The sequence below is a fragment of the Varanus komodoensis genome, unplaced genomic scaffold, assembly GCF_004798865.1.
Source record: "Varanus komodoensis strain SLA01 unplaced genomic scaffold, ASM479886v1 scaffold29_1, whole genome shotgun sequence".
Lineage (NCBI taxonomy): Eukaryota > Metazoa > Chordata > Lepidosauria > Squamata > Varanidae > Varanus > Varanus komodoensis.
Window position 1 is genome coordinate 7,712,648 of NW_025335759.1, and position 123,496 is coordinate 7,836,143.

Below are 123,496 nucleotides of genomic sequence, written 5' to 3' on the forward strand. Positions count from 1 at the left end.
CAGTGGATAACGAACTCTCCGAGAAACTGGTGCATCGCCTGCTGCCCAGTATGATCTTCAGTGCTTGATTTTTGGCTTTCTTCTGTTGACCCCACATTATGCATTTATTATATTTATATCCCACCTTTTTCCTTTGAAGGAACTCAAGGTGGCTAACAGAATTCTCTCAATCTTAACTCACAACAACAACCCTGTGAGGTAGGCTGGGCCAAGAGTCTGTGACTGGCCCAAAGTCACCCAGTTGGCTCCATGGCTGAGCGGGGACTAGAACCTGGATCATCCGAGTCCCAGTTCCATGCTCTTAACCACTGCATCACACTGGCTCTCAACTGTGCAAACAGTTGAGTTTTGTCCCAGAGGCTTCACCTCCCCCGTTCAGTGGTGGCCCCACATCTCCCAAAGAGGTGTATCTGCTCCCACCCTGTTTACTTTTAAGTGAGCTTTAAAGATATTTTTATTTCATTCTGCTTTTTATTAAAATAATAAATTGGATCTTTCATGTCATCTTGCTTGGCTTTTGTGATTAGATGCCTTTTCTTGGTCTCCCTGAAATTGTTTTTTGCTGCTGCTCTTCATTATAGTTTAAAAATACATTTTAAAAACGTTTCATTATATGAACTGTAAGTCACCCTGAGAAACGTTGTTTCAAAAGGCATCACTGAACTTCATCAGCGAGCAATCCTGTGATCTCTCGATCCTTTCCAAGGGGCGGCAGGGGGTCCCAGATTCCCAGCAGCAGGGTCCTTTCTCCACCACCCTTCATGGCCACCACAGAAAGAACATACCAGCTGTTCCCTAAGGTTGGGGAAGCCACCTCAGAGGGCGCAAAGGGGGGAGTTTGGAGGGACAGGGAGGGTGGACACTGCGGACAACAGGCTGACATCTTGCCCCAGCCCTCTCCTTCCTTTCTCCCCCAGGATATTTCAGCTAGACAGGCAAAGCTTATTGTTGTAAGCCGCCCCGAGGCTTCGGCGAATGGGGCGGCATAAACATGTTTTAATAAATAAATAAATAAATAAATAAATAATAAATAAATAAATAGCAACGCATCTAACAAAAATGCAAGGCAGAAGGATGGGAGGCAGAGTGCGCCTCTGCCTCACCTCCACTCTGCCTTGGATGCCCAGAAGTCTCTAAGGCCGGGGGCTTGCAATCACTCTGAAAAGGCTGTACCCAAAATAAATATACTCCATGCTTTCAACTATTTCTCACAGGACTTGTTTTCCATGCCCCTCGCCATCTTTGCTGTCCTCCTCTGAACTCATTCCAGTGTGTGCAGAGTACATCCATCTTTAAGTGCAGCACCCAGAAAAAGACCCCGTTCTCTAGATCAGGAGCAGATAAAGTTCACATGTACAGGATCTACTTTCTCTTTTTTACCAGAACCTGCGTGATTCACCAGCTGGAGCCTGCAAGCCAATTCGGAGCCCAGGAATTTCTTCTGAGCACCAGACTTAAATGGAGCTCTCAGTCCCTCCAGACAAATATCCACCCCTGGATAACCCCAACCTTCTTCATTTTGAAAGTATTATTCATGGTGGAAGTACTATTTTTTGCTTCTGTTTTCAAGCAGTTGGCAGTTGGCAGTCCTTACTAATCTCCTTCAGATAACCAGTAAATGTTGGCTCACCCCAGCTCGAAACTGAAATTAAGTGCAACTATTCCTTCTCGTGACTTGGAAACAAACTCCTACATTCCACTGCACATTGCTGAAGTTTCTTTTCCACCTGCTGTAAATTAAATTGACTATAAAAACACAAGTAGATTTTAATAGAATGTGTAATCTTACAAATGGATTTGGTTATAGAATAATCAAGCTCCACACACCATCAACAATATTCACAATCTGTCTAAGCGTCTGGAGGGGGAGGGGATGGAAGGAAGTTGCTCCTTGACATTGGTGCCCATGCTTAACCATGCACCCTTGCATCAGGATGCATCTGCCCCAATAATTGCAAGCTTGCAATTATTATTGCAAGCCCGATAATTACCCAGAAGGCTATGCAAATGCTGGACATGCCTGGATTCAGCAATAGTTTGGATGGGCAAATAAGCTGAATCCAAATCCTGAGACAATACAGTCAGAATGGGTAGACGTTTCTCTTCTTCTCTGAGCATCCTTCCAGCCGAAGTCCAGTTTCTGGAGAGAGAACACAGCATCTCTGTCAACTTTCAAGCACCAAGTGAGTCCTGTTTTGTCTGCCTTAGTGACCTTCAAGCAGCAAACTCTGCCAGGCTTGCTGCAGCTCAGGCCCACTGAATGGAATGGGATACTTCTGCATAAACACACAAAGGGTTATACTCTCCATGGAATTTAGAGAGAGAGAATCTGCCATTGTGCACCCCTTACCTGGGAGCAAGCAGCACTGAACTCGGAGAAACTTATCTTGAACAGACACGTAGATTATTGTATCCTTAGGTTCACACCCTTTGCAGTGTGCTGCCTTTTTTAATCTCCATTTTAACTGCTGGTTTTATTCGTTTGCCTTTGTGTGTGATTCTGATTTTCATTCTGCTACTTTTATGGATTGTCCTTTTTTGTGGTGGGGTGATTTTATGTTTTATTGCAAGCCACCTTGAGGACATTGGGCAAAAGGCAGGGTAGGCTTATGCTACAAAAATAAATTACTTAGGGACCATAATTTATCGGGCGTAGGGTAAGGGATATCGAGTCTGTCCAAAGAGGAACCACTGAAACAAATTGTTCTGAGTTAGGTGCTTGTCTAGTGTAGCTAAGTACGGATTGCCAGGAAAGAGGGGACATAGCAGCAAAAATGCAGACAGAAGAAGGTAGTGGCTTGCATAAGATTTGCATATACTAAGGGATGGACAAGGAGTTGGACAAGATAGGACAGGCCTTCAAATACAGCTCACAGGTGAATTAGCTCTCAGAAGATCTGTGGATCACCCAGCTTTTCCCCCAGATGCATTGGACTACAACTCCTATCATCCACAAGCAGCATGGCCATTCATCAGAACAGGAACAAGTATAGTGACTCCTGTGCCAGTGAATGCTTCATCAACTGCAGCTTTTCCTTTGAGCTGCATGGAAGTGATCCATGATGCTGAATGCCATCGTTAAAATAAGCTGACCACCATGGAGCCAAGAGTAGCTACTATAAAACTCAAAATAAAAGCTGTGATGGATGAGGAGCCCCACGGACACAGGTGTCAGTCCCTGCGGGCAAGCACCAGTTCCCCGTTTACAGGTTTGAAACTCGGGGTTTGTCGGGGTGTGTAAGAAAGCCCTTTGTGCTCCCTTCCAGCCCTTCCCTGCCCTCTGCAGCAGGACAAATCGTGTCCTTGTGTTGTTCGGAGGACTACCCAGGAAATGTCATGCAATACACCCCCCTCCCCACCCCAGCACTTCCTCAGCGGCCCAATAAATATGTAAAAAGCTGTGGAGGCCGGTTTAATCTAGAGCAGGGTGGAGGAAGCCGAGCCACCCTGGGATGGGTGGGTGTCGTGCCCTCCCTGCCAACGCGAGACGAGGCCTTGGACTAATCTGCAACATTTTCAATCATTTCTCCTCTTCTTCTCCCCACCCGCCCTTTCCCGTGCACTAAACTCATTTCAGCCTGCCAGCTTTTATGGCTGTGGGGATGATCTATGGAGACACCGCCATTACTTCGGTATGCGCCAGCCACATAAATACTTGCAGCCAGGGAGGGGTAGGAGTGGGGGAAACGCTCTGCCATGGGGAAGAAACAATAACAGCGAAGGAGACAGAGATGAGGCGGTCTGGGGGGCCGTGTGCGCCAGCCCTTGCCCCTGAGCTGCTCCTAGTAATTCTGTGCACGGCTGTTTTGGAGCTAAGCCTCGGGAGGCAGGGACCGGGCCAGCTGACCCCTCCTGCTATATGGGGGCGAGGGCCAGGCCTGAGGGCCCCTGGGAAGCGTGCCTGCTACACACTCCCCTCCAATGCCACCAAGGTGGGCCACCCTGAGAACCTACAAAGTGGTGGCAGGCCTGGGGGACCAACCCAGAAACTCCAATGGGTTCAAAACAGAATTCTAACTAGAACCCTGAGACATGAGTCTAGAACCCCAGGGTTCTATCATCTACACTGGAAGGGCCTTCTTGGCCATGGGACCCCATCTGTGGAGCCAGCTCCCCAGAGAGCTGCATTTGGCACTAACTCTTTGCTTATGGGTGCCAGGCTAAGGCCTTTTGATTCCCCAACTATTTGAATTGTTGAATTTTATTTATTTTATGAAGACACTGTTTTATTTGATTATTGATGGGTTATTAAATTTATTTATTTTACTTCTTTAGTTCTATTGTCTTTTTATCTTATTGTTATTGCTGGCTGCTTTATGGAGTGCTATAATTTACTGTTATTATGTTTAATGTTGTTTATTTTAACTTGTAAACTTCCTGAGAGCAGTTAGACTAATTTGGTATAGTATAGAAAAGTTTTAAAGAAATCATGTAATTAATTACTGGATTTCTAGGAATCTGCTTTTCAGATCAAATAAAGAAGCACCCAATTGCATCCAAAATCAAGGGCCGTTGATTTCCCCCAACTGCTCTAAGGATATCTAAGCCTGGATCTAATCTAGTCTCAGGGCTCTGTTAAAGACATGGCTACAAATTTGGTAGTTCCAGCAAAAGCATTTTTGAATCCCATTTTTCCTTCCTTTCCAGACTGATGAACTCCGCGCTCCTTCTGTTGGAATTTGGCAAACCTGCTTATGAGCCTGGAGTCCCTTTGTAGTCAGGGGCATGATGTGTTTTAATTGACGCTTTTATGCCGCTACAGGCACATTCTTTCATGTTGATTATAAAGCCTGATTTCATTTCAGTTATTTATTTTATAGCTTTTATGTGCATCTGGGATCCGTCTCCTGTTCTCCCCCTCACATACAAAAAACACCCACACAGAAGTCTGACTCCGTCCTGGGGCAGAGCGGGGCTTGTGTATGGAATAACGTCCATAGTTTTGCTCTGTTTTCAAACGCTCTTCTTAGGTGAATGAATTCTGTGACTAGAGGATGAGCCATAGCAGATGAGCGTTTCTGAAAGGTTTTAGGAATCATTAAGAGTGGGATCAAAGCCCAGCCGCCAGCATTTTAGTAATGCATGTAGCAACTGTGCAACCACCGTTAGGATCCCGTGTGCCATTTTGGTGGCCACATGTCAGAAAGACAACGTGGGGTTGGAAAGGGGACAGAAGATGGCAACCAAGAAGAGCAACTCCCCTATCAGGAAAGGTCCCAGCCGCTGGGATTGTTGAGCTTAGAAAACGGGCAAGTACAGGAAGAGGAGAAGAGGAAAAAGGAGGACCAAATACAAGGTGGACTGACTCCATCTAGGAAGCTGCAGCCCTGAACTTGCACGAGCTGAGCAGGGGTGTCATGGGTAGCCCAATTTGGAGGACCCTTCTTCACAGGGTCACGTGAGTCAGAAATGGCAACGTATTACGACAAAAAGGAGACAGTGCTGTACAAAATGATGCTTGTATAATAAGGCAGGTGGACAGGAGGGCATTTCCCTCCATCAGCGTCATCCAATGAAGCTCACCGATAGGAGATTTGGGACAGATCAAAGGAAGGCCTTGTGAGAGAAAAATCATAAATACTCCTTCCTTGGTGCCTCACGCTTGGCAAAGAAGCTGACACATGAAAATAGATGATGCAGGAACACGCAGGATCAAAGAGTTGACTTAGTTACTAGCAACAGAGCTACAATTAGGCATAGTAATACCCATGTAAGAAGTAACAACAGGGATTCCAACAGGCCAAGGAAGGAATCCTTCAAGGCGAAACCTTTCAACTGCAATCTGGAGACACAGGGTGGATAGAGGGAAGACGTGCCCAGATGTATGATGAATAACCAAGGAGGTGTGGACCCATGAGAAAGTATCTTCAGCAGTGATGTAAACAACACGAACTCTTCTTCTATTGTTGATCAGGGCTGTCTCCAGAGTTCAGCTGTGTAAAATCAGTATTGCCTTGCATTCCGTCTTCTTAATAGAAATTGCTGGTTTGCTTTTTCAAATCTACTGGGCCTCTTTCCTGCAGGATCTGCCAGCCATCTCCACTCCTCCCATTTGAAGGCATCCGCAGTGGGCTCCCTCCCTCAGCAAATCTGCCTTCTGGCGGCCATTACTGCCGGCTGCACCAGCGGGCTGTGGTGGGAAGCAAGTCCGGGGAGCTTTCATCAGCAGGCCCTGCGGGCGCATGGAAATCAGCAAGGGCTCAACCACACCTACCCTTGGCACCAGCCCTGCCTATGGAATTGGCTACCCAAAATGTAGCGTGGCCACCAACTCAAACCACTTTGCAAAGGGTTTAGACACACACACAGAGGAGAAGGCCCAGGGCGTACTTGGTACGACCACACAGGCCACTGGAAAACTGAAACACAGCAGTGGAGAAGGGTGCCCAACCCTACCCTCTCCCCGCATTTCCCCTCTATCCCCATCCAGCCCTTCAATAATGTTGTGCAAGTTTGTGTTTGTGTTGCAAATAACAATAGGAAATGGAGAACAGAGAGATGGGTGACAGGCTTGATGGAAGCCACTCAATGGACTAATTCCAGAGTCCTGGTGGAGATTTGCATGGGGCCACCCCACAAGTGTGCATTGATTTTACACCAGTTGGGAGTGGGTCGTAGTTCAGCAGTGGCTGTCTCTGTTTATTTGCTATGCCGGTCGTCATGGCCTCTTACTGAAGAACTGCACTTGGGTGAAGCTACTGTGAGTTTGGTTAGAGACATCTGTTCTCTCCCTTCCATAAAAAAAAATTATCACAATTTTCAAAGTTCCCGGGGAAGAGACATTGCAGTTCAATAACTGTAAGAATCAGCAGTGAATAGTACTGGAAAAGGAAGAGCCTGGGCCAAATCCCTACCAGCCATGGCAGTCATGGGAAGACCTTGGGCTACTCGCTGTGGGTTCAGACAACAGAAGCTGGGTATGAGTGCAGTAGGTTGCTGCTGCTGAGCCTTAGGTTGCTGAAACATATATTATTGTGTTGCTAGAATCCAGCTACAGTAACAAAACATCACCACAAACAACTCACGGTTCAAAATCCAACAAAAAACTATGGGTTCTCTTCATGGGTTGTTCAAGTTTAACCAACCATGGTTTCTTAGCACAAGTAACGCAGCCCAAGGTTCAAAAACTACCCTCAGTTCAACAACCCAGCCTCTGCTTCTTGGGCTGACCTACTTCACAGAGTTGTTGTGAGGTTAAAATAAGGGAAGAACCATGTGTGCGAGGCTTAAGTTAGTTGGAGGAAATTTGGTGCATGCATATAAGAGTGGGAGCATCCTTTAGGTCTGTGGTGTAGAAATGCTATTAGAACTGTGAAAATAGCTGTTGCTATGATTGCATTTCTGGACATGTTCGTAATCCTCTAAAGTTTACTTCAAAGTGTTGAATTTCGGTTCCCCTTTCCATCTCCCTTCCCTAACCCTGCATTTATGGCTCATGCTGCATTTAGATCTCAGCTAAGCTCGCACGATCCTCTGCTTTTCAGCACGGCAAAGGCTATCATTAGTGATCTGGCACTCATACGCAACCTAGCAAAGGAGGCTGAGGGGCTTCTACGGAGACCGCAGCCAGGCCCTCTTAGGCTCTAGTCTGCTGACATAAACAGGAGGGAGGAAAAACAGGATATGCTGTGAACGCTGGCATGCTGTTCTGATCTGCCCTCTGGACCGCTTTGGATGCCAAAGTAGCCCTCAAAACAACTCCAGTAAGCTACCCCGGTGGTGCACAGATACTAGGAACGGATCGATCTCTCTGTTTGGATTTCTCCCACATTTGGACTTTTTAATTCTCAAGTTCTTTCCATCACAGAAATGGAATGTGCGTGTAGTCATCTGATTGTTGTTTTGATCAAGCTTTATTAGTGATTGCATGCTGCCTTCCATCCCATTTGTGGCAGAACGTCAGGGCATAAGATAAATGAATACATTTGGTGCATTCCTCTTTAAAACAGGAAATTCTCGTCCACTTATATGAGCCAAATGAACTAGGGCAACAGTTCTCCGCCTGGAGAGGACCTTGGCGTGCCAGCCTGCCATGTGGCTGCTAAAGCAGATGTGTCTGTCAGGAAAAAGCATGGCTGGCAACAGTAATTCACCACCACAAGCGAGCATGGCTGTGCACAAACGGAATGGAAAACTACTTTTAAGAGTGAAGCGCGGGTAGCCCTGGGCTTGGATGGATGAGCCAGTCAGTTTTTCACACATTCATTTTTTTCTGATCTTAATGTATCTTATCACAAATGCATTCTTATCAAAGACTGAGATGAAATTCTAATCCTACCAGGGACTTGGGGGCTAAGTGGCAAATCAAGTGGCATGTGGCCGAGGCTTGGCTTCCACTTTACTCTCATGTAAGCATGCGCAGTCTGTTGTGGAGCAAGAAAATTGCTTTGTGAGAGGAGGGTTATATCCCTATCCTCCTATTCCGCACCCTTAAATTCCACACACAGCCTCCTGGATAGGTACAAGAAGAAACAAAACAAAACTTCCAATTGAATATAATGAAGGTTCTTTTCTTTTTCTTTTCTTTTCTTTTCTTTTCTTTTCTTTTTTCTTTATCACTCAAGATGACCGTATCTGGAAGAAACAGGGAGAGACACATTAAATCCTTCTTCTCTCAGAGTATTGTGGTTCTGATCCAAATCAGGGCCATACACACTTGCATGAGAGTAAGATGCAAGACAAGCCTCCACCTGCGATGCAATTAGTGTAATCTGCTGTTTGCCTTGGGGCCTGCTGCCAGAGTTTTCGGCTTGACACCCTCAAAGAAAATTACCAGGCCTGGAACAAGTTGCCACTGTTGGAAACAGGCATGCACCGAAGGCAAGAGGTCCTCGCAATCATCATGCCAAGGAAACTTTGGGGCTTACATGCCTGAACTGGCTGCCCTGCCTTCCCCAGCTCTGGTTCTGATTGCATCCACGTGGCTTCCATGCCCTCCCATGGCATTCTCGGCACAGACCCGAAACAGCGTGGATATGGGCTTGGCCAGGCTGGCATGAGATCACAAACAGGCAGATCTTGAGGGGGACCTCCGAAACTTCCAAGGCTGGCCCCAGAAACTCCCCAAGGCCAGCAGACGCGGTGTGCTTGGCTCACGGGAGCAGGATGGCTGGAACAGCACAGCAGGCTAGGCCTCTCCGGCAGAATCCTAACTCCGGGCTACTATGCCCATCATGACTGCCATGTAAAAGGGGACCCACGGCTCCCTAATCCATTTCCCCGGGAGCTCCTACAACTAGGGATTGGAAGAAATTGAAAAGGCAGCCCAGGTAGATGTTTTGGGAGGCAGCGTCAGGAAGACGAGGCAGCAGGAGAAAGAAGGTGAAGTCTTTGGCAGAGGAGGAGTCCTACAAATGGCAGTAAAGAATGAGGCCGGAGGAGCCAAGGTCAAAGGAAGTAGGGACAAGGGACAGGGCTTTCCACATCCCCTGCAGGAGGACAAGTGCCTCGCCTTGCATCGGGGCAGGGCCATCTTTGCCAATATAGGATGAAACAGAGATTAAACAGTTGAAAGCTTGGAGAAGTTTCATAAACACTGACACTGCCAAGACGTAATCCCCTCTCCACCTCCTAGTGTGAATGTCCCAAAGGGAAGCGGGTTGTAATTAACAGCCTCTTTTCCAAAGCAAGGACACTGTGATTTATTTTTCATAAACTGGTCCCCAGAGAGCTGGGCAGCTCTCATTAGTAAACATTCATTTCAGTCTACCCTTTATGTAAATGTTCTTCTAGAGCAGTTTTATTCTCATGCTTGCTCCCCTCCAGGAGAGATGATAGATAGGACTGGAGAGAGATGACACGTCCTCTTAGAGCTTCCGCATTTTGTTGCCAGCTAACAAATGAGGAAAGGGAGTAGGCGTCACTGGTTGCCTCAAGCGTTTAAGGGACAAAAGGGACAAGGAACTGGAAATCCTTACTATCAGGTCTCCCAGTACGTTTGGCTTCACAACCGTGGGTCCAATAGCAGCTTTGGGGAGGTGGTTTAGCTTCAGAAAAAAGCATGGGGTAGTTCAATTCTCTTCCGTGCACACCTGTGCCCTGTTCAAATTCAGGTGATCCAGCCTAAACACCAGAATCTAAACCTAGACTGTACAGCTGGAAGGGACTGGGGGTGATGTGGAGGCTCCCAGAAGCAGAAGGTTTCCCAGCGTGGGCTGACGATAGAAATGGGGCAGATGAGGCAGAAGGTTCAGTTAGTTTGTATAGTGCAGGGATGGGGAATTTCAGATCTAGGGGTGGTCCCTCCCTGCTGCCTCTTCCTCCAATCAGCTGTTGGGGATCAGGGGCTTCCGCATCTCCATGCCATGCTGCAATGAGTCTTTCCTTCAACCTTTAAAAGCTGCCATGGATGCCAACGAGCTTCCAAGCACAGTGGAGGGGCACTGGGGGGGGGTCATGCCGCAAGCCCCCCCCCATTGCACCACCCCTGCAGCAACAAGACTTTTACAAAGCCTTCACTGGTGACCTCGCTCAAGCTCCCACCTGGCACACAGGTTACCACGCTGTCTGAGCCCATAAAGTTGATTTCCAACCACTCTGAGACTCTACAACAAGCCACGGGTCATGGATTCTGGATTCTGGATTCTGGGCTGGGTTGGAAGCAGCTCTCGCTGTGCCTCTCACCAGGCGTGGATGACCTGGCAATCCACGTGCTCCAAGGGTAATTAGGCAAACTGCACAGAGTGCAAATGGCTTGCTCGAGAGCAGGGAAAAGAAGCCACTGCGCCTTTCCCTCCAGCAATCGTGCAACCCTGGCCTATTTTAGGGCTGCACAGGGACTTTTTTTACAGGAAGGGACACTGATGGTCTCTCTCACTGCTCCCCTGCAGGGCTTCCTTGTTCCACCTGAGCTTTGGCCATGCCTTGCAGGCCTGGCTATGGAGACTGGGGTGATGAGCGCTGCACCCCCTTACAGCACTGGCAGAGGAACATGCAGGCCAGCTTTGTCTGGCTTTCTGCTCTGCTCACTGAGCTCTTCTCAAACCGTGCAATGAAACATGTTAATTACCAAGACAAACTGGCTTTCTGCTCCATGTGAAACTGTACCAGAAGATGCTGGCCGGGCCTGTGATTTCCATTCGGAGCAAAACATAATTATCTTGACAGTGTGGCTTTTCTTTTCTTTCTAAAGTCAATTATATCTCCTTCCCCTCTTCTGCATAGGATGGCTCTGTTTTCTGCTTTGGTTTGGGATGAACCAAACTGTTCCTGCAAAGGGTGGGCGTGTGGGTGAATGAAAGTTGTCCAAATGTAGTGAAAGAAAATCATTCCCAGATGCCCAGAAGGAGCTTGTGGGATTGTTTTTCCCAGTGCCACCAAAATCCGCAACTCAGGAGTGGTTTGGGAGAACTTTCGCCTTTATTGTGCCCCATGCTCCTTGTGGGTTTGGCTAAAACGTAGCAGCTGGGCCTACTTGGAGCCCAGCTCCCTTTCATTTTACCGCAGATCACTGAGAGCAGACATGAAAATGATGGGGTAAGGGCCGCGGTCCCCAGGATGGGAAGGGCTTCCAGAGCCAACACACAGAGGTTCCATGTGGTGGCTTCACATTCCCGCTTCCACAGATAAACCCTCTCTAAATAAAGGTTTTTAAGGCTGGGGACATGGCAGTAAGTGGCTGCATGTTTCTGCCTTGTATCAGTTCAGGGTATAAAAAAACCTTGCAAATATTCTGAAGAGGACAGGACAAGAAGCAATTAACTAACTCCCCCCCTTGCCCAACTGGGTGCCCTTTGGATGTTTTGGGCTGCAATGCCCATCATTCCCAATGCTGGGAGTAGAGGAACTTTTTCCGTCTAAGCATGCAGTGCTGCAATCCTATGCTCTCCTGGCGGGGTCTGGGGAGGGAGCATTGTCCGAGCTCTTGGGGTCCTGGCCCCACCCCGCCTTCCTCTTGGCCGGAATGCTGCTTTGCACGCAGCCCGCCTCTCCGCGGGTATAACTGGGCCTTGGGAAGGAGGCGGAATGGCATGCGAAGAGGCGGGAGCAGAGCAGCTGGGAGCCAACTGCTTGCACCGTATCCAAATGGCAGCGCAAGGCCGAGAACAGTGGCGCTGAATGAAGTCGCTTGTTCCGAAGACCTTGCAGAACTCTTTGCCTTTGACTAGAAGGAGAATTTGCTCCTGCATGAAAAAAGGTGACCTCCGTTGGAACCATGTTTCCATTTCCTTGAATCACGTAACTGTACAAAGTGCATCAGTCATAGAGGCGATAGGAAGCCTGGATCAATGAGATGAGCCTTCCCCAACCGGACACCCTCCAGGTGTGGCTGGATTGCAGTTCCCATCATTTGCAGCCAGAAAGCTAGCTGGCGGTGAATGGGAGCTGTAGTCCGAAGTGGTTGAGAAAAAAAGAAAAGCCTCAGCTTGGTGCAAAAGCTCGGCGAGGAAGAAAGCGCGGCCATCTTCACTTGGAAAGGATGCCTCCGGGACCGGGGAGGACGCGCAAGGGAGCTTTTCCTGGTAAGTCCCGTTGCAGCAATTCTGCGGCGCCCGCCGACCCATTCTGCACGAGGCAAGGCTGAAGCCCGAGGAGGTTTGCTGCTCGGCGGCGGGCGAGCGCCCTCTTCTGGACCCAGGCGCCGTTGCCTGCCGTTGGCCAAAGGATCGCTTTAGCACGGATGGGCTGACCCGTGAAGGACGCGAGCAGTGAAGGACGGGTCGACCGAGAAAATGGCCCCCCTCTTCCCTGAGCCGCCGATTCCTTCCCCGCTCCATCCCATGCCGCCCCAACGTGCAATCGCCCTTCTAGGGACACGTCCTTTCCCTTTCCGCTTTCTCCTGTTGAAACATATGCGGACTCACTGACCTTCAGCAATGCACTCACACCTTAGAAACACCCCAAACACACCTGTGCACGTGTGCATGCACCCTGAAACATGTGGTGTAGTGGTTAGGAGCACGGACTGGGACTCAGGCGATCTGGGTTTCGTCCTCAGCCGCAGACTCTCAGCCCAAACTACTTCACGAAGGTTGTTAAGGGTTAGGAGGAGGAGGAGAATGAAGTTAGCTGCTTTGTGTTTTTTTAAAAAAGAAAAAGGCGGGATATAGCTCAGATTCACAACAGTAATAAGATTCCGCCATCAACGCCACAACAAAAACACTTTACCGGCAGAAGCCAAGCCCTCACCTCCACAACCGTCATGCGGACTTGGCCCTTGCAAGAGCTTGGGCTGGAGGCCCCCACCGCCTTTCAGGTAGCAGAACCCCAGTCACCTGCTCAGGTGAAACCCTTCCCCCTGCAGGGAAACCTGACACAGAGCAGCTCTGCGGGATATGACCTAATTGTGCATAGAATTAGTTGCAGAAGAAGATATAGACCTGCACATTTCACATAGGCTAATGCATGAAACCGTGTATGGGGGAGGGAATTTGTGCATTTTTGGAAGATTGGAGCATTTTCAGGAATGCCAGTTTGCACAAAGGTGTACACAGGAATCAAAGAAGGAAAAGATTTTACAACAGTTGCACCTCCAAGGGTAATGCTAGGTACCAAAAAGATCTGGGCCTACAGACAAGTTGTTGTTGTTCTTGTTGTAACTGGCATATGCTAATTTACATATGCTAGAAAGTGTGTGTGTGCTTAAAGGTCGCTGCCTCCTAAGAACATTCCAATTAATAAAAAGATCTATCTAGAGAAGAGAGGGCAATTGGTTTCAGGTTAAAAGTCTGAAAGATTTGAAGTGGGGGAACAGCAGGAGGTGAAACCCATGTGGGAAAAGCCAGCAGTGTGTGATGAAGCCGGTCTCGCCCCTTTGTCTCCATAAGCACCCATGAACTGCGGGACGGCAGGGTACATGGCCTTGCAAACTTCTGGGTGAAAGTTCCAGGTCTCCAGCCGCCTTGGCGTGCATCCCTTCTTCCGCAAGGCCTGGGATTTGCTGATGCCGCCTTCCGGGGCCCCAAGAGGCTCTATCTGGCAGCAGTTCTCTTGCGATCAGCACATGCGTTCCCGGTAGAGGGAGGGGAGACCATGATGTGGTCATGATAGTATGATGCCTGCCCTCTACTCAGCAGTTTGGAAAAGGCCCCTCAGAGATGGGGGAGAAACCACAGAACCATCTGTGTAATTGTGGAAATATCTGTGTTAGATTTGCAGGCAGTCCAACACATTCCTCGGCCACATAGAAAATATTTTTTAAAGCATGCCTGAACCACAAATCCATAAATTCTCCAGTGGGCAATACTGATTGCCTTCTAGTTGGACACTTTCAAACTTGTAAACTGATACTTTAATGGCTGCAATTGTTTACACTTTTCCCTGGGAGTAAATCCCATTGAATTCACTGGGGCTTACTTCTGAGTAGACATTTATACGATTGCATTGCAACACAGAACTCCTGGTAGAATAAACTCCGCTGAAGTCAGTGGGGAGCTGCGTCTGAAAAAATAGGGATAAAATTGCCCCAAACAAGCCATTAGAGTGTGAAAGTTGTGCGGCTGTGAACTGTACTCCAACACCAAATGGGCAGGCCCGCAATGCCCCGTTGTGTCTGCCCCGCACTGGGGCTGCAGGCTGTAATTCAGCAGATGAGACTTTCCTTCTTTCTTTGAAAGTATTTTATCCCTCCCATTTTATTGAAAATACCCAAAGGCTGTTGATATAATTCCATACCAAAAGACAAATTTATTTTCAACAATAAGTAGAGCTGTAATATTATAAACACTTGTCTGGAAATAAACCCCACTGAGGTCACTGGGATTTACTTCTGAAGAGAAATGTACAGGATGTTGTGATAAAAACTCATTAAAACCCCTTGTAGCTTGAAAAGCCATCAACAGTCATATTAGAACAGAGCACTGCCATAAAAGGAGAAGTCAGATTAGGAAGGGCAAGTCTGCCGATCAGCCCCTGTGGGCACACAAGGCACTGACAGGCAGGATTGTGCCCCCCGCCAACGTCCACGAGTGAAAATATCAGGGAGGGCACGTGGTGGTGAAGGGAGGGTGTGCTGCTGCTCGGCAGTGGAAGGACAGGTCCCCTTGCACAGCACTTGGGCACAGCTGCAGAATTAGGCTCAAGCAGCCCTCAGCATTCCAGGGCAATTGCCCCAGATTCACCGAGCAATCGCACCCCAGACCGACTGCACTTCGCCTGGTGCTGCTCGGCCACGGGGGAATGGTTGGGGGCCCCTTGGTGGCCGCCGCATTGCTTTCTGCCTCTTCTCCAGGAAGGCTGGGGCTTCCTCCAGAAGCACGTCTCCCCTGGACACACAAATGTTGCGGAGGATGCGACAGGTGGCACCACACCCGGGCAAGGTCTTCCTCAGCCTTCAGCAGCATGGAAAGGGGGTGCCTGGACCATCTCACCCGGTTTCCACTGCAAAGACAGGATGAGAAGGAGGGGAAGGGCAGATGCAGGACTCTGTGGACAACACAACGGGGACGCCAGGCCTTGCTAGCTGCAGGGGTGCGAAGTTGATTCTAGCAAGGTAGGGCTGGTAGGAAAGGACAACAGGCTGGCTATAGGATGTTAGAGAGAGAGAGAGAGAACAGCTGGCTTTTTCTTTATGAAAGGGAGCCAGTCCGGGGGCTCAGGCCGGCGCCGGGCTTGCTAGCCAGCAGAGCCTCTGGGCAGCAGCCAAGACAGCTTGCCATGCCTCTCAAAGATTAGCACACTGGGGGGGGGGGGGCTGGAGGAGGGGGGAGCAGAAGAGGAAAAGGAGAAAGAGAAAGCAGCAATTGGCTGATTATTAAGTGCACTAACTGGCAAACGAGACTACGCGTTCCCGAGGGTGGTGCTAGATATCCAAAAAGATCTAGGATTCAGGCCCATTAAGATGCAAAATTGCACAAACGTGCATGTGCTAATTTACACATGTACATTCATGCACATAACCAGGAACAATCATGTTTTAAACTTTGCAGATCACAAGTTAGGTCACCTCTTGGTTTGCTTTCAGGACAGAATTGTGCAGTGCTCTTGCTTAACTTCATTATGCAAGCTGTTCTTGCTTAAAATTTACCCAGAATTACCTTGGTCTTTCAGGCTCCAATGCAATTGGGGAGAGTGGAGTTTCCGAGAGCAGCAAGTGCTGTCTGTCCCTTAAGCATTTGCCAGTGAATTGCAAACTGAGCGTGGCACCCTGCAAGGGAGAGAGTGGAGCCGGGGAGTGTGGTATTTACAGCAAAACATTGGATTGGGAGTAACTTTGTCTGCAAGTGTTTTGCAAGATGAGCACAAAGTTTTTCTAAATTTTAACTTGAAAAACGAGCGATGTCTTGCAGTACGAGTATTACGTGCGCTTTGCCTGCCGAGCGTCACGTCACAACTGAGCACTGTTCTTCTTTCTCTTGCGGCAGGTGTGAATAAGCATCATCTCCCCCACTCCCAAGCGTGCCCATGATCACGCCCACCTCCCCCCTGTGCGCACCCGCTTCAAATTTTTGCGAATTTTTTTTTAAGTTACGGAATGGATTAACATTATTTACATTGAACCTTAAGGGGAAATTCACTTTGATATAAAAGTGCTTTGGATTGCAAGCATGTTTCCGGAACAAATTACGCTCACAATCCAAGATTTAACTGTACTCCCAAGGCCCCATCGGTGAGGGTGTTCAAAGATAGGCTGGACATACACATGATGGGCATGTCGTGAGCAGAGCCAGCTGGAGCCGGGGGTCAGCCTAGATGGCCCGGGAGACCCCTTCTGACTCACTCTGTTCCTATGTTTTTATGTTTCTATGTGTCTAATGCCATTTGCTCTTCCCCATCAGTGGCAGCACCGAAAGAAAGCACAGAGACTGAATGCAGGAGCTGTTCTCCTGCGCCTGGGCCCGGCCCTGGGCCCGGGGGCACGTTCCTTCCACCATCGCCCCCCAACCAGCAAGACAGCAGCAGGCAGAGAGCCCTGAGCCCAGGCCGGAGATGTTGGGCCACCACTCCTGGCCTGTGCCGGAGTGGCCGGAGGCTGGCCTCCCCATTCTTACACAAAGTATTGTGACCCTTACCATCATCATTGCTGGGCTTTCTGATTCTAGACCCCTTGACTCGAGGATCTTCATTTCTCGCTCTTCTTGCAATTGTACAATCGACCCCAAACGTTGCTGTGTCGGATCGCTAGCCATCGCATCATGCTCGGACTCAAAGAACCAAGCTGTACAGTTGCAAGAATAGGTGGTGGCCAGGCTGCAAGGGGCGGCCGGGGGATTTTGAGGCGCTGGAGGGTGGGGAACGGAGCAGCCGCGCTCGGCCTCGCAATGGGCTGCACAGCCCGGCCAAGCCAATCCCACTGGGTTTTCTGTGGGGCTTCCTCCCAGGTAAGCGTATACAGAGCTGCGGCCGACGTTATTTTTATGCTGCTTGACAAGGTACCCGCCCCCCTTTGTGGCAGGGGGCAGCACATAAAACCTGCAAATAAAGCAACAATTAAACAGGTAGGGATAAGGCTGGACAAAAGCCGACATGAATAAAACGGATGCATTCAAAACGTGGTGCTGGAGGAGAGCTTTGCAAATACCCTGGACTGACGGGAAGATGAACCAGTGGGTCCTGGATCAAATCAAGCCAGAGCTAGAAGCAAAACTGACAAAACCGAAGCAGCCATATCTTGATCACATCACGAGAAGATGAGAGTCACTGGAGGAGGCAGTAAAGCGAGGGAAAGTCGAAGGCAGAAGAAGAAAAGGAGGGCCAGCCAGGAGATGGGTCGGTTCCGTCAAGGCAGCCACAGCCTGGAGTTTGCAGAGCTGAGCCACGCTGCCAAGGACGGGGCATCCGTTCCCAGGGTCGCCGTAACTCGGAGATGACTTGATGTCGCACAACAGCAGTTCTTTGCCTTTGGCTCTGCACTGTGCTCTTTCTGACAGGCAGCCCAGCAATCTGCCCTCCCCCCCCTCAAGTGCAGAAGTGGGGTGGGACGCAGCATGCCACCTCATCTTTGACCTTGATGCCCGCGCTGGCAGGGAGATGGTGGGATATTCCACTCGCCCTTCTCCATTTAACGGGTGCGGGGAGTTTACGGCCTCGCTGACTAGCTTCGTTCCCATTTCCTCATATAACAACACAGCCTGGGTAATTGCAACGTGAAAGCCCAGCTTGCAGGAAACTCTTGTAGGAGAAGGAATGTGGCTTTTTAAAAATAGGTTTTATTCTTGTAAAAAGCATACTCGGTGCCATCGCCTTTCCTTCAACGTCCACTGGGAAGGAAACAGACTTCGTCAGGAGGCATCATAAAAGGTTCGGGGCGTTTTGGTCCTTTGCACGAATTTGCACATGCTAATTTACACATGCAAATATGTGTGTGTAATTAGAATTTAAACTGTACAGAGCACAAGCTAATTAACCCCTTGCTTGCCTACAGGACAGAATTGGGCAATATCCTAAATGATTCTTGCTTAAAATTTCCCCACAATTTCCCCTGGTCTTTCAGGCCCAAATCCTGAAGGGGAGGGTGGAGTATGCCACTTAAAATAGTTATTAATTAATAGCAAACTAAACATGGTGCACCAGCAAGGCAGTCTGTGGCATGTAATGTACACGGCAGTCACCATGCTCTTAGGTTGAAAATTTGCAGTTACTAAAGATTCACTCCAAACAGGAGCTGGATGGGCTCCATCAAGGAAGCCCCAGCCTTGAATTTACAGGTCACCAGTACATTTTGGAGGGCTTTCATAGGGTTGCCATAAGTCAGAGACAACTTCCCAGCATGTGACAACAACAGATTAACCCCCATTAAATATAGTGGGATTTATTTCTGGGAAAATTTTCCCTCTTCCTTGGATGTTTATGACCCATTTCAGTAGCAGAGCAGAGGGATAGCTTCCACTCAGCACACTGGAAAAGATACCAATGGAGAAAAAACCGTGAAAAGGTAGACACAATTGCAGAAGTATTTTTGCTCCACTCAATGGGCAGTCCACCATGTTCCTCTGCTACTTAAAACATGTTTAATGCATAAATCACAGTCCCTGTGCTGTGCACTATGGAGTAATTTAGTGTCACAATACTACATTTTCAGCACAGTAACTGACACATTGAGGCTGCGATCCTATACACATGTACCTGGGAGTAAATCCCACTGAAGCCAATAGGGACTTGCCATGGATAGAATTGCCCTACATGAGCCATAGGGCATGAAATGTGATCTTCAGACCAAAGTACCACCAGTGGGCAGGTAAGATTGCAAACGGGATGCAATGTCCCTTTGTGTCTGTCCTGGCAGGGGCTGCAGGCTGTAATTCAATAGATGTAGCTTTCCTCCTTGCCATTTTATCAAAAAAATGTTATTTTATTAAAATTATGGTCCAAAAGCTGTTGACAAAAATGCAATATGAAAACGCAAATTAATTTTCAAAAATTAAACAAGGCTACAATATTATGAGACGACAAGACTGAACATCGAATCTGAACAAAGGCTGAACAAGGGGACAGCAGAGAATGAGGTGGCTAGATGGGGTCACTGGAGCAGTCGGTGTGAGCTTAAGTGGACTCCGGGGGATGATGGAGGACAGGAAGGCCTGGAGGAATGTTGTCCATGGGGTTGTGATGGGTCGGATTTCACGACTAACAACAACATTATTATTATTATTATTGATACTTACCTGAAGTCAGTGGGACATGCTTTTAAAGAGACAGGTATAGGATTGTGCTATAAAAACTCAATTTTTTAAAATTGCTGGAGAAGTAGTAAAACTCATAAAAACGGCAGCTACCCATCCTCCAGCAAAAGCCTTGGAAAATGAAAAAGTCCTTTCCTGTTGTCTAAAGGAGAAACGCTCTGGTGCTTTGCTTTGTTTTATGGTCACCATTTTGCATGTATTAAAGATGGAGAAAAATATGTTTGTGATCCTACACATGCTTACATGGGGAGGAAGCTGCCCTGAACACCACAGGGCTTATATATGGGGCAACATCTGCTCTGCGAGGCTTCCCTTGATGCACACCTAGCTGAGGGCAAGCCCCATAACAGACACTGGGACTTCTTTTGGAGTGACCGCCACTTCCCGGAGAGCAAGCCCACAATGTTTTGGTGCCTGAGGCGAAGGACAAGATGGCACCTACACCAGCCAGACTGGCAGGATAGTGCCCTCCAGCGTACCTGTGCATGGCAGGCTAATCCAGAGGCACAGCAGAAGAGAGAGCACTTAGAATTTCATTCTCCATACCACCATCTGCTTTATGTCTAAGATCCTCCTAAGAGTCTGTCTAAGATTACTTACCAGGGGCAGGGGCTGGTCTTCCAGCGCTCCCACCAGCAGCCCTGTCACAGCCATCGCCTGCAAGGCACATGCTTTGTCACGCCAAATCCCGTGCTTCCAGTTTGCCTGTTGCATGCGCACACTTGGACGCCTGTGCGCACAATGATTTCAGGTGCTTCAACAAACCGGCGGGCTGGACAACTTTGCCACAGTGGTTGTCATCACGGCTAATCCTCAAAAGGTACAGGAATCAGAGGAATGCTTTGATGTATTTTATGGGTCAGACACCCCAAGCCTGTTTTGCAGGCATCCTCTCAGAGTTAATTTGCCTCAGTTTTCTGTTTCAAGGCAATGGGTTGCCACTGAATTCAAGGATCTGTGCCCTAGTCTTCCACTTTGCAAGCATGACCTTGAAGTGACCTTGCTTCAGTTTCCCCTTTCTGTGCAAAGGGTTTTTATCCTGGCTGTGCTGCTACAACCTCTTGGCTCTTTCTGTATCTTTCATCTGGAGCCCTGAACCTGTGTATGGCCACCTGCCTCAGCACCCAGGGGTCCAATTCAGTTGTCCAGGGCCAGTTGCTGAAAGGTCCCTGATAATCTTTTGCCCGCATGGCGTTGTGTCCTGGGGGCTTGAGCCCCATATCTTTTAGATGCCTCGCGGCAACTAGCCAGCCCTGAGTGTGGCCCTGGCCAGCTGTGAAAGGCATCATTTAGGTTCCGATTGTACTGCCTCCTTCCCCATCACAGAGGAATGTGCAATACTGCATACTGTATGCAAAACTGCAATACTGATGCACCAGAAAAGTTATTGTTATTTTGAAAGAAAAAAACAAGGAGTCTTGCGACAAGGCAAGCATATCTGTAGATATTTATCTGTGGAATCTGTTATATTTTTTGCCTAACTCAGTCATATCTTTCTTTCAATAAAAACTGTGCTCCAGTGGCTAAAAAGGGAGCTAAGCAAATATCCCGATAAAGGCGAGTGCTGTTTATTTATCTACTTAGTCATATGTTAAATTATCCCAGTTAATCATTTCTGACTCATCTGAAGCCAGAACAAGAGCCCAAACAAGGGGGCTGAGTCCCAGAGGGACACCGTTTTATAAATGTACAGTTGGGAGCTAAATTCCAGGGGGAACTCAAGTGGGAATATACAGGTTTTGCAGGCCTGTGAAGAGCCCATGTTTCAACTAAAACAAAGCTTAAACTGTGGAAACCCAAGCAATATACAACTCTACAAAACAAATGTGTAAGCTAGCTTTAGTTTCAGTTCGGTGCATGTTCAGATTTGGGACCTTACCCTGGCTTAGATAAACCAAGACTCAGAAATCAGTCCATTCCAAGCATGAGAGTTCACCTCGATCATTTACAGAGGAACCTTGCCTTTGCAGGTTTAACTTTCACAGATTTTATTATTTGCAACTTTGCCATCAATAATTAAATGGGAATCTTTTTGGAATTTTGTGACCTGCAGAAAATTGCAGACAACACATATAGACTAGAAAATGTTAAAAAACCCAAAAAAGTTTAGTAAGTCAAAATGCATAAAATATGTGTATTATTAATCAATTTTATCATTTACTACCATAAATATATATACAAATTTGTTATAGAAAGTTCAATTTTGTACAAAGTTTCAGTCCACTACACACACTGTTTGGGGACATCATGCCCTTTTCTCAGTACAAGCCAACCTCACACATTTTTTCTCTCAGTGTGCAGCATATCTCACATTTCTTGCAACTTTTGCATCTTTAAAGTGCAATAAAATACCAACTGTAATCATGGCTCAAATGTAGTTCCAAAAGAAACACACAACGAATCACACAACAAATCATCAATGCTTTGTCTGTCTCATTGGCTACTGGCCTAGTCTTCAGGCACTCATTCACTATTGTCCTGAATACACAACCTCCACTCTTAGGGGGCTCCAGTGTTTCACATCAGCTTCCCATGCTTTTCAGACAAGGCCCTGTGACTGGCTGCAGTGGCACCCAAGAGCTAAGCCAGGAGCTAGGCTTGGAAGGGACCCAGCAGCTGGGAGCGAAGACTCAGAGATGAAGTGTCTCAGTGACAAAGCATCAGCCCAAACGGGAATTAAGCAATCGTGTGAGTTTGGTAACAGTGCGAGGAGGTCAGGGAAGTGAACTCTCCTCTCCATTCTTACAGCAGGTAGTCATAAACTGGGAATTAATAGCTGCAAGAGAATTCTCCTCGTACATTTTAGGTAATAGAATCATACTAATTAAGCAACAGCATCAATCCAGTGACGAAGGCAGAAAGGCCACTGGAAGGTGGGTCTGCCATGTTGCACTGGGGGCCAGGTGTATGACGGTCTGCCTGCTGGACTGGTTGAAGGTGTGAGCTTGATGAAATGAGCGCCTGACTTGGGGAGCAAGCTTGTTTCCTTCAAGCCAAGGTTGCTTTCCTAGAGAAGTTCAGGGGGATTGGGGAACAAGACCTTCAAGGGACTGAGTAATATTGTCTCAGTCCTTGGGGGTCAGCAGCTCTCCTGCTGCCACAGCGAATGGGGGTTTGGCAAAGGAAGATGGGTAAAGATCCTCTCATCCTGCCTGGAAGGCTGTGAAAGCAGAAAATTCTGTCATTAGACACGAAGACAGCTGGGTTGTGACGGGCATGTAGACCACATGGTGAATTCTCTGCCTGGTGCAAAGCTTGTGGATATCACAGTATCTGGAGAACTTGGTGTTTGGTGCTGGGGTCGGGTCAGCGGTTGTGGCCCATGTGGGTACCCGAGATGAGCTGGAAGCTGAATGTAAGTTGTTCTGTAGAAGGTTGACATTGAGGATCAACAGGGTGCGCAGGGCCAGTTAGACAGGTGAAGCTGAGGAGTTTCAGTGTGGGAATGAGATGATGGTGCAAGGAGGTGGGGTTGGCAGTGGAGAACATTTTGGGGCAAGCCAGGTCTGCCAAAATGGGCTCCACCAGAACCAAAATGGAACCCGACTGCCAGCACATGACATGCAAAAGGTGGTAGGGCAGCTTTTAAACTGAACCGTGGGGGAAAGCCGACAGGAGGCGGGAAGCATCTGGTCTCGCTTAAATCATCCCTAGGGAAGGAAGAGAAAAGGGTTTCTGATTGTCTAAACGTAGAAGGGACGAAATAGGCCTTGAGCCTGTGTGAAACTTGATAGCTAATCGAGGAGAAGGCGAAACCCAAGATGTACGTGGCAGAGAAGAAGCATAGGACGCATAGATGTTTCTAGGAAAACATTAGAGGCCTCTGAGCCAAAATAGAAAACGCTCTAGCAGAAAGCCTAGATTTAGCGGGCATTGTAGGCGCTTGATGGAATAGTGGGAGACAATAATTTCTGGGCGTAAACTTTATAGGAAGGATCAGGAAGGGTGCCGTTAACTGGCCCAAACAGGGCATAGTGTCCAGCAGTCCAGAACCTTGATGGGGCGGCCTCCTCCCCAGAAGCAGTGCCTGCAACAGGGCCCGGATCCAAACCAGACTCGGTACAAGCAGCATAATATTGTTCCCCAGAACAGCCGTCAGACTGACCTTGAGACAACAAATGAGATCAGGGCCGCCAATGAGGAAGTGTTGTAATAATGGGTGATTTCAGTTACCTCCCCATTAATTGCATAAACGCGTATTTTATCCACAACAAAAAGGCTACATTCTCAGTGCCCTAAGAACAGTTGGCCACAGAACTGACCTGCAGAGATGCTACGCAGCACGCACTCCAAGACGTAAATGATGTTTAACCAGCTGGAAACAGTGCTACCAGAGTTTAAACCTGTTTAAGTGCAAAATTGCCAAGGTAGTCCAACATAGTCACATCTGACGTCAAAAGAGGAAACTTCTCTAAACCAAAGGTTTAGTGTCCTGAGGGTTAAATCCCTTCAAAATACTTGGAGATGATACAAGGCTGGGTAGCATCATCTAACAACTCCAGTAGACAGGGCTACACCCAAGAGGTCTCCAGCATGGTTAATGGCTGTTATTCTATTTCTATTTTCTATTTCTGTTATGTTATTTCTATTTTACAAATGAATAATTATGTTAACAATTTTGCCTTTAAAGAGCCTGCAAACCAGATGAACCCCCCGTACACATTTTCTTGGTGCTGCTAAAGGCTCATCTGGTTCAACTTGAGGGATCTGCTTTCCTTTTGACTGGAATCCCAACAACCGCCAGCCCATGCTTAGGCCGAAAGGCAGGCCACTTACAGTGCAGTCCTAGCCGTGTCTACTTTGAAGTAAGCCCCAAGGCATATCTGCATGTGGGAGATGCCTATGTTCCTAGGAAGTAAGTCCCAAGCAAGCAATGGGACTCACACTCAGGAAAGCTGGCAGAGCATTGCAGCCGTAGAGGAAAGAATTCAGAGACCAAACATTTGTTTGCATTGCCAGGGCTCAGTTCCCCAACCTTCTGCAATAAATTCCCATCTCAAACTTGCTTCAGTTGGTGTTGTTATTTATTATTTTGTCTTGTGTATGCTCTGCTGTGGGAAAAATATTTAAGAGATATGGGAAAACTATTTAATAATTTGCAACGGCCTGGATGTGAGAGCATAGTCCACATGCCCCTTGGGCAAGGCAGAATCGAACAGCAAGAGCTGCCTGCTTTAGTCTGCAGTGGTGGCTGCAAGGGAAGTCTTAAAGGAGGCTTGTGCCTGGCAAGTCCACCGGTGATTTTATAAATTTTTATTCAGACACGTGTACGTTTATTTGTTCCAGCTGGCAATCCAGACCTGTAAGTTTATTCAGTGGGAAGTCTGCGTGAATGTGTGATCTTTCTATTGCTAGCGACACACTGCACTGAAAAAGACTTGCTTTGTGAAGATCTGATGGCCAGCAAGCAAACAAATACTGATTTCAGCAGGTCAGCTTCGGGGATCAAGAATCCTCGGACCTCCTGCAGATCTCCCGCGACGTGCCGGAGAGTCAGAGCGCGCTCGCCCCCCGCCAGCGCCCGCGCCCGCGCCCCGGCAGCTCGGATTTCCTCCCTTTCCCCGCAAGCTCCGCCCACGTAAGAACGGGGATCGCGCGCGGCAGCCAATGGCGTGCGGAGCGGCGCTCGCGGCCGCTGCGTGAGCCACCGCACGCTCCGGAGGAGGAAGTGCGGCGGGCTCCTTCCACGAAAGCCTGGGCGAGCGGCCGCGCGAGGCCCGCCGGAGAGTATGGGGGTGACCCAGTCCTTGGAGCTGCCGCACGGGACGGGCTCGTACCCCGTCGGCTGCACGGACGTGATGGTGGGCCAGACGCAGAAGGTACGTCCTGGCTCGGCGGAGGGGAGAGCCCGAGGAAGCTGCGCGGGCGAAACGCGGGTTGCGATCTGTTCCGGGATCTGCTGGAGCAGCCGCGGCGATGCGGGCAGGGCGGGCGGCGTCTCGTCGGGGCGTCTGCCCTGTCTGCCGTGGCGCGCGCACATTGCTCCGGGGACGTAGCTGGAGCCGCTCCAAAGGCAAAGTCCGGAGGCAGTCCAAGGTGCGCGTGAAGGAGCGGGGGCTGCGTGGTCGTGTGAAACCGAGACCGCAGGCAGCGGCAAGTGATGCTTCAGCGCTCCGAGTCTGCGGCTGTGAAGCGGAAGCGCTCAGAGTGCCGCCCAGAGCAGAGCTGCAGGCGGCCTGTGCCGCTTGAGCAAGGGCTTGCTCGGGAGTAGTCTTGCTCACGGGTAAGTCCTTGCTCATCAGAGTCACGCCTCTAGGCATTTCTGCCTCTGGCAGTCAGCTGGGCCTGCCGCTTTAGGCACGTGTACCCCCCCCCGTCAGGTGGCTGCTAGTCCGCCACCAGGTTCAAGAGTGGGCTCCGAGGGTCCCGCAGGTGTGGCCCAGCAGCCTGGTCTGCCTCGAGGTCACTGCTCACGGCAGGACTCTGCTCAGCCATCCACTGAGAATCTGGAGAAGGGCCACGTTCCGACAATCGAGCCGGCTTGACCAATCGCATCTCCGCGAAAAAGTGGGAGGACACTGCCTGGAAATGTGAAGGGCTGTTAGTAGTCGGCGCTAACACACCTTGGCTAGGTGGGCAAGGGGTTGGATTCTGTACATGGCAGGTTCCCATGTTCCTAGAAGCGCCCCAGAAGATGCTTGATAGTGCCTGTCGTATCCCTGCCCCCATACAGTCAAGGAGGTTTGCTGCAGAGGTAGAGTAACTTTCTGGGATGCAAACTCGAGTGGCCTTTCAGCTGGCCAGATCTACTGCATTGTTGCTTCAAGTAGCACCTCCGATCCCTGGGCCAGAGCCTGGTATAAAAGGTGTATACCTCAAGCAGGTGAGGCCAGAGCTTGGTGGGGGAGCATGATTCTATCCCTGGTGTCTCTGGTTAGGGCTAGGAAAGAGTCCTGCCTGAAACACGGGAGCCAAGTTGCTGTCAGCAGTACTGGCCTAAATGGCCCAAATGGCCATGGACTCAGTAGCCATGAAACAAGGGCGGTTCAAAAGCCGCAGCGGCTTGCCACCCTCCCCCCCCCCACCGTGTGCTGGACCGTTTCCCTAATAATCGTCACCAGAGTTGCCATAGCATCCAAACACAGCAGGGGCACCTTGACAGTTCACAGACTGCCCGGAACCCATGACTTGTGGTTAACAAACTGTCCCACCGGTCCAGCCTCTCCGAGTTCAGACAATACAAGATGCTGTGGCATGAAGAGGCACCATGGTTACTTGCACATTCCACTAACCTGCCGCTGGCATGTGAGCTTTCTGATTTCCCTTGCAAGATTGCTCTGAAGGTGGGTTGTGAAACTAGCTGAGTTTTCAGGGCTTCTGGGAAGAGTTACTGAGAGAATAAGTGTAGATGCTTTGGATGAGAGCTAATGTGGCATCTTGGCCTGGAGACTTGGGAGATCTGGATTCTAATCCCCATTGAGCCATGCAACTGTCTTGGGTTCCTTGCAAGAGGGAAAAGACAGTGGAATAGAAAAAATAATAACTGATGATAATACATACTGGAAATACTATTGTTGGTCATGAGATGTGGCCATGTGTATGTAAGTGTCCCTGTGTCGTATGGTCATGGATTCCGTGCTTTCACTGTGCAGGGCATGGAAAAAGTACTCCAACCTCATGAATGGCACAGCCAGGACCTAGAGTATGAGCACAGTGGTGGGAAGAAACTTCTCTCCAAATTCTCCACCCCAAGCATAATTGTATGAATCTTGCTCATGTCCTCTCCTTCTTGCCCCCTTGGAAGCCCCCAACACTGCAATATTTCCTTCTAAAGCGGCTATTCTAGCAGCTTGGTTGTTCTGTTTGCCCTTTCTCAGCGTTGTGTTTTTCCTGCTCCGGTTCCTCCTGCTGCTGCTTGTGTGCACATGACTGACTTATGAAGTCTTGAATGCAGGGAAACAACTGTTGAAAGCAGCCTTGTTGATTGTTCTGCTGTGCACTCAGTGGGACTTGCTGCGAGGTAAATATTCACCCAGTCTTGTGTAGGCTGACGCAGAAGTCAAGTCCTGCTGAATTCAGCTGAGTTTCCTGGTAGTAAGCAAGTTTGCTGCCGCATGAGCATGTTTTCCTGGAAGAAGAAACTTGCTTGTAGTTTATGTAGAATGGCCACTTACGAATCATCCTAAAAGAGGAAATGTTTCAGTAACAAATATTTCTCTAGAAGAAGGGGGAAGATACACTTTGGCATTTTCCTGAGCACTTAGAGGCTTGGAGAGAGGTGGAAATACGCTCTAACAAGCAGCCTAACTGGAATCTGGGAAGATCTTAGTAGGGGGGACATCTCAGTCTGCCCTCCCCCACCTCTTTTTGTGCAAGGTTCCTTCATTCCTTTGATTTCTCTTGACAGTTTGTCTGTTGACAGTTGTCAAGAGAAACCAAAAATGTGCAGGGAGAATTGGGAGCTTCTTGTGGGCAATACCTGGGGTTATTCCCTGACTGTTACCCCAGATGAGGCATCAAATCCTGACACTTGTTCAATTGTGGCTGCATTTAAAAAAAAAATACTTTAAGTGGGGTGTACTTCTGTTGTTGTTATTGGCACAAAAAGGGCTTTAACAAACAAACAAACAGTTGCTTGGGCACTTTGACCGAGCTGTTAATGGCAGTCAAAATAGGGATCACGGAAGCCAGCTTAGCAGAAGATCTTCATGACCCTCTCCTGACCCACGCATACACGCATACACACACACACACACACACACATACACAGGGGAAGGGGGAAAATATTGGCAAGCCTAAATGTCAGCTTGTGATCGTGGTGGTGATAGTGGGGGACCAGTTTGTTTTCCCCTGGAGTACCTGCCTAAGGACTGCAGCGGAGGGGTCACACCCCCCCAGCCCAGCCTGACAGAATGCCAGGGGGAGTTATTTATTTATTTATTTATTTTTCGATTTCTATCCTGCCTTTTTCCTACAAAGGGCTCAAGGCAGCTTACATCATACTCCTCCTCCATCTCATCCCCACAACAACCACCCTGTGAGGTAGGCTGGGCCGAGAGTCTGTGACTGGCCCAAAGTCACCCAGTTGGCTCCATGGCCGAGCGGGGACTAGAACCTGGATCCTCTGAGTCCCAGTCCCATGCTCTTAACCACTGCACCACACTGGCTCTCTAGCACAAGGAGTTGGCACGAGGGGTGGAGGGGCCCAGGGTGTGTGCGGTGTTTTGGGCGTGGGTGAGGAATAAAAGGATGGTGTAATGGGGGAGGGCGCCTATTTTATAGTAACTTGTTATGTCTGTTAAAGCAGAAAACGGGGAAGAGCAACCCAGTGTGATGTTTCATTAGGTGATCCTTTTTATGGTGACTCACTGTCAGCAGTGGCTCTTTCTGGGGCAGAGATCAAAATGAACAATCTGGCTGCGATCAAGAGGTGGTTGACAACTGATCAGGACAAAACAACAACCAAAACCTGCACACCCTGCACTTCTGCCTTGTATAGGGATTCTGAATGCACAAACCAATGGGGGAGCTTTTTAATAGCGTGGATTTTGAATGTGAATGACGGGAGTTGCAGCAAGTTACTGCCGAACTCCCAACTCCATGCAAGGCAAGCAGACCACCTGGTAGACTGCCAGTCTTGTTCCCCCCACCAAAAAAAAATATGGACACTTTTGGATATATCCTAAGAGCAGAGAAATAAGGGTCAACTTTTCTTTCCAGCCTTCCAGTATAAAACCCTAAACTGTACCATGACTAAAGCAGAAGCCACTGAATTTAATACTGAGAATTGCTTGAGAACACAGTGCACATAAACTTTGGATAGTAAAGTTTATAGCGGGGGGAAGAGTTAATGAAATGCATAATATGAAAGGAAGCAGACAAACTAACTTTTGGAGAAGCCTTGGAACTAGGCTACAGTGTTTGAACGGCAGAGAAACCCTTTGAGAAAAGGCTGCAGACTCAAACCTAAAGCCCCATTTAGCCTCTCCTGTAAGTTGTCTAAGCTAAAGTTCTTCCAGTAGGGCAGGACCTCAGTCAGGCACTAAGCTGGCAAGTGAAGCCTGAAGATCAAACCACCGTTCTAACAGAGCGGAAGCAATATCCCCCCTGGCTTCATCGCTCCGCCGGGTCTTGACCAGGGTGAGGTGAGCCTCCATAGCCACGTGCTGTTGGCTGGATACCTTCCATGAGCTGAGAAGGATTGGGAAGTTCTTGCTACAACCCAGCTGAAATCAGGTTACTTAATTTTGGCGGAGAAATGTCACTGCCATGCAGCTGCTTGTAAGATGCGTTTGCCCCATTCCCTGAACAAGAGCAACAAAAATCTCAAGCAAAACGGTGGATTTTGTCAGTCACATCCTTGGTGATGGCTAGGAGCTGACTGCAGTGGAGGGGCAGCTCAGAGGCCTCTGCTCAGATGCGGGCCGTGCGGCAAGCTGAAATGCTGAGCTGACTTGAACCCCTGTTGGAAATGGGGTTTTCATTACAGCACCAAAAACTGCATGTTTTCCCCAGTCTCACTGATTCTGGTGGGTTTTAAGTATTTATTATTTAAAACTCTTAAATGCCGTCCCTTCATGCCTCGGCATCTCGGGACGGCTTACAACATAGAATTAAAACAATAAAACAGTAACAGTAAATTTATACAAAAACAAAAAAGCAACTGTTAATGATAAAATTGATTTTTAAAATAGCTATTAAAAAGGTTTTAACGTGGTGCCGAAAAGAATATAGACTCGGCGCCAGGCGCACCTCTCCAGGAAACACATTCCATACCTGGGTGCCACCGCAGAGAAGGCCCTGCTCCGGGTAGTTGTTCTTTTTATCTTCTTTGAAGAGGGCTCTCAGAGCAAAGCCTCTCCCACAGATCTTTAGGGTCGTGAGGGCATGTAAGGGAAGCATTTCTGTGAATTCAGCCACAGGCAGGGTGGAATGTCTCAGACTGCTATCTCTGCTTGGTCTTTAGTTTTACAAAAGCAGCCATGGGAAAGGGGGCCAATTTGGATTGGGGCCGGAGCAGTCCTGGCTCTCAGGCAAGGCAAACCCAGCAGGCCCGGCCTCCACGCATTTCCCTTCCATCGCCATTGGCACAGCTGCTCTGGCCCATCACCTCCATGGGTACCACTTGCTTCCCTGATTGATGGGCAGTGCACCAGCGAGAAAGCAGGCCTTGCTTCGGCTGCTCTTGCCCACCACCAACATGGGGGCTGCAGGGCGAGGCTGGTGAACAAACGGGCTGCAAAACTGACAAAGAGAAGCAATTCCGGGGACATCTGTTGTCAGGCCCCTGCTGCCATGCATTCCTTGGCAGATGCTTGGCTGTGCTTGCTTTTGATGCGGGTCATGGCCACGGCATAAGCGAAGCAGAGGGAGCTGGAGAGTAATGGTCTCCTTTCTTATTTCAAAGCAGCTGCACTGTGTATTAACTTCTTTCAGGAAGGAGTTACCTAGCCATCTTCCTGCCCCATATCAGATAGAAAGGGCTACATTGGCATCCTCTTACTCCCCAACCTGATGCCCTTCTGAAGTTTTGGAGCACAACTCCTAGTATTTCTGACTATTGGTTGTGCTGCCTGGGGATGATGGGATTTGTAGTCCAACAGATCTGGAGGGCGCCGGGTCACTCTCAACCTAATCTGCCTCACAGGATTGTTGTGAGGACAAAATGGAGTTCCTCTAAGTTCCTCACCAGAGGGAAAAAGACAGGATGTAAATGAAATGTGATGGTGATGATAAATTGGCAAATACAGGAAGGAACGGCAGTGGAGGAAGTATATACAAAAGGATTCCTTGGAGCCCCACACAAGGTGTTTAACCTGGCACTTGACCAAGATGGCTTCTACCATTTTCTCTGTAGGAGGAAGAGCGTATCCTTAACACAAAACTGCCTCGGCTGGGAATTTTCCTTCTTGGCTTTTCTTTGCATCCCAACACACAACCACAAGGGGGTGCTGTGGTACTGAGCAGAAGTGCAAATGTTTCTCAAGGCTTCTGATAACAAATGACGGTGGCTGTAACATGAACATGAACCTGCTCCTTGTTCCACGGGGAGCAAGGGAAAGGTTAACTCTGTAACAGATTAAATGCTTTAAATCCAGGTGCCGCACGGCAGAAATCTGGCTCCCACGGTTCTGGGAGGCATCCTCCTCCCTTTGTGATGTATTTGGGAGTTATCAAAACTTAGGGCCTCAGGGGCAGAAGGTAACATCAAGGACTGGTTCACAACCAACACCTGGAGTAAATGGTTGGTCCCAAGGATTGGGAGATGGGCCATCGCCCCGTGGGTCAACTGAGCATCAGTAGAGCTGGGGAATAAAGGCCGGTGAGGAAAGAGGGTCTTTGTTCCCCTTTTGGGAAGTTCTGCCCTGCTGCCTGTTCACTGTGTCAAAGAATGCGGTGAAGCCTTGAGCTTTGTGCATCTTGATCCTGCAGAAGGTAGAACTGAGGTGTATAGCTGAGAATCAGGTTAGCTTTGTTCTTTTCTAGTCTTGAGTGGGCCAACAAGGCCCTGGGAGTTGAGGTTTCTTGGTTGGCTGTGAACTGTCAGTTTGCAGTCCACCATTTTGCTACAGAGTGAGTGGAGGGCAAGGGAGGCTGAGGGTGAAAGGGGATGCGCTTGTTTCCATGGCATGTGTTTGGGTTTCGTCACTGGCTGAGTCAGAGTCGGATGCAGAGACTCCGCGGAAAAGGTGGGCTTTAAGGGAGGACTTGAGAGAATGGTGTGAGAGACATGGCATCACGCAGGTCCTCAGCAGGGACATCCTGGCAGCTGGGAGAACGGGCCTGGTCGTCCAAAGCGTGTGCTGGAGCGTCCATCGCAGCCTGCGTTTCTCTCCCTCAGGGCCTCTTCTTCCGCTTGTTTTACCCCTGCACCCCTTGCGATGGAGCCGAGCAGCCCTCCTGGATCCCCCGCTACGAGTATTATTGTGGGTTGGCCGACTACATGAACATGAACCGGAGGTGGTGTGCCCCTCTGCTCAGTGTGACTTTCGGTAAGATGTGTGTCGGTTGCTTTGCCTTAGGGTCTGGAAACATGCGCAAGCAGCAGAAATGTGTACTGGACTGCAGGCGGTGTAGATCAGGCCACATGCGAAGGGGCGATGCCTTGGAATAGGAGATGATCCTCACCTCTAAGAAGCCACTAAGACAGATGAGAAAGCAGATGGCTTCTTGAATGCGGTCGCAACCTCATAAGCAGGGAAGGCCTCTGACACGGCAGCCTCGGTCCTCTAATATGCATCACTTCGTTTCTACAGGTTCGTGTAAAATACCCGTGAGTTGGGATGCACCGTTTAGACTGAGTAGTCACAAGTATCCTCTGATCATATTCTCCCACGGATTAGGAGCTTTTCGGTAAGAGTCCCAAACTGTTGCTTAAACACCTTGCTTTTCCAGAAGACTTGCCTTTTGGATCTGTGTGTAATGACATTTTCTACTTTTGTTCAAATGGAATGGATATATGGAAACAATTTGGACAAGCTGATGATGACTGTTAAGGTGGCCAATGGCAAGGGGTGCAAGGAATTGTAGTCTCAAACATCAGGAGGGCACCTGGCTGGAGAAGGAAGGTGCGCAGTATTCACATACATTGGTCCTGTTAAAGTAACCTTTCCAGACATTGAACCCCCCTGGTTGTGTTGGACCACAATTCCCAGAATCTCCCAGGGTGCTTAGGATTCTGGGAGTTGTGGTCCAACACGTTCAGAATGCCCCAGGCTGAGAACATTTCTGTGGCACAAGTTGCTGTGTCATGGCCTTGACAGATGCCTTAAAGGTGAAAATGTCTAAGTCGTGTGAGCAATTCAGTCTGCCATCCAGCCCTCAGATCGTAGTAAGCTCTTTCGAAAGCTCCAAGGGATAAATATCTACTAAAATGGCTTAGTCTACACAAACCTGAACATATCTTAGATTAGATGTCATGGATTAGACACCAGTCATTCTGGATAGCTGGTCATGGCTGCTGCTAAGTGCTATTAGTATCTGCTGTCATCTTCTGCTTAATCCCCCAAAATGCAGGTCATGCTCACAGTGAGACATTTAAACAGGTTTTAAATGCGCCTTCCCCGACCTGTGGCCCCAAGATGCTGTGGACTCCCAGGCCCCATCAGCCCCAGGCAGCATGGCCAGTACTCAGGAATGGTGGGAGTTGTATTAGTGGTGGTGATGGTGGTATCTTAGTATCACATTACATTTTACTCTGCCTTATTCCCTCCTTTGTTCTTCAACTTTCAGGACTGTGTATTCTGCCGTCTGCATCGAAATGGCTTCACGGGGGTTCTTGGTGATGGCACTTGAGCACCGGTGAGAGAGACTCAGACCCTTAAGACTCTGGGTCCATTTGTGTATTTCTAAAAAGGGCTTTGGTCAGCACGTTTCCCCCTCCATGTGCACAGGAAGTTAACTGAGTGTTCTAAGGCGTGCAAGCACAATTTCCAAGCACTTATTCCTGCAATTACAGCAGCGAGAACCAGGAGATTGTTAAAAGGCTGGTTCCCATAGGATGGTTTGTGACAAGCCGCATCCCCCATGAATGGGAAGTTGACCTGGCAGCCATTTTGTGGTTGCACCCACTGAGTGTCCCCTGGCCCCCAGAGTGTTTGGAGACTGACATAGGCGGGAGTAACAACTGATAAATATGTTTTTAGAAATTGGGGGATCCATCATCTCTTGCTTCTTGCTCCAGTTGTCACAGGGCGAGCTGTGGGTCCCACATATAACTGCCCCATGTCCTGCTAGAGCCTAATTGGAATGTTTGCTGCCCCCTCCTCTCCCATTCCTTCTGGAGCTCTGATCATGCAGACAGATCGCGGCAGATTTTTCTTTCTTTCCCTTTCCTCTCGCTTTGTTCCACCTGGTTTTTGCAACTTCTTCCCTGAGGAAGTGGCTTTTGTAATGTTTGATGGCCAGCATGGTTGCTTCTGCTTTGCTTGCTTGCTTTCTTATGTAACTCACAAAGGCATAGCCTCGCTCACCCTTCTGCTTGCTGCCAATTCTGGAATGCATTTTCTCTCCTGGCTCTGCCCTAATGCAAAATTCAGGAAGAACAGTGACTCACTGTGCCAATCACCACCATCCTCAGAGGCTAATTGTTCGTTGTTGGGAATAGATGAATCTGTCAATTTCTCCCTTTCTCAGTTTCTTATTTTTTAGTTCATCCTGAACTTTGAGAATTTTTTCTGGGTTTGCATGAAAACTTGTACACATATTTGTGAGCATTTTTCCAAATGCAAGTATGTATGTATGGAGTTTTGCCAGCATAAATAATGTTTGTAAAAATCCACAGATAATGTGGATTACTCTATGAATTGTTTTAACTGAAAACCTCCATTGCATAATCTGGAGATGTGTGAATTGCAAAAGATAACCATTTTGGTTTACATGTTGGTTTGAAAATATGAAATTAGGAAAGCCCAAATTCAAACATGAACCACCATCTCTCTGCTACCCCTCACATGACATGCAGGGAGCTAGCAAGTATGAAACCACGGCTTCCTTCTTCTTCCTTCCGCATGTGATGAGTTTGCCTCTCTTGGAGAAGCTGTGTCATATAGGAATTCTGGGACAGATTTCCAGATGTGTGAAGTAGCAAGGGAAAACACGTGGTCTAATTATTTCAGTGGGATTTACAAACCTATTATTATTATTATTATTATTATTATTATTATAACATTTCTATGCCGCCCCTTGCCGAAACCTCGGGGCGGCTTACAACATGATAAAATACATTGAAATACAATAGTACATAATAAATTACCATTAAATATAAAAATACAAAAAATACATTGATTTACAAATATAAAATTAAAATTATCAGTATAAAATAAAAATATAGGGGGAGAAAGAGAAGGAAGAAGAAGTTGCCCTGGCCAGATCATATGTTTTAACAATTGAAATGATGTTTAAATAAAAAGGTCTTTACCTGGCGTCGAAAAACCAGTAACGACGGTGCCAGGCGGACCTCTTTGGGGAGTGAATTCCATAGGTTGGGCGCCACCGCAGAGAAAGCCCTCCTCCGGGTACTTACTCTCCTAATTTCTTTCATGGAGGGTTCCCGGAGAAGGGACTCTCCCGCAGATCTCAAAGGGCGGTCGGGCATATACGGACGTAAGCGCTCGTTCAGGTAGCCAGGACCCAAGCCATTTAGGGCTTTATAGGCCATAATCAACACCTTGAATTGGGCCCGGGCTTCAATGGGAAGCCAGTGAAGCTGACGGAGGACTGGAGTCATGTGAGCATAACGCCCCATCCCCGTCAGCAACCTGGCAGCTCTATTTTGCACCAATTGAAGTGTTCGGACTGTCTTCAGGGGAAGCCCCACGTAAAGCGCGTTACAGAAGTCTAGGCGGGAAGTCACCAGCGCGTGTCACCGTTGCCAGGCAGTCGTACTCCAGGTAGGGGCGCAGCTGATTAATCAGCCGAAGCTGAAGGAAGGCGTTCCTCGCTACCGCTGTCACCTGAGCTTCCAAAGAAAGCTCCGGGTCGAGGAGTAATACTAATTTTAAGACCATGATGCTAGAGAAAGTTGAAGCTAGAAGAGAAAGGAAGACGAAATGACTAAAGGAAGCTGCAACCTGGAATGTACAAGAGCTGAGCTGGGCTGTGAAGGACACGACATTTTAAAGGGCCCTTATTCATAGGGTTGCCCCAGGTCAGAGATGACTTGTTGGCACATAGCAACAGGAAACTAATAGTTTGGCTCCTGGTGGGGCTTGACCAGGATTCAGGAGCTGCACTGACTTCTCTGCCTTCCTGCCTGATTCTGCCAGAAGCCAGCACTCAGCAAACTTGTTCTTTTCAGAGATCATTCTGCCTCTGCCACTTACTTTTGCAAGCTGAATCCCGAAGCACCAGACTTCCCAGAGGCTCAGGTTCAGGAACAATGGCTCACCTATCGAGGAGCACCAAAGGAGAAAGAGTTTCGCTTCCGAAACCCACAGGTATACTCTTGATAATTGTTGTTGGTTTTGGTTTTTTTTTAAATGGAGCAAAGCAGGACACAAGGTCAAGATGCCATCTGACATCCTTCCACAGGCACGCGAAAATTGTAGTCCTCTAGTAGCTGCTTCAAGTGGGTTTTAGTAGCTTTCTGTGTGAGCAGTTTGAACTTGTTGCAAAGGCAGTGTTGTTATCAAGGTATAAATACATGAGTCAAAAGTGCTGTTTGATGCTTTTTTCCATTGTTTTATCATACCGCTCTCTATCAAGGGCACTTCAGACAGTTTCCCACCCACTTCTTCTTGAAGAACCCAAGAAGGAAAGGATTAAAACATTAATCTGTAAACATTCCACCACTAGGTGGAGCTAAAAGCACAACTGCTAGAGGCTGGGCCTTTATAGTAATGTCCCCATGGATGTGGAATATTTCTCCATCCCTCCTAAGCTATAGGGTTGCTTCTAGAAAGGCCTGTAAAATATCTTTAAAAAAGTTTTAAAATATTGATATGTTTCTTTTAATTATCTAAATTTCAAGTGGTTCACAATTACATTAAAAGCAACACAATCCAAAACTATTTGTGCCTGGACTCTGGTGCCACCAACCCTTGCCAGAAAACTGGAGCAAGTATGCAGGTGTTTTTCTCTTGTTTGTATTTTGTTCTGCATCAGTTTGGCTTCGGAAGCTACTTTGATTTTTTTTTAAAATTAGACGACTTTTCCAGCATAGATCAATCTTTAAAACTGGTCCTGAGAATTATTTTGCAATCTTACCACTCCTCCATCTTCTTCCTTGACCAAGAAGAAGAAAGCAGTGCAGATGGGGCTGCCCTAGTGCCCAGTGTCTGGGAGACCCCACTGAGTGCTTTGCCTTCCCTCCAGGGAAACTTTGGGTGCTGTGCTTCGAGCCCTTTTTATTCTTTGGGAGGCAAGTACAGCTCTGTGCTTGGGGACAAGGGTGCAAAGCTGTTGGGGCACCCATGAACAAGGGCCCCAGCTTGGTAGAGAGAGCAGTTTGTCTGCCCCCCTGCTTCTGAAGGCCACTCCCAGAGGAAGAATGGAGGCAAGAAATAGATTTATGATCTTCAGGAGGAACCTTGGAAACAGCCCTCTATCATTCCGGACCCCGGGTCCTGGTGGCTGACCAGCAACAGTCTTCCAGAGTTTCAGTCAGGAGTTTTGCCAGCCCTGCCTGGAGAACCTGGAGATCAAGCCTGGGTCCTTTAGCGTACCAGGCCAACCTATTGCCTGTCTTCTCCCTCGCCACTCCTGTGCACCCCTTCCTTGCTGGATAAAACTGGCTTGCAGTGGTGGAGGAGCCTTTTTTGCTGCCAGTGCTGAGGTGGGCTTAGGTGTATGGAATAGGGAATGTGCCACTGTGTCCTTGTCTCGGGCAGCAAAATGTCCAGTGCAGAATGCCCTGGACTTCACCAAGGAGCCTCCATTTCTCATTCCACTCTGTTTTCATGCGAAGAGGGCACGGTACGGCTTCACCCTGTTTACTGTCAATGGAAGGATTCATGCCAGGCCTCCTTCTTGCTGCAGCTCCATCAAAGAGCCAACGAGTGCATTCGAGGGCTCAAGCTGATCCGGAGCATCAACAACGGCAAGGCAGTTGCCAACCTCTTACAAACCGACTTTGATCTCTCTGTTCTGAAGGTAAATTGCACTGAGCTAATTCACTCTTCCGACTCTTGATAGGATGCAGTCTCTGATGGAGGAGAGCAGTTTTTTTGGCATACTGCTTTAATCGTAAATACTGCTGCTAATGATTTCTGTGCCAGGCCTAAGGTTTTGTTTTCACAGCCATTTGAAGTAGTTCACCATTTAACAGATGGAGAACTGAGGTTGACTTGCGTAATTTGTGCCAGAGAAAAGACTTGAATCTACACCCCCATCTGGAAGTGTCCAAACTGGAGGGAGTCCTTTCTGCATCGTTTGAGTTGCAAAAGAACCCTTCTGCATGCTGGAAGGAATGATTCTGGGTTGTAGCACCCTATTTGTGGAATATTTAAGGAATATTAAGGAACATTCACCTGGTGCTAGTGTGGGTGTTATTTTGGCACTAGCTTATGTCTTTTTTAATATTTCCCTGGACAGTCAGTACGCAAAGAAAAAGGGTAGGCAAAGAGGACATGCCCAGATTTAGTCCCTGGCTTGAGGTCCTGCATCCACATGTTTAAGACTAAAATCTGGGAATTGCCTTCTTTTGAGCTTCCTTCTTAATCTCTATGCAGGATAATGTGGATCTAACCAAAGCTGCCGTCATGGGCCACTCCTTTGGCGGAGCCACATCCATTCTGGCCCTTGTTAAAGAAGCCCAGTTTAAGTGAGTATATTCCAGAGGTGGTTCTGAGGGGTCTCCAAACACACAGAGCCCAGCTGTCTCAAAGACTTCAGCGTGCCAGCCGGGGGGGGGGGGAATCCAAAACCTTGGCTACCTGCTGAATTGCACATGTTGCCTTCCACCTCACTGCAGATGTGCTGTTGCTCTTGATGCCTGGATGTTCCCACTGGAGAACTCGCTGTATCCGAAAGTGACCAAGCCAGTGCTTTTTGTCAACACAGAAGCATTCCAGACAGCAGAAAGTGTGGCCAAAATGAAAAAGATTGCCACCACAAGCAGCGAGACCAAGATTATAACCATTTTGTAAGTGCGTGTTTGTTCAAACAATGCTTGTCAAAATAGTAGCGTGTGTGTGCACGTGTATGTGCGCACATGTGTAAAGAAATAGGGGTTATCTATAGACTAAAAAATCAGACACACTCCCTTCTGGGACTTTTAATCCGTTCTTCATGATACATAAAGTAAAGGAAGCCGAGTGAAAATAGGTGAGATGCTGAGGTGAAGAATGAACGGAGAAGGGAAAAAACAGTTCTGCTTTGCACATGATGACTACTCAGAGTACAAGTTGAGTGTGGGTTGTTGTTGTATTATGAATTGTTGCTGAATTGTGGGTCGTCATTATAACCCTGCACTGTGGTTTCACTATGGTTGTTAACCTCAAACAGTCCCGGAAAAGAACCTATAGTTTGTTGTGTTGTGAACTTCAGCTGTGTGGGCTGCCCCCCACTTCACGCCTGGGCATTGGCCAAGCTAGCTGGGATACCAGGTTGGGGAAGGCCGGTGCAGGATGCTCCATGCTGGGCCCAGGTGAGGCACCAGCTTTTTTGTTTGGGTCTGTTCCTAACCAGGGCTTTTCGGTCATTTTGAAATCCTTGTATGTTCGCAGGGGTACCGTTCACCAGAGTCAGACTGATTTCACCTTCCTTGCGGGGAATCTTGTGAATAAAGTCTTCAAAACCAGAGGCACCATCGATCCCTACAAAGGCCTCAACCTCACCAACCAGGCTGCTCTTGCCTTCCTGCAGAAACATCTCCGTAAGTCTATATCCCCAAGCTGTTCCGGGGCCCTGTCTGGACCTGGGGGAAGCGATGGCTTCAGAGAGCTGGAAGCAGATTTTAAAGACGCATCGCTGTCTGGTGGGGTGCAGAAGTGTTGCTAGGCTCCACCTGCAACCTTCCTCATGCTTGCACCCGAGCCCTGCTGGAAGCACCCATTCTAGGTATCAGTACTGGGGGAGACAGGAAGCACAGGCAACGTAACTCCCCCTCTTCTGTACCAATCCCTTTTTCCTTATTTATTGTGTCTTTTTAGATTACAAGCCCACAGGCAGAGTCTAGAACAGAAGCTGTTCCTCTTTGGCTGGGAGCAGAATAGAAATGCTTTGAACAAATAAAAATGCATTCCCTTTCTCCTCTTCCCTAGAGCTGAAAGAAGATTTCGATAAATGGGATGAACTTCTGGAAGGGGTTGGTGACGCCGTTGTTCCGGACAGTCCTCTGCAGAGGTCCAGCCTCTAGACTTGAGATGTCCTCTTTCTCACTTAAGGTGCTTTGAGGCAACCTCTGTTCTCTCCCAACTTGGGAGGAGAGTGGCAAGGAGCTCCCTCCCTTATCCAGTAGCTGCTCAGAATCTCGGCCTGCTAGCAAACTCAGGGTGGACTTGCTGCTGAAACCCAGGCTCCCTAGATGGGGTTCTTTTTTCTTCAGGATTACAGACAGATGATCAAAAATGAGCCAATTTCTCTGCTTCTTTACACTGGCATGGAGAATAAAAAGTGGTGTTCCTTTCCGGACTGTTCCATGAGAACGTTCTCACTCACAGGGTCTCTTGGAACTGAAAAGGAGCTGGCCAGGAAGGCTGCTGTCACTTAAGGTCTGGGTGGAATTTCCCCTTAGAGAGCAAATGCTGCCAACTTGTATTCACAGACTTTGTGGTGACAGCTGCAGAATGAAGGATTGGGCAGCTCATCATGGAAACCAGAGCAAAAGCTGTCCTGGCTTGCTGGAGCCAATGTTCAATGCTGCACAGAAGCACCTCGCTTTCAACCCTTTTCTTTTTCATACTAGTTACTTCTCAGGTGTTTCACAGCCACCATCTTCTTGTGCTCCTGTGGCCTGTGTTGGGGTGGTCCTGTGTCTTTTTCTTGAACCCAAGTAATACTGGAATCTCCTCTGGGCAAACACCTCCTCGTATGTGGTTGTGGTGGGACGAGTGTGGTGTTGGCAAAGGCAGGGGAGAGAGAAATTACCCCTTGGGTCTGGCCAGCTGAAGGCCCAGGTGCTCAGGCATGCCTTGGAACATCTCGCTCTCTGGATAGGTGTGCCGCTACTTGTATTCCGTGTGACTTCTCTCCCATTAACCTGCAAGTGATGATCAGAGATACTGGGAGGATTCTGCCCTCTTCCCAAGCTCCCCAGTGACTCCTGGATTGGGGTTTCAGTAGGAAGCAGGACCTATAGAGGGAGCCCTTGCTTAGCCCAGATTGGCAGCACCCACAGCTGGAATGGGTCTGCAGGCCAGGGGTTCCCCCACCCCCCGTACTGCTTACGCCTGCCTGCTCGGGGGTGTCCCACTGGGCTTCCATGGGCCTCATCCCCGGATCAGCAAGGTCAACACTGCACCTGAGTGCTTTTTGTCTGGCAACTTCTCCTGCTACTCAGTCATTGATCTGGTGTGAGCGACATTTCTATTGCTGGAATACTTTTGTGTGTGTTTATATTGTTATATCCTACCTGGAATGACTATTTTTAATCCTTTTTCAGAGCAGATTTTCAAATCACTTTAAATAGCACTGAAGCGCCTTTTAAAATGTCTGCAGTTTTATACAGCTACTTCAATAACGTTGGAAAGTAGACTTTAAAAAAAAAAACTATGATAAAATGGGGTAGCCCTGAAAAGTAACGGGTGTGTGTTTTCATTTATGCTAAGTGCTGTAATGTAAGCATTGCTGTTTGTGTGTGTGTTTTAAAATGTGGGGAAATTTAAACTTTTTCCCACTGAGGGACTAATGGGGTGATAGGCTAACCTACATAGTATTGACAGCCTGTGTGACGCAGTGCTGCTGGACTGGGGACGATGGGGATCCAGGTTCTAGTCCCCACTTGGCTGTGAAGCTCACTGCGTGACTTTGGCCCAGTCACTCACTCTCAGCCTAACCTACCTCACAGGGTGGTTGTTCTGAGGATAACAATGGAATGGAGGAGAACTATAATCCACCTTGGGTTCTTCACAAGAAGAAGGAAGGCAGGGCATAAATGCAATGCAATAATAATATCCACACTTCTTTAAGAAGATGGAAGAGTTGTGCCAAGGCAATCTACACCTGGGAATATTGCACTGTTGTTCCATTCTTTACTCAAAAGATGGATTTCCTGTGGTCTGTGAAAATATGGTGGGCACTGTGAGGAGAAACAGGACACCAATTTGAGGTCACGTGAGTATATGAACAGAGAACGGCAGCAGCATTCATGTTTGTGTGCATTAGAGTCAGGATGAAACGGGAAAGCAATCCAATTTCCTCCAGCCACGGCAATCAGTCTGGTTTTGTTTGGGTGCACTGAGGGCCTGTTGCGATGGCTGTGTTGGCTGCTGTGAGCATCTGCCAGTGATCCTTCGGGGATTAAAAGGCAGATGCGCAGTGCACGAGTTGCCATGATCTCCTCCCTCTGCTACTCGAGGAATGATCAAGGAGCTTGTACAACCCACGCAGCTCCATGCTGAAGAGACATCCTGCCTCGTTGAGCCTCCAACACACACTGCTACCTGAAGAGAGCTGCACAATTGCTTAGGGCCTGCAGGCACACCACGAAGCACACACAGCGCCGCCCAACGGAGGGGAATTGCTGGGGGGGCCACCACAGCTGCCCCCTGCTTCCATAGAGCATCTGTTGGAGAGGGGAGTCCACCCCAACCAAGCTGATAGGACAAGACAGAAATAGAAAATTCTGCTCAAAGAAACGGATGCTTCCTAAGGGAAGGCTCCTGGCATGACCACCAGGAAAGCCTTGTGCCACTCTCCCAACTTCCCCTTCTTCATGGATTGTTCATGGGAAGAAAAAAGAGTGTGGAAGGGTACAAGGGGAAGGTGGTGGCATCTGGATCACAGTAACATCCCATGAATGCCGCAAGGCAATGGCATGAAAAACTTCTTGAAGCACCAGAAACAGCCGTTTTGCAAGAGAAGGTGCATCCACACTCATTCTGTGGAATAATTAAAACGGGAGCAGCTCCATCGGACAGCTGAGTGCACATGTTCTTCCCCCACCATCATCTTCACAATGATCATCTCGCTTGTGCGGTGTTGCCCAAACTGTTCTGCTCACACATTTTCTCCTTTCACATCTTGGATTTCTTCAAACCACTTTTATGACTTGAAGAAAGCATCTCTTTAATTCTTGCAGTTCCCAGTACAATTTGTGCTCTGTGTGCTAACCCTAACCTAGTGGTGCAGTATCTTGGTCTGAATCTTGGTTTCAACTGGTCTGTGCCATTCTCAAGCTTTGTGGCCTCCATCTGACCTTCTGCGTCCTGCCTCTTGTTTTCTGGGCTGTGTGATGGGACACCAGAAGGCAGCTGTCACAAACACTCCTCACCCACTCCTGTCATCCTTTCATTGAGGGAGCTTAGCAAGGAAGGGGCTGGTAATATCCTTCGCAATAGCTTTTGTTGGCCTGCCTTCAATTCCGGAAAAAAAATGATTCCACTAGAAGCAGGGAATGGGAAGCCACAGTTCCCTGCTATCACTTCAAATCCATCCTCTGTCCCTACCCCATCTTTCAACTTTTACTCCTGTTTCCTAATCCATTAGCTTTCTTTTTCCAAGCCTACCATCCTCTGCTACCTGCAGATTAGTTTTCTTAAATGGTCCGTGCTCCCTTGTCTGCTGTGCCCACAACATCTGACTTGGAGGAAGCAGTCCAAAGCACCATTCGGGATGTGCCAAAGGGCCCCAAATGTTGCAGGTAAGATATGTCACATTTCAAAGTAAAAGTGTGTGTGAGAGAGGGAGGGCGGGAGGGAGTATGATACCATGAAGTCTAGAGTCTAAAATCATTGTACTGCACTGATGCTTTCTCCTTTCTAAAACATTTCCATGGTGTCATCTCTCTGTGGGTCTCTTTACCTTTCTCTCTTCCTTCAAACCATTTCTCAAAACTCATTTTACCCATGAAAACATTTGCTGAACCAACTGATTTTAATTCTCAGATGAAACTAAGCTTAAATAAAAAATGTTTAATGGCACTTTAAAACGCAAAGGCTGGTGGAGCACAATGGCCCCTTCATCAAGAGAGAATGAGCACATCTCTGAATTAGTAAGTTGATACATACAGTGAAGATGGAAGGTTGGAGGGGCCAGTAGCTGTCTATCACCAAAGGGTCTGGATTCAGAAGACATCCCATGGCTTAACCAGGGTTATTTAACCCACAGTGAGCCATGATGTCTGCAGATGTCTGATCAAGTAGGCAACCTGCCTTCTGCTGGAGCTGTTTAACCCCTGCTTGGTTCACTTGGCACATCAAAACGAAGCTGCTTCTCTACAGCCTCACCATTGGTTAACTCATGCTGGACTTTTGTGTTGTGTGAACAGCCCAACTGAGCTCCCTTGTCCAAACACTAGACTCATTTTTGCATTTTGCTGTAATAGACCATTACTTTTATTTAGCAAATTAATATTTTTCTCATTCTGAATATACCCAGCTCTCTCAGCTGTTCTTCATGGTTTCCGTATCCTTTGCCATGCAGGTCACTTTCTTTTAGACAAGCTTCAGTTTTTCAACATCCTTCTTAAAGAAGACGGTTGGCCTGGCTTGTGAAAAGCCCATGGTGGCTGCAAGAAATCTATGCATTGTTTTCTGCATGCTGTCAGAGCGATTGCCTAATCAGCTGTTCTAGAATTTGACCCAGTACTAGGAATTTGGCTTGTATCTCGCCAAGTATGGGATAAATGTTTGACTAGGTGGCCTGCATTCTGCAGGCATGTTGAGCAAGGTCAGCCAAATGTTTTTGGGACTGGGGGGCTGCTGTGCTTGAAGCAGCGTCTTCAGGTCCCTCGTGGAGTGGAGGGGAAGTGGCATTTCAGCGATGACCAATTCTGTCTGAAGAGCTAAGGAACAAAAGGGCCATTGGGAGAAGCAGCCTTGTCATTTTGTTTTTTAAAAACGGTGCAAGAAGGTGGCTGGTCCAGAACTCCTATCCTGTTTCCACCCAGAATTAGCTCTGCTAGGGATTTGTTTCAGCACTTACACAGAGCCCAGGGAACTAGCTTGTCATGGCCAATCCATCCTCAGCACCACGAGTGAAAGGCACAGCTCAGAATGCACAATGTGATTATGCAACAGGAACACAGGAGAGTATCTTGGTCTGCTGAAGGAAACTTGCAGCTCCCTCAGGCGGTGGGTTTGGGATGCATTATGGTTTTGCTTCCTTCAGTGCTGCCTGGCTCTTTGTCACTGCCAGTGCACACACGTTTTCCTTATTTTAGCAGAGTTTCCATTTTTCACAGACTGGCCTTTAGGTGGCAAAGGGGAAGACACAAGAGTTTTGTTGGGAAGGAAGGAGTGTGCAGGGAGCAGCTGTCCAGCACACTTTAACCCCAGAAATGCACCGTTTGTGATAAAATCAGGCCTGACAAAATGAAAGAGACCATCCTCCCTCGGGACGCCATGACAGCTGCTGTGGGAGATGCAATCCTGTCTCTGGCATATGCCTGCCCTCCAAAGCCAGATTTTTTGTGTATAGTGGGTGGACATTTATGAATAGCCAAAAGAAAGGAAATATATCACCCGAAATGAGGGCACTAATCTGTGCACAGTTTGCACATGCTAGCTTATAGGTACATGCGTCAATTTAGAAATAATTATTGCAATATAAAGAGAAATATATTCTACCTCACTGGAGTATGGAGAACTGGTGTGCCTTCCTCTTCAGGCTGCTTTCCAGGTACTTGTTGTGCATGCGCAACAGTCCGCATGGTTCCTTCCTTTTAGACAGAAACTGAACAGAGAGCCCTTCAGGTGGAGAACACCCTCAGGAAACAGCCCTCTGTAAGAGAGGACACATGGCCATTCCATGTATGGTGTTATGGTAAGCAGGTCAATCCCAGCCAGACGCGGCTCTTCCTGTTGACATGAACGGGCAACACAAGCATCCTCGCTCTACCCCAGCAGCTTTTCCACAAAACCTTTTGCCCAATCCCTCTTAAAACCAACACGTACTATGTGAAGCAGGGTTTTCTTCACGTCTCCTGGCTGCTTTTCTCTCCCTTCTTTTCTCTTCCTCGGTTGTCCTCTGCGACTGAGCTTTGTTTAAACTCTCAGGGGGCGGAGTGTGGTCATTGTTGTGCCTGTTATTCTGTAGCAGGCATTATATAGTGGTGCTGCCGTTGTTGCCATTCAATGGAATAATACAATTACACAGTAAACACTGATGTTCCAAGGCTGCATTTGCTTATGTGGAATAATCTGGGTGGGATTTTTAATTAGAGAAGAACCTCCTGTGGCAAAGCCAGAGGATGAATTAGGAGCTCTCAAGAGCCTGTTCTGCTACAACAGTCGTATCATCTTTCCATGCCGTTGACCCCACCACCTGTCATTTTGAAAACAGGCACCCAAGTATCTTTCATAGATCCCCCCACCCCGCCTTGCCACACTGCCTTTTTAAAAAATCCCCGTTCGGCTGTATTCTAGAAAATAACAGTCTGCATTAAGCACAGCCTGTATATAAAGGGTGGGGAGGGGAGTGGAATCCAGTATTCATCAGTGACATGAAGAAGAGCTATTTTCAGTCTTAGCCCGTTTTGATCACATCGTTTCTCTTCAGGGCCTCTGAGATTTCTTTGCTGCTGGAAAAGCAGAAGATGTGACTGCTCCAGTAAAGATAGCACATTAGTCATGCAAATGTGCCCAACTTGAAATGATATTTGTGGCCTGATAGTGGACCATCTCCCTATTCTGTAGCCTCAAATCAGAGAAAGCACCTCTCTCCACACACACACACACACACACACACACACACACACACACACAATCTGATCCTTTTCTCCACATGCTTTCTTGTACCACCTGGAAGGCCATTGTGTGACTATCATCTGTGCCCGATATTCCATAGCATTCAGTAAACCAAGTGCACGTTTCCCTTTTGTTCAGTGTTAGAGTGTATTCTACACCATTACTTTGATCATTGGCAACCATCTTTCTTGGTAAGACAACTGACCTGCAGACTTCCTTTGGGTGAAAACAAGGACAAGCTGTCCTCTCTGTTGCAGGCTGCAAAAACCAAGGCAGTGATATATGCACTGAAGCATTCCCAAAGTGTAGACTCGCCAAGCATGTGGCTTGTCCACCTTAACCAGCAGGGCTTCGTTATGTCTCTGTAAGGGTTAGCAGAAATATTTGTCTCACCAGAGGGGGGAAAATACCCGACAAACTCAGGGCCAGCTCTGGGTTTCAGGGAACTCTGACTGAAGTGCCCTGATGGCCTTACTGGGCAATGAGTTAAGCAACAGCAGCAATCTAAGTGGCACCAGGTGATTTGTTTGTTAGTTTAAAACATTTGTATACCGCTTATTGTGCCACAGCACCTCTGGGTGGCTCACAATCATAAGATAAAAAGCCATAATAATGGTTGTGAGCTACCATTTTAAAGATCTCCCACAATGCACCAGTGATGCTGGAGCCATGTGTTGAAGGCATTCTGGGAGATATCCAGAAATATAAAGCTGGTCAGAGCACTAAGCTCATGGAGTGGGGGAGGCAGAGGGCAGGACAAAGAAGATTTTGTGACCTCAGCAGCTTCTCAAGGATGCCATGTGCCAGCATGGCCGCTTGTGAAAAAGAGGGAACACACCAAGACTAGCAGCCATTGATAGACTTCCCCATGATTGTGTCCTGTCCCCTTTTAAAGCCATCCAAACTGGTGGCCATCACTGCACTCTGTGGAAGTGAATTCCACAGTTTAACTATGTGCTGTGTGAGGAAGCCCTTCCTTTTATCTATCTTGAATCTCCCACCAATCAATTTAATGGGCTGGCCCCAGGGTCTAGGATTATAAGAGAGGGAGAAGTCTCCTTCACCATCATCTGAACAGCATGCATAATTCTATACAACTTTGTCATATCTCCCCTTACTTGCTGTTATTTTTGCTTGCTTGTTTGTTTCTTTTTTGCCTTCTATGCTAAACAATTTCTGCTGTTTCAACCTTCCCTTGCTGGGAGTTGCTCCAAGCCTTTGATAATTTTTCTGCATTTGTTCCAGCTCTGCGATACCTTTATTTGCAGCCACACGGTGCAGTTGCACCATAAGAGCAGTATGACATTGGCAGCTTTATTTTCAGTGAAAATAAACTTTATATGTGAAGTTGGAATTTCCCCCTCAACATGCATTACTTTACACTTGCTTACATTGAACTACATGTGCCATTTTGGTGACCATTCTCCCAGTTTGGAAAGATCTTTTTGGAGCTCTTCACAATCTCTTGATTTTAGCAAGCTGGAATAGTTTGGTGTCAACAGCAAGCTTGGCCACTTCACTGTTCACCTGTAATTCCATATCATTTATGAATAAATTGAAATACAGTGCATCTAAACATCATGTGAAATATTGTGATCCATGTGCTGGCCTGTTCAGCTTGCTTTTTAGGAACATTTGATGAGTAAAAGCTCACACAGTTCATGTAAACTGTAACTGGACTGAACAGCCTTTCAAAGAGACAAGAGTAATTTGGCAGTCCTTCAAAGAGAGGGTTGCCCGCTATAAAAGCAGAGAGATGGCCACCCTACCATGTGCTAATGCTGGCCCCACACAAGGTGGAGGGCAGCAAACTGATTTGTGGTGGCTTGTACTCCACTAGGGTAGCCACTTCATAGCACTGCAGGTCCACTGCCCTTGCCAAACTCATTTGTAAAAGATGTTTCTGTCTAGAAGCCAAAGTGTAAGACTCAGTTGTCTTTGCTTTGCTATTGACATGGGTATCCATGCTGCATCTTTGCCGAAAACAAAGTGACTGGGCCACAATGAAGAGGCCAGCATTTAATTTCCGGCCAGCTGCAATTAGTTTAGCGTGTTGATTTTGCCATAGCTGCCAAACATAGGTTGAGAGCCGAAGAAATGCCCTTGGCCTCACTTTTCTTTTTAATGGAAATTAGACAGGGCACTCCCTCATGTGGCCCGCTGCTAGCCATCTGCTGATAAGACACCAGCAAAGGCTGGTTTCCGAGGAAAAAATCCTGCATCTGCTGGGGGCTGAGGCCTAGCTTCAGACCCCAGTGGAGGAGGCCTTTGCCCCTGTTGCCATAGAGACAGACAGCAGCTGCAGAGGACGAGGCTGCAAGATGGCAGAGGCAGACTGTGCCCCTTTGACAGATCAGATGGCACGGGATTCCCCCAAACAGGCCATGTTAGACTCCACGTTTCATCCTGTTGAACTTAAACGTGCAAGTCAAAGCACTAACACGGACCTTGCCGTGGGCCTGAGCCATGCCAGGGAACTGGCCCATCTCCCAGAACCCTTTCTGAACTGGCCAGAGGGCTTCATCTCCCCAAAGGACACGAAAGCCCCTAATATTGTTTCTTGAGTGTTTTCGGAGGTGATATTTCAATTTGAATTAACATTAAAGCAATGCTTAAAGCAATGGCTTTTAAAAACACTTTTCTCTTAACTAACCCACAGGTCCCACTTCCCCACAAAGTCCAGCAATAGATACCATTAGTTTCATCTCTGTATAAATGTAGCCAGTTTCTTTATTCTGACCATAACCATTTTTCCTTAACTAATCAGAAAGAGATAGAACAGTTCCTAATTCAGTATCTAATATTTTGCTAACAACCAATGCCTTTATAGGTTTTTTATGTGCCTCTAGCACAAAATTCCAGTGATGTTCTGCAGCCAGTGTTTGGCTCCAGTACTCTCTCTTACATAATTGATAATGAAGTAAATAAATAATATGCAATATTAAAATGTAATCATTAGAAAAGAGCAACAAGAGCAAAATGTCATTTAAATGAATGAAGTTCCTTTCTAGCAGCAAGAAAATAAGACCAATTAGCAGTTCGGTTCTTAAAAGCTTTAAAAGTTTAAAAGCTCATGTGACTAAAAGGTCTTTATGTGGCTCAAAAAAGGACTTGAGGCTTTTCCACAGCTGGGTGCCATCACTTAGAAGGCCATGACTCTTGCAGTAGTTCATAGTCCACCCCAATTCATTTGACAAGGTAACATAGAACTGGTTCTCTGCAGGATATCTTAACATCCAAGTAATGAGGGAGAAGGTGATTGTTTAAGGAAGCTGCTCCTAGATGTCAGGAGTTGTAAAGTTTAAAATAAACAGTTTAAATGGAGCCTGGGGATGGACCAGAAACCAATGCTGCTGATAGAGCACTGACATAAGATAGCTAAAACACACCATTATTAATCCTGTGAACCAACTGCAGTTTCTGGACCATTTTTAAAGGCATACCCAGGAATAACATATGAGAATAAACCTCTAGCAGTACTTAACAGCATTGTGGTATCATAGCACAGTTTACCACCTGTCACCATCTGCACTCAAATATGTGGCCCTGTGCGCAGATAAACTGGTGAGGACTGGTGAGGAAACTGGTGAGTTCTACTAAGACAGAGTGAATTGTGCAGCGTGGTGATGCATATTACTGTGTGCATCTTAGGCCTCCATTTCCTTTGTGGGAGGAAACAGTGGATGCTTACAGTACCTTTGTTTTTGTTTGTTTGCCTTTAAAGTGCATATATATTCATAAGCAAAGAAGAAAACAGACTGAGTTGCCACCAGGATGCCCTGCTTCCGCCCTCTCCCCCCATTACCCCAAACACCCCCAGTGCCAGCTCTAATGTTGGCCTTGCAACTTGAAGCCGTAGGTGATGCGAAAGAAAGCCATGGGAAGAATGAAGGTGTACCAAATTCAGAGCTCGAGCTTGGTTCTTGGAACGTGTTTTTGAATTTTTCTTTGGCTGGCCAGGCAGTGTTTACCAGCTATTGAACTGGGCCGTTAAAGTGGCAAGAGATCCAGTTAGGTCTATCATCTAGTTGGCCCAAATATTCTGTATGAGATATGAATGGAGCCCACAAAAGCAGAAGTTTATTGTGCTTTAAGCAATTACCCACAGCTGATTTTGCTTTTGTTTCAGAAATCAACCACATTATCTTTAAAATCACAATGAAAATAATTTCGCTCCTTACATATACGCAAGTAAATGTGCGCATACATTCAACAGGAAACTACACCCAGACTTTTACCATGTATTTACTGCATTTGTCTGTCAACTTCCTGCCAAATTTCCCTTTTCAGGGTTCAGTGGCCACCTCTGAATTAGCAAGAAAAGAGGACAAAAAGAGGGCATATAGGTTTGCATAAATTGTGTAATGTTCATATGTGTATGTGTGCACACATGAGAAAATGCAGAATTACTGTAATTTAAATTGAAATGCTACACATTTTACCATAGTGGGATAAGACTGATACCAGGTGGTATTCTGTAGCCATGGAGCATGCTCAATCCACCTTGAACACTTTTTAGTTGGTGTTTGAGCCTCCATCCAACTCGGGTGTTTCGTTTTGGGCAAGTTAATATGAGCCTAGCCAGGAAAACAGTTCCCTACCCTTGGCTTCAGCGCAATGATGCAGTTGAGTGCAGGGATGCTGTGCGGACACTTTTTGATTAGCAGGAATGCTAACCTCATCTGCCATTCCCCTAAGCCTTCCTTGTTCCCTCTGAATTTAGCTGAAGACTTCATAGTTGCTGGGTGGAAATGAATTTTCCCAGCAGCAATAAACTGTTGCCTGGTCTAATGCAAAGTATTTGTGAGGTTGCTTAGTTGTGCATGGACGGTCAAGACCCATTAACTTTACAAAAGAGCAGCTCCACCAAGAGATGAAAAGAATTGATGTGGATCAACCCAACTGCCTGAAGTTGGACTCTTCTTGGGGGTGTGGCTATGGAGAGTGTCATGCTGGGCCCCTGCACTTCGAATTGACTGCTGTTAAGACCAACCAATCAAATTGTGCCGGTCAGCAGCCCTCACTCTGTTAGGATGGGCAGGTTCACACAACACAGTAAAGCATGGTGAAATCTTCCCAGTATTGGTCAGTTGTATTGTCTGGACCCAGTTCCAGAGTTCCTGAGTGGTAGGATTTGCTTTGAAACCATGGAGAGAATCAACAGTCTCTTCTAAAGTTTTCACACTTCACCACCATTTCTCCAGTTGTCCAGGCCTGGGATCACCATTTTACAACTGTTGATATAGAAACAGCATAGAGTCCCCTGGCAGGAGCAGCCACGAAAGTGGTCACTTCTAGCCTGAGATCTCTAGTGGCTTCAGCTCTCAAGCAACATGGGTGTTATTGCTTGCTTTACTCCCAATGGCTGAGCAATGTGTCTGTCTCCCTGTTTATTTTTGGAAACAGAGACAGTGCAAAAATACACAGAGGGAGAAGGGAGGAATTCTGGCAAAACCATCTATTTTCATTTAATAAAAATCTGTGGTGGCTAATGCAGCTGGGAAGTGTCACAGACATGAAGGGGGAAAGGGGGAATCCTTCTCAGGACCATAGTGGGCTAGTCAGAAGAAGGCTACTGCAGTCCATATGTAAGAATAAAAAAAGGACACTGATTTTGCTTGCAGGGGCTGCCAGGATGTGCGGAAAGGCTGGGAGAAGCGAGCAGCAGCACAGAAACCATGTTGCCCACATGATTGTTTCATTGGTAAGTTTGGGCAGAAATCTACACACCATAGAAACGGTGCAGGGTTTGCTGTATCATGTGAAGGAAGCCAAAGAGACCATCATAAAGTAAGAGAAAATCTAAACCATGGTAAAAAAAAATGTGAAATTAACTTTTATTTAATTTCACTGGCTTATAATGCCATAGGCTCTTAAGTCTAGCTGAAGCATCCTGCTTTGATAGGGCCTAGCATAATCCCTGGACTCTGAATAACCCGATGGCTTCAGGTGCTGTTAAGAGGCCTTAAGATTTCACTCGAAGCAAGAAAAGACCGACTGGCCACACAGTACTTCTTCACTGGAGTCCCAAGAGCTCTCTGGCTGAAAGCACCCTTATGGCAGCAGCTGAAAGGACTGTCCAAGAGCTCGCTAGCAGCCACCAGCCATCAAAGGCTATTGAGTAAGCATATTATTAGTCATCTTTGCAGCATACCTCTTTAGCTATTAATTAAACAAAAGAGTTGTAGAAGGTCACATATGACTTCATTTGATGGCCATAACATTTTGTTTCCATCATGCAACCTGTAGCTCACCTGTAGCAAGAGGAGATAGTGATACCGTTAGGTGATTTTAATTTCTGTACTTAAAGTCTGGACTTAATTTCTGGACTTAAACTTTAGACAGAAACAAATGCCTGCAACTCCCAGTTTTTGAGTGTGTTGCCGTCAGTATGCTGATGACATGAAGCTTTATTCTCCTTTCCATTGTCAGCAGGTGAAGCTGTGGATATGCTCAACAGGTGCCTGGCTACAACAATGGACTGGACAAGGGCCAACAAATTGAAACACAGTCCAGGCAAGACTGAGATGCTGTCGGTGGGTGGTTCCTTTGACCAGATTTTTTTTGGGGGGGTGGGGGCAGGTTCAACCTGTTCGAGATGGGGTTGCAGTCTCCCTGAAGGAGCAGGTTTGTGGCTTGAGAGTGTTCCTTGATCCACCTTTGTCACTTGAGGCTTGGGTGGCATTGTTGCCTTGGAGCTCTTTCTGCCAGCTTTGGCTGGTGGTTCAGCTGCACCCCTACCTGACAGGGCTATAGCCTGGCTTCAGCAGTCTAAGCTCTGGTGCTCTCTAAACTGGATTGTTGCAGTGTGGTTTACATAGGGCTGCCCTTGAAGATGGTCCAGAAGCTGCATCTGATGCAGAATGCACCAGCCAGATTAATAACTGGGACCATAGGTCCACACGTATAAGACTGGATCTGGCTCACTTACATTGGCTGCCTTTATGCTCCTGGTCCCAATTCAAGGTGCTGGTTTTAACCTATACATCTTCATATAGCTTAGGACCACAATACCTATCAGAGAGACCAGATACTACCAGATCTACCCAGATACTATGGCTTAGTCTCTGGGGGGCTTCCTCCAAATGTCAACTCTGAAATGCGGAGGGTGGCCACAAGGAAGAGGCCTTTCGTGGTTGTGGCCCCCCCATCTATGGAATAACCTCTCGACTGTGGACCAGCTGGCACCAAATCTTTCATTCTTTTGGCACCAGGTTAAGATGGCCCTCTTTTCTGAGGCTTTTAAAGACTTGCTCAGCTACGCAGGAGCTTGAGGGGGATCACCAGGTGTTTTGCAGAATCGCTCTTAATTTGGTTGTACCTTGCTATTGTTTGTTTTTGTTATCTGTTTCTGATTTTATTGTATTTTTATTGTATGTTCATCATCTATTTTCTGATATAAACCACCCCAAGAGCTTTGGCTGTGGGGCAGCATAGCAATGAAAAAATACAAAGAGTAGAATGAGCCAGGCCTATCTTGTTTCAGTGCCCTGCCATTCTTTCTGCTGAATGGGGCCCTGGACTTCTGCCCCTCAAAGCCTTCTCTAGCTGCACCACTGAGAAAAAGATGCAGTGATAAATTTGCAGGGATGACCTCCTAATCAGAAGCCACTGAGCTTATAAGGTTTCACTTTAATCAAAGCAATAGGATCTGTAGCTAATTCCTCCTCACCCACTGCCAATCAATAATGCAAATGACGTTCACAAAGGAGACACCAAGTCAGAAAGGCTCCATGAAAGAATTCCTTCTACAGGTAGGTTTGTGTTATCAATAGCTGTTTAACCATCTCATGGCAATGAGGTATAAATAATACAAAAGATTTTGCTGAGCCTCTTATGGTAGAACTTATTTTTTTGAATCCCAAAGACTAACGAGAGACTGGGGAATAATTAGCACTTCACCTAACCTCTTTAGTCCGCTCTATTTCAGTTTCAAAGCCAAAGCAAATCCCTTTTTGGAATACTATTTTTCTCGTCCTGTTGAATATTTCATGGCTTCTTCTGCATTGCATTGCTGTGCTGCAGCTTGTCAAATCTCTCTCACACGCACGTCGTTCTAGATCCAAGGTGAGTGAGCTGCTGCTGAGAATTTTGAAATCTAATTAGTGCATTTCATATCAGCTAGGATGAAGGTGGGAGAATGCTCCCTCCTCCATCTCATCACAGCTGTTTGATTATTGGAGAGTAACAGCATGGTGCACCAAAGGCAGAAGCAGTTATTTTGAGATCCCAAACAGTTGTTTTCTGTGCTTGGTCTAGATATGTCATGGGACATTGTGGAGGAAACGACAGTGGGGAAACAGCAGGGAACCAGCTCACTCACAGCGCTAGACCTTAACCGTTAAATAAAGGTAAAGGTTTATATAAGCAAGCTATGCATGGCAAATACGGAAGGTGTGATCCTCTCTGACTTCCACGTGCGGGGAGAGTCTGTGATTACATAAGCGTACTTATATCTCAAGGGATGGATCCCTCCTAGAACATTTCCCCTACAACCTCTGTGGTTTCTTCAGCCATTATGGAAAGAAAGCACAGGCGCTTAATAGAAGCTCTATGTGGAAAAGGAACAAAGCTTTGGAAGGACATTTGTGGGCAAAAGGAAACAGATACTTAAGGGCTGTTACCTGTTTCAATTTCTTTCATGTGTCTGGATAGCTTGAGTATCAGCCCCTGTGTCTGACTGATGCCTAGTCTGTCATCTGTAAATGTCCAAGAGCACAAACTCGTACATTCTTGTATTTTCAGATCTTTACACTGCTGCTGATTATTACTATGGTATATTGTAGTTTTAATGTTTCAGTTTATACTGTGCTTTATCATATTGCTGTATTTATGGTTTAGCTGTTGTGTACCAACTGCAAATCTTCAGCAATTGGACAGGTCAGATACAATAATAATTTATTCTCTTTGTAAGCCACCCTGAGGCTTCTGCGATGGGTGTGGCATTAAAATGTTATAAATAAATAAATAAATAAATAAATAAAATGTGACTGGCAGGGCTGGGCCTGAATTTACAGAGAAGGACTTTGTGTTACCTCCATTAAAAGGGGTTTTAAACTGCAAGCTATGATGTGGAGTTGGGAGGGCTTGGGTCACAATCTGCTACAAACAATAGTATGCAAACAGTGCAGAGAAATGTTGACGTTTCTCAAAGAAAATTATGATTATGGCCAGCACAGAAGGGCCCATCACAGGGGTCAAGCTGCTCAATGGCATCCCAAGTACTACAGAGACAGTTGGGTTCTAAACAGCTGCTTGAAAAATGGCTATTACAGTTAATTCAGGCTGGGAGGGGAAAAAAAGATCTGATGCGAAGTGCTGTTGCCATGGAAACAGACATCCAATTGGGAAGAAAAAACAAAACCCAGTTTTAAAGTAATATGTGTTTTAAAGATTCCTTTGTTGCCTGTCACAATATTAATGTTCTTTAATATAAGACTGTGTGCACTGAAATCTTTGGTTTTCGGAAGAGAGATACAGCATATGAATATCCTCTTGTTAAAGCTCAGCTCACAGATGATATAGCAGGCAAATGCTTTGAAAATAAGGGCTTGGCTTTATAATGCATGGGCACTGCTTTTCAGTGGTCACTTGTCCTTGACATGTATATCGATTTTTGGTACAATTTAAGTGAAAAGAGCATGAGGACAATCCATTACCAGTCAAAAAAACACAAACTATTGAGAGGTGTGTGCCTGTGTAGGTAAATAGATACAGAATATTTGAGAGTGAGAAGACAAAGAGGGAGAAAAAGGACTAAATCAGTAAAGTGCATCCAGTTCATTGAATGCAGCATTCATTGACAACCCCAAAGATGTACAGCCCTCTTAAAATTCCAGAATCCAGACAGGCCTAACCTGGCTTTAATCCAAGCATTTGGCTTATTAGAACTGTGGATCCAGCCCAGCCCACCTAGTGGATAAATGGGATGCTTGTCCAGAGTGCTCAGCAACTCGTTTTTCACCCCCAACCATTTTATAACTCTGGGAGACTGCAGGGGAGGGGGCAGTTCTGTCCCATTGTTTCAAGACTACTGTGGGCCGTGCATTTCCATACCAGCCTTGCAACTGTGCTTTTTAGTCATTTGTGCGCAGGCACTTTTGCCTGTGTCTTGGCTTCTCTGCATATCACAAATAGTTTCAGCTGCTAAGTATTGTATAATGTGCTGCTGTGAAAGGATTACAAGAATACAAGAACAGTTTCTTCTGGTCAGTTGGTAGCCTTAGCAGGACTGAGAGTCTGTGACTGGTCCAAAGTCACCCGGTGAATTTTATGGCTTGAGTGGGGACTAGAAGCTGAATCTCTCAAGTACCAGTCCAACCCTATGTCACACTGGCTTCACAGTAGCAAAGTCTTTGGTTTAATCCATGTGTTATGTAAAAAAGTCCTTTGTTTGAGCATCTTCATGGGATGATCCAGATTTAGTATGAGAGGTGGAAAATGCTGCCCCGGTAAGTCTCCATACCATGGCACACTTTAGTACACCTCACAGCTATCACCCTGGTCAGAGGCGCCAGTGCAGAGGGTCAGAGAGGAAGGGTACTATAGTCTCCCCATCAGATCAGCTCCACTAGGGCTGGAAGGGCTCTGGGCCAGTCAGCCCTAGTGGCGCATCCTGATGTGGGAGTGGGTGGCAAATGCGCACTGAGCCAAGCTAGGTGCTTGTGCCAGGGACAATACTTGGCAGGGGGCAGGGGCCTTTTCTGTGGTACTGCCCCACCTTTGGAACCTGCTTTCCAGAGAGATGTGCCTGGCGCCGGCGCCGATTCATTTCGGCACCAGGCCAAAACCTTTTTATTTACCTGATATTTTAAGGCTTGATGGTGTTTTCAAGGTTAGAATTTTATCATATATTTCATATTTATTTTAATTGTGCTGCTACCATTGTGAGCCATCTTGAGACTTGTTTTAAATAAATACAGAAAATTAAAATAGTGACTTACTATTTATTTGACTTTTATCCTGTCCCATAGCCAAAAATGCTTCTCTAGATGGGTTACAAATACAGTAGTATTAAAAAATACATCATAAAACATCATATAAATGAACCAAAATAAATCACACATCAGACTCAAAAAGCCATCACATAAAGCTGCAACCATAAACATAGCTCATAAACCATTAAAAGGCCGTTGATGCAGCCATCTCACACTGCTTGGGGTGCTAGCCTGGATTGATTGATTGCTTGATAAATGTGAGCCCCATGGCTGGTGCCAGCTGCAGCCCCCCACAAATACTGGGTGCCCATGCCAGCCCTGGGTCCCATTATTGGACAGGGTGGGCAGCTGCCTCATGTATCTCATTTTGGGTGTCATGAAAGAATTACAGATTCTTAGTGATTCATCATTACTGTTGTCATTAGTGCGAGGGGTGGAAAGAAGCACTTTTGGGTTATATGACTTGGTTCTATCACAAATTGTAATCCGTTTCACCAACCCCATTCATGTTCTTTCACCTCTTCAAGGAACCCTGGGAATTGTAGTTCTCTGATGAGAACTGCCAATCTGACAGATGCTTCTCAACATCCTTCAACAGTGGTAGTGTTCTCAAAGATTCTTTGTTTGAAAGCTATGGCAGTGTGTCAACACACTTTCTAAACATTTTTATTTTAAAGTTGTATATTGCACAAAACTGCAGTTCTCAGGGAAGAGGAACAGAATTTAACAGAATCTTGTTAATCTGTTTTACCATATCTAAATGGGAATTCTGTGGCCTTTTAAAAACAAGCAGATTTATTGTAGTAGATACTCTTTAGAACCATCTCTTGCTTCTGATAGAAGCTTACAAAGCTTATGCCACATAAGGATTTCTCAATGGGCCAAGGAAGCCTCAGCTGTTTTCTTAAAACTACCACACCACTTTTAAGTCTGTAGTATGCATATATCTGAAGTTAGAACACTTAACCTACATAGGTTTTATTTTTCAATTAAACTTGTAAAATGAAGTGATTTATTATTTAATATCTTAAATAATTTTTATTTCACTCCTCAACAGGTTATATGCAATTAGCAAAGTAAGATGTCCACACAGTCTTCCTTTCCAGGTTCATTTGAGCCCAGACTGCAGTAAATGCTGAATCCTATTACAATGCCGGATTCCCCCTATAGTGAATGCTTGATCCACAGGTGAGGTTTCAAATAACCTAAATATAATAGCATCCTTGCAAACTGCTTGCTCAGAAAACTAACACTGTCACAGCTCCTTAAGAATCTAAGCATTGTCTCTAGAAGCCTACAATGGAATACCCACGCTTCACTGGTTCATAGAACAAACACACAGGCATGAAAGGGCGGTGCTTCCATTTGGGTGGCTGCTGGTACCACTGATCTTTAATACATTAACTGGGACGACGAGATTGGGCTTGTACTATGCGATCACTCTGCCCCATTCACAAGTTTGATGTGAGGTCCAGGTTACTGTATTTTCCAATAGCAACGCTCACTCAGCTTCTTTCATATTGTTTTTTTATCAGCACAGAAAATCCATTGAAGAAGGAAAGGCAAAAGCGGTGGAAAAACACGGGAGGATTACAAATGGATCATTATGTCATCTGGACCTCTGTAAAATTCCATCAACGAGGCAGAGCGATTGCATCATGAAAGGCTCAGCTCGAATACCCATAGAGTCTTAAAGCATAGTCGACAACTCAAGGAAAGCAAAGCAAAATGGTTCCCAATCCGCCCATTGGCCTTTTTGAAACGGGCAGCCCAAACCTAAACATGATTTCCTAGAGATTACCCAAAAGCTGCAACTGTATGTACTTCACTTGCAAGTCCCAATACATTTCGTGTGCACAGGATCGGGCGGTAAGTCTCCTGGAACTTACTCTCCCGCCCCTGTGCATCGCGCGGCAGCCTTGGGGGCAACGAAATAACGAAGAAGAAAGGAAGGGCGGAGGGGCGAGGGGTGGGCATGCCTCGTCCGTGTTTCCGGCCGATCAGAACTCGACCAAGCCCATGCCTCGGGGGATCTTAGCGCCGCAACAAACTGGGGCTACGGACACCCATTTCATTCAGCGGGATTTGCTTCTCGGTGTAGAGCTTGCGAAGCTCGAATGAGAATCTGACACATGGCGCTTACTTGGGAGTAAGTTCCCCTGAACTCAGTGGACTTACGTCCGAGGAAGAAGGAACGAGCTTCATCTTCGGGCTGCATGTAAGGCTTCCTTTGGTTGAGAGGAGATCGCGAAGGAAGATGCGGCAGGGGCCCCTGCTATGGATCAATGATGGGCAAGCAGACATGAACAAAGAGACGAGCAGGACTGTCCCGGTACCCCCCGGAAGGCACTGAGGACGAGGAAAGGGCGGCTGCGCCCACCCCAGAGAAAGAGTCCACGAGCTTTGCCCACTGCCAACCACTCTATTACCTTTCCTCCACGCTTCCTTTCTTCTTTATTATAACTTATTAGAGTAGCCCTACCCTGGACTACATTTCCCACCATGCCTAGACATGAAAGAGAGGGAGTGGCAAGAACAGAGACCCCCCCTTCCTCTTTCTCTCTCTTTTCTCCCCCCCGCAGCGCGGCACGTGCCACCTCTTTCGGCCAATAGGGGGCGTGGCTGGCACGGGGTCACGTGCCTTTGTTTGGCGCTTTTGTAGAGCGGGCAGGGCGGTTGGGAGCGGAGTCTGTGTGAGGCTGTTGCGGTGACAGGAGCAGGTGGGTCCTGGCGGGGAACCTGTTTGAATCCGAGGCGGGGCCGCTGGGAAGGGCGATGCGATCTGTCGAGTCCGTGCCTGCGGGAAGTGAATGGTCTTTGTTACCGAAGCGAAACGGGAGGTTTTGTTGAAGCGCGTGTGAGAAATGGCTTGGTGGGAGGTGTCTGAGCATCTCGGGCGCGGCTTTACTGCAAAAAGGCGCTTTATTTTAAGCGGCCTGGACTTTGGCTCTTTCAGTGGATTCCATTTATGTAAAGAAAGGGAGGCGGCGTGGCGCTGCGCCCTTTTCGAGACAAAGGGCTGCGAGCGAACCTGCCTTTGCGGCTCAGCCATTGTTCTCACTCCCCCCCCCATTCTCCCTCCAGTTTCGAATGGGGCAGGCGGCACTCTGCTGTCTGCTTGGCGGCGATGGCTATCGTGATAATCCGTCAGGGTTGCTCTGATTTACTTAATCACCCTGCTTTCTCTCTTGACTTTCCTCCCCCCCGATTTCCTTTCTGACAGGAGTAGCCCCTTCGCTATTGTTCGAGGGGAAGGGGCGGCGCCGCTGCCGCCGCCTTGTCGAGCGCGCCGACGGGGATTAAAAGGAGGGGGCGCCAGACGCTCTCCTCAGGGCGTCTGCAAAGCTCCTTTACGAGGAAGAGGAGGAGGGTCCGGGTCGGGCGCGTAGACAGGCTTACGGGGAGAAGCGCCGCATGCAAAAGAGGCTTTCTGGAGGGGAAGGAGGAAAGCGGGAGAAAAGCCGGACCCTAATCAAGGCGGGTAGAGAACGCGGGATCGCGATTGAGGTGGTTCTTGCCGCCGCCCTGTGCGGACTGTTTTGGTGTGCCTGGCAGGGGACGGAGGGAGGGAGCGAGCGAGGGGTGGTTGTTTCGTTGGGATGCCTGAAGTGTCTGTAAGCAGGGGAGAAGAAAGCGTGGAGGGGCGAGTAAGCAGCAGGTGCCCGGATGTTACCGTTATAGCCCAGCTCCCCTTCTCGCCCCCTCCCTTTGAGGACACATGCGCGCGCGCGCGCGCTGTCTCAGGCGGTTTGAAATCGGTGCGGTTCTAGAACGGCGCGTGCGGTGGGCTGGCCTTCGAAGTGGGCGCGGCTTCTCTGCCCCGCCTCCTCTTTTTCCGCTGCTTCGCGTTCCTCATGCTCGTGATTGGCTGCCGTTCTGCTTCGCCTGGTCCCGCCCCGCTGTGAATTCGTGGGGTGGGGTGAGCCGGGAGCGGCTTTTATTGGGTGTTCTCCGTCTCGGTGTATCGGCCGTGCTGTTAGTCCGTTGGTAAAAGGGGCTCTCCCTCCCCGCATGCTTGCTTTATTAGTATGCGTTCCTCTTCCCAAACAGTCTTGTTTATCTGGGAGAACAACTAAAATGAACAGCTTAGAGCCCAAACCAATTATACATTTCTATTTCAGAAAGTCGTATGTGGGCGAGATTAGGATAAGGCAACGCTAAGCGTTATTGTTATTTTTATACATTCGGATGTTTCCTTGCTTTATTCATGTCGGTGACGAGCAAACCATTCTAGATTTCTATCCTAGTAAGCCGCCCTTTTGCTTTCTTCCTCCGCAAAGGTTACAAGAACAATGGCTGTACTCAGATTTGCTGATCTAAAGGAGTGTATCATCTTCTGAGGCTTCTTGGGAGAGGGCTTTGGGGAATATAATAGCAATATAAAGATTAATAATTTTTAACCATTAGCATGGAAGGGAAAAAGGAGTAGTGCTGCCCAGGAACTTAATATTCAGGGTTAGAAATTAATTTCCAGTTTTTGAGTGCTAGCATCTTAGGAGCTTACGCCTGTAGAAAAAAAAAATGTAACATTTCCAGGTGCCAGTATCAAGTCCCTCAAGTGTTCAGGTACCCCAGGGTATTTCCAGCTCCTGCAGTGTCTGCTCTAGCTAGCTTGAAGGGAAAATTGGTGTGCCTTCTTCACAAGTTACTTGTACATTTCCCGGATGCCCACCCTCTGCTTAAAAATATTATTGAACTATATAAACTTAAAACTATTATAAAATTATACAGAACTGTGAGAGGGTAGATGCTGTCTAAAGTATGAACTATTCAGAATCTATAACATTTAAAATAAAATCTTGTGTTGAGACATCTTTATTAACAAGGCACTGCTTTGTTGTACATTGAGTAATATAACTACATTGCTTGTGTCATAGATGAGGTTGCTGTGACGGTATCATGGGAAATGCAGTCACAAGGATTGCTTTACTTCATGTGGCTATTAAACAGATTGCCCTTCAGGTTGGGGCCAGGCTTGAGGTGGAAATTAGATCATAATTTAATCCTTAGTTGCTCAATTTTTATGTATAACATACAGGCTGCTGTCTTTTAAAAATACAGTGCTTTGCATGCCTGTTCCAATCTTGAAAAACAAAGAGCTAGAAGCTAGTGGAAGACAAAACATAAATGTGAGCTTGCATAATCTTAAAAGCTAACATTACACATGCCTGAAAACAGCAGCTAAGGGTTGAAGAGGAATATTCAGATGAAAGTGATCTTACTGGTAATGCTCTGTATATTGTTGCCATTTGTCTAATAATGGTTCCATCTTCTTAGTGCTCACTTACTGGATTACCTGCAGCACAGTCTTTTGGAGTTTAGCTTAGCCATGGCTTCTTCTGGTAAGTATTTTCATTAGTCTATTGATGTTTGAATAGACGGTGCTTTTTCCCTTTCAGCAATAATTGCAAGCTTATTTTAATGAGATTTACGAATCATGCTTTGAGCTTGAAGCTCCTAAAGAAATACCGCATATGACAGCCTGCTGACTACTTAGATGTAATACATACATTACAGATACAGTCTAGAAAAACCATTTTGTAATTGGTCTTGAAGCCAAGTCAGTAGTTTAATTAACTTTAAAACCTAAAGTTCTTTGGCAGGTCTGGTTGATTAGTTGTTTTACTGTTGTCTCTGTTCTAACTTGGTGAACAGTGTCATTATTTTTTCCTGAAAGTATTCCAACCAGTGATGGAATGACTAGACACAATTTGAGTGCAATATTTAGGAAACATCTAATGTAAAGTAAAAGTAATTTTTCTTTCTTCTGGTCATTAATTCTTTGAAGGAAACATGAAAATGGTGGGGGTACTTGGAATTCTCTTGGCTTCCAGGGCCCTCAGAGCACTGTGACTTCAAGGTCCTGGGGGAATGGGAAGCCATGATCAACCAGTTGAACAGGTTAGATCTGTAGCAAACTTCCTTTAGCTTGAGAACTTCTTGAACCATTGCTGTGTGTGTCAACATAAAATAGCCCAGTTATTAATACGTAACTGTTAATGGCAATATCTCTTCTAGACATTCAGGTGAAAGAACTAGAAAAACGTGCTTCTGGGCAGGCATTTGAGTTGATACTTGGCCCACCATCAAAAGAAGCTGTTCCAGAGTTTCCCCTTTCCCCTCCAAAGAAAAAAGATCTCTCACTGGAAGAAATTCAAAGGAAACTAGAAGCTGCAGAAGAAAGGCGTAAGGTAAATATTTTTACAATTCTAAATGCTTATGTTTATAATTTGTAGGCCAGCGCATTCCACAAAAGTGTATACTTCAAATTGTAGCCTATAAAAACCCCTTCAAAACTATTACATTTTTTTGGAAATTCCAGTTACTGAAAACATCTGGGGGACAAAACTAGTTAAAGGAATGATTCTAATATAATTGCTGCAGTTGTATTTGAGTGGTTCATACATATATATTCATTCATCGCAGGAGTACCAAATGATGTTCAAGTAGCTTTAAACGGGGGAAGGAGTAACAAGGGAAAAGGGGACCTGCTAAGAGTTCGGTCTGTACCCTGATTGGAAGTAGCTTAACTGTCTCAGTCTGCAGCCACTATCAGTGATTAAAATAATATGTAAGACAGCCAACAACTGTAATTACGGACAGACAACTCTCAACTAAAAATGGAATGGATCTGTATTCTAGTCCCATGAAGCTGAGGTGTTGAAGCAACTAGCTGAGAAACGAGAGCATGAAAAAGAGGTGCTGCAGAAGGCAATTGAGGAGAATAACAATTTCAGCAAAATGGCAGAGGAAAAATTGACCCACAAAATGGAAGCTAACAAAGAAAACAGAGAAGCACAGATGGCTGCTAAACTGGAGCGCTTGAGAGAGAAAGTAAGTCTGACTTTCTAATTTCTCCATAAGGAGTGGAATATGAACTAAATCACTGGTTACCTTAACAACTGGCAAGAATAGTCATAAAAACTATTTTAACAAATGTTTATACAGTAGCAAACAACCAATATGTCATGCGTAATTCAGGGCTCAATCCTGTTATGGATATCCATAAGTCTTCAAACTCAGTTTATGAGCATCCAGTGCAGATTAGGAGGAGTAGCGGAGGCAATCTTTACCTGTGTCCTCTTGCCTGCATTTTTGCTAGATGCGTTTTCTCATCTGGCTGGGGCACCTGAGAGGGAAGAAGGCTGGAATGGCTCAGGTTACTCCAGTCTCCCTTCCACCCACTGAAATGCCCCCTTTAACTGTTTCCTAATACTGCTTTCTGGACCTTGTAAGGACAACACTTGACTAAATCACAGTGGATTGGGCCCATAGTGTACCTCCATGAACAGAAGGACCTCTGTTTGTGGAGAGACATGAGATCCAGTGAAACCTTGCTGTGATAGGAAGGGACATGGAACCTACAAACTGGCTTTTCCTCCAGCTCTCTGTGCCATCTTACAGGAGATTCTGGCAGATTCCACAACTCTCCAGAATATATTTTCAAAAAATTGCTGTAGGAAGGAGGCATTGTGAAAACTGCTTTCTTTCCCTTCCTCCAGTGCCAGTGGAATTGCTGGATGCAAATATGAATACATACCCACAGTGCAGATAGTTCTTGGGTTTGTCTTCGCATATTCTGGTGATTTCTACTGTAAAACTAGGGCTTTAGCTGTGGAGGCTACTCCTTTTTATCACGTGTGGGCAACTTGTCGCACTCCAGATGTTGGACTCCTACTTTTATCAGCCCCTGCCATTGACTATATGTTGTTTAGGGCTAATGGGAGTTGCAGTCCAAAAACATCTGGCAGCCATAAACTGCCAATCCCCATTTAAATGCATTTAATGCCAGCAAGCTGGGATGATAAAGATTCTCAGTACTCAACTTGCATTGTACATGCCCACTTGAGTCAACCACTTGACAAAGCTGGATGCTATAGAATGTTGCTTTGTGGAAGCTACAGGCTTGTAATTATATCTGTCTAGTCAGTAGCAACATAAAGGAATGATTTGGTAGGACCAAAAATTCTTGGAGTCCATTGATGTCTCTGCTTTGTCTTAACTCTGCTCTGTCAGGACAAGCATATTGAAGAAGTACGGAAGAATAAAGAAGGAGGCAAAGAACCTGGTGAGAATGAAAGCGACTGACTTCATCTTGGAATCTGACTTTTCTCCCCTTTGTCTAAATATCCAAAGACTGTATTGGCCAGTGTTTTTTGTTAAATTTCTAGAAACTGATGTAGAGCTGTATAGTTAGATCCAACTGTACACTTGCTTTGGGGAGCTAGAGGGGAGCCCTTTCATGTTCACTCTTTTTCTAAACTGTTGTCTTTCCAGTGTAGCTATCTTGTTGCATTCTTCTGCTCCAGTGCATTTGTTCCTGGATTGATGGCTAGTGCTGTATTCAGCTCTGACATTTGTGAACGGAATATGTAGTGTAATGTTCATGCTGAATCTGTTACACTTCAGAATTTGTCAGTCTTTTAAGATATTACTGTAACAAAGTGACTTAATAAAGCTGCACAGTGCTGTTATCACAGGTGACTGTTTCTGGAACTAGCATGACTAAAATATGCAACTCAGGCATAGCTCTGGCTAGAATGTTTTCATACAATGTTAGAATAAAAACAATATTCCTCTATCCGGTGGCTAGTGATAGTCCAGTGGCCGTTGCCTATTGTTCCAGTTTTACAATAAGACCTTTGTCTTGCACCTCAGCAGTTGTCAGCTGCTGTTTGTTCAAACAATTCAGAACCACCTCCCTCCTTGGATATGCTTGTACTTCCAACAAATAACTCCTTGTTAACATATGAGCATGATCTGTCTTTGAAAACATTTGCCTTTTTAAAAGTTTCATTAAAAAATTAGGAATATCCACGGATTTGCCAGCTCCCAAGTCATTGTTGCTGGAAATCTGCTCTAGTCTGAACTGTAGTAAATACAGACTGGAGTAAAAAACAGGCTTAAGTTGTCAAGGATATGAATGATGTGGTCTTCATTGTTGGAACATACCAATTTTCTGTTTTAAATCACTACTTCAAGTTAGATTTATTTGCAGCAGGAGGAAAGGCAGTTTTCTTTAATTGGAAATTCTGCATCTTTTAACAAAAAATAAAATTAATGCACTGTGGGTTCCTTGACAAGCCTGTAAGTAGCTCAGAAAATCTAATATTTTGGGGGGAGGTATTTCTGTAGTTATCACAACTTGATCCTAAATGTTGTTTCTTTAAAAGTAAGGTTAGGATTTAATTGAAGATATGCCATAGGGTAACATTACCAGTTTGCAATATGTGGGACGTGATGACAAGAACAATGCTGTGCGGAATTAAAGCATGCATTTATTTTATGCTTGAAGAAAAACTATTATGCTGTAGAATAGATTTGTCAATCAAATAGCTCCCCCATGTGGCAAAAATATTGGCAGCTTCAGAACTGCATGTCCTATATGTTGTGGGAAGTGGAAGCATAATAAGTTTAAGATAGACTTGAAGTAATTAAGATTCTTCATAAACACCTGTGTGCTGAACATATATTGCAATCACAACACTAGTCTTCAAAAATTACTCTTAAGTCTTTTAAGGAATATATGGCTTTTTTCTCAACTGCAGCACAGAGACTGGACCTATCCGTTCGTAGCCCTTCTGCCTACCTTGATATACTTGAGACCACCCCCCCCCCAAAGCTTTTGGAATGTTTCTTATTAAAGTAGTATGGCTGGTGCCACGTTCTTCATGCTGTATTTTTAATTGTATAAATGTGAAGCTGCTTCTTGTGCATGTCTGTGTCCAGATATGTGTGCTTGATCTACTTGCTCACTTCAACATATAAACATTTATAACTACTCATCTCTGTAACTTAGATTTAGTCAGCCATCAATAAATAGACTTAACTAAATTTGGTGCCTTTTCCTTGCTGGCTTCAGATAGCAAATGTCTTGCCGGTGAAATCTTGTAACGTATTTGAAAGTGTTTGGGGGACAGACAGAAGTTAGCTGAGGATGCAAGTGCCAAGCGATATAACTAGCTAACTGCTGTAGTTTCATATTAAAAACATTAGTCTTCAGATTAATTGTGGTGCTTAAAGCAAGGAATCTTCACATGAGAACTTCAGGATGCTTGTTTCAAGCAAAATAGTTTTAGGACTTGCAGTACAGTCCTCAGAAGATTAAATGGGCTTGCTTACAGGTAAGTGTATACAGGATTGCAGACTTACTGCCGCCGTTTTGTTACTCATAAACAGCTCTAAGCTGTTGCATAATCAGGAATATCCATTGTCCTGTGTTGCCTGTAGTCTACTAACATACAGTTAGAAATGTATTTTGCTTAACATATTGGAAAAGGGTTGTTTCGGCACCAAGATAACAGGGACCATAGCATAGCAGTTAAAAGCAAAAACCCAAAACACCAGTTTGGCTGCCTTTTACAGTCAAATTGTTGGCACCAAAGAATGAAAAATGGGTTCTATTGCAAAAGGCTTATTTCGTATATTAAATGGTTGGGATGGCAGTAGGAATTAGTGCAAAATTTACAACTCAGTCCTTTATAAACAGAAGTGATAGTTCACCCCACATTTTTTAGGGTTGGTTTATAACAACATAGTGTACTAGTCCCTAAGAAAGAACAAACTTTGGATTATTTAATAATTCAAGATTTTAAAATGTTCTGTAAAATACTGAGGAATCCTGGAAAATAAAGTATTGGACTGCGTATATGTCAACAGCAAATGTTTAATGGCATAATGCGGAAGAAGTTAAAAGTTCATGTAACTTTGATTCTAAGGTGCCAATGTAATCTCAGGATGGTTAACAATTGGTGCAGTCTGGTATATAAAAGGCTAGTACTGCAAAAGACCTGTTTGACATGAATTGGCTGAGTCAACCCAAGGTGTAAGAAAACGTAATGAGAATTGATAATAGACTGGTGGGAACTTCTGTTTCCTTGCAAACTGAGAAAAAGGCTTGAGGTTTATGGAGTCAATATTGGTAATGAGCCAATGCACTCAGAGGCAGTTGGGAACTGCTTGAGCAAGTAAAGAATGAAGGCCTTAAAGCTCTATTAAAATGTGCATCTATAATCTCATAGGGATAGTACAGACTCTCCCAGTGCAAAACCTCTAGTATCAATACCTCTTAAGATTTTAAGAACTGAAGAAGCCTTGCTTTTAAGATGACTGCCCTTAAGGGCATAATCCTATTATGAAGAAACTAAACCCCCGAATTTAGAAGTTTACAAGCATTCTGTGCAGGGTCAGGGAAGTAATCTGCCTCCCCATCCTGGTTTTTTGAAAAATGAATGTTTTGGGCTATCTGGAGGGGTGTTGTGCATGGGATCGCAGAGAGTTGGACATGACCTTGTGACTGAACAACAAGGAAAGTGTTTTGGAGAGGGAGGGAAGGAGACCAGAGATGTCTTGGTATAGCTCATATCCTGGCTTCTCCAGTTTCCTCTTCTTGCCCATTAAAATGTCCCCTTTTATGTTCCTGTGCTCAGAGGCAGCTGGTGCCTTTCTGCACCAGCTGCAACAGGGTAGGGGATGGTGGGTAAGCGCTCCAAATCCCTCTGAAGTCTGAGCACTATCTTGGATCTGGGAAACTGAACTATCCTGTAGTGCCTCATGCTGTATGTGAGGATTGCTCACAATGTACTTAACTCTTTCATTTGGAAATAATGCATTCCGAACTTCACACAAGCTCCAAATTTTCTCTGTTTTGTCTACTAATAGGAAAGGGGAGATGCTCCGCTCTTCTTTCTTACACTTTCCTGGGTGGGTCAAGTTTTAGTTGCTTTTGCAACTTGCTTGATTTTATATTGTCTTGTATAAACCTTTAAAAAGTGGAAGCAAAGGCTAAACTATGAATCATTCCTCAAGTCAGGCTGGACTTACAGGTTGTAGGTCTACAAGCTGGTGGGGTGAGTTGAAATTTAAAACTGAAACAGCAGATCCTTTCTAATAGAGACCTGGAAGTTTGGGGGACCTTGCTGTGCAGCACCAGTGTGAACAGTCACTGATTTGCCTAACAAATCATTCGTGTATGCTAAATGCAAATTCAGAAATAATTGTAACTTAACCCTAATTGTAATGCAGTACATCTCACCTGTGACAGCTAACTGGTATACCTGCCTGCTGCTCAAGTACGAACTGTCAGTGCACAACAGTTCTTATAGCACTTGATCTAGAAACCAGAACTGGACCAGAAAACCCTGAAAGATGCTTTCATGCAGAGGGCAGTTTTCTGGCAGATCTTCAAACAGAAGACTATCCTCTGTTTAAAAAAAAGACATATGGCCATTCTACAATGGAACAGTTGCCTGATGTTTGGCATACTTTTTCTTCATTAATTTGCTACTTCAACAGAGCTAAAGGAGTCTTTCCTAAACATGATTCCCTCCAATGTACAACTCCCATCACCCCAACTATCAGGTATCTGGGTGATGGTGGGAACTATAGTTCAGTAGGATAGCATCAAGTTGCAGGACTTTAGCTGGGAGGAGATAGGTCCCCCCTAAATATCCTTTGGCCCCCTTAAAAAGTTCACAGTTTTGTCTTTAAAAGGTCTGCAAGGCAGATGTATTACCAACTTTTTGGCACCCCCCCAAAAAAACCCCTTGAGGCTATAGGTCTGTGACAGGCTGGGGGTTGTGCAATACAGGAAAAGCCTTGAATGGGCATCAACTGCAGGATGTAGCTGCTCTTCCAATTTATCAAGATGTAGCATTTAAACCCTGCTGGGGCCCAGGACAAAGTACAACCAGTTTGCTAGGGATTTGGCCCCCTCCAGGAGTAGCTTCCAGGGGTGGTGCTAGGTACAGGAAAGAGCTGGAGCCCAGACACAAAGCACAAATTTCCATATGCCAGTTTACATATGCTGTAAAGTCTCTGTATGTCCTGAAAGGTCTTTACCTCCTAAGGATACCCCTATTCATAAAAAGGGATGTGTGGGCAGGGGAGAGGAGGGCATACGAGGACATAAAAAACCTCAGGTGGAAAGATTGGGTGGGTGGGTGGCTGGGGGCAACAGAAGGCGAAGCACATGTGAGCCAACAGCCAGCTCACCCAGGCGAGTCAGATGCAATAGGAACCATAAGAGCCCTGTACCTTCATTTTAGCAAGTGCCCATGGACAGCAGAATGGTGGGTCACATCTCCCCCCCCCCGCCAATTTGGAGCTCCAAATGAAAGATAATGGGCCATCCCCTAACATCACCTCTCCATTCACATTCCACCCCACGTTTTGCAACAGAGGAGTTTCAAATGCTGTGAGGCAGCTGGAGTGACCTCTGAGCACACCATCCAGGGCTCCATAGCATGAAGCAAAGGAAAGGTGGGAAATGACTGCCCAGAGAATGGCAGGCAATGGGGCATTAGAGTCGCAGGAGAAAACTCCTTTTTATACCACTGTGATGACAGTGCTCTGATTTAAGTGCCCATAAAATGCACAACTGTACACCCTCAGGATGGGTGGTGGAGACTCTGGACTGGAAACCATGTTAGAATAAAAGGGTGTAGAGGTATGGAATGGTGGCTTGATGGAGGGGGACAGGGGCAGAAGAATGGAACTATTAGTCGCTAGCTTCACAGCTGAAGTTATGCACATGACTGTGCAAAGGTCTATCAAACCAGTTTGGTTCAGGGTCTAGCCTGACCTTGCTGTGCCACTGCTGATCAGGTGCAAGGGCAGGCCTCCTTCCTGCACCTTGAACTACTGTGCACAAGAGAGAATTTTGGTAAGTGCAGCTTTTCTAAAAAACAGTGGGACAAAGGAAAAGCAGCACTCCTTGCACATTCCCTCTTGTCACGGGTCTTGCTTCTTCCTTTGCACCTCAGGGGCAGGAAGTGACACCAGGGGTCGTGCTCAGATACTTGAATATCCTGGGCTGATTCGCAGGACAAATGCACGGATTTGCTTACATCTGTTTGCACATGCTCTGCAGTCAGTCTCTGTGCCCGCCTTTAAGGAACACGGTCTCTTAAGGACACCTCCATTTGGGAAAAGGGATGAGCAAAGGGGAGGGGAAGGCGTTTTTATCAAAAAAAAAAAAGCTCAGGAAGAAAGATTAAGGGCGGGGGGGGGGCACAAGAGGGAAAGCACTGTGGGCGAAAAGTCAGTCCATCGGGGGACTTAGATCCAGTGGAGACCATCGGGGCCTCCGTCCCCTTGTTTCCAGCGGTGCCCACGAACCAGAGCGAAGGCGTAGACGGCCTCACGGAGCTTCGGGGCTGCCCGTGCCCGAAGCCCAAAACGGGGGGCCCCGGCCCTTGTGGGGCAGCCGCCGAGCACCGCCCCTGCGCGGCGCGGCCCGCATCCCCTCCCCAGTCGCCTCCCTCCTCCCGCAGCCTCCGCACCCGGAGTGGGTGGGGCGCTTTTCCCACCCTGCTCCACTTCGGGCTCGCCCACCTCCACGCCGCCGGCCGGATCCGCCAGGGGGCGCCGCGCCTCGTGGGCGCAAGTGCTCGGCGGCGCTTCTGGTGCGTTTCGCCTGCAGCTGCGTGGGAAAAAGCAAAACAGACGAGGCGGGTCTCGGGGAGAGGCGGCCGTTGCTGCAGAGGGGCGGCCTTGCCCGGCGAGGCTCGTGACCCACCCCCCGCGCTCTTTTTTCTTCAGCTCCTCGCCACCTTCCGTGTTCCAGACGTGCACCCTCTGCAAGAAAGCGCAGGAGGTCAGTAAGAAAAGGGGGCCATCGCGATGGGAAGGGGTGGGGTCCCCTCTCTTAAGAGCTCGGATTCCCAGGCTTTAGGGGGATCGGGGGATGTGTAAGAACAGAGCAAGATCTGTGGGTGCGAGTCCAGGAAGCATTTCAAGAGACTAAGCGAGGTCCGTGTGTGTCTTTGTGTTTGCAGGATTGAGAGCCTCTACGCTTGCTTGCTCAGAAGTAAGCCGCGCGCGGCGATCTGGTGAATCTTACTCTCAAGTAAGCATGCAAACTATTGCATCTTTAAAAAAAAAAAAAAATCCTTGCAGGTGAAGTATACATGGGAAGAAATCCCACCGAACTTAGCAGGACTTACTCCTGAGTAAAGGTGAACTAGATCCACCTGCAAGCTTTGACTCTTTGAAACTTTTGCCATCTTACTTGGTAGGCCATTCTGGGAGGTTTTGCCTATATCTGAAAATCCTCTTTGATACAGGGGCAAGCCGTGGCAGAAGTTTAGGATCGCAGCTCCTATCAGCCCCAGCTGGCATGACTGCTGGTCAGGAGTTGTGGGAATTGTCTTCCAGAACATCTGTAGGGTGCCATGTATCTTTTCTACTCTTGCAAGTAGGGGGTGATCAGGAAGAGGAGAGAAGCGTGGGCTGGGAGACTGGGGTTGCTCAAACCCTGCAAGGGGTGGGGTTCTTGGGCTTTGGGGCGCTCTCGTTCGCCAGGGCCGGGACTGTGTTTTCCCTGGACAGAGAAGCCCTGGGGAGGCACTGGTCGCTTTGTGTCCGCCCCTTGAAAGGGTCTTTCACAGCTTTAGGAAGTGCAAGCAGTGAACCAGAAGTGTTATGTGGGGAGGGAGAATGAACCAGGAACTTGCGGGATGCAAACAGAGTGTGAAGGGAGTGCTTATTTTGTATTATAAATATTTTAAAGGGTGTATGTGAATGTCTTAATAAAGGAAACCTTGAGTAAGAACAAACGTATTCCTCAAGGCAGCCTTCCTCCAACTGGGCTCTTTCCAGAGGTGTTGGATCACAATGCTCCTAGCTCCCTGGGATGATGGGAGTTGTAATCCAAAGCATCTGGGGGCTCCAGGTTGGGGGAAGACTGTTTTAAGTGGAGAGGGTGCCATGTCCAAGAAAATTCAAGCCACACCCTTAGCCCCTGGCATTATGTAACAGCACGTGGATGTTGTTTTGAATTAGTGCTGTTTCAGGGTAGGTGCTGGAGAAGGATTTTTAAGTCAGTGGATCATCACTCCTTCCTCTGACTCATGGTCTGAGGGGAAAAGAAATGTTTGCCTTACCAAAACTACCACTTAAGTTAGTTTTTAAGGTAATGGAAATGGCAAGAGAAGTTATTTCTCAAGAAGCAGAGAGGCGAGTGATCTTTGTTAGCAAGCGCAGGGCTGGGCTGAGCCGGTTCCTCCTTGCTCCACTGCTTTGCTTTGCTTTTGTTCAGACAAGGAGCACCGTGTCCATTGAATCAGTTAAAATTTATTAAAGTTCTGCTCTGGGTCTCTTATCACAGAGCAGAACGGGGGGAATAGGGGGTTTGGGGCGGGCACTTTTGGACTGCAACTCCCATAAGCCAATGGTCAGGGATTACGGGAGTTCTGGTCCAAAAGCCTGGGAGGACACCAGCTGGCCTCCTCCCATTAAGTGACCCAAAGGATGAGTTTTGTTCGGAGCTTTGTTAAGAACGTAAAAACAGAAAAGCGATGCTGGGTGTGATCAAGGCACACCTTGTTCAGAGCACTTTTCAGGAAGCCAGACTCCCAGCGAGCACAAGGCAGTCCACCAGGAAGGGGCTAGTGGGCCGCTAGTCCTGGGCTATAGCTAGTCTGTGGCATAGTGTAGGGGCTGGCAACCCGGCGCCCATGGTGCATCGGCTCCCACCAGACCGACAGCGCCCACCTTGGATTTGACCCCCAGACCCAGATGCACAGTGCCTGCCTCTGCTCAGCCCTGCCAAAGCCCCCGTGGGGAACCAGGAAGTTGGCAGGTTCAGACCAGTCTGCTGACTTCAGGGCTCTTCACTGGGGCTCTGGCAATGTTGATGCTACTGCAGAAGTGGGGTGAGGAATTCCAAGCGAGGGCGGGATGGGGAGGAGCGAGGGGAGCTGGAGGCGGGATTGGGAGCAAGAAAAGGGAGAATCCAGGAGAAGGGGGAAGAAATGCCATTTGGACCTGCAGGTCTGAAAATGGTCCCCCAGCTCTGGAGTGGCAGGTTCATCTCAGACTGTGGGGGGACTTAAGTTCTGAGTTCCACCCCGCACTTAGCCACGGTGCGCACTGCTTAAATGATCCTGTGGTCAGCCGCTGTCTCTTAGCCTAGCCTACTTTACAGGCTGGCAGTGAAAATACAATGTAGGGAAATACACACACACTGTCTTTGAGTTCCTTAGAACAAATGCCGTGCATAATAAAATGAAGGCAAATTCCCTTTAATGATTTTATCCCTTCTTTGAATAATATATTGGACCCAGTAGGGGCTCAAAAAGTAAATAACTCTCCAGTCCACTGGTTAAAATTCATCTCACAGTTAGAAGTGACTGCACCATTCTAGAATATTATTTTTTAAAATACTGTTTTGCATTAAAATTCCTGGAAAGTTCAGGGACTGAGCTAGAAATCGGGATCCTCGTCCTAATCTTGGACAACAGATGAACCCCCCTCCCCACGCTGGGTCCGACTGAGGCTCGCCTGATCCAACATTCTGTTCATGCTGTGACCAACCTGCTGTCTATGGGAAGTCCCCACCCATGTTCCCCAACTCATCCAATCCCAAAGGCAATATTCAGCCCTCATGACTAGTAGCCACAGGTAGCTTTATCCCCCATGAAATCTGATCCCCTGGTAGGGCCATGCAAATGGGTTGTTATATCAAGTTCTTCCTCCTGAATCTCCAAGGTTCAACTTCATTGAGATAACAGCAGATTCTCCTATCAACTGTCATCTGCTTTCTCTGCAGTTTTCCTCATTTTGTATATCTCTATTCAAAAGCATACAAATGCAAGTAGATAAAAAGGTACTACTTTGGTGGGAAGGTAACAGCGTTCATTGGTGGTTCCTTGCACTTCCAGTGTTTAGTCGGTGTTTAGTCGTGCCGGCCACATGACCACGGAAACTGCCTGTAGACAAACACTGGCTCCCTTGGCTAGGAAACGGAGATGACTGGACTGGACTGGACTGGACTTTAATGTCAGGGGGAAACCTTTAACCTTTTTATCATATCTCTTGTACTCAGCTTGTTAAAAAAAGCACAGCTGTTGTAACCTTTCCTCACAGCAGAGTTGCTCCAACCTCTTCATCATTTTGGTTGCCTTTTCTGTACTTTCCCCTACTCTACAATATCCTCCTCTGCTCCAAATGCAAAAGCAGAGCAAGGAAGAGTCACGGCTCATGGATGCCTCCTTAATGCCACTGCAGAAGCAAAACCGCCTCCTTGCAACCTTGTCCCTGGGCACCTGCAAGGTTTTCGACAGGCTAGATGGTATTTCTTGGAGGGCACACCCAGAATGGAAGCAAACGAATGGATTGTCCAGCATGACTGATGCATGACTCTCGGTCTCTGCTGGACGTATCTCAGGTCCACGGTTGTAAGTAGGATTAATCTCAGTGATTCCCAAGGAGTTCAGTTAAGCAAAGCATTGAAATGGGGACACCCTTTGCCTTTTGCTGTTGCTGTGGGGCCATTGGCAGAACTCCTGTGTGGCAACCTGCACGTTATCCACCTGCTTGCTGGAGACACGGCCTGTTTTTATCAAGCTGATGCACAGGCAGGCTCAGATGTGAGGGGCTGAATAGGTGCATAGGAAACGGCCTTATATTGATTTGCACCTTGGATCCATCTTGCTGGGGTGGCTGACACTTACCAGCAGCGGCTGTCCAAGGTTTCACTCAGACGGGTCTTTCCTAGCGCTGCCTGGAGATACCAGGGATTGAAGTTGGGACCTTCTGGATACATCCTATGACTGAGATGCCCACTCTGTTGCTGGCATGTGAATATGAAATGATGAACAGGGCCTAGAGCCATTTTCTCCCCCCACTCCCCCCCCCGCCCCGATAATGCAGAATTCAGGGTCACCCAATGGGCTTATTTCAAGACAGACCAAAGAACATTCTTCTCACACCAAGTGTATTTAGTGCATTCAAAGTAGTTTGGTTTCAACTGAGAGAGGCCTATGCACAATAGTACCTGGGAATGGAACCTCCATATTCAGAGGCAGCGTACCTGTGAATTGCTGCATGCTGGCCAGTGATCGCAACTGAGCTTGGTAGCAAGGGTCCAGGGGCCGCTGAGAGAAAACGTAAATGTGATAATTAATCTAGAGGGTTTTCACAGAGACTCAGCGCAACCTACCTCACAGGGTTGTTGTTGTGGGGATAAGATTGAGAGCAGGAGGAGTCATATTATGTAAGCTACTTTGAGATCTTTGTAAGAACAAAAGGCAAGATACAAATGTAATATATAAATAGATTTCCAATTCCATTAAACAGCAAGCTGTTTGTCTTGCATGTCCTGGAAACTTCTATTGTTTCCTATTTTCATACATGACTTTTCATACCCCTGCCAGAGAAGGCTAATCCAGAGGTGGGCCAGAGTTCCTAAGGGCCGAGATCCCTTTATTAGATGCCAAGCATGATTTTGCAAGTGCTCAGAATGGGGAAAATGCCTGGGTCCCTTCTACTCTGCACCAGGCAACAGAACTCTTGCTGCACCATCCTGGCTCTCTCTTCTCTTCCACTTTATGGAGCAATCCACAGTGCTCCATGGTAGTGAACCTGTTTGGGGGATGGAGTTCAGCACCAAAGCTCACATAAAGCTGAAAAGCCTCATTGACTGTAGGAATTATCCACTTCCCCTGCTAAGGGCTATCAGTTTTGCCTTTATTATCTAAGCTTGCCGGTAAATCTAATGATGATCAGCTAAACAGTAAGACATTGTCTCTGTAGATACTGAAAAGGCTGCACAATTCTTTTGTGTTGCATTAAGCTTGTGAGGCCAGATAATTCATTTTTGATTTGTTTAATGTTGATTATTTATAATGGCAAATTGTTCAGTGCCTTGCTTTTATTTTTATTTTAATCTGGTCATAGATTGCAGTAGACAGAAAGTGAAAGTTATTAATTTGGCTGCATTTGCATATGAGAAGGAGTTCTGAAGAAACAAAATAGCTTAGAAGAGGCCCATGCTTTACAGCAAGCCTCTTAGAAGAGGCATTTTACATGTGTGCATGTGCTAGCATGCCTCTTCTAAGGTTAGACTTGCTGTCTCCAGGTTTTAGAATGACTCTTTTAATTTTTAAAAAAATTGCTAATCACTCAGTGGGGTATCTAATCAACTTTTAAAAGATCAGTTTATTAAGCAATAATGGTGAAAATGTTGCAGCCTGAGCCAAAATTTGTAGTTGCTATTCTCTGTCCTGATTCAGATTCTAGAGCGAAGCAGGTGTGCACACACACACGTGCGCACACAAGTGATCCTCTCCATAATTACCACTTATAATAATAATTAGCAACATCTAAAACAAGAAGAATGTTTGTGGACCAGCCCTTCCCCAGCCAGGTGCCTTCTGGCTCTGTTGAGCTGCTGCTCCCATAATTGTCAGTCTGACAGGTCTTCTGGAGTACAGTAGTTGAACTTCTAAGCTGCCACTGCTCAGATAGACTGTGCCTCTCATTCCAGTGTACCAGACTTTCTGCCTGGCCTGCTGCTGACCTCTGGCTTTTTACCAGTTTCCTTGAAAGGGCCGCATTCATTCCAACTGGAAATGGAAATGGAAGCACTGCTATATTACACTGGGCTGGGGACCTCTTTCAGTGTCAGAGAAGGTCTTGGGGTCACATTCCAGTGGGGAGGAGTCAGAGGCAAAGGGATGGTGACAAAAATACGAAAACAACTTGGATATTGGAGCATAAAGTGCTTCCTGCCAGTGATGAAGACTTGGGACTGGTGGGGGGAAACCCACCACAAAGCTGGGGAATACCAAGTGACTGGAGGCTGGGGAAAGGGGGCAGAGCTGGGAAGAGGGTGTGGCCACCTGGGAGGTGCCCTGGGCTGGGGCAGGGCCCAGGCCTTCGGTCCCCATCCTGCCCAGTAATACGAACCTTGCACTTTTCTGCCCTGCTTTTAAGGTTACAGCCAGGGAAAATGCTCCTCTTTGCAACTCTGTCCTGGGCACATTTACTCTGAAGTCAGTCTTGTGTTCAGTTTCTCCCAGGTTGGAGATGGCTGGGGAGTGGCAGGACTCTTTTTCTGCCCAAACGTTTTTTCCTGAAAGGGTTTCTTTCTCCCTTTGCTGCAGGTTCTGTGGTTTAGTGCCATGGCAACCATTGTGTCCGAGAAACTCAGCCGCCTTTTCATCAGCGCCCAACACTTCTGGAAAGTCCCCCAGCTCCTGGAGGAAGCCCTGCCCTCCCTGTCCTGCACTGTGGGGGTACTGGACGTTCCCCGGCTTTTCCGGAAGCCGTACATCCACACCGGCTACCGCCCTGTCAACCGAACGTGGAGGTATTACTTCCTGTCACTCTTCCAGCGCCACAATGAGGCGGTCAATGTTTGGACACACCTGGTGGCCGCTTTGGTCCTGCTGGTGCGGTTCTGGCAGCTGGCCCGGACCGTGGACTTCCGCGGGGACCCCCATGCCCAGCCCCTCTTCATCATCGCCGCCTCTTCCATCGTCTACGCGACGTTCAGCGCCGTGGCGCATCTCCTGCAGGCCAAGTCGGAGTTCTGGCACTGCGCCTTCTTTTTCCTGGACTACGTGGGGGTCGCCACCTACCAGTACGGCAGCGCCTTGGTGCACTACTATTACGCCATCGAGCCGGCATGGCATGCGCGGGTGGGGGGCTTCTACATCCCGGGAGCCGTCCTGCTGGCATGGCTGTCCTGTGCCGGCTCGTGCTACGCCAAATACCGGTGTCCACACCTCTCCTCCCTGATGGGCCGACTCTGCCAGGAGGTGCCCTCCGCCGTGGCATACGCCCTGGATATCAGCCCGGTGCTTCACCGCATCTATTCCTCCTCTTCCTCAGGCCTCGCGGACCCGGCCGTTCTCTACCACAAGTGCCACGTGCTCTCCTTCCTCGTCGGGGCCTTCTTTTTCGCCTGCCCCTACCCTGAGAAATGGTTCCCGGGGAAGTGCCACTTCGTCGGGCAGGGGCACCAGATCTTCCACGTGTTCCTCACCTTGTGCACCCTCACCCAGGTGGAGGCGGTGCTCCTGGATTACGGCACCAGGCAGCCCATCTACTCCCGCCTGCACGGCGGCCTGGCCCCCCTTTTCTCCGCCCTGTGCCTTTTGTTGGTGGTTTGCTGCAGCCTCACGGCTCTGTACATGACCGCCAAGGTGAGAGGCAAGCTGCACCGGAAAGAGGAGTGAGAGAGAGAGAGAGAGTCGCTGGCAGAGAATCAACCCACCGGCCTCCTTGCTTATGTTCCCTTTGGGCATGTCCACACTATGGTTACTTAGAAAATCGGGCCCTTTGCCCGGGGCAAGTGGTGCTTTTTGTGGCAAGCGGAGCATGACCTGCTCCCTTGCCTGATCCATGCAATGGCTGGGGGGTGGATTCAAGATGACCAGTTCCCCTTCTGCAGTAGTACAGCTAGGACGGGGCCTTCGCACCAGAGCCTGGCTCCCCACGGCTCCAGTGGCCCAAGCAGCCGCACAGACCCTGGCAGGAGATGCGGGCCAGGTGTCGGCACCTGGGTCGGCAGGTATGTGACTCTACCGGGCTGGTGCCAGCGGTCACTGCCACCTTTCTTGTTTTAAAAACATTTGGAAATCAAGGCCAACTGGTTACAGGTCCACAATCTACTATGCCTACTTTTAAAATAGATTTTGCTTTCTGCCACAAAATGATACTTATCCCCAAGTCACATGTTTTTAGCACCAGGATAGCAGACACGGATTCCACATTATTCCGGTGGCCACGAAAGGTGCTATGACTCCAGTGAGTTCAAAATATGAAACTGCTCACACCCCGAGGCTCTCCTTTTTTTGATTCAGATTTGGCAAGCGGGGCTGTTGCATTTTTGCTCTAACGTGCCAGGAGTGGGTGGAGGAGGAGAGAGTGTGTTCTGTGTGCTTCGCAACTGAAGTCACACACACAGTTGGGTAAAGGAACACCCCAGAAGACCATTGTCTGTGCTCTAAAATGACCTAGCTGTACCACTGCTGTTGTAAGAGGAAATGCGCCTTTTTCCTGGACGTAATGGAAAACTTTGCTTTTTAAGAGGTCCGTCTGTCGTGCAGGAGAGAGCATGTCACTTAAACATCCCCTCCAAGCTCACACACAATTCCTAACTCAGCTTTCCTGCCGGTTTTCCAAATCAGAAGTGGGCAGGGTTCAGGCTTGCCTGGTCCTACTTTGTTTTTTTCCTACAGCCACAGGATCCACATATGGTGTAAAAGGCATGCACTTTGAATTCAGTGTATGGAGCCCAAAAATTTGGAGCCCGAACTACATGAAGCTCCCTGACAATCATCTGCTCCCGGTTAGCTGAAGCTTCATTCCTTCTGGCAGTATAATTTAAAGTGGGGAGGTGGGAAGGATCAATTTGTTGATGCTAACACTAAATAGATCAGGCACCAGAAATCCTTGCTGATCTATGCAAATCATGCATAGATGTTCCAGTAGATCTCAGTACGCCTGCTGCCCACCCTTGCTCTAAATGGTGGAAGAGCCTCAGGGAAGGGGGGTCAAGAACTGCTCTGCCAGGTCAGGGAAGCCCTTCCAGTTCCGGGACCCCAGAGCAAAAGCTGATCTTACTGCTTCGTCTGCACTGACTGAGATGTTATTTCAGCCCATGTGTTCTATGCAGCCACAGACCCAGGGTCCCTCAGCCCAACTTGAAGCTCTCCAGATGTGAGAGGGGTTGCGACTCCCATTGGCCACCCTGGTCTGTCACATCTGGGGAGTGTCAGGTTGGAGGAAGCTGCTGAGCCCCTGGGTGCCACCTGCCCTGTGGGGCAGATGTCTTCCCTGCTTCCCTTCCTCCTTGACTGAGGCTGCGATGTTCCAGAGAAGAACATCCCGGCATTCAGAGGAACATTTCCTTCTTGTGTGCTACCAGCAGTTCTGGAAGAAGCCATGCTGATGTGCCTTAAGGAGAAGGTCTGCATTTGAGTTTGGATGTGGAGAGCCTGAGTTGCTGTGTTTGCAGCGCTGGAGTCATTTGGACAAGTGTTACATCTAGGGATAAAGGATGGGCAGGGTAAAAGAGAGGCTTCTTCGGCTGACATGAAGAACATGAAAGAAGAACATGAAGAAGCAGCCATTCACAGCCCTGTGGTGGCGTGATGGCCACCCATTTGGACGGCTTCAAAAGGAACTGGACAACTTCAGGAAGGATGACTAACCAGTGGCTCCTAGTCCTGATGGAGGAATGCCTGTTGTGGCAGTTGCTGGGGAACATGGGGGGAGGGTGCTGTTGCACTTAGATCCTACTTGGGGGTTTCCCACAGACAGATGGTTGGGCCCTGTGTGAGCAGAATGCTGCAATGGGTGGACCTTGTTGTACTTAGGTTCTGGTAGGCCACACCGAAGGACTCTCAACCAGTGTTCTCAATTCCACAAGGATGTAGGAAGCTGCCTTCTAACAGGTCCAGCTATAGTCCATGTAGCCAAATGCTGCCTGTTCCAGCTTTACCCAAATTGGAATCCTTCAGATGGTTTGAACTGCAATTCTCATTGTTCCTGAACAGAGACCACGTTGGCTGGGCTGATAGGAGTTCCCATGGAAAGCATCGGTAGGTACTCTCCGCAGATTCTGGACTACTGCTTCTGCCAGTTCCTGACAATTGGCCATGCTGGTTGGGGTTGATGTGAGTTGTAGTCCAGAATGTTTGGAAGACACCAGGTGGGAGAAGATTGGTTGCTTCTAACTGGCAGCTGCTCTCCCAGGTCACGGGCAGATGCCCTATCCATCCACTGGTCCCTCACTCTTTTAGCTGGAGATGCTAGGATGGAACATGGGACCCGCAGCATGCAGACCGGTGCTTCTACCACTGCACTTTATCCCTTCTGAGCCTTCCTCAACCTGGTGCCCTCCAGATAGTTTGTTCAACAACTCCCAGCATGCCTGATCAGCAGCCATGCTGTCTGGGGCTGATGGAAATTGAAGTGCAAAACACTGGTTGCGGGGGATTCGGGTTGGGAATGGCTGCTTTGAGAGCATTTACTAGTACGAGGCCATGTACAGTGTTGGGGGTGCTGCATTCAGTGGGGCTTCCTCCCACATAAGAGCACGCAGAGCATAGCCTGAAATCATACGTCCTCATTCTTCCAGGTTGCGTTGCAATTAAACCGCCAAAATAACCGGGTGGAAATGATGCCATTGCCTTCGGCAAACCAGGAAAGAATGGGTTAGAGCCAGACAAAGGTGCTCCCCTGTGCAGGTTTAGGCAGACAGAAATCAGCTTGCGGGGCATGCCAGATGTGGAAAGTCCTTTTCTGTCTAAGCCTGCCTAGGATTGTGTCTCATCCGCATGCACATTTACCAGCCTGTAAGTTCCATGGAATCCAAAGAACCATACTCCTGAGCTGATGCACCTAGGACTGCGAGGTTGGATTTCCACTGCAAGCAAAAGGACGTTGCTTTGATGTGGCACATTTTTCATGTTGATTTCAGTGGGAGTTACCTGCAGGTAGTTTAGTCAGGGCTTGAGTAGCTGAGCTATTACCCCAGAGTAACTAGGCATTGAGACCCAATGTGGCTTCACTCATTTTTAAAATACAGCAACCGTCCTTTCAAAACATGTATCCAACTCAGCAGTCTTGAATTCTGTTCAGTGAGATGTCAATGTGCTTCCGTTGTAGGTAGGTGGGCCTGGCTGGAAACTGGCTGGTCTTTAATCCTGTTGAGTCAAAGGGGGTGCCTGAAGCCCCTCGTTTTCAATGGGACTGAAAGCCAGGTGGCATATTGAGGAGAATTTGAGGCCCTCTTGGATTCCCCTCCTTTCAAGAATCCTTCCTGATTATGGTGTTCTGATCTCCCCCTCAGTAGAAATCTAGCACCAGGGTAGGTGCCCTGGTGGTCTTCAGAAGCTTTGGACTGTGGTTCCCATAAGCCCTGGCAGCATGGGCAGCAGCCAGGAATTATGGGAGCTGTAGTGCAATACATCAGGAGATTTGGGGAAAGTTGGCCAACCTTGACTCTCTTTGGGCAGCTGCACTTGGACGTCAATAAGAATCTTTGCACAGTGGTCACCTTTCTCCCAGATGCATCATTTTGGAAATGGGATCTTAATGGCATGAAATGGCTGTATTCATTCTATAGAAGGAGAGAAAGAGATAATCAGTTTATATATGAAATAGGAGCTGCCGGGCTATTCTTGAACCCTCCTGCCTGACATGTTAGTGCTGTGTGCCCAGCAGATGTCTTACACTGGAGCATTCCAACACAGGTGCCCATCTGTACTGGAAAGTGATGTAATTCCCAGTGGAGTGTATCAGAATATATTCCTGGATGTGTAGAATTTGCCTCACACACTCATACTGGATATGGTGCAATTCAGTGTACTGCCTAATGATTAATTACAGAGATTCGGCAGAATTTTGCAAAAAGGAAACCTGGGAAGGTGGACAGATTTGTGTGTTTTCCTGCCTGTCTTATTTTTTATATATTTCAATTGGCCCAAGGCCATTATTTGTTTCTATAAAACACTTTTCACAAGCCAAATAATTTATTGTTGTGTTGTCTCCTTCACAGTAACCCTTTGAACAGTTGTATAGACTATAAGGTACTTACAGGTGTATAAGTACCTCAGGCTGTCGCAGATCTCCTTGCCGATGCCAGAGTGTAGGACACGGAATAATCAGTTCAAGTTGCCACAACCCAGATCCAGGCTGGACACCAGGAAGCGCTTCCTCACTGTCAGAGCAATACAACGGTGGAACCAGCTGCCTAGCGAGGTGGTGGGCTCTCCCACACTAGAGGCATTCAAAAAGAAACTGGACAGCCCTCTGAGTGGGATGGTGTGACTTGGAGTCCTGCCACAGCAGGGGGTTGGACCCGATGGCCTCCGTGGCCCCTACCAACTCTACTATGATTCTAGGAGGAGCAAGGCCAGGGGGCTTCCGCCATGCTGGGGTGGGACCCTTGCCAGTCGCCTGCATGCCTGCCTTCGGTGCTGGCGCCACTCGGGTCCTTCTGGAGCTCTCAGTGGCAGAAGAGCAGCTGAAGACTTGGGGCAGAGGCGGTGCAGGGCACGTCGTGGCACAGCCGGGCGCTTCCTGCTGCTCCCACGAGATAAGGTGGGGCACGCCTGCCGCTGAGGAAGCCCTGGAGCCGGAAACCTCACTGCGGGGGTGCCTCCTTCAGCCAGCCCACAAACCTTGCAATCCTTGATACGGGGCCGCAAAAGCGGCCCTGGGGCCTTGCCTTCTTGCTTAGACACGCAAACGCAGGGCGCCTCTCGGACTTCTACCCCTGAGCAGATTTGCAGAGCGATCCTGGGGCGGAAGGGCACGCACCAACTCGCTGTGGGCCGGTGAGAGGTGAAGGCACAGCTTCAGCCCCTGTCAAGTACTCTCTTATGTCAACATGGACAGGCCCAGCAGGTTTTCTCGAACAGAGTTGGTTGTCCATAGAAAGGTTTTTTTCTTAGCTTCATTGCCATGCAGAGGACGGTTTTCCAGGGGTCCTGCCACAAGGAAGGGAAGCTTTAATTGCCCTCTGACCACATGCTGCAATCTCCTTTCCCCTCTGCATATTTCTCTGCATGGCAATGAAACTTAGGAAAACAATAGTTTTTTCCATTATTATGGGATGATCTGGGACAGGGATCAGATTAATTGAAGATTTTATATTTGGATGAAAAATGAATTGGCTGGCTTTTCCTTTGGTGAAATTTAAATAAATCCTAGGAATTATTTCTACGTTTGTATGTCAAAATATACATCAAACATTCCAATTTTATGCAGATTGGTGTGCCGTGGATTTTGGCTGTAAATATTTTAAGTGCCTAGCACAGTGGTGGCGAACTTATGGCATGCGTGCCACAGCGGGCATGCAGAGCCCTCTCTGTCGGTTCGTGAGCCAAGTCGCCCCAGCATTGGCCCAGAAGCCGAGCATCGGGTAACAAAGCACACGGGCCATGCATATGCTCACAAAGGAATAGTGGCGCCCGGTGATGATGTCACAAGTCGTGACTCATTAGCCGCCACTGGTCCAAGCTTTCGCACAGCTGGTCAGTGTGCTGCCAAGGATATATATATAAATATATTTGCTTGGAATGGCTGTGAGGTGTTTTTTGTAAACTAAAACCTCAGTTTTCAGGTTTTATTGTGTTTAAAATGGGCAGAAATGAGCTGTGCAGAAAAAACTATTCATGGAAGCCTTTTCCAAAATTGCATTATTTTTGAAAGAACTTTACCAGTATATTAGGGTTAGGGGTGTGCACCAGGGTAGGGTTAGAAAAATGAGGTGCCCTGGCATGGTTTTGATGGTTGGAATGTGTTTAGAATGGGCAGAAATTGTGAGCTGTGCAGAAAAAGCTACTCAAGGGAGGCTTTGCAATAAATAAGTGGGTTTTGGGTTACAATTTGGGCACTTGGTCTCCAAAAGGTTCGCCATCACTGGCCTTGCTGTGGAACCTTGGGTTGTCATGTCTGAACCCACCCATGGTGAACACAGTGCAACCACAAAACATGGGTTTTTTTTATGGGTTTGTTAGTGCAACTGGGTTAGGCAATATGATAACCCATATCTTATGAAGAACCCACACTCAACCCATACTAATTCCTGAGTTTCCTGTAGTCTGATCCCAGGTACTGCCTGTGGTGTAGCCATGATGGACAGGGGAAATCAAGGATTGTTCATTGCTAATTATTCCACTGTTATGGACGCTGCATGCCAAATGTTTGACATTCTGTCGGTAGCTACTCCAAATCTAACCTTGAATGTCTGTCCTACGTCACTACTAAGCCCCATGTGGAGCCCAGCCCAGCTTTGCTGGGAAACATTTGTGTTTTGTATCTCCCTGACTTGCCCAGTTGCTCTCCAGGGCTGTTGCATTTTAGGTTACACCAGGGCCATTATTTCGGGGTCCACCCAGCAGAGCATCCTCACTGCACCCCTGCATTCTGGCAGAGGTGGGGAGTGAGAAACCTCTCAGGCTGCCTCCGTTCACAATCACTCTATCTGCCTGAAGCAAAGGTCATGGCAAGTCCTTGCAGAACAAAACTGAAGTTATGTAGTGTAGTTAAACTTTACTAAAATACCAATGCCATTACATCAGCAGGGTTCCAGTGCAAGAAAAAGCCAATTCTTTTGCTCATTTTATTGTTAAAGCATTGGCAAGTAGCACTGGCCTATAAGCGATGAACACATGCAAGAGGGAAACCAATTTCCTGGGACTCAGGAAAATGGTTAATTTATATTTCTTTGATTGCTATAATAGCTGGTAACCAAAGCGCTCTGGTAGTTCACAGCAATCCACAAACACAATGATAAACTACAGATACAGTAAAATACAGCCTGAAAGTTTTAGTGTACCAAATTTAAAACAGTTTAAACAGCTAAACCAGTTTCAAAACATTCATATCTAAGATCTTGTAAGTAAGTGGAGAAAGAGAATTAACTGTATTTTCAGCTTTTAACAGTTCAGTCCTATGCATTACTCAAAGCATGGTTACTCAAAAGTAACTCCCTCTGAATTCAGGCAGACTTGCTCCCAGGAAGTAGGGATAGAATTGCAGCTCTGATTATATTGGGGCACTGGAGAAAATTGTGTCTCAGATGGGGTTTTTTCCTTCAAAAAAACAAAACAAAACCACTTCAAACACCTTTTTATTTGTAAATATTTTTAAAAGTCACACATTTTTCAATCACAAAACATAGCCAACAAAAATAAAATAAGGGTACAGTCCTATACATGTTTGGACAGAAAAAGTCCTGAACACTCCTCTTGCTTAGGACTGCATTCTATGTGATCAAGAAGCCCTGGCATGGTGAAAGCTTTTAAAGTGAGGTGCAAGTGCAGCAAGTCAGAAACTACAAGGCTTAACTGGCACAATTGGGCTCTTGGAGTTGCCTGTGTGGCTGTCAGTCAAGCCTCCAGAATAAAGTGGATCAGGTGGTGCTGGGCCGGCAAGGACATGTGTGATCAGCTTTGTGCCAAAGCATGTTGCTTAAATAATCTTACATAATCTGGTTACCTGAAGGAGCGCTTGCATCCATATATGCCCAGCCGCCCCTTGAGATCGGTGGGGGAGGCCTTTCTCCGGGAACCCTCCGTGAAAGAAATTAGGAGGGTGGGTACTCGGAGGAGGGCTTTCTCTGCGGTGGCGCCTAAGTTATGGAATGCGCTCCCCAGAGAGGTCCGCCTGGCGCCGTCGTTATTTGTTTTTCGGCGCCAGGCGAAGACCTTTTTATTCAAGCGGCATTTTAACTGTTAATATTATTGGATTTTATCTGGCCAGGGCGGCTTATTTTATACTGTATTGTTGTATTTTTAATTTAATATTTATATTTTTAATTTATATTATAATTATTTTAACTTAGTGATGTAAGCCGCCCTGAGGCTTCGGCGAATGGGGTGGCATAAAAATGTTTTAATAAATAAATAAATAAATAAATAAATAAATATCTATAGGACTCACCCACTTGCTTGCTTGCTTGCTTGCTTGCTTATTTATTTATTTATGCATACGTGTATGTATAGGCCGCCTATAACTGTTGAGGCTTTCCTAGGTGGCTTACAATACATAAGGCTGCTTATATAGATAATACATTTTATCTAGAGTAAGTGCAAGGGGGCTCGATCTGTAAAAAGCCCCTTACTTTTCCATGCTGGGTCCAATCCTGACTCCCGCCCCCCCCCCGCCCCGTGCCTGCTCTGCAGCAGAAAGGGGGAAGGAACGGACATACCGGCCAGATAGCAATTCAAAATAATGCTTTATTCGGCCCTTCATGGTCAGGTCAACTATCCTGCACATCAGCCCTTCCAAAGCTGTGGCCTCCCAATGCACTGGACTACAACTCCCATCATGCCTCAGCCAACATGGGCACATGTTGGGAATTCTACTCCAACATGCATCGATGGTATCAAGGCTGGCAAAAGTTGCTGTCCATGCACGTCGCCTGGTCCTGCCAGCAGAATGACTTCGGAGCAACTTCCAGAGGGGCTTACTTTTGAGTAGACATGCCCAGATATTGCCCCGGAATCGCTGGAAGACAACATGTGCACTGGGTTGTTCTGCTCAAACGCTGCCTCTCTTCCTTGGTTCTGCAGGAAAAGCGTGATGGCAGGAAAAAGCACCTCCAAGCGGACAGAAGTCCTACAATTCCCAGCGTGCTCCAGCCGGCAAAGCTGGCAAGGGTGCTTCTTCGCATCTTTACACCGGAGTAAGGTTTGCACCTCGTGGCTCAAGCCGAGCCGAGAAGCGCCCGGGCGCAGCTGCAGGAGCAGGGGGCGGGGCAAGGCAGAGCGAGCGGCGATTGGGCCTTTCCGCGGGGCGGGGCCTGGGGCGCGGGAAGCTTGGAGCCGCTTTGCGCCTCTGCCCGCGGCGCGACCCATCCGGTAAGTCGGTTGCGGGGCTCCGCTTTCCTCGGCGTTAGGGGCGCGCCTTCTCGGGCACTCGAAGCCGAAGCCCGACCTCCGATGATGGCGTGCCATGGTGCAATATCGGACCGCGCCTTTGGGCAGCAGTACGCGCTGCAACTCCCGGAACGGCCCAGCCAGAAAGAGAAGGCGGTTCCGGGGCTTAGCGGGGCCTGCCTGGGAGCGAAAGCCCCGCTCGGCGGGCGCCGTTCCAGCTTGCCAGCCCGCCCTGCCCCGCAGCGGGCAGCTCCCTGTCCCCGCCGTGTCCCCGTCCCCCCCAGCCCCCCCTGCCCGGGTGCGGCAGCCAGCGAGCCAGCCCCGCTGATAACGGGGCGCGGGTGAGGCAGGGGAGGGAGCCTGCAGCGGCTCCTTCCGGCGGCGTGGCTCGACCCTCGCCTGGCCCGGCGGCGTTCCGCGCCCCTCTGGGGAGCTGGGGCTTTGGCGAGGGCCTCACGGGGGGCTCCTGTGGGCTGCCTGGGGGTGGGGGTAGCCTGGCAGGTCGGATTCTGCCTCTAAACTGGCCGTTCCTCAGTCCCAGTCCCTGGCCGAAGCATCCAATCCATAGGATAGGTTTGGAGCAGGTGGCAAATGGAGGAGGCATCCCAGTTGAGTGAAACCTGTTGGTTTTTATTTGCCCGTTGTAGGCCCCAAGCCATATGACCATGCGGTATTTGAACACTTTCTTTGCAACTATAAGGACTAGGAATTTGGTATAAAGCTTGCCTTCTTTCACTTTAGGTTGCCGAAAGTCACCATTGCCTGAATGCCCGAGGCAAATGTCTGATGAAGGGCAAAGGCAGAAGCTCTGCTGTTAAGCAGCAGGAAACTTGTAATGTTTGGTTGGATACTTCAGCACTGAAAAAGAGCAAATTACAGGTAAGTGTAATTCCAATTCGTGTTAATTTTATTTCTATACTGTTTAATAGCTGAAGCTCTCTGGTTAACAGATGAAATACAACATAAAATATAAAATTATAAAAATCATGAAAGTACAATATAAACTGAAAAGCCAAATCTAAAAACAAATCTTTAAAGTTGTAATAGTTTATACAAATTAAATCACAAGATCCATTAAGCTGCTGACATAATGCCTCAATTCAGTGCCTTGCTGTAGAGGACAGTCTTAATATGATGCTGAAAAGAAGTCAAAGTTGTTGCCAGGTGGGCCTCAGTGGGGAGCTTGTTCCATAACTGGGGGGCTGCCACTGAGAAGGCCCTTCTTTTTGTTGCCAGCAATGGAGCTTCCTTTGGAAGTGCCAATTGGAGGCTGTCCTCAGATCTGGACTCCAGTGTCTGGGAACAGCAAGGCTGGGCACCCGTTTTTAAAAGCTTGAAATTTTTAGGTGGTAGATCTTTATAGGGCTGAGAAAATGATGTAATTCCTTCTCACCTCAGGCAACCTGTATGTTTCCAGTCCATTGACAGTAAATATAACCAGGGTCCTTGCAAACTGTTGCAGTATATGGTTTCTTGCCTGGGGCTATCAGTGTCACACTGGATTTCTCAGAAACAGTGGGCGTATCTTTGCTTCTCCATAGAGAGGGCTCTTGAATGTGCTCCTTGCAGGAACCTGAGGCTTGCAGAGTAGTACCCATCGGGGAGGTGGGTGCTGATTCCTAACCTGTGCTGATGGCGAATGCAGAGGATCCCGAGCTGTGCTTGAGAAGCAGATGCAAGGGGCACCCCCAAAGGAATGTTATCTCATGCACAGACCTTCTGGGATCCTTAGGTCATCTTTGGAAGTGCTTTTCTGAGCACCTACCAAAGATGGCTAGTTAGGAGGCCATAAAAGAGAGTTCTCAGCTCTGCCATCCCATTATGGAATGCCTTTTCAGGAGGCTAACATGGCAGGTGAAAAGGTATTTCTTCACAATGCGCGTGCACGCGTGTGTGTGCGTATGAAGTTCAATGGCCCCGAGTGCCATTTTCTTGGTAGAATGGGGGTCTTCCCCACAGGGAAAGAGAGCTATGCCAGGATCAGAAACTTGAGTCTGTGGTGTTGCCCTATGGGAGTGGTGGCGATCCCATGGCACGCTTGCCACAGCGGGCATGCAGAGCCCTCTCTGTCGGCATGCGAGCCAAGTTGCCACAGCATCGCCCGAGCAGCCGAGCATCGGATAACAGCGCAAATAGAGGCCACAGGCATGCTCGGAAAGGAGTAATGCTGCCAGGCAACGACGACATCACAAGCCGCCACACATTAGCTGCAACTCGTCTGCGCTTTCACATGGCCGGTCAGCGTGCTCCCAAGGGGGGGGAGAGAGAGGGGGGGGGAGAGAGAGAGATTTGCTTGGACTGGCTGTTTTCAGGTTTTATTGCAGTGTTGGCACTCTGCGATAAATAAGTGGGTTTTGGGTTGCAGTTTAGGCACTCGGTCTCTAAAAGGTTCACCATCACTGTCCTATGGAGAGGTCTATACGTGTTGGGACCAGAAGCAGAGTCTTCCAGCAAGGGAAGGAAGCTGGACTTGTACTGTCCACCAGCCAATTTCTCCCTTCTCTAGTTGGTTTTGCTGTGCTGAGAACCTGCTTCTCAGTCTCATTGTTGGAGCTGCCCCAGGCTCGTTTGGCAGCCTTAGTCAGCTGCGTTTCTTTCTGCAGAGGCCTTTCTGGCATGCTCAGAGGAGTCCAAAGCTTGCAGAAATATCAATAAATAAACCACTTTTAAAAACCCAAAGCGTGCAAAAATTAAATAATCAAACAGCCTAATCAGGGGTTTTGAGCCAGCTCAGCACTTGTGGAATGCCAGTTGTGGGAAACCGAGTGGAATATCCTGACGGAGGGCCTTGCTGGCTGGAATACTGAGTAAATGACCTCCCGTTTGTTGTAGATACCTTTATTTCCAAGGATTTAAGATGATTTCTGACACCAGTCAATTCTATGCCATGTGATTAGAAATCAGTTGGGTTGGGAAGAGTCTAATGCAGGATGATGAGTGGATGAATGCTAACTTACTATTTCTTTCCCACTCAGAACCTAATAGGCAAGCCGGTGTTAAGAGCAGTGAACCGACCATCTCCTTGTTTGGAGCCAACAAAAGCACCTGTTCCATTCACCAAGCAAACCACCATTTCCACTTTCTTCAGTGCTCAGCAAGCAGGTATGCTTTTCCGTGGGGTGAGGGCAGCCCCCTAGTTTCTGTCTCATAGAAGTGGGGTCGGGGAGTGAATTGAGCTTGGGATTCTGCAGGGTAGCAATGAGGCTTGCAAGACCTTCTGCCTCTGGGGTTTTCTGTAAGGGTTGGATCCAAATAATTGGAATGAGTCCCTTTTGAAAGCAAACGAAACTGGCTCCATTTATCAGTTGGATTTGTCAGAAGGAGGAAACCTGGTGTTCAGTTAAATGGTTGTCATCTGTGTGTTAATGGAAAGTGATGTTGGATCTCCCAAATCTACTTGTTTCTCAAATCCTTCGAACAGCACAGTTTCTACTTTTGTGGTGTGTGGAGGACTCCTGTGAGTGAGTGAAAATGTTAAGGTCAGAACTGCACCTAAATGAACTAACACTGAACTCCGAGAAGCATTTTGGTCTGATTGAAGTATGTGTTTGCCTGGCACCCGGGTTGCATGTATGTAGCCCTGTCAGATGCACAGAAGCCAAATTCAACCTGCTTCTCTTCCTGATTGACTGTTTGTCTTTCACTGAGCATCTGGTTAGGACTGTGTGCATGCAGGTGCAGCAGGTGGATCGTGCAGGTAAACCTGCCAGAGTCATTTGTGCACATGTGATTTGTACCAGGAATATGCTCACAGGTGCCTAGCACAGAAGAAGCAGGGCGTTAAATCAGAACAAGGGTCCACTTAGTCCAGGATTTTGTTCACACAGGGGCAATCCAAATGTCCAAAGGAAACCCACAGGCAGGAGAGGCATGCTGCAGCACCCTCTTGCCCATGATCCCCAGCAGCTGGTGTACAGGAGCATACTTGCTGTGATGCTGGAGGTAGCAGAGAGTCTTCAGGACTAGTAACATTCAGTCATCTCGCCCTCCCAGAAATGGTTTAATCCCTTTTTGAAGCCTTCCGTCACTACATCCTGATGCGACCACTACATCTTTTGGCAGCCATCACGACCTCCTCTGCTAGCACAGCACAAATCATGGCTATATGCCATGCTCCTCTTCTCTGTCCTGTATCTCCCACCCATCAGCTTCGTGGGATCACCCCTTTGCGTTCCAGTATTATGAGAAAGGGAGAAAAATGCCCCCATCCACTTTCTGGATTGGCATGTATGAATGCAGTTACATAGTATATTGCCCAGACATTTGATTCTAGCAACTCTGATGTACATGCATAGAGAAGAGGAACATGCTGGCAAAATGATCCCTAAAGCAGACGTCCTTGCCTCACCCCAAAGGGAAATTTGAATCAAGTATGCGTTGCTCTTGGAACAGCCTGGAAGTTGGCTGAGGTTGCATGCTTAGTTCTTAGTTAATTCCATAAATATGCTCCTGTAAACAGACTTCTTCTTCTCCCTGTCAGAGTATAAAGGCCATTGTTCCTATATTTGTGTTTTACTCAACCCCTCAGCTGTTCCCCATGAAGCCCTGGAGAGCTCTGCCTGGTAGATGAGCCATAAAATGGGCAGTGGGGGAAAAGTCCCCAGTTCCTGGACTGCCATTTTGGGGTTGCCATTTTCCAGAAAGTCAGAGAAACAAACGTTCAGGGGAAGTCAGCGGAATTGTGATTAAGATACATAGAATGGATGACAGATGTTTTGAGAGGCCGCTGTGGCAAGGCAGCCTGCACTTGAGGCAGCTGGGGTGAAGCAGGCAGAATGCAAGGGTCAGATAATAATGCACACACATTCCATATGATTAGATAATGTTTATTGGCTGATGATTGCTAATAGTAAAACAAAATGCAATGAATCTGCAAGAGAGAGCATTATTATGGAAAAGCTGATTGGCTTCTTGCAATTGGGTAATTTGTGTGTCCCAAAAAACAAAACAAAACAAAACAAAACCCCACAAATCCATTTCAGTTCATTTGAAGATGTGACTATTTTAAGATGACTTAGCAAATTGTGGGTACAAGCCAGCCATTATATCTTCTAATCAGCTGTAAAGTCCAGTCTTCTCACAGCACAATTGTGCTCTCAACAAGAAAAATGAGATTGGTTTAGAAATCACACCTAGGTTAATAAAAGGAAAGCAATTGTTGGTTTTTCTTTTTAAAAAAACGGATTTGGGGCTCATTGTTATATTCGGTTTAGCAGAGACCCATCTCCTCTGATTCTGAGAGCCAGTGTGGCACAGCGGTCAAGTGCTGGACTAGGGAAATGCAAGAGCCAGGTTCTAATTCCCGCTCAGCCAGGAATCCCACTGGATGCCTTTGGGCCAGTCACTCAGTTGCAACCAGCCTCCTCCGCAGGTTTGTTATGAGCTTTGGGTTCTCACAAGAGGGAAGAATGGTGGGATAGAAACACAATGTAATAATTAAAAATTAGGAATCTCAAAATTAAACCGAGTCTAGTGCAACATGTTCTGGTTCAAAGTCAAGCTCAACTAGTAAAAGCACCAAGGAACCACTGGAAAGCACATTCAGGATGATGCAAAGGGCAAAAAACCAGCCGCCACACACAAACCAGCTGGCTTCCCGTGTCTTATGTGTTTGTGGGCTTTGCAACTAGGAATGAAGATGTCATTTAATTCTTGCAATAATATTTATGAATTACTCAAGCAAAGATTCTCAGACAGCCAGATAGCTGAAAGGTTTCATCTTTTAAAAATAAAAGCAACATATGCTGTGGTTTTGGGCTTGGCACGATGCTTCTCTGATTGCTTACTGAAAGAAATGAAGCAGTGCCAAAATGTTTGCTATGTTTTGATGAAGCACTGGACATGGTTACTCAAAAGAGTCAGATGGACTTAATGTTCAGTTTTGATGAATGCTGCCAGAGAATTTCCATGCACAATCTGGCCAGTGCTTTTCTTCTAATTATGGCTGCTGAAGACCATCTCCAGATGTTTTGAACACGTTTTCTTTGTGACTTTGCAAAATGACCTCCAGTACTCATGGATTAGCCAAGTGTCAACCACCTTTTTCTGAAAGAAATGATAACTAACATTGACTGGAAAGGAGAACCCCAAGAACTGAGACATTGGAACGTGTAGCAAGGTCCTTGTGTCTCTTGAAGCATGCCCAAAAGTGGCCAGAATTTGGTCTTGTGTCGTGCATTTTTTCTAGGATTTCCCATATAGGCAGGCATCATTCACTGCTATCACTGGAAAGTCACAATTGCTCCGCTATGAGGTTTTTGCTCCATTAGGAGGCTAAAGAATGTTGCAGGTCAGTGATGGCGAACCTTTTAGAGACTGCCCAAACTGCAACCCAAAACCCACTTATTTATCGCAAAGTGCCAAAACTACAATAAAACCTGAAAACTGAGGTTTTCGTTTAGAAAAAACAACTCACAGCCAGTCCAAGCAAATATATATATCCTTGGCAGTGCACTGACTGGCCATGCGGAAGCTCGGACGAGTCGCGGCTAATGAGTTGTGGCTCATGACGTCATCGCCTTCCGCTGCTGCTCTTTCCGAGCATGCGCATGGCCCCTGTGTGCACTGTTATCTGATGCTCGGCTGCTGGGGGGACGCTGGGGCGACTTGGCTCGCATGCCGACAGAGAGGGCGCTGCGTGCCTGCTGTGCCATGTGTGCCATAGGTTCACCACCACTGTTATAGGTGTTAAAGGTGTCATCACTATTTGACAGTGTCAAGAAGGATGTGGAAACAAAACTCCCAAACAGTTGTGTAAAAGCTGCGGTTCAAGCCCAACTCAAATAGCTTTCATGAAATCAATTAGGAGGTGTTTTGAACTATTTCTGCAAAGGTTTCAAAGCCAGAAACCATTGGCAATTTTTGTCTCAGGTACTTCATGGCTTAAAAAGAAAAACGGCAGAAGTTTGGATCTCAGTTGTTAACAATTGACTTGACATTATCTGAGAACTAGCGTGACAGAAGGAAGGCTTTTGATGGCTTTGCAGCAAAAGAACCTCTTGAACGAGATTAAACTAAGCGGGTTTTACCTTGAATGCCAAAACCAAGATGCCTGTACCCTTTTTTACAGTGGGAATTTGATGACTAAGAAAAAGTTCTCAGACTTCTGGATAGTTGTCAAAATGTGTCTTGTCTTGGAATACTTCAGTTGAAAGTTGATCAGTGTTGATAAGAGTATTTTAAATGAGGAAACTATTTCATTAGTGTTGAATTTCCGGTGCTGTTCCAAATTGCGGAAGACTCAAATCTGTTGCAATTGGTTGAAGGATTGTTGCAACTGATCAGGTGAGGTCCCATCGTACACAGAGTACTTGAAGATTAAATGCCGTAAGCAGTGAAAAACTCAGAAGAAAATTGAGGGAGACATTCAGCTCCTTGAAAGTGCTAAAAACAAAACTGAGAAGCCAACAAAGAATGTATTTCTGGTCAATTGTTAAGAAAAAGAAAAAGCATAATGGCTGTGTATCTTTAATTTCTCTAAGGAATCCTAGTTCTCTAGTTTCTTACTTGATTTTAATTGCAATTTCAAAACAAAATTTATTACATGGCTTTAAATTTTTGTTAAAGGACTCTTCAGTGAAATTTCTGTTTTACATAATGTTTAGCATAGCTTAAAGGAACAGAAATATTACCATTTATCATGGTTTAGAAATTGTTTCTTGAAATTTCCATCTTAGCAACATTTTTAGTGCAGGTTCACAACTGCATATGTTCACTTAATCATCAATGTTTACAGAAGCTTGTACTGAAGTTGCATCTTTCAGTCCTTGCATAGTTTTAAAGCATTTACTAAAACTGTTATTTAATGTAATGTAAGCTATGATTAATTTTCATGCCAGGTTATTTGTATCTGGTGGTCAGGGAAATTTAAATACATTGGTCAGGGAAAATCAGGGATATGGAAAATGAAATTTTTAGTGGCAGCCCTGTTATTAAGCAGCGGCAGGGCTCTCGACTGGAATCCCTGATGGGTCAGTGGCTTTAATTCTTTCCCCAGTGACCCTGTCCCTTAATTTTGAGAGGCAGGCAGGCAGGCAGGGGAGCTTTAAGCCTTCCCTTGAAGTGCTTTGGGTGGGTGGGTGCAGAAAAGAGTGCCTCCCCCGCCGCTCCCAGCCAGGCATAACATGCAATAGTCACTGGCTGGAGCTGATTTGATTTGGGTGCAGTTCTGTGATTGCTGGAGGCTGCCATAGGAAAAAGCTCTCATCTCGGAGCCAACTTAGGAAAAGTCCCTCCCTCTGCCCTTGCTCCTGGTGTGGTTCTCTCTGCACAAACCGCAGCTCTGGCATCAGAAAACTTTGGGGTCAGGGGTGGGGTGCAGGGAATGTAAGCAAGGCCCAGCCGTCCACATGCACCAGTTGCTGAGGAGCCTGGGAAGGAGGAGGTCTTGCACCCATCCTGCTTAAGGGATGCTGTGGGCAGCTGGTTTGCTACCATGTGCTGGACTAGACAGAGCTTTGGTCTGATCTGGCATTGTTTTTCTCATGTCTTCCAGAGAGTCCTGGCAGTGCCTCTGCAAGCCAGTTTAAAACATTTAAATGGTTGAAACTGGCCCTCAAAGTATTTTGCGGGGAAGTGAAGCAAGCAGGAACTCCTGCACTCTGTTGATTTCAAAAGGTTATAGGCACCCACTGTTCACTCTGTTAAGACATTTTGTTGCGCAAATTGAAGTTACTATTCAAGAAGGAAGTGAAATGTTTAGATTCAGTAGCTGTATATTCTCCCCGTGAAGGCAGAAAGTTACCAAGAGGAAATGACTGGGCTTTAATCATTTGCGGACATTTGCAGAGCTTTGTATAAGACGGTTTATTTTTTCACTCTTCATTGCACCTTTCATTGTGAAGACACTATAGAAAAACACACAACAGCATTCAAAAAACCTTTGCATCTCTGTTGTATCAGTAAACCCCAGTTAATTCTGAATATCTCAAAAAACAGGAACAGCAGGATGTGACTTTGCTTTCAAGTCAGATTCTGAGGGAGAGGAGAAGAGCTGCTGCTTGTCTCCCACCCCCCTTCCAAGGAACAGCAGGAACTGAGAGCTGCTGAGTTACTGCAGAAAAGCCGTACTCCACGTGTTGCTTTGTCTACTATTTTGCCACTCAAGTGTAGCACTGGGTACAAGACACAGTCCTGCCCCAGCATTTCTGTTATTACTTCCTTCAATTAACCAAAATAGTTCTTAGGTTGGCTACAGTTAACTGTGTCTGCAACTTCTGTTAGCTAAGGCACGCTGCTTTTTTATGAACCAAGATGGAATGTGCCATTCTGTCTTGCACTTAGTACAGCTGTTTGGGGCATCTGCATGAATCATCATTTTGGCCACAGGCAGCAGAAACAACTCATGCATGCAATTCTCCTTGGGCGAGTGGTATTCTCTGCAGTGACTGTGTCTGTGTGTCCTCACCTAGTGCTGGGACAAGGTGAAACTACCTGTCTAGTGGGTACTTTGGGCTTACAAAAGACGTTTATTCTGTCTCTAGCCAACATTGCCTACATTCGGCTCTGCATTAGGGTCTACATTAGTTTGAACTTGCCATTCTAATCCAACTCTATGACCCGTGGGGCTCAATTTAGATACAACTTGTTCTTTCAGAGGAAAGGAGAACCAATGCAGATAAAAAGCTGTCAGGTCCTTCATCCAACAGTGTCTCCAACCTGAGAGACTCTGAGTTGTCCAAGGGGGCAGGAGTCCCATTACGAGCTGCTCTGCTCCAGCCACTAGAACTGCAAGAGCCTGCAGAGACGCCACAAGGGTTCAACATTCCTCCTTCAAGTTCTGCTACTCCGCCCCAAAGAGCGGGATGCATCTTCCCATCTTCCAAGGTAAACGTCTCTGCTGCAGAACTGCTCTCCTCCGGCTCCACTCAGCACCTAGGAGAAAAGGGAGTTCTTGATCCTGCAGCTGCCGATGCACCTTTGAGAGAGGGAAATGGTGTCTGGAAGAGAGAATCCTTGTTTTCTCAGAGTAGCCACAACCTTCCAAGAGTTTCAGCTAGACAAAGAACCAAAGTTCAGAGAAAATACAGATGTCCATCCTCTTGCAGTGATTTCTCTGACTCTGAGAATATAAATCCTCAACAGGAGAAAAGTGTAATAAAAGTGAAGACTTTGAAGAGCGTTGATAGAACTGCATCTGACCTTTGTTTGAAAACCAGCAATGCCACTTCTGATTTTGGTAAAGGACATGAGACCACCCAGGTAGACACACCCCGTCTCCTGTTCACACAGGACACTGAAGGTCATAAAGTCATTTCTAACCACTTTCCCCATGGACAAGGCAAACTGTCTTTGCACAACAGACCTCCCTGGAACAAAAGCAGCACAGTATCGAGTCCATCCTGTAAGGACTGTTTTGGGGCTTGTTTTTCTGCAGAGAGAGGGCCTCACATAGCTCCAGGCATGAGCTGGTCTGTTCTAGCAGACATTAGTCAGAAGTCAAGTTGTGACTTGTTATTTACAGAGGATTCAGAAGGCAATAGAGTCATTAAACACTAACTTATAATTGCTCTGTGGGATAAATGCCCCCAGTGCCTAGTTACAAAACAAATTGATGCAAGCTTGATGTTTAAAGGTACTTGCTGTGTGTGTGTGTGTGTGTGTGTGTCGCCTATGCTGGGCAGAACATGCACAAGCTATTCTGCATGCTGGCTGGCTTGCAGTATGGAGGCCTAATAAGAAATACGTGAAAGGAAGACCATAATGGTCCAGGGGCTTAACATTCCCGTTGGCGAAAGATGTAGCTATGTCCAGCAGTATAAGTAAAAGAACCTGCATGAACTGGATGGGCATGGCCTTCTGGGCTTGCTTTTATTACTGAATTTTAAGTCATGCCTCTTTGGAGTGTGGGAGGCCCTATACCAACTTGTTTCTGCTTTCTGGTAATTTTGTTTTTTCTTGTAGAAAGGGACATCTGGTGTTCTGCTTCTCTTTGTGTAAAAGCTGATGCTTAACACCACTGACCAAAAAGAATTAAAGTTGCTCAGTAAGTTGCTCAGGTTGTTCGTTTAAAAAATAAGCTACATGGTTTCTTAATGTCTCCTGTCTTCATCTAGTAATAAGCTGATATCTGGCAGAATGACAGTGCTACCCAAACTCGATGCGATTCATGTGAAGGGGGTGACGCTATGGCAGAGGTTCTGCTCCACCAGGAGAGGAAAAGATTGGCCTATGAAAGCTAGCCTATACTGCCTGGCAAGAGTCTGGCAGGTAGAAAAGCATCATTGGCTGAACTTCCCAGCAGCAGTCACTGGTGCAAAGCTGTGAAAACAGGATAGGGAAGTAGCTCTCTTAGAATTTCTTGGATCGAAAATCAGTCCATTAGCCTGAGACAGGACCAATCTGGACCCATCAGCTACAGCATCCAAGCTCCATTACCCTGCTCCTTCTCAGCTTCACTGATATGGTGCTTTTCTGCTGTACGTATTTGCTCTAGCTCAAAATACAATACAAGGAAATGCTGTGCATTGCTTCTAACAAAGGGCAAGCTACCTTTGGTTGGTATGTGTTCTAACTTTGCTTTTGGAGCTTTTTTCCACTATGAGTCCCAATGAGACTAAAAAGAGAAATAGCCCTCTTCTAAACTTATTTCTAGAGGTATAGATACATTAGCCAAGTTAATTGACACTTTAAATGACCTACAGCCTGCATGAATCCTTTAGGAAGACTACTAGCACCCTGAAAATTAACCAGGTACTCCTGCCCGCCCCCCAACACCGACCTTGCTGTGTAAAAATACACTGGATTTCACGCCATCACCCACTGGACATCTAATTCACTCTTAGTTGAATCCAGCCTTCTCCAATTTGTTGCCCTTCAGATGTTTTAGATTTCAATTCCCATCAGTCTGAGCAAGCCTGACATATGGTCAGAAATGCTGGGATCTGTAGGCCAAAGCATCTGAAGAACTAGGTTGAGGAATACTGGGCTAATGCATCACCACGTTTCTTATTGTAAAATACAAAGATAAGCATTAGTCATCTCTCTCTGAGGGGAGAATAGTAACAATTTCAGAAGGAAGAAAAATACATTAAGTAGAAATCTGCTGTATGTGATACAGGAAGCAGATAATGCTGTGATGTAAGGGCTTCAGATTGGTGATCTAAAGGAACAAGATATTCTCAGATAACCACCAGTGAGCAGCAATACCAAAGTCACGGTATACTGACCACTTAAAGTGCACCCAGAGGGCTTCCAATACATACTGTAACTATATATTCTTACTTTCTCTTCTCTGCTTCTGTAGGTTTGCAAGCAGCTCTAGAGGAAGAGGTGTAAGTGGTAATACATTTAAGCACGCGAGACCCTCTCTCCACCTGGTTTGTGTGTGTTCCATAGTGACCTATTAAGCATCTCTCCGCTGCCTCTAGGAAGGTGGTCAACATACCAGTCTATGCCTTGCGCTGATCATCAGTGTGGGAATAGTAATTTCATAAGCTATTTGCTCGAGTGAAATTCCCCTTCCAGAGGGATTTTAAATTAAGCTATTTTCTTCTTTTATTCATTCAGTACACTTGACTCTGTGCCAAGGGAGAAGAACAAGCAGTACAGTTTGTATTTCTTTCCTTAACTTGAGGGGAGGGGAAAGAAAGAAGGCTGATGCAAGGCCAGCGTCTTCATACTCTCCCCGGCCCAACAGCACATGACATTTCTTGTCAACAGAAAGGCTTCAGAAAACCGACATAACATTCCAAAAAGGAAACCTTTACCTGTAACGTGAAAGGAAAAATTATATCTTTGTACCAGTGGCTTCAGAATTACAAACAGGTTGTTTTTAACTTGCTACTAAGTCAGTTGGTGGCAAATGTCACTGTCAAAGTATCTTGCTTTAGTTCAAATTGTGGAAAACTATCCTTTAAAAAAAGTTCTATTGGCTATGTGGAAAAACATAGCAAAGTGATGGTTTCTTGCACCTAGGAGTTATTTACACTCACGCGCGCGCACACACACACACAAAATCTAATCCCTAAAGGATGCTTGATGCTCAAGGAAGGCTTTTGAAGCACAATAATTTGCTTTAATAAGCATGATGCTAGTTCTTTTTCATGTTCACATCTTCATCCTTCAAAGCAAATTTTCTTCGTAGAACTTCTGCTATAAGAACTGCAGGATCTTCCTCTTTCAGTAAAGTTCTGTTCCTAAAAGGAAAACACAAGATGATGGATATCAGCAGGCACATGGAGAGAAGTATTTTAATTCAGATTCTCAACTGCACACTACTTAAATTACAAAACTTTTCCTAAATTTCTTCCCCATTTTCAGGTTGGTCTACTAGCAATTTGGGTCTTTTTGTAGGACTACAAACAATGTTATGAAGGAACGGAAGAAACATGAGAATATCTGGTATATGTGTTTTTAAATGGTCAAACAGAATATGTGCATGCCAATGAAAAACATTTTTGTACTGGGGGGAAAGGAAGAAGGGTCCAAAAATGGTTGAGTGTACTATATCAGGGACTGATACTGTCTTTGTTGGTGTTCCCAATCTATTCTTATTTTTTATAGCTTCCTGTGCATATTCATACCTCAGGAGCATAGTTAGGGGGTGGCTATCCTAGACTGTTGTTTTTTCATCGAAGAATCATTCCATAGGTGTGGAAGGAGAAGGGATATGGCTCCACTGACCATGAGTGATATGACTGGCACTATTCCGTAGGTACTGCACTTGTGCTCTAGTTCCACACAGAAAGTGTGCTGGATACCCAGTAGAGCTGCCAGGTTGCTGACGGGGACGGGGCGTTATGCTCACATGACTCCAGTCCTCCATCAGCTTCACTGGCTTCCCATTGAAGCCCGGGCCCAATTCAAGGTGTTGATTATGACCTACAAAGCCCTAAACGGCTTGGGTCCTGGCTACCTGAACGAGCGCTTACGTCCGTATATGCCCGACCGCCCTTTGAGATCTGCGGGAGAGTCCCTTCTCCGGGAACCCTCCATGAAAGAAATTAGGAGAGTAAGTACCCGGAGGAGGGCTTTCTCTGCGGTGGCGCCCAACCTATGGAATTCACTCCCCAAAGAGGTCCGCCTGGCACCGTCGTTACTGGTTTTTCGGCGCCAGGTAAAGACCTTTTTATTTAAACATCATTTCAATTGTTAAAACATATGATCTGGCCGGGGCAACTTCTTCTTCCTTCTCTTTCTCCTCCTATATTTTTATTTTATACTGATAATTTTAATTTTGTATTTGTAAATCAATGTATTTTTTTGTATTTTTATATTTAATGTTAATTTATTATGTACTATTGTATTTCAATGTATTTTATCATGTTGTAAGCCGCCCCGAGGTTTCGGCAAGGGGCGGCATAGAAATGTTATAATAATAATAATAATAATAATAATAATAATAATAATAATAATAATAATACCACCCCAATGGAGAGAAATTTCCTTTTCCCCCACAAACTAAACCAATCATTTAGGGAGAAGGCTAGGCTACCTTTCCTGGGAAGCTAATTTTGTACTTGAACGTACCTCATAATGTAATCTCCTCACAGCCATCCTGGCATGGTATATTCCAGGAAGTACTTTATCACATGGTTTTACTGAATGCATGTATCTCTTAAGTTTCCACTTTGAACCCGGTGATACTTCTAACATCTCAGCATCTCATACATACTAATAGCTGGAACTATTTCACAATGGATGAGCAGGAGTTATGAAATCTTCATTCTCAAGTAGAATTCATAGTAACACCCCTAGAAATTGTTTCAGCAAATCTGCAAGACAGAACTTCAGACGCCTCTGCTACTCTGCCTTAATCAATAAAATGCAACATAAAGAAGGTGAACCTGAACCGATAAGATTCAGAAGGCAGGCCTGCCTAGCAGCTGTAACATCCAAGGGTCCAGTGGTGGTGGGGAAAAGGACGTGACCAGAGATTTAGTAAAATTTCCCTTAAGTTTTTCTCTCTCTCCACATACACCGTGCTGTATTTTGCTTTGTCCTTCTAAAAGAATGGAGGGAGGGGCTGTCTCTTGGAACAGAGACATAGCCAGTAGCTGCATTCACAACAAATTAACTGGCTTCAGACAAAATAATACATTCTAAGGGTTGAAATGGGGCTATACTGTTGTCCAAATACAATCTTTCATAGCTTTATTGTGTTAACTGAACAACACAGTGACAAAAGTCAAGGGGTCTGTTTCAAAGACTCACAACTTTGAAGGTCTAGATATCAAGCAAATTAGTCCAATTGCACCTAAGCTGAGAGCAATTCAATGATGCTTTCTAGAGGTATGCCTGCTCAGAGCTGATCCAAGACAGAAAGTCAGCTTCCTAAACCTCGTGTCCTCCAGACAGTCAAGCTGTGGGCATCAGATGGGGCAAGGATGCCATAAAAGATACCAGACACATGCTGAATTGAGCCATATGAAAAGAGAAGACAAAGCACACCTCTTTCAGACTACTTTAGAGACATGCTAAAACACCAAATACTTTTTGGACTGATAAACTCAATACGGCCATACAACTTTAAAAAAACCTCACAACTGGAGGTCTGTCTGACCCCCAATATTAAATCAGTAAGGTGCTTTTTACTAGCTTAAGAGATTAATCTTCAAGTATTCTATTAACAATAGAGACTGGCACAGCAAATAAAAGTTTAGCAATAGGAAACAAAACATCCATGATTTCATGAAATTTGTGAGTTTGGGATATTGGCTACTTGAGGATGCTACACATACAAGCACACAGCATAAATTTGTACCCAAACCATGTGAGCATGTGAAAGAGCCTTGTTTTGTTCGTGCCACATGTCTAATTTCAAACACGTTTTCTCACATCTGTTGTAGCTCTGGTTTTCAACCACATTATTCCCCTGATATGCTAGGTAATTCTGTTTACCAGTTTAATTAACTTGGGGGTGAAGCAGGAATCCCCATGGATAAGCATATTAAAAGCTCTGCTACAACGTATTTCTCCTGGTAGCTTCTTCGGGCAGTAGTGTTCTCCAAGAGAACTTAAAATAACTTGTCTTTTAAGTTCATGCTGGAAAGCGATTGAAAGATGCCAGTTCCATTTTGCTCCAGACTTTATCAAGCTTGCACTTACTATGCTGGTCTCAAACATGAGCAGTACTCTTTGGAGTTGCTTTGAGCCCAAGAGATACAGCATTTATGGGGTACATGTCCAAACAAACAAGCTTCTGTATCCTCCTTCACCCCCATTAATGTGACAGACGAGTCGTCTTTCTAAAGACAATAATGAATTGGTGCCCATAAAGAGGAAGCATCTAAGGTGCCCGTAAGCACACACATGGGCAGTCACATCCCTGTATCCTGTTTTAATCAGTCTAGTTTCATAATCGCAATCACTAGTATAAATTAGAATTGTCACTTTATGCATAACTGTATGACAAATGGGTAGGTGGGGAGAAGTCTGCCCACGGACTATTCTTTTAGTACCATGCTTGAGCATCACAACTGATGCTTATGTTTGTAATCCATATAAATCCACCTGCCTTAAGGATCTACCTTAAGCCCCCCCCCGCCCCCAGATAGGTGGCATAGGAATCCCCAGCCTTTTAGACACATATATTTGAAATGAGACAAATTCCAAATCCCTATAACACATAAACAGAATAGGGTGCTTTCACATATCCACATGACTTTTACCTTAACAGTCCAAATTCATGCCATTTGCTTTAATTGGGAATTTGAGAAATTGCTGCAAGCGCCACCACAAAATGGCTTCCCTAGATAGAAGTGGCTGGTCACATAAAGGCTGCAGTGAGTCCCTGGCTAGTGAAAAGGTGAGTCATTCACTTGCAAAACAGCACAAGCAGAGGAAGGGTTTGAACTCCAAACCCAAAACCAACTTCCAATAAATCCACAACGAATTGCCCATTTATGGTTGATTTGTGAATTCAGGCAGCGTAATCCTGCAAATTCTTACACCAGGTCATCTAGCTTTCTTTCTAAAAGGTAGATTTGGAATAGATAAATAACCTCAAAATCAGCCATACAGAAGATATTAGAAAACATCAAAGTCATCTTTGTGAATTATATTCTAGATGCCAATAAAGTTCAGCAGAAGAACTCGAAGGACAAAGCAGCTCTCCTTTCAGAATAAAATATATTTCCTTAGGAAAGTGGAGAAAAAAAACAAGAACAGATATTGCAGAAGCTGGACCACGTAAGTTACACTTTAATTCAGTGTTCCCATGGTAGCACACTGCTTATTGCCAGAATTAAATTGTTCTGACCAGATTATGCATCAAACGAATAAGGAATATTATAATTAGTTTAAAAAGCCCTTTCCCTGGACAATGAATTCTACATTTTGATACCATCTGCCTGTTGAAAGTCTACAAGATTCAGAAAACATATATGAGAGGATGCAGATGAAACAGCAGTGAAAACTTTAGAATTAAGATGTTTTAATGTGCATACTGATTTTATTGCTGCTGCAGGGTATATTAAAATTCTGCAGAAACCAAAAAGTCCCAAAGTGGTGCTGACAAATATTTCTCCACTATTTAGGAAATATTCCAGCTTACTTATGTGATTATATATTGCATTATTGCCAATAATCTCACCATTTCCCCACTGACCTCGGGCAGGTACACAATGCTAGAGGACACCTCATCTGTTACACGTCAACACTGTGGTGAAATTTAAAGGAGGGTGGATAAGAAAATCGCCCAAGGTTTCCTATTAAATTTCAAAGCTACGTAGTCATTTTAACCCACTTCCAAGTCCAGCACTCTAATCTACCTGTATTGTAGCACACATGCATTGTCTCAACTTGTGTTGTTTTTAATCGGTTACTGTTTTTTAAACCACTGTGTTGCTGCTAGGTTTTATTTTGGTTTTTATTGTATACTGTAGTTTTAAAATTTTAGGGTTTTATATCCTATTTTAGCATTCTGTTGTAAGCTGCTTGGAGAGCTTTGGCTGTTAGGCAGTATAGAAATGGAATAAAACCACGAAATAAAGTAATAGTGAGGCTTTCTGCCTAAGCCCACAGAGCACTTTCAGGCTAAGAGAGCCCAATATCTTTACACACATGCTCCAAATAAAGACTCAAGCTCTATTAGGGTACAATCCTATAGTTTCTCAGACAATGATGGAGGATTATTTGGAGTCTTAGCTCCAAGAGCCTGCAATCCTGGAGCAGGGACCCTGAAGGCCAAGACCCTTTCTTTGCACCTGGTGCAGAAAGAATTGTGCCAGCTACCTGTGGCTGCAACCAGTTATGTGGGGTGTAATTTTTTTCACATCATAAAAGTCTGCATTTATTCCTGTTTGGGCTGTTATAATGTAAAGAATCATATTAGATGGGCTAAAGATAGGATCTAAACTTGTACAATTTATTCTTCGCAGGAAAGCACTGACAAACCATAGTGTTCAGTTGCCCAAGGGGAAACTGAAAAATAAGATACAACAACCGTTTCCTGCACACAGTGCAGCTGGGTTCTGGCTGTGTTTGGACCAGACTTAAATGTGGGCGTACTTCCTCTCAACACCAACTTTGTTCAATAGCAACAGAAAGAAAACTCAAACCAAGACACCGATCAAGGTTTGCTTCACTTAAGAATACAAGAGTTGTGCTGAACCAGGCCGAGGGTTTACAAACACTGCCCATGGGAATGTAACAGCGCCATCTTGCCCACGTCCTCCACCTGCTGCCGGCTGACCCACAACTTTTGTGTAAGTGAAAGAGACTGTTCAACAAGTTGTTCTGAATCAGATATTTCTCAACAGGAAATTTAACTGATAAGAGAATGAGTGATGGTGGAGATGCTACAGTTTCCTGAGTAAAATAAAATTAAACTGCTATATTAGCTCTAATATATTCTGAATACATCAGGCATAGCCCTTCTTGTTAAATAAGAACATGCATCATAACATATACACTATTGTCTTTACATTCTTAGAAATATTTCAATAAAACAGTTGGAATAAAATAATTTCCACATAAAGCTTTTAATGTGTTTGACTATAACCTTTAAAAAAATACTTCGCCATTTCCCCCTATTTCAATTCAGGTATTTTGTAGCTATTGGGAAAACTTTTGAGATATTTATACTGCACATTAAATTGACATGGATCACATTTTTAGTTCTGTTTACTAGATATGTTTTGTATTCTTATTGAGGGAAAATGCACATTGGAGATAAAACAAACATGTTAAATCAGAGCATTGGAAACTGTTCAGTATATGCTGGAAAATCTGCATCACTGGTTACAACTGGGCCTTGGAAGCAGGAAAAGGGGAGTGCTAGAGGGCAGGAAGAGGAGGGGGCTGGGGCCATGGACTTCGGCCAGCACCTCGCAGCATCCTAGCCTCGTTCCTTCCCCTTGTTTGGCACTTTAAATAGACAGCAGGAAGTGGCCATGTCGATAAAATATCCACATTTAGAGGCTTATGTGCATGGAGCGCGCCTGGGATAGGGCTGCATCCTTAGTGCATTAAGGGGAATTTTGAAGGCAGAGGGGTAAGATGCAGACCAACAGCAAGAGTTGGGCACTATGCCTGACCATTAGTTATTAGTTAGTCTTCCCATCAGAAAATAAAGAGATTTTTGGGATAGAAAAAAGAGCAAGACAACAAAACCAACGAACTTACAAGTCTTTGTTCTGTTTCATCCTATGAATGTCTTTAAGAATGCCCATCATATCCGCAAAACTGCTGGCCTTTGACAGAGACACCGAATCTTCATCGTCAGAATCTTTTGGGTCTGCTTTACAACACTCAGAGGTTGCAGAACAAAGCATGGACACAGACGGAAGCTCTGGGCTTTCTAATTCTGCCTCCTCCTCTGTGATATCACTAATGACAAAGGAAGTTGTAGATTGGAATGAGGATCCAAAACAAGGTAAGGGAGAAGAGACATTTGAACTTCCTGGAGATAATAAATCTGGCGTTAATGAAGAGGAAGCTGAAAAAGAGAACAATAGATGCAAACATAAACCTAATGCCAAATTAAAGATTTTATTCTGTGCAATAGAACACATGCTTCTGAGCCTCGGTTTGGCCACACCTGGCATAATCTAAGTGAAGTTCCTCAAGTTTGTATTTATTGTTTTGTTGTTTAGAGTATTATTGTATTTATTAATTGCATTGTTGTGATCTTATCATGTGTGCTTTATATTATTTTAATTTTGATTTGTAAACTGCTCAGGAAGCCTTTGAGCTAATGGGTGTGGTAGAAATATAATAAATAAAGTTAGTTTCGATAGACTCAGGAACTCTGTTTAAAATTCTGTGGGAAAGGTTGCAACCTCATTCTCTTGACATGTGAAAGAAACAGGTAGGAGCGTGTGAGCCTTCGCCTTCATGGTATAGCACTGTTTCCCAATTGGTTCTAAATACTGTCCCCTCTATTTATCTTGATGGATATGATGGCTTGTATAGAATGACTGTATTTAAAGGCAATACTGTAAAAAGTTTGCATGTATCTCACACTATTGGGATCAATGCCATTGAAATAACAACTGTTGTTTCACCTACCTGCACTTTCCTAATATCTTGAATGGATATGTCAGTTAAGCTCTTTAGATAAATTATGATTTATTTTATTGTCCATTAAAAGCTACTTACTATGATTAGGTATACTGATCAGGTATATTTCTATTAAATCGGAGAGGGCCAATAAAAGCTGTCATTCATTCCACAAAGCTCTCCTTCAAGGGAAAATCCAATTGTAGAAATGAAGTAGTGATGTTGGAATATATAAAATTAAATTACCTTAGGCCTTGTGCCGTTTTTGCCGCTAAGGATCAATTTCAAAGCAATATGGAACAGAGAGAAAAGATGCCGCTTCTAGAATCAGCAGCCACTCAGTATAATATAGGTCAGGGGTCTCAAACTTGCGGCCCACGGGCCAACTGCCGGCGCCTGGGCCGGCCGCAGGATGAGCGGCCCACCACCACCGTGGTGGTGGAATACTTGATGCAGCCCAGCCTCACCCAGACTCTACTTCCAGCGGCCCCCAGGTAAGTTGAGTTTGAGACCCCTGGTCTAGGTATACTTGAGTATTCGGTAGCAAAAAATACTGTCCACCTTTTTATTTATTGCGATTTATATCCTGCCTTTTTCCTACAAAGGGCTCAAGGCAGCTTACATCATCTCTCCTCCTCCATCTTATCCCCACAACAACAACCCTGTGAGGTAGGTTGGGCTGAGAGTCTGTGACTGGCCCACAGTCACCCAGTTGGCTCCATGGCCCATGGCCGAGCGGGGACTCGAACCCAGATCCTCTGAGCCCCAGTCCCAGGCTCTTAACCACTACGCCACACTGGCCCTTTTAAGCTATAATTGCAGTTTTTTAAAAACACGAGTGCCAATCATGAGGTATCTTAGTTATTCCAAACACGGGAGTCCCGCTTGCCACTCCTGGTTTTATACTAGGCCTAGCGGTCCTACACACCCCATCCAGGCTTAACAGTGGGCCATGGCTCAGCGAAACAGGACACATGGTGTGGCCCTCATGCTCCCCTTGCCATCAGCACTGCTGGTGCGATGCGCGGAAGTGGCGATGCCGGTCAGCACTGGTGGGTAAAGCACCGCCCCCTCCCCCTCCCCTCCCCCAGGTGACCTCGCAGCAGCCGCTACTCCTGCTTGGGCACTTCTAGTGGCACCACAATTCCAGCAACAGTGGCCAGTTTGTGGGAAGAGGAGGAGACAAAACGCTTCTCCTCAGCAAGGCAATGCAGAAGCAGCAAAGCCGACAGACAGGAGTCTAGGAGCGGGACCCCACCAGCAGCTAGCAATGCTAAGGCGTCCTCCCTGCCTTGACAGCCGCGCAGCAGGAGGCATTGCGGTCTTTGCTCCTCGCCTCCAGCAATGTGTGTTTGTGCGCAGCCCTCAGGGCTAAGCAGCTCATATACACCTGATCAATCTGGATTTTATAAACTCCTGTTGTCCATCTTTACTTTCAGTAGGGCAGAAAATGCTTTGTACTTGCCAAGTTAATCCTTAGGAACAAGTCTAAAATTGTAACCAATTGCTCACACCAGACTCAGAGGTCCACTGAGCAGGGAAGCAGACAGATCAGACCTTCCCCAAAAAGTGAACTAATTTTTCACCCACCCTACCACTTCTGCTTGTAAAAGCAGGAATGTAATTTTTGAGTTATTTGCTTGTCTTCTATACCTACTCCTGCAACTAGTAATACATTAGGATATCACCTCACTCTTTTTGAAAGTGGGGTTCGTACCTGAATCTGCAGCTACAATCTTAGCAATCTGACTTCGCAGGTGACTCAACTCTTCTTGGAGTTCTGTAGTTCGATTCAAAGCAGGTAAACCTGGTTTCTTCAAAGCCAACAACTTTTCTTCTTGCTTTCTCAAATTCGGAACCGAGGCATTCCGCTGAATAACAAAGAGTGGAGTGGGTTTCCACTTGTGCTTCAGGGGCCGAGTATCCGTTCTAGAAGTCAAGAACCCAGAAATTCTCATGAAGGACCTCAGAGAATAAGAGAAGTAGTCCAGGTTCAACAACCTGGGCCGCTTCCCTTCTCTCCTTCCCTGCCACTCAAAAGTCCATAACTTCACACCCAGCTGAATCCATAAACAAGTACTGTTGAACACTCCCCCATTCCTCAAGATAACTTCACTGCTAATGGCCACTGCAAGTCGTTAAGGCACCACCTGCAGTGTTTTCAAATCACTTGAAACCGTACTTCAGAGGAGGCCGTTCACAACAGAGTCATTATGCAAGGGTGCACACTCTTTCCTTGCCCATTATGGCCCATCTCCACCTGAAAGGGGACAGCCAGTAACGCCGTTCTTCACTCAGATTTTCTCTCACTCCAACAGCACCCTCTAGCTTTTTGTGCAAGAGTCACTCTCTGTTCATTTTTGTTGTCACTGCACCTGGGCACCATTCAGTGTTCTAAGTATTTCTGAATGCAAAGCACCTTGTAATCTAGAGCTACTATGATACATTAAAAACAATTGTTCTTCATAAACTTTTTAAAGCAATGTAATCTTGAATATATCCAAGGGTAGGCTTCTGGTACTTGATGTTAGCTTTCTCCACCTCACACAGAGAACCTAGAATTCTTCACCTGGGAAAGATCTACTATGAAGGAGGAACAAAAGACAGGAAGCCATCTCGAGATAGCTTCATCTCTAGGAAGTACTCAATTGATGAAATGGGACTTAATGAAAACTGAAGTCAACAGGAGTCAATTGGCATGAGAGGAAAAGGGGAAAAGAAATACCTGACTCTAGCATATGTTTCTTCATCGTCTGAAGCGATCCACGCAACATCTGCCAGGGTGGGGACAGGGGGAATGTCATTTAAATAGAGATCTGAAACATTTGGTAATGCCTGAAAAACAGAAAGATCATGACATTAGCATAATTATGTAACTCTATGAAAAATCCAACATCAGCTCTGCGGTTGGCCCTTATAACTGAGTCCCTGTAAGTTTAGGAGATGAGTGGAACCTTCAATGCCATCTTGCCATACATGCTGCTCCCTGCCAGGAGCATTCTGTTCAAGGTTCTACCCAGCCAGCCATGTCTTTCTCCAGGAAACTACAACCTACTAGGGATGCAAATAACTTAATTTACTTTGCTCCATATGGTTGGTTGTTTGTCTTCTCCAACTGACAGTCAAGCTCCCTTGACCCCTGGCAGGAGTGGACAGTCCTCATGAGTCTGTTTTTGAAGGGAAGAAAAGTTGCGTTCTTTGGGCGTAGCTTTTCCTTTTTTGGCTTTTCGTGCGCGTCTGCAAACTTTAGGGTTCCCTGAACATGTTAGTGGCTCTCTTCTGACTTCCCTTCTGTTCGCTAGGTGGCACCAAGTTTGCTATTGGAGGAAGTCATCGGTGGGCAACTTGTTTAGCACTGGCAGGCATTCTGAAGTCCACCGAGAGGAGTCTTCCCCAGCTGGGACCCTCCGGAGGGTTCGACTGCAACTTCGTCCAGCTATTCCGATTTAGGGACCATGGCTAATTTTCATAAACATGCTGGGCAGGACTTGCAATCAGTTCTCTTGAGGCACTACTCAAGACTAGAGGCATCAATTACTGGAAAGAAGGGTGAGGACCCAGAAGTTGGGAGACCCCTGTTTCCATCAGCCAACAACCAGCATAGCCAATGGTCAGGAATGATGGGCAGGGTGTATTTTTACATTCCAACAAATGCAAACAGCATTGTAAATTACAAAGTTACATAGCACTTTACCTTCAGTAACAAGAAGTAGAATGACAAGAAATGTAAGAGAACTTGTTTGCATCTGGCATGTTTGCTGCACTTCCTACAACAGTTTATACCTAGTCGGTTTTGAAAGTAATGAGATAAACTTATGTCACCACAGAATAAAGCCTTCAGAAGAGAGAAATGGAAAATGTCCAAAACATTAAACTTCTTAGACAACAAGTTGCTACCTTCCTCCACAGACTCCCAACATAACTGGTTCTTTATCAATAAAAATCAACCTCTATTAACCAAAAATCTGGGGCAGAAAAGCAGGACTCCCCAGTAAAGACAGTAAAGGTGTCTTTTCCATCAGTGAATGAAGTTTCTGTTCAACAGTGTTTTACCTGAAAACATGCTCTAGGACATGGTTTTAAAGGAAGATTTGTCCCAATTCTTCTCACGAAGCTGCGTGATGAGCCACACGGTTTGTTCTGCCAAATTGGGATAGTCTGGAGAGGTCAACAAAATATTTAATGAAATTGTTTATCTAAGCAGTAGTGCAATTCTAAATATTGCCTCTCCAATTTCATGTATTCAACACTGCTTGCCCCAGCTGGAGAACAAGAAGCACAGAAGAATGCCATGTACTCATTGCTGGGGATTTCTGTTCTCACAAAGTGATGAGAAATGGATCAGAAGTTTGGCACAAATCCCACAGGCTCTCCTAACAGCTGATGGCAACCCTTTTGCAGTGGCAGTATGTTGATGGGGACTGGCACCAAGACTGTGCAGGCAAACTGGCAGGAGGTAGCAATTATTTCCCCCTTTAGCCCAGCCCAGCCCAGCCCAGCAGGGATCTGAATTCTCATTACTCAGCAACACCCTCATTTTGATCCAACATTTAAAGTTTTCTTGGAGTTGCCAAGGTCACTTTGTTTAAGGGAAAGAGACCGTCTATTTTAATCCATTAAGAAATCTGTAAACAGCTGGTACTATAAATACATCCCCACATACCCTAGAGCTGCAGCCACCTGTCAGCTTGGCTCTTACAATGTTCAAATGCTTATTTACATGAGTTTACTGATGCCCAATGGTTGTGAAACATCCTGTTCTGTATTATAACATTTAGTGCTACAATTTTAATATGCTGTTTCATGTTCTGAATGTGAGCATATAGTCTTCAAAGGCAGCAGAATAATGGAACTTGAAGAAGGCAAACTCCTTGTTGGAAGAATAACCCTGCACTTCTTCATGGCAGTCAGCTGCTGTGTAATTTTAAACAAAGTAACTGATACTTTTCTTCAGAACTGCTCTGATAAAACAAATTGCCCAAAACGTGGGTCAGGATGCATTAACGCAAAGTGACAAGACTTCTTGTCAACACAGAGGACTTATTATGGTGACAAACTCCTCTGTCTTCATACGCTAGAGAGAGAGTTGTGCACCAGAAGCCTCTCCCCAGCTACTCTTCCTGCCTCAGCCTGCCCTGCCCTGGACGTCTCACACCTCTAGCTGACCCAGAGCCAGCATACAGAGCTGGCTCACACTGTTAGGATGGCTGGCAGTGACTGGGGCACAGGAAAGCTAGTTAAGGGCCAGGCACAGAAGGGGAAATGCCACACTCCTGCAGGGGTTGCAGCAGTGGTTCTGGGGTTGCACTGAACTCTTGCTGCTCCGAGTCTCTCCTCTGCTCATTTGCATTTCCCCCACACACCTCGCAGCCCTGATCTGCTGCTGCTTCGGTGCTTCCTTCCCTCTTTTTAATGACCTCTGCTCCTTCCGTGCGTGATCTGTGTGCAAGCACACACCGGCACCAGAGAGCTCCTCTGACTGAGTTCTATGATACCGTCACGGAGGGCCAATCGCTTTCTCCTCTGAACTGTGGGCGGCTATGTTGATTATGCTTAGGGTTAGCCTAGACAGCCAGGCTACCTCACCTTGTTTTGGCACAGCACGCCAGGACAATTAAGTAGGCAAGGCGTAACAGAGCAGGGAATCGTCCCACCCATCCTGGCAACAGGGGCTGCTCTTTCCCCATCTAGCCTGATGATTATTAATGCTGATGGGCTACTCTTTGCCACCGCTTTCTTCTGGCCTCAGCCCTTGAAGGCTGCCTGTGGCCAGGACTGTGTCTGCACACTGCGACTTCCTCAACACGGTCATATACCAAACCCCAGGACAAGGTTTCATGCATGTACAGTGTCCAAAAGTACTTCAGCAATTAAAATTCTATAAATTCTTGGATTTAAGGATTATTCCACGTTTGCTGAAACAGGAGTTATGAAAGAACAGTCGAATCCACAAGGTAATTATTCTACGGACAGCAGATTTAGAAAACTGGTTTTACAAGACGTATTGCAGGAAAGAAAAATGTGAAATATACTTACCAAATCTGCCTCCATCTCAGACCAAACAGTAAGTAGAAATAAGTCAAAGGCCAAAACTGTACTTCCACAAATTATGTATTAGCTTCATAATACTTCACCTTTAAAGAAAATTATGTATTTATTATGCATGAAGACAAGGGCATGTTCCACATTTGTCTGATTAAAGTTAAACTGCATATACCAGCCTTCCTCAACCTGGTGGCCTCAAGCCACATTGAGCTGTGACTCCAGGCACCCCCGAGTTAGCCAGGGAGTTGTCGTCCAACACAGCTGGAGGACAACCGGCAAGCAGTTATAAGAGCAATACTGATCACATCTTAAGCAGTTAGACAATCATGCTTCATAATTAAGCTAGCTCACAGACTTCAGAGCCAGAAGAGATACCATTAATTATGCAGTCCAACATAGAGAGGGCAGCATAATGGACTCTATTTATATAAGCCTTCCTTAAAATCTAACGTGACTGATTTCACAAGTCCCCCTGGTAATTTGCTTGCCTGCCCAACTCTTGTTACAATTAGGAAAATGCTCAAACTATAGGAGGAATGCTTTGAATTACAGTAAGTTTGCCTCTCTTCTGCCTAACAAATTGTCAGGTCCCCTTTTAATGGTGTCCCAGATTCAAGCAGTATTCAAATACACCTTCAATAAAAGTATAGCTTAATTATATCAGTTAACACACACGATAAACTTAGTTAACAGTTCAATAATCAGAACAAAAACTAGGATTCTATGCCATAAACATGGCAGTATTTCTGAAGATTCTCTTCTAGCTTTCCAAACGTCAATCTCTTTAATTGTTTGCAAACGGCCCTGCAAACACAAGCAATAAAAACCTGGCAAAGGAGAAGCAAAAGGAACAGCTGATGAATCTTTATTGCCTACTAGACTGGATGCTGAAAGTTCATTTCTTTAAAATGGATGGCTGAAGGGATGCAAGACCTCTCCATTCTGTGACGTTTTGTCCAGTTAAAATGAAGCAAAGGATTAGGAACCTCATAGAAGATTGCAATTGCTATTTGAGAAATTCTCCTCCCATACCTCACCAAAACATGGGATTCACAGGATAACCAGAAGGTACTAAGCAGGACTGTGTCGTTGAGAAGCTGTTGGCCAATGTCCCATTCACCACGGATCAGCAATCCAAAACTCTGCAATTATTCCAGCCTTGATCCAACTGCTCTCTATAAGATAAAAACAACAGAAACACTTATGTACCATATATATATTTAACACTGAGATCACCTATGGTAGTGATGGCAAACCTTTTAGAGACTGAGTGTCCAAACTGCAACCCAAAACCCACTTATTTATCGCAAAGTGGCAACACAGCAATAAAACCTGAAAACTGAGGTTTTAGTTTAGAAAAAACAACTCACAGCCAGTCCAAGCAAATATATATCTCTCCTTGACAGCGCAGTGACCTGGTGCCGCTACTACTTTCTGAGCATGCGCATGACCCCTATGTGTGCTGTTATCCGATGCTCGGCTGCTGGGGTGATGCTGGGGCATCTTGGCTCGCGTGCAACAGAGAGGCCTCTGTGTGCCCGCTGTGGCACACGTGCCACAGGTTCGCCACCACTGACCTATGGGAAGTAAAGTGCTTTAAAAACATCTTCCCAACTCTGTGAAACATACTGTATTTCATAATTTCCTCTCTTCCAGCAACTTGTTTGCATGATGTCCCATTGTCATTATTCAGTTCCTAAAACCAACTAGATGAGCAAAGTAATATATTGGCAGCTCCAAATACAAGATATAGGCTTCTGGTTTTACCAAGTTTCACTGGACAGTGGGCACTCACAATTTTTGCTTTGAAAGCATGACTGATACTCATCAGTGACTTTCATCTCCTGTCTTTCAGGACAAGATCAGATAGCATTTTATATCATATTTCACAAAAAAGTAAAAGCAGCCATGCTGGTCTTTATTATGTATGCAAGCTTTCAGGTTCTCCAGAACTCTTCCTCAAGCTAGGAACTAAACAAAGTAGGCTGATGGAAGCTGGCTGATGTTGAACAAAAAAATGTGGGGAGGAAAAAAGAAGTTGCAGTTTAAGTTTGGAGTCTATGTTTAATCAGTCTTAAAACGAACTGCACAAGAAGGCTGCAGAAATTCAGATTAGGCTGCTGTACATGGGTGTTAAACCAAGAGTAAAATTCCATTTTGGAATAGCACTCAGGAATTGCATTCTAGAGATGGGCGTGACAAAATGAACAGGGCCAAAAGGCTAAATACACAAGCACATTTTAATTCAAAGCTCTAACAAGCAGTAACTAGGCATGGAGGGAAAGACTTAAGATGCCGGCAAGTCTCTAAATGGTTGGTGGTCAGGGGAAGGGGGGTTTGGGCATCTGAGAAACCCCAGCAGGCTGGACTGGGAACCCTGGAGGGCTGGTTCCTCAGATTTTCCCTCCCTGATTGAAACAAGCTATGATAGTTTCTGGTTGGATCCAGGACAGTGGAATGAAGAAACAACCATCACACACCACTACACAATAAAAGCAGCCAGGCTGACACATATGGAAGACATTCATCCCTGTGTTATTTGTCACAAGGTAAACTGGAAGTGATTATAAAATGCAACATTGTCCAGAGTTTGCACAGATTTCATGAGAAGAGGCACCGTGATGCAAGCTGCCACTGGGTTCAAGTAACAGGTCCGCCAGCAAATCTGTCAAGTAACTCACAGCCTCAGCTCACTCATAATTAAAGGGAGAAAAGCCACTACTTGCACCATAGATATAAAATATAAATATTGTAAAGCATTTTTCACAGGTGCATTTTAATATTGTAAATGTAATATTACAAATATAATGTATAGCTATTTTAATAAGCAATCATGCATAAATTGTGACATGCTTTAAAAAATAACATAAGCTCTGAAAAACGCCATACAATCTAAAGGGAGGAAATCAAAGCACATTAGGGATGAAAGGAAAGGAAAGGAAGCTCCATCATGAGAGTCCAGGTTGAAGGGATGAGTCTTAAGGAGATACTTAAATGTTTAAAAAATGAAAGAAAGAGAGTTCAATGTCAGCTGGAAGGAACCTGGACTGCAAAAGGAATAAAGAAGCAAGGTAGGATAGGAGAGTCAATCCAAGGCAGAACTAAAATACTAGTACCTGGGATAGCCAGCTAGATTTCCTAGTATCTGAACCAGTGTGTCTATATATTCCTCGGATACATTTGCTATAACCTTCAGAAGAAAGAACCCATCACAAAGCTACTTGCTCAGCAGCAACAAGTCTGTTTAAACATCTCAAACAGAAAGCCTTCCAGTAGCTTCTCCCAGGCTGAGCCAAGGTCAACAGACTGACACAAACTGCAGCGGGATCAGGGCTCAGCCAACCAAGGATAACGACGCATGACAGACAGGGGTTCTTTAACTTGTCACTCCGCCAGGGGCACAAGTGGAGCTGGTGCTTATCTGTCCCCAGCTCACGTGCTGTTTATGTTGCGTGCAGGCGCTGGTAGGTGCAGGAGGGAACTTAACAAAGGGAAGCCAAACTGAGATTTAACAAGGTCAGCAGCAACAACAACAGATCAGAAATTATAAGCTACTCCTCAGGACAACTCAGCTGCTTCCTCAGCTGAAAAGAAGGCACTTAGGTTTTGCTCAGCGTATATGGATGAATACAAGGTAAGGGTATGTTCCACCCTGTGCGTGTGCACGCATAAGAATGATAAGAAAATATATGTTTCAAGTGTGCCTCTAATTTCAGCCCATAACACCCCTCCCACAACTATGTCCCAGGTATAAAGAGACTGAAAAACACCTAATTAACACTACAAAAGCTATGCCATTATTGTTTGGAATTTCCAGTCAAGGAAATAGAAAGAAGTCACCATTTTAATTCTCTGTACACCCACTTGAGAGTAAAATCTATGAAACTCTATGTGACATCTTCCAAGTAAGCACACACACTTTATTCCCTACCAGAAGCTTTTTTTAAAAAAAAGAAAAAACTTAAATCTTAGAAAAGTATTCTGCTAAAAAGCCATGCAGATAACTTTCTGCTATTAACAACCAGAGATACAGCTCTTTATATTTATATTTATTTTTAAACGTTTTTCTAACCTGTCCACCACTAGTGTCTCTGGACGACTTACAATATATACAGTAGTCTCCCACTGAAAGCCTTGATCCATCAAATGTCCTCTCCCAGAATCTCCATGTTGGTGCATATAAAAGCATCCTGCACAGAATGACAACCTTCCCAGACTGTTGGCACCTTAAAGCCCAACACATTTATTTTTATGGCATCAATGCTGCAATCCTAAATATTTTTACTAAGGAGTAACTTCCATTAAACACAGAGGGGTCAAAGTTCAAATACGCATACACCAGACCTTGCCATAAGTTGTTCCCACTACATGAGACTATGGGCTCAACTGAAAAAGCTTGGCTGGGTTGGGAATGCTGGGAGCTGTAGGGCATTTTTCTGTCCAAACACACATACGGTTGTGTCCTAAATTTACAATCCTATACACAGTTACCTGGAAGGAAGTTCTGATGCAGAGAGATTTACCTCTGAACAGTCATACACAGGAATGTCTCATTAAGCACTGAATAAACAGTGTTTGAGGCAGTGTACAGCAGTTTTATTTTAAAAAACTGTTTCTTCCAAAGGTACAAAAATAGTAATAAAAGTAGCAAAAAAGAACCATGCACCAGAATCATGGTTCTACTAGAATTGGTTTAGGAATCAATTCTAAACCAATCTCAGTGAGCAATCTCGGTGAGCAATCTCAAGCCTAAAAGTCTTTCTCCTTGCAAGTCCCTGCTGATACTGTAGTTATTTTTTTGCTGGGGAAGAAAAGAAACTCTCCACCACAACAGACAGTTTCATGGCAACCTTGAAGACAGAGATCCTCAAAGCGCTAATATAGATAATGTAGTTTATTTACTGATTAAAGCAAAGCGAGCTTTCGCAGACTAAGATACTGACACAAGCCAACTCCCACCAGACGACTTTAAAGATTTTCCTGCAAAGGACGGCGCACACCCCGACTCCCTTGGAAACCGCCTGCTTAACTATTTATATATTTTATCTGCACCCCGCCATTTCTCCCAAAGAAAGCGGGAGCTTACAATTACAGGGCGAAAGAGGTGGAAAGACAGTCCGCACTCGCTCGGGGTGGGGAGGGAGCGCCGTCCTCCATTCCGACTCCAGACAGCTCCACAGGTCGGGCCTTGTGCACTTACAGTGCGGGGACCGATGATGCCCAAAGTTCCCTTCCCCGTCCTCATGACACAAATGGAAGCCCTACTCACAATACGCCACCCCTGCCCGAGTCCACACGTTCTCCTGACACGGCTCTGCCTCTCCCGTGACAAGGGCCTCCCCCGCCCCGCCTTCCCCTTCCCCTTCCGGCGACTGGAGACCGTTATTTTTTCCGCCAGCCCTACCGCAGCTCAGCGCGTCGCCTCAGGAGGAGCGCAGGGACGACCCGGACGCGGAAAGCCGGACCTGCCCGAGGCCGCAAGAAGGAGCCGCCGCTTCCCGGAAACGCCGCGGCGTCCTTCCGCTCGGAAGTTGCCCACCGGCGGCGCCCACCCTGTCGCGCATGCGCATTGCGCGGCGATGCGAGGCGCGCGTCTCCCCCGCTTGCTGCCCCGCTGCCTGGGTCGAGGCGGTTCGGGTCCCGCCCGGCAGAGCCGTGCGTGGGTCCTTCGGGGAGGAGGGATGCGCCCGCCTCTTTGATGTCCATGGATTTATCAAAGGGGTTATTTTGCATTGATTGCTCCCCGTCTTTTCTCTGCAAGGAAAACCTGCGTGGTGGCGTCGCGGTTCGAGCACGAGGCGCGGCCTCGGGGACCAAGGCTTTAGCCCCAGGAGCAGCCTAGCCTAGCCTACTTCACAGGACTGTTGTGAGGATAGACTGGAGGGGCGGTTATGCAAGCTGTCCTAGGCCCCTTGTGAGAGGAAGAAAGGCAGGGTATAAGTGTAATAATCTTCCTGCTCTTCCTCGTTTTATTTCTTTTTAATATATCCCACAGCCTTCCCCTTCCTTACCTACCAGAGGATGGACATGATCATGGCTAGACTGCCAATTTCTGTTTAGGTATGATAAGTATACCTATACTTAATACCTATACTTAAATATAAAGTGATTTTCCATCACCTTCCATATCCTAACACTAAGGCTGATTATAATGGCTATTTTCTTGACTGTAATTTTGTGTGTGTGGAAGCCCTATGGATATTCCTTGCTTTGAGCTCTGAGCAGCACTTGTTACTGCTGCTTCCCAATGCCAGGAAGCATAGAACTTTTTTTTTTCCATTTTTTTTTCTGTTTTCACATAGGATTGCACCTTAACTGAATTAGAGTGAGTCTTACTCCCAGGTGAGTGGATGCAGCAGCCTTCACTAGTCTGGTAACCTCTGGATATGCTGGATTAGAACTCCCACCTTCCCCAGCCATGCTGACTACTGGGGACATGAGACTAGCACATAAGAATATAAGAAAACTGCTGGATCAGACCAAAGGTCTGTCTAGTCCACACACAGTGGCAAACCGGCTGCCCACAGAATGTTGTGCTGCTTATTTATCTTACTCATTTTTCATTGTAAACCATCTTGAGACACTAGTGGTGGAAGGGTTGAAAAAGCTTTCAGTAAATAAATTTTAATAATCCCTCCAGCAGGAGGGGTGCAAGAGCTCTGGCTGCCCGAGCTCCTCTGCGATTGGTGCATGCAGGCATGCTGTCTGGTAAAGGAGGTGGCTGTTTGCCAGTAATGCTAGTAGCCACTCCCTGTCCAATCCCCCGTTTAAGCCATCCAGATCGGTGGCCATCACTTCCTGTGGGAGTGAATTCCATAGCTCAACTATATATTGTGTGAAGAAGCACTTCCTCTTGATTGTCCCAAACCTCCCAGGCAGCTAACGGGATGTCCCTGGGTTTGACTGTTATAGGAGAGGGAGAAACGGCTTCCTCTCCATTTTCTCCACTCCATACATCATCTCATGTCTCCCCTTACTTGCCTTTCTTTCTAAGCTGAACAGTCCAGATTGTTGCAGTTGCTTCTCACAGACGAAATGCTCCAGTCCCCTGCTAGTTTTCATTGCCCTTCTCTGTACTTTTCCCCATTCAATAATGTCACTGTTCAGGTGAGGTGACATCCATTACATGTGCAGAACTCCATGCTGGGGAAGTCCTGGGCACAGGACTGTAATTTGAGGGTGCAAGCCTATACTTGCTGCTCTGGGAGCAAGCCCAGGTAGCCTCAGTGGGATTTCTAATTAGGTGTGTGGAATCTGCTATGACAAGATGAAGCAACAGCCTGGATGGCACTGAAAGGGAATCAGAGACATGCATCATGACAGTATTTCCCCAATAACAAAGGCAGCATTCAGCTCAATACCAGTTTACAGGCAAGACAAGAGGATGTGGCAGTCAAGTTTTCCTTGTGTGCTTCCTGTGGACATCTGGTTGGGCACTAGAGGAACAAAAGGCTGTACTAGATGGCACTTGGCTTTTTCTGCAGGGCGCTTATGTTCTGTCTCCCACACACACACGCACAGAGGCACAAAGAGAAAAAAATATAAATAGCAAAGCCACAAGACGGAAATGCAAGAGATCTCTGTCATTTCCATGCAAAGCTCAAATAACCACAAAAACAGAATTTATTTCTGTATTTTACGGCTTCTGCCACAAGTCCTTAGGGTACCACAGGACTCCATGTTGTATTTGCTGTAACAGATGAACACAGTTGTGAAAACTCCAAAATTCTTCCCAGCATGTAGTGTTCTACGCTCCAATTGACCCTATTTACCAGGAGCTGCTTCTATTTTTTTGTACCTGGTAGAATTTCTGTATCTCTTTTGTCTGTTTTTTGTGAATGCCTTTTAAAAATATAAGTACCTTTCTTCATATTTCAGTGTCATCTTCTGGTATTTTCTAGAAATACATGAGTAAGTGGCAGGCCCTACACGAGGGAAATCCATGCATTAATACTTAATGAATAATTCCCATTTTGCGTGTTTGATTCATTTTGAAATTCTGGTAACATATTGTAGAGCATTTTAAGATTTAGCTTATATTTAGCCAACTTGTAGCCCAGTTGTATGCTAACAGGACGAGAATGCCTTCAGCGATATGTTTATGTGGTTGGTTTGTGCAGTGGTATTTCTGAGGATAAAGGAATTAAAAAAGGTTTTCT

General features: G+C 46.3%; 5 protein-coding genes across 13 annotated transcripts; 4 read left to right on the plus strand and 1 right to left on the minus strand.

Moving 5' to 3' along the window:
* Window positions 1-25,235: 25,235 nt before the first annotated feature.
* PAFAH2 (platelet activating factor acetylhydrolase 2) lies at window positions 25,236-41,676 on the plus strand. The gene is made up of 10 exons (XM_044435143.1): window positions 25,236-25,378; window positions 32,341-32,491; window positions 32,756-32,852; window positions 33,732-33,800; window positions 36,298-36,436; window positions 37,977-38,090; window positions 38,669-38,760; window positions 38,911-39,081; window positions 39,665-39,813; window positions 40,202-41,676. Exons 1-10 carry the CDS (start codon window positions 25,289-25,291, stop codon window positions 40,294-40,296), a joined length of 1,167 nt encoding a protein of 388 aa, XP_044291078.1. The 5' UTR covers window positions 25,236-25,288; the 3' UTR covers window positions 40,297-41,676.
* Window positions 41,677-60,362: 18,686 nt separating this feature from the next.
* STMN1 (stathmin 1) lies at window positions 60,363-67,393 on the plus strand. Of its 2 annotated transcripts, XM_044435238.1 has the most exons (6): window positions 61,308-61,969; window positions 63,001-63,065; window positions 63,742-63,914; window positions 64,366-64,557; window positions 65,740-65,791; window positions 67,272-67,393. In XM_044435238.1, the coding sequence occupies exons 2-6, from the start codon at window positions 63,053-63,055 to the stop codon at window positions 67,370-67,372; spliced, it is 531 nt and encodes a 176-aa protein (XP_044291173.1). In that variant the 5' UTR covers window positions 61,308-61,969; window positions 63,001-63,052; the 3' UTR covers window positions 67,373-67,393. The 2 variants fall into 2 exon arrangements, with proteins under 2 accessions (XP_044291174.1, XP_044291173.1); XM_044435239.1 differs by lacking the exons at window positions 61,308-61,969; window positions 67,272-67,393 and adding an exon at window positions 60,363-60,443 and having other exon boundaries at window positions 65,740-66,207.
* A 4,789-nt stretch (window positions 67,394-72,182) lies between these two features.
* PAQR7 (progestin and adipoQ receptor family member 7) lies at window positions 72,183-84,144 on the plus strand. 4 transcript variants are annotated; one of them, XM_044435187.1, is made up of 3 exons: window positions 72,183-72,319; window positions 72,501-72,571; window positions 78,612-83,989. In XM_044435187.1, exon 3 carries the CDS (start codon window positions 78,630-78,632, stop codon window positions 79,686-79,688), a length of 1,059 nt encoding a protein of 352 aa, XP_044291122.1. In that variant the 5' UTR covers window positions 72,183-72,319; window positions 72,501-72,571; window positions 78,612-78,629; the 3' UTR covers window positions 79,689-83,989. The 4 variants fall into 4 exon arrangements, 3 of the variants coding, with proteins under 3 accessions (XP_044291122.1, XP_044291123.1, XP_044291121.1); XR_006415228.1 differs by lacking the exon at window positions 72,183-72,319 and adding an exon at window positions 84,020-84,144 and having other exon boundaries at window positions 78,612-82,058; XM_044435188.1 differs by lacking the exon at window positions 72,501-72,571.
* A 172-nt stretch (window positions 84,145-84,316) lies between these two features.
* On the plus strand, window positions 84,317-99,754 carry LOC123025847 (aurora kinase A and ninein-interacting protein-like). Its single transcript, XM_044434932.1, has 5 exons — window positions 84,317-84,807; window positions 88,545-88,662; window positions 89,592-89,729; window positions 91,826-91,952; window positions 98,446-99,754. Exons 2-5 carry the CDS (start codon window positions 88,555-88,557, stop codon window positions 99,345-99,347), a joined length of 1,275 nt encoding a protein of 424 aa, XP_044290867.1. The 5' UTR covers window positions 84,317-84,807; window positions 88,545-88,554; the 3' UTR covers window positions 99,348-99,754.
* Window positions 99,755-101,320: 1,566 nt separating this feature from the next.
* On the minus strand, window positions 101,321-120,836 carry MTFR1L (mitochondrial fission regulator 1 like). 5 transcript variants are annotated; one of them, XM_044434938.1, is made up of 8 exons: window positions 120,742-120,836; window positions 116,375-116,512; window positions 115,329-115,426; window positions 113,346-113,450; window positions 112,018-112,127; window positions 111,010-111,221; window positions 108,417-108,729; window positions 101,321-101,986 (listed from the first exon to the last, which is right to left on the minus strand). In XM_044434938.1, the coding sequence occupies exons 3-8, from the start codon at window positions 115,341-115,343 to the stop codon at window positions 101,881-101,883; spliced, it is 861 nt and encodes a 286-aa protein (XP_044290873.1). In that variant the 5' UTR covers window positions 115,344-115,426; window positions 116,375-116,512; window positions 120,742-120,836; the 3' UTR covers window positions 101,321-101,880. The 5 variants fall into 5 exon arrangements, with proteins under 5 accessions (XP_044290873.1, XP_044290868.1, XP_044290872.1 ...); XM_044434933.1 differs by having other exon boundaries at window positions 116,370-116,512; XM_044434937.1 differs by lacking the exon at window positions 120,742-120,836 and adding an exon at window positions 120,607-120,623 and having other exon boundaries at window positions 116,370-116,512.
* Window positions 120,837-123,496: the final 2,660 nt, after the last annotated feature.

What these genes read in the sequence shown, in the direction of transcription:
- STMN1 (XM_044435238.1), top strand. An exon ending in CTGCAGAAGAAAGGCGTAAG is followed by an intron (nt 63,915 to 64,365) that starts GTAAATATTTTT and finishes TCTGTATTCTAG; the next exon opens with TCCCATGAAGCTGAGGTGTT. An exon ending in AGAAGGAGGCAAAGAACCTG is followed by an intron (nt 65,792 to 67,271) that starts GTGAGAATGAAA and finishes TCTCAACTGCAG; the next exon opens with CACAGAGACTGGACCTATCC.
- PAQR7 (XM_044435187.1), top strand. Translation starts at nt 78,630, where the DNA reads ATGGCAACCATTGTGTCCGAGAAACTCAGCCGCCTTTTCATCAGCGCC.
- PAFAH2 (XM_044435143.1), top strand. Translation starts at nt 25,289, where the DNA reads ATGGGGGTGACCCAGTCCTTGGAGCTGCCGCACGGGACGGGCTCGTAC. An exon ending in TGGTGGGCCAGACGCAGAAG is followed by an intron (nt 25,379 to 32,340) that starts GTACGTCCTGGC and finishes TCTCTCCCTCAG; the next exon opens with GGCCTCTTCTTCCGCTTGTT. An exon ending in ACCAAGATTATAACCATTTT is followed by an intron (nt 39,082 to 39,664) that starts GTAAGTGCGTGT and finishes GTATGTTCGCAG; the next exon opens with GGGTACCGTTCACCAGAGTC.
- MTFR1L (XM_044434938.1), bottom strand. An exon ending in GTCCTAGAGCATGTTTTCAG is followed by an intron (nt 112,128 to 113,345) that starts GTAAAACACTGT and finishes TCTGTTTTTCAG; the next exon opens with GCATTACCAAATGTTTCAGA. An exon ending in GAAACATATGCTAGAGTCAG is followed by an intron (nt 111,222 to 112,017) that starts GTATTTCTTTTC and finishes CTTGACTTCTAG; the next exon opens with AACGGATACTCGGCCCCTGA.
- LOC123025847 (XM_044434932.1), top strand. Translation starts at nt 88,555, where the DNA reads ATGGCAGGAAAAAGCACCTCCAAGCGGACAGAAGTCCTACAATTCCCA. An exon ending in CATCTTTACACCGGAGTAAG is followed by an intron (nt 88,663 to 89,591) that starts GTTTGCACCTCG and finishes CTTTCACTTTAG; the next exon opens with GTTGCCGAAAGTCACCATTG. An exon ending in CTTCAGTGCTCAGCAAGCAG is followed by an intron (nt 91,953 to 98,445) that starts GTATGCTTTTCC and finishes TTGTTCTTTCAG; the next exon opens with AGGAAAGGAGAACCAATGCA.